The sequence below is a fragment of the Mauremys mutica genome, chromosome 7 (assembly GCF_020497125.1).
Source record: "Mauremys mutica isolate MM-2020 ecotype Southern chromosome 7, ASM2049712v1, whole genome shotgun sequence".
In the NCBI taxonomy this organism is placed as follows: domain Eukaryota; kingdom Metazoa; phylum Chordata; order Testudines; family Geoemydidae; genus Mauremys; species Mauremys mutica.
This window is the reverse complement of record NC_059078.1, coordinates 114,458,941-114,603,119: the sequence shown is the minus strand read 5'-3', so window position 1 is coordinate 114,603,119 and position 144,179 is coordinate 114,458,941. Positions and strand designations below refer to the sequence as shown.

The 144,179-nt window shown below is 40.6% G+C and overlaps 1 long non-coding RNA gene across 1 annotated transcript; it reads right to left on the bottom strand.

Annotated features, from left to right (window-relative positions):
- Positions 1-31,009: 31,009 nt before the first annotated feature.
- On the bottom strand, positions 31,010-108,044 carry LOC123373750. Its single transcript, XR_006580846.1, has 5 exons — positions 107,938-108,044; positions 92,198-92,311; positions 54,113-54,312; positions 33,710-33,761; positions 31,010-31,110 (listed from the first exon to the last, which is right to left on the bottom strand). It is a non-coding gene; the product is annotated as an uncharacterized LOC123373750 (long non-coding RNA).
- Between the last annotated feature and the right edge of the window lie 36,135 nt (positions 108,045-144,179).

Genomic DNA, 144,179 nt, shown 5'->3' with positions numbered 1-144,179 from the left:
ACAAGCTGTAATTTTCTCTTTTTGTTAAAAAAAAATCAACAGAACATTGAATATACCAACCAATTTAGAACTTCATCTGTAGCGCCCAGAGGCCTCTACATTAACCCGGTAGGTAGCCTTTATTGGAAAGTGAGGATATCTTATCTATATTTATAGGTTTTAAGGCCAGAAGGGACCATTATGATCATGTGGACTGACCTCCTGCATAATACAACCATAGATTTCATCCTATAATTCTTGTATCAGCTCAGCAACTTGAGGTTGAACTAGAGCATATCTTTTAGAAAGTCACACAATCCTGATTATATAAGTTAATGATGGGCAAATTGGTTAAATGAACCACCTCTGAAATGGTACCTCTATCTTCCCCCAGCCTGAACTCAACCTGAATCTTTAAGGTTTTAATAAGTTTGTATAAGCACAGTCTTTATTTGATTCACTCCCTGTAACTCCACTACCCCATACCCGTTCTCCTTCTGCAGTTTCCAGTGTATCTCCTGGCCTCCCCCTTCCTTCTTTTCTTTCTTTTCCTGGGGCAGCCTTTATACGGCCAACGAACAGGAAGGGAGGAGAACATTTTAGCTAATAATGCAAGTCTTCAGTTAGCTAGGAAAGCTGCAGTTTCTGGAGAATACAGTTTGCGTCTATGGCTTTTATGCTCCTATTCATAAGCACTTTTAGAGAGAACTTAATATAATTAATATGAAAACTCATGCAGTGTTTCTATGCAGCACAAAAGCTGAATTGTCATTCAGCAATACATGCTACCTCTGCAAGCAAAATTTGACTAATTCCCATAGAACACAATATATGCATCCAGAAAAGGAATACAGAATGATAGTGAGATGGGAGCTTTAAGGCCGGGTTTTTAAAGGGATTTAGGCGCCTCTTTAAAAAACAGAGAGAAACCTAGGCACTTCTGAAAATTCAATCAGGCACTTATATGCATCTTTGGGTGCCTAAATGCCTTTAAAAATCTGGCCTGATGTGTATTGGAATAGGGTAGTATCCCCTTAAATAACTTGTGAGTCCTCTAGTGGTGCTCATTCTATGTTTTAAAGCCACCAGAGCTGAATTTGAGCAGCAGAGTTGATACGTTTTACTGTGTAATTTCATTGACTTCAGTAAAGTCAGTCCTGATTTAAACTAGTGCAAGGTTAGATTCAGGCTCCCATCTTTCCTCAAAGAACAATAAACTTTTTATACTGTATAAGGTTATACCTAAAACCACTTACACTCTCTGCTTTGCCAATTGTACTGACTACTCAGCAATGGATTTAGCTCTGAGAGATTAAATGAAAGAAGTCATTTTATGTGGGAGGACAATGAATAACCTTAGATCCTCTGATGATATTGACCTCATAGCATTGACCAAACAGGATTTACCAAAAGGTAGACCAGGAAAACAGAATCTTCAGCCAGAAGATCAGCAAGGAGAAGACAAAAACGATGTCAACTGGAAGACATCAGGAGGAGGTAAAGATCAAACCCAGAGACAAAGAAGTAGAACTTGTGGAAAAATTTGCCTCCTTTGGAGGATAGGATTAACATTCAAAATGATCTGGATAAACTGGATAAAAGGTCTGAAGCAAATAGGATGAAATTCAATAAGGACAAATGCAAAGTACTCTAGTTAGGAAGGAACAATCAGTTGCACATGCACAAAATGATCTGAAAAAGGGGGTAAACAGTGAGGTGGCAAAGTTTGCAGACAATATTAAATTATTCAAGAAAGTTAAGTCTAAAGGTGACTGTGAAGAGTTACAAAGAGATCTCACAAAAGTAGGTGACACTGGGCAATAAAATGTCAGATTAAATTCAGTGTTGATAAATGCAAACTAATGCACATCAGAAAACATAATCCCAACTATAGCTACAAAATGATGGGGTCTAAATTAGCTGTTACCACTGAAGAAAGCAATCTTGAAGTCTTGGACAATTCTTTGAAAACATCTGCTCAATGTGCAGTGGCAGCCAAAGAAAGCTAACAGAATGTTAGGCACCATTAGGAAAGGCATAGATACTATGACAGAAAATATCATAATGCCACTATATAAATCCATGGCACACCCACACCTTGATACTGCCTGCAGGTCTGGTCTCCCCATCTCAGAAAAGATATCTTGAAACTGCAAAAGGTACAGAGAAAGACAATTACAATTATTAGAGGAGAGATTAAAAAGACTGGTACTGAAAAGAAACAACTAAGGGGAGATATGAAAGAGGTCTATAAAATCATGACTGGTGTGGAGAGTGTGAATTGGGAAGATTTATTTAACCCTTTTGCGTAACACAAGAACCAGGGGCACCCGATTAAATGAATAGGCAGCAAGTTTGAAACGAACATAAAGAAGTACTTCTTTACCCAGGCACAGTCAACCTGTGGAACTTGTTGCCAGGGGAAGCTGAAGGTCAAAAGTATAAGTGAGTTCAAAAAAGAATTAGATAAGTTAATGAAGAATCTTTGCTAATAGCAACCCCATGTTCTGGGTGTCCCTAAACTTCTGACCGGCACTGGACAACAGGATGGATCACTTGATAATTGTTCTGTTCTGTTCATTTTCACTGAAGCATCTGGCACCAGCAATTGTCAGAAGACAAGATACTGGGCTAGGTAGACCATTAGTTTGTCCCAGTATGGCTATTCTTATGTTTATAAGAGGAACTAACTCCCTTGAAGACCTTACAACCCAGAGGCACAAACCCTGAAGTTTCAGTACAGATGATGGACAAGAAGTGACATGCGGATGTTAGGTGTTTATTCACGGCATTATCTCAGTTACCATAGCATCTAAGCAGGGCAATACAGTGTGAGAGCAAGAGTAAGAGAGAAAAAAGGGTGAGCAATTGGCTAACCTTAACAGGGAAGCTCTTTGGGATATAATAGGAGCTATCAGAAGAGAATCTTCATTGACTTGTTTGGATGGGGTGAATAAGAAAATGAAGTCAGCGGTTGTTGGTGTAAGTGGTATTGTGGAGAAGTTTAAACTTCATGTGGAGGGAAAGGGGTACATCTGTGCCTCAAAGGAAGCAGGTAATGCATCTCTTTCATTTTGAGAGGCTAATCTGGTGAGGGAACTCTACCTTTGTGTGTGTGCATGCATAGATGGAACACCAAATAGTTTCAAGTGGACTGCCTAATACTTGGAGGACTGGCGTTAAAGTCAAAATGGGGGGTTTGTCAACTGTCCTTCTCCTTTCCCCAATGTGAGTCAGAAGCTGGCCCTATGGTAACTCTGAACCACCTTTGTGCTCTATGAATTCCGAGTCCATGCGAGCTCCTGCCCAGCCCCTGGCATAAGTCAGAGCATCCTCAGGGCTCTTCTAACTTGCATATTGCTTCTTATGGCTCCCTATGGGTTGTGGAAAACACAGAAGAGGCACAGTGCAGTGCAATCAGCTCACTACTCTGGGAGTGGGCTCAGTGTAGACGCCTTATGAAAATTCTACAGTTGGAGGCCCCATTTCTGCTTTCTTCAAGGACCCTTTATACTGCTAGCACCAAGTAAGGGGGCCATATTTTAACTGAGAATCAGACACATGAGAGTAACATAGCAACATGACTTCATTCAATATGTGACATGAAATGCATGTGGGTTTTGCCATTATTAGCACTGCAGAATCAGGGTCCAATATAGTGTTAAGTACTGTAAATGAAAATACATTTAATCAAGGTTGCATCTATAATGTATGCACATGTACTATGGATTTCATCATGATTATACAGAAAAATATTCCACTCCCATGAAAACAATTGTCTTTTTTTAACTGGAACTGGTAACACCAAATGCTCTGTTTATTTTAATTATTATTTCCTATCTTGTAAAAAAGTCTATTGTAAAGGCAAACAGCTGTAGCTCAGGATAGACAAGCATCCTCCCTCTTGTTTGTTGCCAGACAAAATGGTTGTAACACAGACATTTATGCTTTTGGAATATGAAGCAGTTGTAAATCAGTGGCCATAGGTAACACATACTCCACTCATTAATAGATCTCCCTAGTCTCTCATAAAATAACTTTGAAAGTATCTCCTGGGACAGGGTGGGGAAAGTTTGTATTATGATCATTAACAGCCTACTACCTTGTGAATCTCTAGAATAACTGTTTTACCCCCAGAGCTATTGGATTACGTATGTAAAAACAGCAGATGATACACTGAATATACAGTTTACAATGAAAATCCATGGGCTTGAATCATCCCCACTGGGGTCACTGCACACAATCCAGGGCCGAATCAAGCCCTGTATTTACATTTTTATATTTTATTCTTTAGCAGCAGCCAGTTACACCCAAAAAGGGACACGGTCAGAATAGGGGAAAAAATTGCTCATGGCATACAAGAGGAAATGAGAGAGAAAAGATTAAAATGTAAAATCTCAGAGGGAACATTTTTGGATATTTAGGATATTTATGAATGCCTGTTTCAGATAAAACAATACTTTAGACTATTCATTCATAATATAGTTCAACATCTTCAAGAATAGGAACCAAATTCACTGCTGGTGTAAGTATACATAACTCCAAAGAAGTCAGCAAAGTTGTGCCTGCTTACATCACGGGTGAATTTGGTCCTGGAAGTGTATCATGATATGCTTAAATATTTTATTCATATGTAATTTTTAAATACCTGATTGCGAAAGACAATGCAATTGGCTGAAAAAGTGTTATGTGATATAAAATAGTTTTGTGTTATTGCCCAATATTCAGTTAACAATTTACAAAGCGCTCCATTTGTAATTGGCTTTGATGAGATCACATGATACTTGTGGGTAAACCATAAATCTCCATGGTCTGTAAAGCTCAAGAGCACTAAAACCATACCAGTCATTGCTATAAAACACAAGCACCAATATTCTTTTGACATATTTTAAGATGTGTTCCTAACATGTTCCCATCTTTATAATTTTTGCTAAAGGAGCACAGTAACTGCCAAACACAGAATGGAAAAATACTGGGTACACGAAGTATGGCGTTTTCCTTTAGCAGGCTCATCTGCTGCTGTATGTCCACACACATTGGGCATGAAAATACTCCTTGAGGGGAAGGACTTGAATGGTCTGTTATTCAAGGCAAGCAGGAATGTATCTGCAAAAATAAGTCAATGGTAAGGACCCAATCCTGCAAAGTGCTGAGTGACCTCAATTCCTATTAAAATTAATGGGAACCAGGGGTGCTCAGCATCTGACCCTAAAGCAAAATATTTGTTTACACCCTGTCGTGGTGCGCGACTCACCGCTGCGGTGCCTCTTGCTGGTGTCCTGGGAATTAACTCTTTTTCCAGCTCCAGAGCACCCTCTGCAGGCTGGTGTCATACTGCCCTGGCCCCCCATGTCCCTCCCAGGACCCAGTGCCCCTTGTCTCTGGGGTGCTGCCCCCTGGCAATACCCCCACAGTGATTAATTTTTTGCATTATAATATTGTCCAAAGACTGCGATCAGATTGGGGCCCCATGATGCTAGGGACTGTGCAAACAAAGAGTAAGCGGCACTCCCTGTTCTGAAGACAGGATGCAACAAGTGGGTATAACACACAATCACAGGGGCTGGGGGAGGGAAGAGAAGCAGTGCAGTGACAGCAACATATGGTTACATGACTTAGCTGTGCACACAATTCAACGGTTTAGACACATTTGCATTTTTAAACTGATAGGTTATAAACAAATACAACAGCTACAGTCACTGGGATTTGTAGTCATGGCTATCAAATGCACAAGCTTCATCTGACAATGATATTATTTGCACTACTGTAGCAGCTAAGAGCCCCAGTCATGGCCCAGGCACCCATTGTGCTAGGTGCTGTACAAACATATAAGCCTTCATTTTAGATAACATCTAAAATCATTTTTCTCTAGGATCTTTAAAGTTGTTTCCCTATTCTGAATGTATCTGCTAAAAGAAGTCAATGGTAAGACCCTAATCTTGCAAAGTGCTGAGTGACCTCAATTCCTATTAAAATTAATGGGAACCAGGGGTGCTCAGCATCTGACCCTAAAGCAAAATATTTGTTTATACCCCAAAATGTTGGGCTGCCGTTAGACACACCTGAATGTTTCATTGTGAAACTCATCAGTGATGTCTAACAAATCTGTCCATTGAATGTTTTATCTCAGGAAGATAGAGAGCTATCATGCCTAGAGGTTGAGAGAGTTTAAAGGGTTTTGGTAACATCTGACAATCCGTCAGTAAGGCAGAGGTTGGTGCTTTAAGGAAAAGAACAAGGTATTTTATGCTAATGTCTCTACTTCTTTTTTTTCTGTCCGAGGCTTGGGTTTATGTTTGGAGCAAAGTAAATGCAGCCTAGAAGAGATAAAATCTTAATCTCTGTGAAATTTAGTGTGGAATATAAACATTAATCCAACCTCTGTGACCTTACTAAAAATGAGAGCTTCATCTGTTCCCACTGAAGTCAGTGGAAAAACTCCCATTGACTTCAGTTGTTCAGGATCAGGGCTGTAACAAAGAGTAAAACCATGTGCTTGGACTATTGGACATTGTGCATATTGCTCTTCTCACTGGGGGTTTGATTCAATGCCCCCTGGAGTCAAGGGGCAGATCCTCAGGTGGTTTAAATTGTCCTGGCTTTAATGGAGTTATGACAATTTACACCAGTTGAGGATCTGCCCCAATGAACTCCTTCAGTAGACATTGGAGCAGACCCTTGTAGACAGATCCTTGTGTTAATGACAAAATCATGGAGGCATTTGCTACCCAAAATTTTAATTGTGGCAGGCACAGCTGTACATTTATTTTCTCATTGCAGTGTCTTATCCTGCTGTTGTCAAGATATGTCATTCAAATGTGATGTGACAGAAACAACATGGCCTGATGGAAGCCACTCCTGCTGCAGGTAAAGTGATCTGGAAGAAATTTGAAAACAAGAAACATCTTTATATCTGCCACCCACTATAATTTGATGTAGCAACTAGCAAATACTCAGACTGAATACAGGAGAGTAGAAACAGTGCAGGTATTAATATATCTGCTCTTCCCACAGATTGGCAAACAGCCTAAATCCACTGCTACCTGAAATTATGCCAACCTGTTCGGCACATCTGAATTTAAAACTAATCTCTTATTTGCAATCAAAGCATCTACAAAGCTGATGCTTGTAATGGGTTTTATTACACTGCATTAAATATTGTTGTTGAAATTTGCATTTGCAATGGCCAATTAGTATATTTATTTATTAGAATTTAGTCATGCTATTTCTAGTAAATGAAATGCAGCACATAAGAACATAAATAGGACTATTAGCTACATTCCCCTCTTTCCTCTTTTATAGCCTTCATTATTTTTGCACAAATGCCAGGATTTTTTTTTTGTGAAAAATTAAGTTTGCATGAAGACTTGCCCGCTCTCCAAAGCTGTGATGACATTCAATTTGATTGCGAGTTACACCACATTAAAAAAGACGTTTTTCTGAGAGCAGTGGTTAAAACCCAGACGCCTACACTTATTTACATTTGCAATGCTTTTGCCATGTATATAGTGATACAGTGAACTACTTAGCTTGTGGAATGAAAATAACTCGCGTCTGTGTTAAATGTCAGAAGAAATTGTAGCACTGATTAATAAGTAAAGAATACATAATTAGAAAAAAAAAGTTGGTCCTTGCAAAACTGCTGTGCGTCTAAATTGTCATTCATCCTTGCACATAATGAACAGATTGAAATAAATACAAGATAGGTCACATAATGAAATTTGCTTTCCCCTTTTTACTGGAGTATTCAGGTTTCAGAACAATATCACTTCTTACTATTTTACGTTAAATGAAGGATAGAATATTTCCATCATTACCTGGTTTATTAAGATCTGGTATGTGACCAAATATGTTCTGTTTTGGCTCAAAATTATTATTAATATGAATTAAATGCCATCTTAAATGCCTAGAAAAAAGATTTTTTTAACTTAACCTTTGGATTTATTTTACTTTTTCCTCTTATTCTCAGTCAGTTTGGATTAATTTAGGAGATCACAAATAAGAGAAAGTAGAGTGAGAAATGAGATGCACTAGAGACAGGAAGTTCAGATCCAGATTGGAAAATCCCCAAAGTGTAGATCCATGTTTTCTTTCAATCCTTTCTCTAATTATAATACTTCACTTATATGGTGCTTTACATTTTGAGGATCTCAAAGTGCTTAAAAAATTTAACCCTGTAATATTCTGGTGAGCTAAGGACTATTTTACCTATTTTTGTTAGATCGATAAATTGAGGTCCTGATAGGTTAATCACTTGGAGTATGGAGCAAGCCTACATAACAGGGCTTTTTTCTCCATGTGGAAACATTGTGGGCCTGAAGGGTGGAACCCTTAGCTCCCGTGGGCCAGACTCTCTTGTACAGCAGGACTGAGAACAGAGCACAGGGCATTATGGGGGAATGGCAGAAACAGTCCAAGGCTCCAACCATTCTGGGTTTTGGCTCAGTTGATCCATCTTGTAAGTGTACCCACTGACCATAGAGGTGTGGAGATATTCTCTGTGGTGAGCAGGGGATGAAGAGGCCCTTCTGGAAGGGGTATCACCTGGTGCTGACTATCCTATGATCTTACCCAGTGCCTGGGCTGAAGTCACACAACTACAGTGGATCGATGGCAGAAACCTGAATCTAGAAATCTCTGCTCTAACTACTATACAATATTTCCTCCCTTTCTGCCTATATATCTTGGCCAGCATTTAAAATATCTCATATCCTTATTGAAAAGTGACTCTCCAAAGAGTTCCCCTTATTTCAGTCTGTCTGTCAAGGAACATTTGCATTCATTTAACACACTGGTGTGTCTGAATGGACATGATTGTTGGTCCAAAGGTGGGATAGATTGAATCTTGCCAAAAACAGTCTCTCCCTTTAGCTCATGTTAGCATGAGCCTGTAAGAGGGATTTACAAAGTGGCAGCCATACCCCACAATAATTCTGTAAAATTCCAAAGGACTGAATTAACAAATGATTTTCCAGCTCGCTGTAGGTACTGCAAAATGAGCTGTCAGTTTTACTGTCGACAAATGCCAGCTGTAAACTAAATAAAACATAAACTATTCAAACTATTGCATAACTCCCTACAAGCAATTATGTGCATTCTTTGCGGAATCTACTTTGGTGCAAATATGGGGGTGGAAAATGTTATTTTGTCAATGCCATATAATTAATTAATTAATATGATTCATAAACACTTGTATACAGAGACATAAGTATTCATGGGATTTAAAGCAAGAATAAAGACATGGTTCTTTGTCTTGCAGAGTTTGCACTACTTGAAAATACTACAGTTATTACACACACAGGTCTGTTGATGGCATATTTGTAAATCTTAAGAAATCAAGTATCTGAACATACTTTGGGCAGTGTAGAAAGTTTGCAGGATTGGGTACAAGATTGCTAAGAAAAGACGTTTTAGCACATGAAGGAACATTGGATGTATCATAACAGAGCAGACCATTGGTCTTTCAAAGCTGGCATCTTGTTTCCAGTAGGGGCCAACATCTGATGCTTGAGTATCAGAGGAAAGTGAAAAACCCTTAATGCATTTAACCCAATTCTACATTACCCCCCATGGCTATCTGCAGTACCCTAAAGCACAATAATTGTTTACCTTTCTCTTAGCTTGCCAAAACTACAAATGTTTTTAATAGTCATAAAATTATCTATCCTTACAAATAAAAAAATTTGACTTGATGACATTTTTCAGTAGCAAATTCTGTAGGCTGACTCTATGCGATATAAATTAGAATCAACAAAAGGAAATGCTAATTTAGACCTTAGTTTTAAATGTCTCTCTGTTCTTATATTATAAACCTAGGTGAAAAAGGAAGGCCCAATCTGACTTCATCATAACCATCTTAATTTTAAATACCACGATAAATTCCCACGATCTCTTCTTCTCGCCTAGCTAAATAATCCCAATTCTTGAAATCTCTCAGCATGTTAGTCCCACTGTACCTTTAACTATCTATGTTGTCTTTATGTGAGCCAGTCACAATTATATTTTTCTTACGGCAAACATAACTGGGCCCAGAAGTCCAAATGAAGACAGCATTTCTCAGCAGAATGTCATCGTGGACCTGATCTTGAGAGATGCTGAACACCTGCAATTTCCTCTAGCGACAGTACAGGATGTGGCCTTGTATTTTTGTATTACTTTCTATCTCTTTTTTAATTCACCCAAGCATTCTACTTACTTTTTAAACTGCTCTTCTACAGAGACTTCTCTGCTGCACAGGTATCTTTATTGATCCATTTATGATGACTTCTAACTTTTTCTCCTCCTAGGCTCAAGTAAATTCAGATCCCATGGCCAGATCCAGTGTATATTGAAGTCAATTGTCAGGCTTTTGCTGACGTAACAAGGGCTTTGGTTCAGGCCCCATGAGCTTAGATGGGAAGGTTAAGCTACTTTTGCTCATGTGACTTACACCACCCACATTTCTAAGCTGACCTGTGAGTGTGCGCCGCTGGGAAGTGTAGTCCTTCATGTATGTTTAAATCTATTTGGAGTTTCTTCATAGCCCTTCAGAGTTTTACATGAACTGAAATGTCATCTACAAAGATCAACAACTTGCTGTCTGCTTGCGCCTTGAAATCACCAATATGTACGCTGGCCCTAATACCAGTCCTAAGGCACCCGCTCTGAACCTTTCTCCACTCCGAGGAGTAGCCATTCACTACAACAGTCTTATTTCTAGCCATTTTTAAAAAAATATTACAAAAAATTGCCCCATATCCCATGATTTATTTATTTCCTTTTATACTAGAAATGGGCTCAAATCAAAAGCCCAGATCCAAACACACCTGAAATTTGGAGTCATTTACGTCTGATTTGGATCTAATTTTTTAAGATGGGCCCTACCTCTGCTTAATATTCTTTTTGAGATATTATTAAAGAAGGATAAGGGGCCCATTGTGTTATGTACTGCGCAAACATAGTGAAAGACAGGATTTTTATTGCCCGTGATTTGTAACCAGGTAGATTTCACCCCATGACTATCTCTATCCTGTCCTGGTCTGTGCATGTTCTCTTCACTGTACAACTTTCCCTCACTCTCTACAATCTAAACTCTCTTTTCTTGTATAACATATACTCAGGGATCACCATATCCTATCAGTTTTTACTGGCCCACCCCTTTTCTGAGCTATCACTTCTGATGATCTCCTCTTGACAAGCTCAGGCACCATAAGTAACACAAAACTTACAAGATTGCAACTTCCCCTGGCAGCCATAGATAAGCTCAGGATTGTATGTGCTGAATGTTTTGGAATCTGTCCAGTAAAACACCAGTACTAGGCAAAAATAATATATTGACCAGTCAGCTGTACAAAGAGAATTCTACAGAAATTTTAACCAAATTTCAGAGTCTTTGCAAAGTGTTTATGGAAGTCATTGATATATGAAAGCAGCCCTGGGTTTAAGCATTTGTTAGATATATTTCATTAATAAATGAATATACATTGTACACATATACAGAGATATAGCCTATAATATATCTGGCCTGATTCATCCCTGTGTTAATCTAGATTTACACCAGAGAGTTGCACCAGCATAAAACCAGAGCAATGCAGTGGTGAATTAAACCCACTACACACACACTAATATGCAGATCTAATGACTGTAAACAGAAAGTGTAGGGCATTATGAGATTTCAATGTGTTCATAGTATAACCAGTATTTTAGGTAACTATTGTACATATTTTAGTCCACCGCGTAAACAAGTGCAACATCATATTTGTTGGTGGGTAGAATTACAATCTATAAAGAAATAAGGAGAGCAAAAAGAGTAAAATCTCCTAAATATCTGAGGTCTCCTCCCCCCCAAATTATAAAATAATTTTGCTTCAGATGTAAAAGGCAGATTACCTCATGACAGTTGGCTTGTAAATGTATTAAATGGACAGAGGCATAGTGAGTGTCCTTCAAGATGAATTTCTTGTCATCTTTTCTTGTGAAAAGAGGTTTATCCCATCCCTTCAAAATCTGTAGGGTATCCTATTTTTTAGTCTCAAAAATATATTTGGCTTTCTTTGAAGATGAATAAAACTGAGATGCTATTATATTCAGTTCCTACTTTGCAGCATCCAGAATTTCCTTTGCTATTAATACGCCAGAGAAACAGATTTCTTTGATTTTTTTAGTTTAGAAGATCAAAAGCTGTCAGAAATTGTTTCAAAAGAAAAATAAATCTTTGAGAAGTTGGATTTGAAATAATGAGTCTGCAGCATGTTGCATATACAGTACTTAGAACTGTTTAATGGTAGATGTTGTTATAATGGTTGTGTTTGTCTCTTTACTATCATCATTCACTTAGATGATATATCAATTTTATTCTCCCCCTCCCCCTTTTCTGCAGGTATGTTATTATACAACAGGATACGAATGATGTTTTTTGCAACTTCTAGCAAATATCTCCCCAGGTAAAGGAAAATAGGCCCAGTTTGGAGGGATAAGGAGAGGAGTAATACAGCTCTAGATTAATAGGGAAAAAAATTCTTCTGAAATGCAGTTTGAAAACTACACAGATTTTTCAAACCATTGACATGCAAGCTTAGTTTTGCCCTAATATCAAAGCATATTTTATATTTCATCATTGATATTTTGGAGATAAAGGAAGCATCGAGCTGCAAGAGAGAAGAAATGGCTCCTTTTTATTTTCTGTTTTTCTTATGAAAGGTCCCTGGCCCAAGCAATGCATTTCATGGATGGTAATCTTCGCACAAGTCTCACATGTGTTAAGACTGCAACACATATTGCATTCTGTGTGCATACAATATCCTTGACATTCCATAGATCCATATGTGCTGTAGAACTTGGATGTGTGATAATTGTAGAGTCTGGATTAACCTCCTCAAGAAACATGGTCAGAAAATAGCTGTGCTGTAATGACTGAAAAACAGGTAATACAAAAAAGAAGGGGGAGAATAAAACAAGAGGATTAAATATTGATGAACGTTAGACCTTCTTGGAAACAGCCTTGAATTTGTCTAGGTTAGCCTGCAGCTAAACATCGAAACGTTATTGGGGCTTTCAATTTTTTCAGTGTTAAAGCTTTAAATCAATTTTAAATGTACAACCCAGTTCTAGCTGTGCCACATTTACAACTGAATATTGGGGACAACATACATTTATTCATGATCAAGGACATTTATAATTGTTATGCTGGCAAATAAATAAGTCAAAGACTTTTTTTGGCAGGGAGGGGGCAGGAGAGAATATACTTTTAATTCCTAATTAAAATATTTAGTGCCTTATAAAGCAGTTGCTATTTAAACTGCCAATAATGTTTAACATGAATTTACTCACCACTGCCTATCCTCATACTGTATAATTTATAACACTAAGCCCTTTCAATACTCCAAAATGCCAGATAAACTTTTCTCATTTGCTCTTAATTTGGTCACGCAGGATAATACCAACATCTGAAGGCTCTTTAAACTGCTTTTTAAAATGCATTCCTGAAAGCACCACCAATGCCACCTCTGCTCCTTGTCATCTTCCATAATTATTTCCAATCCAAAGCGGTCCTTAATGCGCTTATTAATCTGGCATTCTCCTCAGTGTGAAGCACATTCAGCTCTATTAATTTTTAAAAACCCTTTTTTATGGGGGACTGCAGATGCTTGGCTATTACTGAAAAGCTATTAGAAGTTAACACCTTTCTCTCCCCAGAGACTGGCATCATCCTATGCCTCTAAATGCCACCCTATTTTACATTATCAGCTGCTAAGACTAAGTATTAGAGATTTTTTTTTTAACTTCTGAACTGTTAATGCTATTATTAGCTAATGGCAGAGTTCTGCATAGCGTATAGATACATACACTCTCTGTGTATGTCTACAGCATATAGGTTTTTATTTATCAGTCTCTGAACAATAATGACTCTCACTCCTTCCACTCACTAGAAGGGAATGCTCAGGTGAGCCGTGCTGACCTTACTCCCAAGAGTGAAGATTATTTATGGGTTTTCTCAATGTGTATACTACATTATGCCAATTTTTATAAGAGGAAAAAAGTGAAGAGACTGAAGTTGTTGCCTAATCAACCCACAAACTGATGTATTTTCGGAGGATTATTTCTTATAGAAATGAACCATGGCTTTGTCTCCACTGAGGTGTGAACCTTCTCTGAAGGATTGGGTGTTAAAGGCATGTTAAAAATATTATAGAACACTATTTCTAAGATGGAAGCAAATATTGGGAATGGTCTTTCTTTCTGTCTTTCTCAAAAAAGCTTCAGATCTGGGCTATTCATTTCTCAGCCTAACGGCTGTTGTGCAAGTAAGACAATCCCAAATTCAATCCCAAGCATTGGCTGTTGTGTCTCTGGTTACGGGGAGTTCCTTAAATCCAAGCCTTATGGTATTATAGCTAGATGTACCTATGAGCAAGACCCTGTGTATTCTATGATTGTGGCAGTGGAATTTGCTATGAAATCCACTCTTTGCCTCAGAATTGTGCTCCAGAATCTCAGCTTTCATTTTAAAAAATCCTGTGGCACCTTATAGACTTGCATCTGAAGAAGTGGGTATTCACCCACGAAAGCTCATGCTGCAAAACGTCTGTTAGTCTATAAGGTGCCACAGGATTCTTTGTTGCTTTTACAGATCCAGACTAACACGGCTACCCCTCTGATATTTTAAAAAATGTTTTGTTTCAAGTCCTCATGATGGCGAAGAAAACGTCAAAACTGTGAACTGTCTATTAAACCGACAAGACAAGAGACAGTCCCTCCCCAGAAGACCTTGCGTAAATGGGGAGCGGGTTGGCTCAAGGTATTGGTAATGCCTTTGCATCTAGATCACTGTTTTGAATGCTGTCCAGGACAGTGACAGAAAGTCATTACTCTCTGGCAGCTATTTTGTGGCCTATGGGAAATGAGCACTGATAGTTTCAGTCTAATTCCTAGTGGACAGGTTTTCACATTATTAAAAGCAAACCAAAATCCCCAAATTGCCACTGTTGATACTAAATGGGCCCTCTGACGATTATCCTTGGAGATGGCAGGTGTTGAACTAGCATGGAAACTGTCTGTTAGACATGTCCAGATCTGGGCACTCTTGCTGCCAGTGTTGCATCAGTTCCATAGATCAGTGTTTCCCAAACTTACAACACTTGTGTACCCCTTTTGAGACATTTGTCTTACCGGCGTACCCCTTCTCTGATTAAGATAATTTGGTGGAGGGAGGCCCCGCTCAGGCCACTGCTGGCCCATTGCCACCTGGGGTCCCGGCCGCCGGCCTGGCTCAGCCCACTGCCGACCTGGGTGAACGGGACCCCCGGCCGGCAGTTGTCTGAGCGGGACCAGTGGACGGAACCCCGGGCTGGCAGGAGCTGGCGGACGGAACCCCAGATTGGCAGTGGGCTGAGCCGCTCAGCTCACCGCGGGTGAGGGGTCCTGGCCTCCGGCCTGGCTCAGCCCACTGCCGGCCCCTTGTCACGTGGGGTCCCAGCTGCCAGCCCAGCTCAGTCCGCTGCTGGCCCCTTGCCACCTGGGGTGAACAGGCCGCGTACCCCTTGAAACCCTTTCACGTACCACCAGGGGTATGTATACCACACTTTGGGAAACACTGCTGTAGATAAATCAGAGCTTGACCTTAACGGGACAGCCCAGGATTTTATTCTTGACAGAGGTCAATCCTTGGGTGGCCTGGGGGCAGTGTATGTAGCTCTAAGCCACCTTGGCTATGGGGCATGCCAGGGAGCAGAGGCGGAGAAAAGTTTATAGAGCACTACCTGATCCTCAGCTAGTGCAGCAGTTGCACAGGAGTGAAGCAGCTGGTGTACACAGCCTAGGATCAGGGTAATGGAAAAGTGGTATAGAAACACCTTTCTTCTACTATCTTCAGCTGCACCAAATTTAAACTCAATGCAGCAGAAGACTGAGTTCCTCAGTCTCCAGGGCTGTCAAATCTGGTACTTTTCATGAGCACCAAATTCCTTTTGAAACATACCTATATGTTCTGGGGCACCCGGTATAAATCTGAACATCTGTTCTTATAAAGATTGGTTGAAAACCATGATGTATCTGGGTTTACACTTTGGCATGGCACTGGGCCCAAACGGCTGAGTATAAGCTCACCTGTTACTTAGTTAATTACAAGATATTGATGCAGAATCCAAGGGGCTGATTTGTCTACTCACAGGTTCATAAAGCGTGTCACTGTGTTCAAACAACTATGCTGGAATGAAAAATGGACACAATGACACTAGAGAAAATTACGATTACATTATACCTTTGAAACATTGTTACTGTGACACAAAATGACAAACCTGGGACACTCCGACCTGAGCTAATGTCATTTAGTAGAAAAAGCCATAAGGAATGCTGGCTGCATTAACTGTGCATTTCCTGGCAATTTTTAATTTGTATGACAAAGTTAAGCATGAGCCTGATTTTCTTGAGCACTTTAGCCCAGTTCTGGGTGCTCCAGAAATGTAGTATTAAGACTAACCTTTTCCTCCCTCTTAAACTTAGGAAAAAAACTTTCTTAGAAGGTTACAAAATAAGAGTTTAGATTCATTTAACCCTCTAAGATAAGTAGGAGCCCCACCTCATATTAAGAAATAATATCTATTGCACAATGTCATTAATCATCCAGAGAGTAGAATGACTCTGCTGAAGAGTAGGTAATGATGCAATTAGTCACTTTTCAATAATTCATATTAATTTATTCAATAGACATAAACTGCTCCCTCAAAGTCATTTCAGTCCATCCTGTAATTGCTTGTTTAGTAAACATGTTTTCTGTAGAAATACTTCCTATTTATTTACCAATGTATGCAGCCCCCCCATCACAAGGTATTTGGGTTTCTGTATAAAAGTTAGCCCCATAAGTATAATAGATCTAGTCCCACTCTCCCATAAAAATACCTCAGCCAACCTGCCAAAGTAAAGAAAATGGAAAACTAAAAAAATTCATAGAAATAAGAAAGATCCAGAATGGAAAGCCCTTTCATGGACTCCTGAAGACAGTTACAGAGGGATTCTAGCAGACGTATGAAGGAGAAAGGGTGAGAGATAGACCTCAGCTGAGAAGTGTCTGCCCCCAGCCTGGTCCAGGTAGGACCTTGGGGTGGAAAGCAGAAACAACTCAACAGATATCAACTGCTTTGGAAACACATAGAAGTACCTGAGATGTAGTTTTTTAAAGGCATTATAAATCATCAGCAAGGTGTTGAAATGAATCCTCTGGTTTACCAGCAACCAGTGTGGATTAAAGAAGAAAGCTTCCTATTTGTGTATTTAATGTTTCCATCCTGGACATAGTATTTTGCACTTGTCTTTATTGAATTTCATCCTGTTGATTTCATAAGAACTGACTCCTTTAGGAGCCATTAGATACGTCCTCCCAGTTTCACAATAAATCTTTGACAATTGCTCTTTGAGCACAGTTTTTCAACCAGTTGTGCATCCATCTTATAGTAATTTCTTCTAGATCACGTTTCCTTAGCTTGCTGATGAGAATGTCATGTAGGACTGTGTCAAAAACCTGATTAAAATCAATATATATCACATCTACTGCTTCCCCCATCCATTAGGCCAGTAACCCTGTCAAAGAAGCAAATTAGATTGGTCTGGTATGATTCAAACTTGACACATCTATGTTGGCTAATTGTACTTATCTATCCTAGAAACAGTGAGGTCCTGAATGACTGTGGCGAGGTCCTGGCTGGAGAGGAAAGGGCTGACTGTCCTGAGAACAAGAGATAGAAATGGCCATTCTTCAGAATGGTTACACAACAACTCTTCCATGTTCTGAGAGGAACCCACAAGGTGCAGATCAATGCCATGAGTGACATCCTCACTCCCCTAGGCAAAGAGGGTGAATGAGCCACCTGAATTCCCCAAAATTCTTCCCTCGACCTCCAAGAAGTACTTCATTTATTCTCATCCAGGATGAGATAAACTCAAATTATAAAACTTTTTAGAAAAAAATGACTCTGCCCCCACAATAGATGGTGACTGTAAAACTCCAAAAAGCAAGGAGGCCTGTTACTAATTTTTATATATTATTTGTTAAGCACCTGGAGCCTGCTCAACCCTGTGCAAGATACAAGCCCGCATCCATCCCCTGGTCCACTTAAGCCTTTTAGCCACCTTCATGCTCTTTTTAACAGGCCAGCCAGAGGCATGAACTACAGCAGCCTCAAGTCTGCTTTAACTGATGTTCAGGTGCCCATGTCTCCAAGGCACTGTCAGAGCAGCAGGGAATTACTGAAACACAAGGGTATTTCAGCCATTCTATTCTCCCAGTCATCCCCATTGAGCTATGGGGAGATTGGGAGGGTTGTGGCCTAGTAGATTCTTCTGCTTTCTAATGAAAGCTCCAGAACAGTAATGAAGTTCAGGTTGAAAAAATCATTAACCCCAACAAATTTGGGGTAGCTTTGTACTGATTAAAATGTTTGCCCAATCCTATTAAACACTGAACAAACATAGTAATTCAAATGTTGGGTATTTCTGCTGCTAGTGAAGGCACTTTCCCTCTCCAAAGGTATAATTCTTTTGCATGAGATTCAGACAGTAGATATTGACAGAAGAATAGATAATAGATAATTGATGTCAAAGGCTGAATAAGAAAGTTGTCGATCAGCCAGAGCATATGTTATCTCTCTATGTAAAATAATATAAAGTAATGGTGATTTATTGCTTGAAAAGTTGCTAGACTGAAAAATTCTTTGGAAAGGCTAGTGAATACAGATTGATTTTCCCAAAGACCTCTACTGAGCCCCATTTCTCCCCCCAAAGAACATTGCTTGGTCTAATTATATGTATTTTATAAAATTGCATTTTCAAAAAGTTATGTTAAAACACCAAATAACTCATTTTAAAACTCTTGGAAAGAGGAGTCTTTTTAGCTGTCTAATTTGATGCAGTGTATAGATAAGAGAAGGTGATTTGGTTTTACAGTGTTCTACAGTCATGCAGTATGTCAAACACTACATACCAGCCTTATTTATTAAACCCTAAGTAAGTATTTACACAAATCGTTTTATCATGATAGGCTATAGGTTACCCTCCTTCAGGGAAAAATGGTTTTGAAGGAAGTATGAGTTATTTAAAGACTTTTCATTTAAATTTGAAGATTTAGGCATTTATTTTATTTAGGCATATTTCATATTTAAAATCTATTGGGTGTGTGTGTGTGTGTAATAAACCATCTTATTCTGTTAAATAATCTCTTCTGAAATTCACCATTCACATAACACCAGAGATGTAGGTTGTACTTCATACTGGCACATCTATATGGGAAAAATATCAATTTATTTCTGAACTAAGGCACTGGATATTTTTCAAAGTCTTAATAATGTCATCCTCCAAGCTTTGTCTTTCAGACAGTTCTTCATATCAACCTCATATATATCATATATCCTGACCTACATAGAGCTGGTAGCTTCATTCTATCCTAATGTTTTATGTTCCCTAAGAAGTTTCATCCTTTTTTCTTTACATTTTAGTAAATGCTTATGTACCAAATACTCTCTCTACATATTTTCTTTTAATCACAGACTGCATCCACAACTTTTAATAATGTTTAGTTTATGGTACCTTAGCATTTCAGACATGCACTCTAAGAGACTTTGAAGAGGGTGCAGGACCAGAAATTACTTAAACCCTTGTTCTAAAATAGCAATCACTAGTGTGCTTCTATTAGAATTACACCAGACATGAGCTTGGCCTCATGTTTGTTTTCAATCAAAAGTAGCTGAGTTATTTTTTTAAAAACAAACACACCCTAAACCACAGGATCAAAGGAGTCCAAAGCAGCACAAACAACTCATGTTTCAACCCCTCCCTCCCACAGTTACAGAGCTGTCTGTAAACCAGCTTTTTAAGCACATCAGTTTCTAAGCAGCTGACTCTACTAACACCAATTTTCAGCTGTTACTAATGATGTCATCACTTAACACTATACAGCCCATGTTACACAGTCAGTTACTACTCTTCCTCATTCTGGAACAAATTCATCTCTGATAGGACTCTACTGAAGTTAATACACTTACAGCAGGGAGGATTAGGGCCCATTATGTCTTCTCTCATCATATCCATGAACATAGCTATTATCTTCAATGAGATTCCACTCGTATAACTGAGAGAATTTGGACCATCCTTACTATTACCAGTTCTATTAGAGGAAAAGAAATAAAAAACAAAATGTGGGATTCACATAGTGATTTCTGCTTATTCATTGTTTTCCTTACATCTACTTCTGATCCAGCTACCGCCTTTCACCCTTTTAGGCAAAGCTATGATCGCTAGCAATCCTGGTGAAATCAAAAAGAAAGAAGAAAGAAAATAATAAATATATAATTGTAACCCTTTGTTATTTGATCTGCCTTCAAATAAAGGCAGACATTTATTTTGTCTGTATACCTGATATTGTCCATTATAACTGATGTAATTATTTCACAAGCCATTGCTCATTTCATATTAGATCCTACTTCCCAAGTTTGATATTGTTATGTAATGCCTGTATGCCCCCACCCCACTCATAATAGGCTTGGTCTGATTCCCACTGAAATCAATGAGGGTTTTTCAATTGACTTCAGTGGGAGTAGGTTCAGGCCAATAAGGGCTTTTAATAAGTACATTACCCTGACAAATGAAAGAAAATAGATTTAATGAGTGTGCTAGTTCTCAGGTTAGACAATGTACCCTGGAGAGGGCTGGCTGAAGAATTCCCATAAAAATTGGTTTTTGACAAAAAATTGGATTTTCAACTTCCTTATGTTTTTCATGAAAAAATGTTTGTTTTCCATGGAAAATTACAACCTTTTCTGAAAAACCGAGCAGGCACAAATCCAGAAAATTCAATTCAGAAGTGCCACCGTAGTACCTTATGGGAGTTCTAGTTCAGCTGCCTCATACCACCATAATGAGCTAAGCTCCTAACTACTCTCATGATGCACCATGCTCAGAGACTCCTATTGTACACCACAGCAACTCATAAAGAGGGGAGGCCATGGTGAACCATGGGAGATGGAATCCCATATGCCTCTAGACTTTTTCTGGACTCTTCTGCTCCTAACCAACCACTTATCTGCCAGTTCCTGTCACCCTTCCTTCTCTGTTTTCCCTCACTCATCCCCCCAATTCTCATCTCTCTCCTTCCAGTTCAGCTGCCTTCTTCTCCTTTATGCTTCCTTTACCCCAGCATAGACAGCACAGATGAGAACATCTCCTTGTTCTCAGTTCTGGTGCCCAGTGCCACTGTAGTCCTCAGCACCTAGGAGGGGCAGTTTTAGGGAAAATCCTGTTGAGCTCCTGCAGCCCTGTGATGGAGCATGGATAGTTTCTCTGGAGGGATCATGCATGTACTGTCCAACTGGCATGTAGGAGCTATGAGGGGATAGTGCATGCTCAATGCAGATGGAACCTTTGGAGAATTTAGCTGCCAGACTCTAACAAGTCCCTACTCAGCATATGCAAACAGATTTTTCAGATGCTTATCACATGACCAAATTTGAGCAGATTTTCACAGCAAAAAGCCCCAAATTTGAGCAGATTTTCACAGCAAAAAGCCCCAACCCTGAAACCAGATCAACCTGTGTCCAAATTTCAAGTTCTTGCTCCAAACCATGGAGGTGCTAGATCTTATCAATAAAATAGTTGGAAGAATTATTTTTAAGATGAGCAAATAACCTTCTTCCTATTAGCTCATTCTCATTCTGAACCATTTTAACTGAAACTTTTAAAATGATTCAGCTTGAGGCAGACACCAGACATGGGAAATTTCACCCAGATGATTAAAATTCAGCACACTTATCACTAATTAAAACCAAAGTCTTATAATGGGAAGTGTCAGGCAACCTTAACTATAGGTGTTGCTGGCTTATTATAGATGATGCTTTCCTTTTGAATAGGGCCATGCTGGGGGCAAGCGGGGAAATGCCATGGAGTGGTGCAGCAAGTGGGAACCGTGTGCCAGAGGGGGCATGCTGTGGCAGAGGACTATGGGCAGGAGAAGTGTGTTGGTTGGGCTCCCCATGCTATGTGCTGCAGAGATGTCAGGCAGTGCTGCAACCCACAGGCCAGCCCAGGGAGGCTGCTGTCATTTACACAGACCCTAAGGGTTGTCTAAATTACCCTGGTATCCGCACTAGCCTCTGAAGCAGCCCAGGACTGGGAGGGTGCAAAGGCAACTTACAGCCCCTTCACCTGGGCTCTGGGTTGTATGACACACCCTCTATGAGATTCAGCACAGAATCTCACCCGCCATGGTTTTTAAATCATGTGCTTTTAGGGTCTGACCCCAAGACTATTTAAGTCAATGGAAAGACATCCACTGACTTCAGCAGGTTTTGGATCCGGCCCTTATTGCTCTTAGAAGGTGCCCAATTGACAGTCATGGACAGTGGAGTCTAAGACTGAGACGAAGAACTGTATGGACAATGGTGATGCAAGATTTTTCACACTGCCACCCCGGTGTATTTCAGCTCTCATCTGGAATACTAGCTCTTAGGGATGAGAGCATTTGTGCTCATTCTGCACAGAGAAAATGGTGAGAATTAGTGTCATTTATGGTGGTGGTTTTGTGATGTAGACACCTGTCCCATAAGAGTGTGATTCAGGCCACAATCTCATAAAGCCACTGGGTAGCAGTCATTTTTTATTCAGATGAAATTTAATTAATTAATTAAATAAATAGGAGGTTGGAAGGGCATGGATGCTGCATTTAGGTGATACTGAAGTATTTAGATGTTTGGAGTCATTTTGTCATGGAGGATGTAAGTTCAGGCTATCTAAGGGTACGTCTACGCTACCTGCTGGACCGGCGGGTAGCGATCGCTCTATCGGGGATCGATTTATCACATGTAGTGTAGACGCGATAAATCGATCCCCGATCGCTCTCCCGTCGACTGCTGAACTCCAGCTCGGTGAGAGGCGGAAGCAAAGTCGACGGTGCGGCGGCTATCGATCTTGCACTGTGAGGACACGAAGTAAGTGATTCTAAGTTGATCTAAGATATGTTGACTTCAGCTACGCTATTCTCATAGCTGAAGCTGTGTATCTTAGATCTTCCTCCCCCCCCTCGTGTAGACCAGGCCTAAGATTTGTAATGAGGTATTTAATAATGGGAGTTAAAGTTGGAAATGGGACCAATCCACAACATTTGGATCAGGATTTTGAATGCTCCACAATTCAAGGGTGGTTGGAAATGGGATTTTGGTCCAGCTCATTATAAAGACTTTCCAGATTTGGTTCTGGATCAAAGTTCAGATTCCTAAGATTTCCCCAAAGTCTGGGGGCACTGAAGTTGAGGAGTGAAATCTTGGCTCAGTAAAGTCCATGAGATTTTTGTCATTGCCTTCAGTCAGGCCAAGATTTCACCATTCCAGCTTTTGGAATCAGGCTCCTCTTTAGACAGAATAATTTGCAGTGTTTAGCAGCAAAACTGGCAGCCTATCATTATAATGAAACAAAATTTAAAGTTACTATAGATGACTGTTTAAAGACTGGCAAAGAAGAAGAAAAAAGAAAGCTTTGATGATTGTCAAACTTTCCTCATAGTGCAGGATTGAAAACTAGACCATAACCACCTACCTTTCCGCTCCATTAAAATAAAGGGAGTACAGTTACTCTAATGGCTTTTAATATGAATTTGACCATTTGTATGTTTTCAAATTATATTTAGAGAATGTCATAATTTTGTCAGATATTAATTGTGTTGCTGTTGTTGGTAGGGATTTCTAACCATTTTCTTGGCATCCGGTAGTTTAATATCAAATATCAGTTTGCGTTTAGGGTTTCCCTAAGCTATTACCAACATTTACATTTAACCTAAAACATTCAGCCATAACCTCTTAAAAGATGTACCTTATTTAGGAGGTATGCATGTATTATAATTTTACCAGGCTGAAACGAAAGATGTTGAGCTACACCAGTGTGGATTTCATAATTGCATCTCTTTTTAAATCAGACCAGTGATTTTCATTAGTTTAGGAAAAAAGATATTTTAGCACTTGAATACTTTCCAGAAACTGTTTAATGGATTACCAAGAGCAGCTCAATAATGGCAAAACATTGGCCAGATTCAATATAAACTTCGAATGAACCTGATCTTATATAACTAGGAGTCAAAATCTGAGAGAAACAGTGCCACAGACATGTTAGTGGCTGTACTGATGTCCAAATTCCACGTGATGATATGCATATGTTCCATAGCAAGCAAAAGCTAATCACAGTCATGAGAGTTTCCCTTTAAGCATGAATCGAGTTTAAGCTCAATTAAATGTAATTATTGACTTGCTTGTTCTTAGATGTGTGAAAATAATTATTTTAAATAAAAAAGATGTAACACCCAGATTCTTGGACATAGACAGAAATGGACATACATAGACATACATTAGCTTAGTCATCACAGCCCAGATCCTCAAAGGTCTTAGGTGCCTGACTCCCACTGAAATCAATGGGACTTCTTCTAAATATCTTTGCAGATCTGGGTTCATGTCTTCTGTCTGGGGATATGAGGGGAACACCCACACTTTATAATGGGTACCATTATATTAATAACCCTGTAAATGGAAGTCAGTTTGTCTAGAAAACAGATCCAGGCAGGGGCTGTCCAAATTTTCCCATATTGCCCCACCCCATGGGTGAAATTCTGTTCCACTGATTTCAATGTGGGCCAGGATTACTCCCAATGTGTCTTATCTTAACCTGGACACACAACCTCTGAAGGGGTAGCAAAGTAGATCAGTCTCCACGAGCTATTCAGTCCTCAGGCTCAGGCTTGCCAACTTGTGTCAGGTATTATGATGGTTTTAATCGACTGAGACAAACAAAATAATTTCACTCAGGCTACCCAACAGTTGTCAGATAGCATTTATTTCTTGTCACTACTAACATGGGATAGATTACAGCTGGTGAACTAGAATTTAAAAGCTGTATATCATATTGACTTATGCCATTTTATACAGTCATCTAGTCTGGATGCCCAGTCATCCAGCCCTGTGATAGACATGCATTTCCTATCCATTGTGTTATCGTGGGCCAACGGATTTTGATACATCACCACTGAAATAGCAGCCTGGGAAGAGATCAAATGAAATCATGGTATTTTGGGACAGCAGTGCTTTTTGTGCTTGTGTCACCACTACATTTGAGTAAAAAAGGGCACTGAAAGCAGAAAGTCACATACCAGAAAAACCATAAACTATAAAAGTAAATTTCCACTGTTATCCTTCATCAGATGCAACGAACACCCTTGAACTGCAGATAAATAATTTACTTCTGTTCGATAGCTTCACTCTTTTATACAAGTTCAGCTTTGAAAAAAGTTTCACTGTGCTTACGCCAGCAGTCTAGTCAATTTTCTCTAGCTCGTCAGCCAGGCTGAACTTCCCAAGGTTTGTGAGACACCCCAAATGAGCCTTAAGAATTTGCTGGATTCTGGCATACCATTCTGACACATCTAACTTGTCAGTGAGTGAATTTTAAATGTGCGTTTCAGGTTTGGCCTGGCATGTTAGATCTCACTAAGATATTTCTAATAAACTGTATTTTAACTTTATGGGACCAACCATCTGGTACAGCAGCTACATAGGATATGAAAAAGAACAATGTTAAAAGACTTTTCAGACTATGACTACCATTTATTTTTTCTATATTGCATATAAAAAATGACCTAAAAGAACCTCAAATTTGGCCAAACATTGTTTCCTGGTCACAGACCACATATGCCAAATCAGAAGTGGAAAGTATTTTACTGGGAATTGTAGAGATGGGAGTACAAACATGGATTTATAATGAAAACACTTTCAATCACAGTTATGGCGTAACTGCCACTCTCTCATTATAAACAATAAATTGTTTGCTAAGTTTATTTTTCATTCTTATTTTCCTATTGCATGTAAGCAGAGAAAAATCACATCTATCTCCTGCAGTGCAATTTCCCTTATTATACCCTTCTTTTTAACTATCTTAGAGTTTTCTTTAGTGAGCACCCCATATTATATAAGCATTGGGTGTTCAGACTATTAAGCACATTGTCTCAGCACTGTTCCTATGTGTTATTATCAGCTCTATCTCCTGTACATGACGTACAAGGAGATCACAATGAGGACCTATGCAAAGTCGGTTCCTGGATTAGCATCCTAGGAGGTGCATTTCAGCTGAATACATCCCCAAATTAACCACTTGGAACTTCCAGGCCTGTTACTTCCTCCATGTTATGGCTCCAATGCACGTTACTGTAAACCAAACCCCAGACATGTTTTTTCCAGTTTTACTGAAGTTTTCCAGCATCATTTTATAACTAGCACATGGATGATGCTGACACAGGTCGTGTTATGTTAACTATTGAATTCATGTTACCTATTTTTTTACTGTGAACTAGGGGGCTGTGTACTCTGTTGGACACAAATATATTATGGTACCTGTGGGCTGAGGTGGTTAGCTTGTATTTTACTATCTGCATATCTCTAGGTTAAAAAACACCTCTACATCCCAAACTATATTTTTTAAATCTCCATACTTTTAACATTATAATACAATATTCTCTATACAACCCTCCCCAAAACACCGTCCATTCCTCTCTCACTTTCAAGCGCTTTTTAACACACTCTTAATTCAAAGCTGTATCAATATGATGTCGTTCGTGGATGTGTTGTTCCACATCTCACTCTAGCTCTTATTTCGCCAACTTTTATTTTTCTCTAATGCCCATTATTCATTTTATTTCTGAAATTTCTCTCCTCCGGGTGGAGAGCTTGTAAAGATCACATCATGACATCGGAAGAACCTGAGATGGCCACAGACTCATTTAGCTCATATAACTCACTTACCTATTTGGGATTCTCAGAAATATTGAGCTGAATTCTGCTCTCATGTACCTCAATACAAATCCAGAGTATCTTCATTGACCTCAGTGGAGTTACTGTAGTGTAATTGAGAGCAGAATTTGGCCTGTTAACTCATTAAAGTAGTAATCTAAGGAATGATTTTTCTATATAATTCTATGTAGGTAATGCCTCCATTACCACAGTCAAGTGTCTCACAATCTTTTGGAAGACATCTATCCTCCCAACACTATTATCCCCGCTTTACAGAGTCCCATAGGCTTAATAAAAAAAAACCTGCGGTACCAAGTCTCAGAGCTTGGGTCAGCTGACTGGGCTTGCAGGGCTCAGGACGCTTAAACATCTACACTGTAATTTTACAGCTCCACTTCCTGAGCCCCGAGAATCTGTGTCAGCTGACCTGGGGCAGCAGAGGCTGTGGAGTGGGTCTTTTGTTGCAGTGTAGACACAGTAGAGACTGTGGGCCTGTGTTCATTGCCATTAACTCAGCTGTGACCCCTAACCCAACTTCTGTCCGCATGCACACACAGTCTTGAGTGCAGTGCTGTTTTTCACTTGAGGTGGCCGGCCTGTCCAGGGGTATGGGTTAGAGTTAGCACAACTCCTCATTGCTAACAAAATCTGTGCTGCTAATCTGATCACTGTGCGCAGCTTAAAGGTTACTTCCCGGTGTGTCTGCTTTCAGTCGAGTGAGGCTGACTCTGCAGTGAAGACAAAGACTAAGGGACTTGCCCAGGGTCACACAAGAAGTCTGTGGCAGAGCAGCGAATTGAACTCAGAACTCCTGAGTTTCAGGCTAGTGCACTAGCCATTGATCACCCTGCCTTTCATGGTATCACCCTTCTTCCTGTGGTAAAAGTACAGTGGTTGCATCAACCTCGCCCATGGAATAGGTCAATAGATCTGCTCACAAACCCAGTTAACATTGGGGGATCTGTGAGAGGCCAGAGCCATTTCCTTTGAGGGACTGTTCCCATGCTTTCACTTGAGGCCCTGGTGCATTCTGCCTCCTTGTCTATAGGACTGCAGCTCCACTGGAACCAGGCTAGGAGAAACCCCTGAGGGATAGGTCTCAACAGAAAAGACAATACAGGCTATGGGAATTGCTGTATGGCAGAAGGCGGGGACCAAAATGTATCCTCATATGCAGCATGTTCCCCCTCCTGTGACAAGCTCACAGAGTCATCAGCCTGGACTCTGAACCTATAGAGGCCTTGTGTGAGGCACAGAGGATGAGAGGAACATTGCTGTGAAGGCTGCTACCAGCCCTTCCACATGGGGAGGTTCCATTCACAGAGGGTCCTCTCTGGACCCAGGGCTGGGTCTATTCCTAGACTTACCACAGCCTTCCTAGGTGACCTTGTTTAAGTCACTTCATCTCGCTGTGCGTTATTTAGACCAGCTTCCAGCAGATTCACTTCAAGGACTATAAGATAGAAAAATGAAGCTATACGAGGGAATGGCAGAATTTAGGCAAATGACTGCGAATATGTGATATATGTGCATATTTATTACTCGGGGCATCCTTATGTGAGACATATTAATCAGCAAGTTACTCAAATAAACATGGATAAATGAAACACAAGGGGCCAAATTCAGCCCTTGTTTAAGTGGACACCCCCTTTCTTGGCTTTGATGCAATTGTGCAACATTACACCAGTGCTGAATTTGGTCAACAGTGCTCAGGGTCGAGATCCACTTCCCAGGGTTACATTAGATGGAGTCACAACCTAAGAATACTGTAAAGGTTCAGTTTAGTAGCCACAAATATAGAACACCAGCCAGAAGAGCAGTGCTGTGTTTTGTAGGCATAAGCCTGCACTTTGCCAACATTTTCTGTATAAATGATTCCAGGTTTGCACTTTTATTTTGTTTATGGACGTAGTTTGCTTATTGTAAATCGCACATGGTTTTACCTTTAACACTGGGCCGCATCTTGTACTCATTTCACTGAGTTGACTTGGGTAGGAAGTAGAGGACCAACTCGATGGTTAGCAATTCACGTAAAATAAAAGAGTGTAATTTCCCCCCTCCTGTGGGTCTGATCCTGTGAGGTGCTGAGCTCCTTTAATCCCCTGGAAAGCCAATGGGAGCTAAGGGCACTCAGCACATCACAGAAGGTGGTCAGCAACTCCCAGAGTCAGGCACCACGTTACTGAGCATGTGTCATAAATGATTGTAAGAAACTGACATGCCTCTTACAGCCATCCTTAAAAGCTGGCTACTCAGGATCATAACTATTTATGTTTTGTCACATTTTCACATGCAAACTGTGCTGCAGTGTTTTTCACTGGACTTTTAAGGATCAGATTGATGAAGGAGAGTTCAGAGTGAGACATACAGTATAAATGACAAAGGTTTAGTAATGAGTTCAAAATTTACAAAACACAGAAGCAAATATGGCTTTAATACATGATATGACCCTTTATAAGGCTTGAAATTACTCTTCAAAAATCATTCTGGCTTGACTTCAGAGCAGAGTGGATTGTGGGATACCACAGATTGACTTTGAGTAGTGGGTTGGTATTGCAGGAATTTTTTAATTTCCTGTAACTCACAACAATTTTCTTCCAGTTAGACCTTAGAAACTATCCTGCTACAGTGTATTTACTGAACAATTTAGTAGAGAGGATAAGCCAGATAAGAAGCATACACGCTTGCACTAGCATGTGCACACACACACACACACTCACACAGATCAAGAAACGGCAACATGTTAATATCCAAATATAAAATTATTAAAACAGAGAGATTATATTTCTATATATGAATATTTGTGGGAGTGCATAAACTATTCAATATATAAATAATTGTAAAGGAGACTAAGAAACCACTGCTTGAAATACAGTTTTCTATTTTTTTTAAATCAAAATGAAAAATGGCTTAAATTACTGTAAGGAACTGAAAATAATTTGGCAAAACTGATGTTTATTAATTGTCTCTAACATTTAATTAGCTCTTCAAACACATTTTCAAAAATCCCCGAAGGTGTCTAATTTGCATGACATGTTTTTATTTTTTTTAAATTCCTTAAATTGACAACACCATTTATTTGTTTATTAACAGTGAAACAACACTGCAGGTTTTTCTGTAGTTCAAGGGGAAAAAATATTCAATGCAACAAAAGTTCCATGTGCTCATTTCATTTCAATTGTCTCCTGGGTGTTTCAGGGCACTTATTATCCATACTTGACTATAAAAAGTAACCATGCAAACCATCCAAAATCAACGTAAAGGAGAATTACATGAACGATAGCAATGTATTGGGGACACTGGAATTATAAGGGCGGATCTTGAACTGGTATAAACTGTCATAAGTACATTGTTGTCAATGGAGCTATGACAGCTTATATCATCTGAGGATCAGCCCCATAAGGCAAATGACCATTGATTGTTAATAGAAACAAATCTATTAAACCAGTGACTGCTGCACATCTATCAGAAATCTAACAGCTCACAAACCATTTACATCTATGAACAAGTACACTTTGAGCCTGAGCCCACTGAAATTAATGGGAGTCTTTGCGTTGACTTTTATTGGGTTTGGATTAGGTCCTGTATGAAGATGTCTTTAAAGGGTGGAGGGGAGCATTAAAGATGCTTCTATATAAGCTCCATTATTATACTGCATGAGTCACCTTAGTATCAGGAAAATCTCAAGGTTTTGTTTTTTTAAAACTTTCTAAGCATTGGTAATAACAAGAAATGGTCACGCAAAAAGAGAATCAAACAAGTTGAAAAAGATAGAAATTCAGTAAGAGAAGCCCCCCCAGTGAAATAATGGAATATTACTTTAACATTTGGATATAGAATAGGAGGGGATCTTAACCTGTACCATTTTGGAAAGCAGGGCATAGGATGGGATTTATTAATAGATAAAGAACAAATATTGCTTATTAAATGTCAAGGTACTTTAATTTTTTCTTACTTTGTAATAGAAAACTCTCTTTTGAAATAACACTTTTTAGAAATTGAAGATTATACTGGCAAAGCAGTCTAGAATCCTTCAAAATAGCCCGTAGTAAGATTCATGGAAATATCTGAAGCTAAGCCAGTGACAAAAAAATGAAACTTAATATGTAGGCAAACTTTTTAATATATGAACCAGACACAGAAATGTCTATGCTTTTTGAAATGAACAAGAATTTGATGAAACATTAACGGGTTTCCTTTTAGATTATTTTACTGAGCAGCAACAAGTAACTCAATAAAAGAACATCCTGGAAACACATAAATGTTTCCCAATGTCAGTTCAGTCCTTCAAGAAGTTTATTTTCCTGTAGCACTTCATAGCCCTGGCACCTCTGGACTTGTTGCATCAGTTCTGAAAGTATAAAAAAAAAAGGCTTAAGCCCCAGTATCTAATTGCTGGAGCCCCGACACCTCTTTCATTACAAATTAAGCACTGACTGCCCTCCATGTTCTCCTGGTGGGGTGGGATGGAGTTTGCCCTCTTCACAACAGAAGATGTGGTTTGGCTTCTTTAAAGTTCTGCAGATTTCCTAAAACACGCTCCAGTCTTGAGGATTCACTGGAGGAATATTCTGTGACTCTGTGGTCTCCTGTCCCAGCTCCTTAACAATGTGGTTCCAATGGTGCTGCACAGCTATAGAATCCTCAGGACATAGCTACCGCTTTGATGGCTCCCCAGAATGTGGCTGCCTGCCTTCTTCTGCTTGCTTAGGCCAACAGGTTCAACATGCTGTGCTCAAGTCCCTGCAGTCCACTTTCAATGCCAGTTAAACACTCTGGTCCTAATCTTCAAAGCAATTAATGGCTCAAGCCCCAGCTATATCAGAGACCAAATTTTGATCTATGGACCACCATAACAGCTGAGCTCCTCTGGGACAATGCAGATTGCAAAGCCCAGAGTGAAGCCTATGAGAGCTGGGAACAAAGCATGTGTACCCTGTAGGACACAAGTATATTATGGTACCTGTGGGCTGAGGTGGTTAGCATGTATCAAGGGGATCCAGCTTCCAGAAGAGATGAGGCAAATCCAGAGTCCGAACATCTTTAGGAAATGCTTCAAAACCCTTCCTCTTTGAGAGTCTTTTCACCATAAGTAACACTGACACCCCCTTATATTCTCAAACCACTCCCAACGTCCAAAAAAAAAATCTACCAAAAATGGAGAAGTCCCAGAGACTCCATGAAGTGTGCTAGGGTTTTTATATGGAAGATGTTCAGATACTACAATCTGGGTGGCAATATAAAACCCTAAAATGTATTAAAACCTTTATACCACATCTGTGTGATAGATATTACAGACACACAAAATATTGTTTTTTAAAAATTGCACCTGGCAATGTCTCGTGTGCTATTAGAGTGGCATTACATGACTTTCATGGAAGCAGTTTTAGTGTAGCTGAAAGAAGTTATAGGTGCAGACAAGTGGCTCTTGTCTCACCCAAACTGAGAGCAATGGAGATGACAGTCAAATAGCAAAAGACCACAAGATCAAGTTTCAAAATGAAGGTTGGTCTTGTGGTTAAGGCCCTTCATAAGCAACCATTCAAAAAATCTGGGTTCAATTCCCAGCTCCACCACAAATTTCTTGTGCCAGCTTGGTCAAGTCACTTAATCTGTCTGTTCCTCAGCTCCCCATCTGGGGATAATCAGTGCTGCTCAGAATGGGGATAGTATTTCTTTTCTTCACTTTTTGTATGTCTCGTCTATGCATACCATAAACTTTTCAGGCCTGGAAGTGCCTTTTGCTATGCACAGAATCTAGCAAACTGGGGCCCTGACTTTGATTGGGGTGAGGGCTGGTTGAAAACTTTTTCTATGAAAATTGGGGTTTTCTACTATAATGAATTTTTTATGACAAGTGCCCACTGGGAAAGTGCTGGGAAATTGATTATTTAAAAAAAATTCCCCCACAATGAAATATTTCAGCCAAAAACAGAAAAAAATTCAATTTGGATATGTCTCTCTAGTGTCTCATGGGAGTGGTAGTTCAATTGCCTCATGTTCTCATTCGCCTCTATGAGCCAGGATCCCCAGCCAGATTTAATTTCCCATTTTGTAGTGCAGCCATGCAACTCCCATGATGCACCACCTCTCCTTACCAAGAGAGAAGACCATGCAGCATCAGGGGAAATGTGGTCCGAACAGGGAGCCTGACCTATAGAAGAGAATGGGAGGCTGAGGCACCTGAAATACAACTCCCACAAGGTACCGGGTAACCTTCAGAATTGAAATATTTTGCTTTCCAGACCAAATATTTCATTTTTAATTATTTTGTTTTGAGGAAAAGTTGATATTTTTCCATGGAATCTCCCTCTATTTTCTGGCTAGCTCTATTTGGGGCCTCTACTCACTACTAGAATAAAAATAATACATTTTTCTGGTACTTTTAATATTGTATTCTAAAGCACCTGAGAGATTGCTCACTCTTTAACATTTATTTTAAATAAGTAATCAATGTCATCAATAATAAAAAAGTATCACTGTCTTCCTGAAATGATAATGGTGATATCCTATTAGCCAATCAAATCACTGAATATGATGGTCAATTTTAGGCCAATATGTTGACACCCCAACACATACTTGCACTAATGGAAATTCACCAGCTGTGATTTTTGAGCCATAAGAGGATGAGCTTGGCAGAATATTTGATTAAGAAAGGTTCCTGTGGATTATTTCATCAATGTCCCCTGCCTACTCACACGTTGAGTGGCGGGAAGGATGTAGATACCTGACTAAGAAGATACTACTGACTGTATATTATGCCATACATCTAGTTCTAGTGAGTCCAGATGATCAAAATATGTAGCCCTAATGAGAAAAAAAATCCAGTTTCATATCACATTTAAATTGTACTGTGTGAGTTTGAAACTTTAACCAAACTCTTTCTGTCAGTGGCAGGTTCACAGGCAATGAACAATGGGAACAGAGGCAGTTTCACATTTCTGACATACCAGAGATGCCAATTTATGAATTCTTCTATAAATCTTGGGAGATATAAACCATCTGTTAAGAATAAGAAACAACAATTATGCATTTGGTTACACACAAGAAGAGTGATTACATTTTGTTTAGACAATTCCCATGACTTCTAATCCCAAGAATTGCTAATAGTATATATTGTCTATGAGCTTTAAGTAATGATTCCAATGCTTACTTTCTAAAAAGTTACAGAAAAACTTAGATAAAGAAATGACCACCTTAGGTTTGTCTTCAATAGTATGTGTCTTTTCAAAGGACAACTTCCCTCCTATTTAAATAATCTAGTAGCTGAACAGATTATTATCAGTTGGTTGAAATGTATCATATTCTAAATCAAAAGTCATTATTACATCAGTATCAATTAAGTCATAATGATATGTTTTGCTTTATTAAAACGGGGCAAACAAGACTAACTTTAAGATATGCTTTAGGCACTTTACTACCATGGGAAGGTCAATACAAGGTAAATGCACAAAATACATCCCAGGATCAGGGTCCAAGAAAATTAGGAGTTGTCATTCATATTGGACTGCACAAAGACTTACCGATACTTACCCAGTTTTCTAACACTGTGCCTGATTTTCAGTGATGTGACCTGCATTTGATTATTCAAGACTGCCTCTCCTATGATATCTGAATGGCAAGTAAAGATAGAAATACCCAAGCCCAACCTACAGTCAAGGTTTAGCACTGAGGCAGCGGTACCATTGCTGGCTGTTGCTGTTACATGCATCCTTGTTTTTCTAGTGTAGATGCTTCCACAGTCTGAAGATGGCGTTTTTCTGGATTTTCTCCTGCACGTCACAGTTGCCAGTGCCCCCTGCAATTGCACAGCATTTTTTTTAACAAGTCCTGCCACCAATCCCAGGGGAAAGGGATATTTTGTCAGAGAAGCCCTCTGCTGTTTAGAAGATACATTCAGCTGACTGTTCTGGTGTATGGTCACACGTAACTCAGGAAGTTTAGACTCTGTTAAACAAAACTAAGATTTTTATGATGGCTGTGGAGTTGTCACCAAGTGCCCCCATTAATAAGTAGCATCAGATTGCTTCTGGTTTGATGGCTTTTCAGCTCTTTTGAAACAAGAGACAATTAGAGCTGAATATTTTTGACAATTTATCTCATGACATAGCCACGTTTCAATAAAAAAAACCCTGATTCATGGGATAGCAAAGATAGGCTGCGAGGGCAAGTATTTCCACAAGGATATGTGAGTCTTTCTATGAAACAGCATCAGAACTGGGGACTTGCTGTGATGAATGACCTGAAAATCCAAGGCCATTAATGTGAATCTGAGATCAGCTTTCCACGGCTTTGTTGCAAAGGGCTAAAAAAAGGACAAAGTGCTGTAGGCCAAGTCGAAGTGCAGATGTTAAATTAAAACAAAAATCAAAAGTTGAAGCGTGACCAATTTAATGCCTGTCCTAACTTGTACATGAGATATCCTCTTGCAAGACGTTCAGAGAGAGTTTGTGACCTGATTTCCTTTGGCACACTAGTAGCATGTGTTATTTTCTTGTGCCATCACATAGTTACTGGAAGCTTTTGTTTCCAAATGATAAGTTGTGCAGATGCAAGTTGTTTCCCAATAATGCAGGCAGTAACATGTGTTGCCACTGGAGTTTGAAATGTCCATTAATTTAACAGTAAATCCCTTATCCCTGTAAAATGAAAACACCATAGCCTACATGGACAGAGTAGAGCATGTAACTCTGCTTTTCAGATGTTAGAGCCTCCAGTGGACAATTGTTCACCAATTTCAATTTACACAGCTGGCTGTCTCATCCTAAAAAGATGCCTTAGGACTGAGAAGCATGGAAAGTAAATTACCATCTCATTCCAAACAACATCATTTCCCTCTCCCCCAGGCTAAAGTTGAGGTATGTTAATACAACAATGTTAGGAAGTCAGCATTGCTTCTGTTGGCACAACATTTGACCTGGGTAAAGATGCCAAATTCTCTGACTCTGTAAAAGTGAAGTTTCTAGAGAGAGAGGGGCAAGCTTTATTTTTGTCTTCCGATCCAAAGAGTCTCAGTAAAAGACTGAAGTACAAAAATAGGTTTCCATGTTCATTAGATCAAAAATGAAAACAAAGCTGGAAGAAGCTCTCTGCAAAGTTAAAGCAAAAATGATACTGCTTTTTGCAAATGAAGAGTGTACTCTTCTTGAGTATTGGCTATTTTCTTACTGTTCGTGTAATGTACTAGTGACAAATATGACATACAAGACAGTCCAAACTATTTAAAAGACAATCAACAATTGCAAGGGAGTAATCTGACTCAGCATGTTCATTATCGCCAAGGATACTTGAGCATGCTGAGTTTATAAATTTGATAATGCTCAGTTTATGACTTTGATTACTGAGTTAAATTACAGCTCACAATCATTATCCTACTTAACACACGATCTACTACTGTGTTGAAAATAACAAAACCCAGAGTCTAATACTAATCAAATAAACTCCAACCACAAGTCAGATTTAGAAGAGAGGCAAGGAAGCTGGGGGTGGTGGGGGAAGAGGGAACCATTCTTTTTTATTCAAATAAATGAAATAGTTTCATTTATTTCTGTTAGATTGTTTTAACATTTGTAAATTGTTTTCTAGAGCTGTGGGGGTGGAAAGAAGTCTGGAAGTGATATAGTTTCAAGGGACAGTGTAAACTAATATGATTTTGAGGTCTTAAATCTTTAAAACCATTTGGAATTATGCTCATATAAATGATCAAAATTGTTTCCCCCCCTAAGGGGCATGACTATTCACAAGGCAAATAAAAAGTGCTTAAGGGGGAGATTTTCAGAGGCACAAAGAATGGTTAGGTGCCCAGATCCTACTGCAAGTCTTGTGCCATTGACGAATTCCCTTTATATTTATATTTTGTAGCACAACATTAAATAAAATATCTTAAATGTATAGGCCTGAATTCTCACGTACATCCTAGTCCCAATTTAAAGCTGTTTTACACAGTCAAACCAGTGTAAAGGGGGCTTAGTATAAATGAGAATCACGTCCATAAGCTCTTCAAGATATAGCTCTATGTCTAATCTTTGGTGATGTGTTATTTGCTTCGAAGTCACCCTCGCTACTGCTATGGTCTGAGCATTCGGTCTCTTGCTCAGCTTCTATATTTCAGTCATCCACCCCTGCCCTCTCCTAGTCTTCGCAGGACCCTGTCTTTGCCTGTGTATCTTTCAGGCTTTGATGGGCACGTCTTGCCACACGTTTTTAGTTATAGAAGGCCTGGCACTCAGATGAAATGGTATGGTCATACACAGAGATAGGGTGGAATTTAGAGAAGCCACCCAGAAGCTGCACACCCTTCTGCAGAGCCTGGGTCCATGGTGGCTTCCTTGTAAGTTGTCACACAGGGGGTGCTGAGGGCAGCCTGGAGCAGAAGCAGGGGGGTAGATTGGGTTCTGCCACTCCATGAATCCTCTGGTCTCTCTCTTTGGACCACTGAGGCTACTTCAAATAGGGTGACCAGACAGCAAGTGTGAAAAATCGGGACAGGGGGTGGGTGGTAATAGGAGCCTATGTAAGAAAAAGACCCAAAAATCGGGACTGCCCCTATAAAATTGGGACATCCGGTCACCCTAACTTCAAATAGTGGGGCCCAGTGGATAAAGCACCAGATAAGGAGTCCAGAGACTTGAGTCCTATTCCTGGATCTACCTCTGCACTGCTGCATGACCTTGGGCAAGTCACCTTCCCTCTCTATGTCTCAGTTTTCCCAGCTGTAAAATGGGGCCAATGATACCTACCCTTCTTGGTAAGTGCTTTGAGATTTACTGATGAAATGTGATATGTAACATCTAAATATTAATTATTTAAACCATACCAATACGCACTTTGCTATCAGTGGTAGTGCCATGCAATGGAAATTAAATCCATATCCACTCTATCAAGACACCACTGAACTAGCTTCAGACAAGATACAAGGGCAATTCTTTTTTCTTCTTCATGTATGTATTTCTAGAACACCCATCCCTTTGGTATTTGGTTGCCATCACACGGATTCCTTCCTGTAACAGTCTGTGCCAGTATGGAAAGATGGGCACAAATATGTGAGTGACAGGGGTATGGCCTGTGAGCCTGGAAACTGCACAGATCCATTGGATTGTAAACTCTTTGGGGCAGGGATCATCTTTTTGTTCTGTCTGTACAGTGCCTAACACTGTGGGGTCCTGGACCATCACTGGGGGCTCCTAGGAGCCTCCAGTATTCCTACTAATTAATAATAATGGTGCAAACCCAGCACAGAGAGCATTGTGGGGCAGAACTGTTGCTACAGCTCATATGCGATAGGAATGGCTGTGCATATGCTCCATATACTGTTTCCAGCTGGAGGGGCTGTTCTGCTCCCTCAGTCCTCTGTATCCCTATGCAAGGCCCAGTGACTCCTGAGCTTTGAAAAGGGGCTGTGAATTTCACCTTGAGAAATCCAATTCCTTTAAGATGCGCAGGCTGTTTCCCCTCTCGCTCAGCGACTACGCTGCTCTTGCTGGTTGCCAGACTCCCATGAAAGCGTGAAAAGTGCAGTTATTCATGCACAATAAGGCATGATCCTTATCATGATTTGTTTTTGCAAATGTTGGTAAAACAAGACAATATCTAAAGATCCACAAAAGGTGTTCCTTTCTCATGCAAAGCGTAACAATCCTAGCAAGTCTAAACCTTTAATATGTGTCGGAATCATAATATTCCTGACATTTTAATGCATACACACACGCCTTCAATGAGATACGTTAGTTTGTTACAAACAAAACAAAAACACTATCTACAAAAGCATATAGCTGCTGTGGTTTACCTTCATTCTTCTTGCAAGTGAGAGATTTATCATAAGCCACTAATAGCTATTGAAAGGTTGACTTTACACTGCTACTTCTCTTTAAAATCTCTGCCTAGATTGTGAGCTCTCCAGGGCACAGAATTCACCTTTATTTGTCTGTAAAGACCTATATACATTTATGTTGCTATAAAAATAATAGATTGTAACAAATATAAAAATAACTTACGCCGTGGTTTAAACCAGTGTGTTGGTGACCATTGCCTGTAGAGGTCTTGATTTTAAGACAATGCGTGAGTCTTATCACTCTTGAAAAATGTATCTGTGTCCATAATGTATCTCTTGGACTTTTGGTTTTTTGCTAGGAGCAGAGTTTATAGTTCATCTGAGAACAAGATGGAGGGCTGATGGGGACCTGTGATCCAGCTGCGGAACAAACTTCCAGAAGAGATTAGACTAGTCCAGAGTCTGACCACCTGTAGCTCACTTCCTCTTGGATAACGCTTTTCCGTCATAACCTGACTGAGGGTTATAACAACCTCTCCTTCCCCTCCCTCCCAAAAAAACACCTATAACTAATGCAGGGATTCTTATAACCAAGGAGAGGAGAAGATTGGAAGACAATGAAATCCACTAGGGACCTTGCCCATCTGTTAACCAGGGGGTCCTCCGATACTATAGTGGACAAAGCTCTAAAACAGATATATATTTAGATCAAATTCTGCTCTGAGTTACCCCTGTGCAACCCCACTGGTCCCTGCATGGGGTGCACAGGCGTAACACAGCCAGCCATGGCTCAGAACAGCCCTTGATCATAACACGCTACCCATTTTTTTCCTTGGAAGCAATAATTTGCAAAAAGGAGGATGCAGAAAATTCCTTTAATTTTCATGAGGAAAAAATTAAACATTTGGTATTTTCAGAAAACCTGCAAAAAATGTGGGAGATTTCCATTGGCTTTGGTGGAGGTGAGATTTTTGTTTTCTTGTAAGTAATTGGCTATGGCATAGTGAAGCCTGCAATATCACTGCTGTCCACTATCGGCTATCCCCTATCAGAGAAAAGGGTGGGAAGATACCTGTGCCATGTTGTCCAGTAGTGATCAGCAGAACATGCTTGACAAACTCTGTGAGCTATGTTTTCTAACACTGGAGACGTCAGTTGCCCAAAGATAGCGTCAATAGTTTGGTATCCAGCCTATGGGTGCACTCGTCGATAGGGTCCTGCCATGTTGCTGCCCATCATATCTACAAATACTAATCCAGCACCTCAGAACCTACCGGAATGATCTTGCGCTCTCAGTTCATTTATATTCATACATTACTCGAATGACTGCTTTGTCGAAGCAACAGATACACGGACCACATCAAATCCACTGATGAGAGGGGAAGGGTGGTTAGGATACAAGAGATTCAGCGTCAATTCAGTGTACCACCACAGACTTCCTATGGGACCTAGGGTGTGGCACATAGCCTCTCTGGGTACATCTACACAGCTAGCAGCAGCCCCTGGCAATGAGTCTCAGAGCCTGGGTCCCCAGATTCAGGCTTGCAGGGCTAAGGTGCTAAAAACAGCTGTGTAGACATTGTGGCTCAGGCGGGAACTCGAGCTCTGAAGCCTCCCTGCCTCCCTAGGCTTCAGAGCCCAAGTCCGAATGTCTGCACAGTGATTTTTAGTGCCGTAGCATGGGCCCCGCAAGCCAGAGTCTGTGGACCCAGTCTCTGAGACTCACTGCAGCAGGCTGTGTAGACATACCCTTTGTGCCTCAGACCCCTATCTGTCAAATGGGAATAACAGCACTCCTCTGCCTCACAACAGTGTTGGGAGGGTCAATACATTCAAGCTCCTGAGGCACTAAGATACTACACTGAAAATCCACACTCTTCATGTGTCTACATGCTGAGTCTGTCAATGTCTGCAAAAGTGGCCACCACCCATACAGTTTTAATGACTGCTGGAAAGGTGGATATCAGGTGATCTAAGCTTCATCTGCTGTAAATTAAAACTCAGGTTTCTTTAGATCAATTGAGTTTATCATTCATGCAGAAAACGAGATATGATATCAAAAGCATGAAAAGCTCAAAAGGTTTTAGGCAACCTTTATGGTCCTGTCAAATGTGAACACTAATTTAGTGCTTTTCCTACACCTGATATAGCTAGTAACTTTTTAGAAATTATAGTTACTGGGATCTTGTCTCCGATTGCTTTCCCTGAATACAATAACAACTAATTATTTAAATGGGACTTTAAAACCTTCTCTTATTCAGATGCTGATTGGACTCTAATGTGTCACACAATGATTATGAAATGCCATTCATCCCATGTGTACATTGATATTACATAATTATTAGCATAGTTTAGAAACCATTTTTCTAAGCCTCAGAGAATGTGGTCCTGCTAGTCGTTTCAACCCTCCACTCCCTTATTCCTCAGTCCTCTGGCACCTGAGAACAAACCAACTATACATGAATACATGTAGTACCCATACAAATCTGCTTACTGGGAAGTTTGATAAATCTCATTCTTTTATTTTCCTGGCTGAGTTTGAGAAATACTTACGTGTGTCAAACTTCATTGCCATATAGAACCTTATATAGAAATATTTCTCTTTAATTTCTCTGCATTCTTACTTTAAGGTCCCAAACACTTAAGCATGTGCTCAAGTTTACGCCCATGAGTACTCCCATTGATGTCTAAGTGCACTGCTGGACGGGACCTTCCTAGTAATGGGACTAAATCTCAGGACTAGACCAAAACCACCACTTTTAAAGGCACAGCACACTATACACCAACGGGTATCAAGATAGTATCATGATAAGTATACTATAAACAATGGTCCAGATTATGCAGCTGATACCTAGGAGAGACTCCCACTAAAGTCAATGGGAGAGGCTCATAAGCAGGAACAGTGGAATAAGGACTGCTGTGTAAAACACAGCTGCATCAAGATATGGTCAACTTTATTTTACTTAATCACATGCAGAACATGACAAATCCACACCAGTTTTATTATATGCACCCATATGTATTAATTACAGAAAGAATAATTAATGAGGCCTTTTTTATGGTACCCATAACTGCAGAGCCTGAGCACATATCAAATATAAGTTAACTGATCCTTACAAGACTCCTGCGAAGTAAGGAAGTATTATTACCCCTGTGTCAGAGTGGTAGCCGTGCTAGTCTGTATCAGCAAAAGCAAAGAGGAGTCCTTGTGGCATCTTAGAGACTAACAAATTAGCCCACGAAAGTTTATGCCTAAACACATTTGTTAGTCTCTAAGGTGCCACAAGGATGGCTCATTTTTTTTTGCTATTACCCCTGTGTGACAGATAGCAAAATGAGGCATGCACAGATGTGAGTGACTTGCCCACAGGTTCAATGGAAAGTGTGTGGGAATAGAGCCTAGAACTTCTGAATCCCAAGCCAGTGCTTTGATCAAAAGCCTTTCAAACATTTGTTTTCTGATAGGTCACAAATAAAATGGGTTGAAACTCCAGTCACAGAATATACATTCTCTCTCACTCTTACACACACACACGATGCCAGTACTCCTGAAAAGAGACCTTAGCATTAAGAGGATTACATATTTTCTACCCAAAATAATTGATTCTCTTTGTTTTACCTGGACAATGAGTTTCAATAAAAAGTTACATTATACTCAAAGTCAAACCTTGTATAACCATCTAATGTATTTATATCACATAAAACAGCTACATCAAGAAGTGTTTCCCTATATGGAAGGTCTGTTGTTCATTATTCTCCTTATTATTTCTCCTGTGTATTGTGTAACTGATATTATGCATGCATAGCCATTATCAGGTAATTTCACAGTATGCCTAGAGTCTGGCCAGGTAAGAGGCAAAGGTTTAAAGCAGTTAATGACACTTAATCATTTAATAGGGCCAGTCACAACTCCCTACAAATTTAGATTAGTATAAATTAAGTCCCTAGAAAATGGTCAGCCTAGCCTTCTACTGCGAGTTTCAGAATATTATCCAGGCCAATTTTGCCTTTCCTTTCAATGAAGAGGGTAATAGAGGCTACTCACATTACCTTCCCAGGTGAAGCGATGTGGTATGCAATTGTGCCATTGTTGCCACAGGGGGAGAAACATAGCAGTCGAAAACACTAATCCCTGCCTCATGGCATACTATACTAAACGGAGACATTCAAGAATATATCATGTGTCTTTGTAGTGGACTCGCGCTTGTGTCTCCCACTCTGGGTGGGAAGGAAGCCACAGCACCTCACTACGTCACCGAGCTCACGGCCTAGTATTAGAGGGAATCAGCAAATCAGCGGTTAGTGTCCCAAGCCTTCTAGCAGACAGAACAAATAACCAATCTCTAAGTTCTAGCCCTTAGGCAGAGCAGAGCTGACAATGGCTCTAACCCCTAGGCAGGGTAGGACTGGTAGCCAGCAGTCTACAGCATGAATCCTTAGGCGGTGGAGTGCTGGCAAACAGTCTATCATCCTGGCTCTGTGGGCGACAGACAAATACAGGCTTTGTGGCCTATGGTGGGGAGGCTGCCACCCCAGTGGTGGGGTGGCGGGGGATGCAGACCCACCTGACTCCACCGTGTCCCAGCCCAGGGCATAACAGTGGCAGGGTGTCCCGCCACTGGGTCAGCGGGGATCCTCCCGCAACATGTTGACTGGCTGTTAAGCCGCAACAACACCAAACTAAAGTCTGGTTTCCCTGGGCTACTTCTTACCAGAGTTCTGGATCAGGCTCTGTGGTCTCAGGCGCCTCTATTTCTCAGGGTACTCAGCCTCCAGCAGTCCTACCAGCTCCTCCCCAGGTCCAGAGTGCCATCTGGCTCGGCACTTGGGTTGGCGGGCAGCAGCGAGCAGGACACGTCTGTCTCCTTCCCTGGCTCTGCCCCAACTCAGCTAGGGGCTCTGCCTTTTGTACTTCCTGCCCTGTCCCTCAACTTCTCGTGGGAGGGCCAAGCCCGGCCTGATTCTGCCCACCTGGGCAGAGAGAGTGATTCCTCCCCCTCTGACTCGGATGGAGGCCACACCACCTCACTACAGTCATCTCCATATTTCTGAAAATCCCTTGATCACTGAGATATAGCTGGGCAGTGAAGTACTTACAACTCTTCAAGCTCCAGTTTAGAAATCAAACACATATACACACTCACCCCCCCACACTGTTTTACGAACATTATTAAGCAGTCCATGTGCAAACTTATGTCAGCCCTCTTGTGCACTTGCATTATGATACAACTTTTTCCCCTTAGCCTCATTCTCAGAAGCAGCTGAATTGTTTTGGCTGAAATTAAAGAAAAACAAATAAACAAACACAAAATTAAAACCAAAATCAGCATGAGGTAGATGTGTATCATGGAAAATTTCAGCACAAACAGTTAATGTTTGGCAAAGTTATAAGCAACTCAAAACACGGTCTTATAATAGGATTTGTCAGGCAACCTTAATAATAAGTGGTGCTAGGAATGGTTGATAATACTTAGTCCTGCCATGAGTGCAGGGGACTGGACTAGATGACCCCTCAAGGTCCTTTCCAGTCCTACGATTCTGTGATTCTATACTCTGTGTGTGTGTGTGTGTGAGAGAGAGAGAGTGAGTGTGAGAGAGAAAGCGGGCATGAGAAATACTGGAAAACAGATATATGTATAAAATTAATTCCCCATAATAATGATATAATAAGACGTTAAATCTATTAATATAAATTTCAGATCCCACAAATTGGTTTCCATTTTTCTCATTGACACTGATATTTTGAGTAAGAACAATTTTGGAAAATGGCTTTTACTGTAAATTTTAATGATAGATTTTTAAATAAAAGCATGTAATTTTGAAGGAAATAAACTATGGTGTAATCTATCCTTTTGATCAAATGGGGAATATGCTATGGGCATTAAACTGATATAGCTTTGATTTCTTAAGCAACACAATTATGAGATGTTAGCGTTAATTAAAAGAAAGTGATGTATAACGGCTCTAATTTTTAATGTATGCAGGATTTATGTTTTGCCCCATTAAGGGACACCATCACCTTAATCATACTTCTATTTGAATTTTTAAACCTACTATTGTTACATGCGAAGCCTTGGTTATTATAATTGAAAGAGATTACAGAAAAAATGTATCTCCATTTTGTCAGTTTTACGTACTTTGTGCATTTGGCAGCACTTTATGTCTAATCAGTTAAACCCTGTTCCTGCAAACAAATACACAGAATTTTATATCCAATGATATTCCTACTGAAGTCAATAGGAAGACAGCCATGCCTACAACTACTCATGTACATGTAAAGTTATTCGTGCCCAATCCTTGCAGTGAGGATCTGAGTAGGTACGGGCCCCAAGTTAGTAAACCATGCAGGGCTGGGCCCAAGATAGTAAAATTCAGCTGTTGGTGTAGGTCTGTCACTTAGCAATGGGGCAGAGAACACCCCAGCATTTCAATAGATTGCAAAACCACAAAAATTGTTGAGGGCAGATGTAACACCTGAAACTAGTTTTAATACACTTTTGGAAACAAACTAGATTCAATAGACTCATGGGTTCATAGATTTTAAGGCCAGAAGGGACCATCAGACCATCAAATCTGTTCAGCACAGGCCATCAAAATAAATTTCAAGTTGAAGTTGCCCCTTTACAAAGGTGGCGCATCTTAGGGATCTATGCAGGAGCAAGTGCTGATTTTCAAATGAGCTGAATGCTCCACAAAAATGACAGCACACTGCAGAAGAGATCATGTTATATGTGTAAGATATTGAAATGTATTTTAAATTAAACTCTAGACAGAACATGATCCAGGTCAGCTCCAACTTATGCGAAATGTCCAGTATACTAGTTGTTTAAAAGAAATACTTTCCTAATGATAAGAATAATAGGAAGTAGGATTGATGGTTAATCTAAATTTGAATATTCTTATTTATGTTAATTTGGCCTGACCGATAAGCATTATTTTTATATGTGATAGCCTTTGTGATTTTAGTAGATTAGGTGTCTTAAAATATGATTGACAGATAGATGGCGAGAGAAAGGTAGAAAAGAGAAATAAGCGAAAACTCTTCAATCAATCAATCAATCTCTGTGGCTCAATCGCTTTTTTTTTGGTAGGCAGCCAGCTTCCTTCCATTTTCACATGTGACTCGCGTGAACATTAATAGGCATTGCACAATTAAGTGCATCTGGTGTCTTTATCTTCTATTTAGATTGTAAGCTTTTGGGGGAAGGGATCGTCTTTTTGTCCTGTGTTTGTATAAGACCTAGCACAATGGGTTCCAGGACTGTAACTGGGGCGCCTAGGTGCTGCGATAATATAAATAATAATAGATAAAGAGAGTAGATACTGTGGGAGAAATCCTGGCCCAGTTGAAGTCAATGGGCATTTTCTGTCTGTCTGTCTATCTATCATCATACTTATATGGCCCCCATGACCATAGTCTCTGAGTGCCTCACAGTCTTTAATGCAGGGATCTCAAACTCAAATCACCACGAGGGCCACATGAGGACTAGTACATTGGCCTGAGGGCCGCATCACTGAAACCTTTTCATACATCGATACAAAAGTATAGTCAAAAATGAAAAAAATGAAGAGTAATATAGTATTCTATTAAAAGTCAATGTATTAACTTTTTAAAAACCGTAATGCAAAGAGGGGTTTTAATAAAATATAAACACCTGTAACTATTCCTTATGTGGTCAGTAACACTGATGATGATCTACACTAACAGTCTATCAACATAGATGTAATGGCAGGAACTTTTTAAAGTAACTATTCATACAAAATATGTTGCCACTTTTAACAAACATTCTTCCCAACTACTCACAGCAAAGAATCATACATGTTGAACTTCATACCTCAGACTGCTCGTCTAGTCCATGAGGCCCCGCCCCTTCCCCGCCTCTTCCCACTCCTTCCCTGCCCCCATTCCAACCCCTTCCCCAAATCCCCGCCCTGGACCCGCCTCTTCTCCGCCTCCTCCCCATAACGTGCCACATCCACGCTCCTCCCCCCCCCCCTGGAAAGTCCTAAGCAGGAAGCGGTGGGAGGTAGATGGAGGAGCGGGGACGTGGCACGCTGGACAGCGGAGAGGAGTGGGGGCTAGGGGGAGGAGAGCCTGGCTGCCGGTGGAGTTGGCACCTATGGTGGTCCGCAGGAAATAACTCCGCGGGCCGCGCTGCGTGTTTGAGACCTCTGCTAATATGTTTAGCCATTGACATCAACGGAACAAGGATTTCAGCCTGTAAGTAGATCTGTTTAAAGCTTATAATATTACGAATCAAACAAGTCAGAACATAAAATCATCCCATTTTTAAAATAAATCTATATGCCAGAATAATTTTTAAATACCTATTTACTTGATACTAAGGTTGAAGCAAAGGAAGTTGTTTCATCTCTTTATTCAAACAGATACATGGCGGGCAACATTTTCCGTGGCAGACTCCAATACTGCGACTCCAAATGGAACTGCCTATGTATGGTAATTTGTGCATGCAAATGTGGGGTGTGCCTATGCAAAATCTCTGAACTCTTATTTCTTTATTAATGGAGAATAGTTTTGATCCATGCAATCAAACCCACCATTTTAAAAACACAGTAATCCAACTCAGCCGCTAAACATCAGTCCTCTAACAGTTGATCTAAAGGAGAATCTTATTTGCTGTCAATAGCAGTAAGGCTTTTTTCTTCTTTGTAAACCGGCCACTGGAGGGTAATATGTTCACACGTATGTCTATTCAGTTGTGGATGGTTGTACAAATGTGTCATTTGGGTAAGTAAGCTACAGTACTTTCGCTCCCAGTCAGAAAAATCTCACTTTTGAATGTCTGTTGTTCACAGACATAAATCCAGAAAGTGGGTACATGCATACATAAAGACATAATGTTTGCCAGCTCCCCCAGGTTTTTGGCGTAAGAAGAAGAACCACCCAATTCATTTGGTTCCAAAGGAGAGCTCTGTATCACTTGAGAACCTAATGAAAACACCCAAATTAATTTCTTATTCATTTTAATTCTATTGCATCTTTGTGCTTCTTCCTGTCAGCCAGGACTGATGTAGAACTTAGAAGTACTACAAAATCAAGAGAAAAATCTATTCTTGTGCCATTTCCAATGCAGGAAATAGCAAATTCCCATGAGAAAACTTCTTGTGCCGACTCAAGCCCCAAACGGTTTAGATAAAATAATCAGTTGCGGATGAGTGCATATGACAAATTTCAGATCAGGATTTCACTCACTCACCCTCCAAAGTTCAGGGGAGTTGAAATCAGAGTTTTGGTTCAGTCAGTTATTGCGATAACAGCTTGAAGTTACATTCAAAACTCTTCAAAAATTTTCGGTGTTTAGATCCACAGTTTTGGCCCAGGACCTTCTGTCATTCAGAAAATCTTGAGAGTTGGCCGTGTACTATCTCAGTCCAGATCTCAGTGGACAAGTATCTTGCTTGCAAAAACCACCACTACAACCGGCACTGATAGGCACCCTTGCTGGCAGGTTCATTAGAGGTATGAGTATGGAGCATTAAGAACTTGCTTATCCTCCGATGCAGTTCAGCTAGGTTAGAATGGGGCCACATTGGCAAGGGCAGTGTGGAAAAGCTGCATTGCTACTGTATTTGTTCTATGGACACCATCCTCCTTTACCATCAACCCAGCACTTTTCACCAGCATTAGACCCTACTTAAGCAGCTGCTTAACTTTAACAGGTGCTTTGCTAACAGTAATGGACTGCTGAATCAGGGCCTAAAGTCACTCGAGACCAGGCAAGGGAGGGACAATGAGAGAAACACATCTGCACTATGAGCTAGGGTTGTGTTTTCCCCATTTGCAAACACAAACACTCCTGAAAATGGTGGGTACACATGGCTATATTGCTATTTATACTTTTGCTAGGTCTCATCGAGCTACTACGAGCACAGGTACACACGCTGGAGAATCATACCCCTAGCTCGTAGTGTAGACAAAAGCAATGAATGATTTTGTAATTTCTTGAAGGTAATTGTTAGCCATAGAAATGCTACATATAGAATAAACGGCCATAAGTTAATTACTTATGTATTTTCAGCAAGCTAAAGCCTCCTAAAAATTAAGCAAGTGTCAGCTGTTCAGAGAGATCCTTAGACACAAATTTTCTATAGGCTAGGTTAGCTATAAATTAACTGGACTACGAAATAAATACATAAAATGCTTTGTTCACTTGTATCTCCAACAGGGATATGAACGTTCATTATGAATAGAGGCTGAAGGCTTCACTGCTCAGTAGTTTATAAATACTAATGAGTGACATATTGAGAAAAATTGTACCTACAAAAGCAAAGTCTTCTGCCATGCAAATCAGGCCCCAATTCCCCACAGATAAGGATCTTTTTGATGGAACACATGCAAAATCTACAGCTCTTAATTCTTTCATTAGTATTCTAGGCAGACGATTGCCAAATAACAGGGAAAACTGTCTGAATTGCTGTGTCTGAAACCTAATATTGATTTGTTTAATAGTGTCAGGAAGTCAAAATTCACAAATCTCCTGTCGATTGTTTATGAGGCAGTTAGCACAGAATTGGATGCCCCTGCTTAATTAATAACTCATTACTGAAATTTGATTATATGCTTGAATGGTTTAAATGGGCTCTAATTCAGTATCTGCAAAGCAGTGTTGCAACAAAGTAAAATGGATCTAAAAGCTTGTTTTTTAACACTATTGCTGTCGGTATTTCATGATCTCCATTGGTGAGGAATATGTTGACATAGTTTCTAGGGCAGACCTCGTAGAACATTAATACATTGACATAAAAATGTGTTGTTCTAATGATACTATGAACTGAATTCTCAGTATATTCGAAGTACAGTATAACAGAAATGTCCTTGATTTAAACAGAAAGCCTGAACATTATTCCTTAGTGTGTGATTAATATATTAGACAATAAACAATGCATGAATAGTAAATATTATTCAAATAGGTACAATTTTCAAAAGCTCATAAGTTACTTAGAAGCGTGAATTAATGGGATTTAGGATGGTAAGTCACTTAGGTGCTTTTGACATTTCTACCCAATATCTCTTATTTTGTCCCAGTTACATTCTGATTAATGGCACCCTGGAGGCAGAGGGAAGTGAACGAGGAATGATTCTGAGTCTATGAACCTTTAACTTTTTGGGGGACATACTCAAGCCAAAGCATTTCCTTTATCATTTTTTCCTCGTGTCTTTGCATAATTCTGTGTCCCATTCAGAAAAAGACAAATTTTAAGAAATGGATTTATGAATGTTGTTGTGATTAAAAGCATTAGAGTTAGCTCACTAAAATTAATACAGTCATCTTGTTTGTTTTTTGTTAGTGTTTGGACAATTGTCAGACATATGGAATCCCAAAAGTTTCACAAATGATATCATAGAACTTGGCAGAAAGTGGTTTTCCTGTTCTGCAAATATTTTAGAGAGTTTGAAAATTTTTCCCATCTCAATTAGGACAAAAAGCCAAAAAACGCAACAATTTTTGCGAACTGAAAAAGTGATTTTTTTCCCCCCAGTTTGGATCAATTGAAACATTCATTTGGATGATTTCAAAATATTTTATTTCCGTTTCAACCTTTTTTCCTTTTTTTTAAACCATTTTTTGAGTCTATTTAGCTTACATTTCTGAACAAAGAGTCATTTGGAATCTGGAAACCAGATTTCTTCATTACAAAACTGTCAAAACAAAACATTTCAACAATTATGACTTTTTTCCCCAAAAATGTTTGAGTTAGGAGTAGAGATTCATCAAAAAACAACCCTTTTTGTGACCAGTTTCAGTTTTGACAAACTGGCTTTTTTTTTTAAATTAGCTCTATCACCAATGACTGTTTGTCTGAAAATTCATACAAAAAAGTGTGTTATTCCTTATTTGCTATTTGTTATTCACTGGTTTAAAATGCTTCAGAACACATCTAAGTTCTTTGCTGTGTAGAGATGGATTTAAGCATGTGCTTAAGTTCATTGCTGAATTGAGGCCTCAGTCATTTAGCCAGGAAGCAAAAACCATATCATATAATTTAATCAACATTCTCCCAAAGTATTTCTCATCCCTCTCTGGTGGCTGGGTCTGTGGGAGTTAGTCTTTTAGCTCAAGTGCTAGGGGCCTCTGCTTTTGGCCCCTAGCACTTGAAGGATCCAGGCTGAAGAGCCCAAGTTCATTCCTCACAGATAATGCACAATGGGGGTTATTACTCTTACAGTCCCGGAGCCTTAAAATTACTCTCTATCTTGAGGGGATTTCCTGACTTGCAAGGCGAATTCCATTGAATAACACCGAGTTTCTTCTATTAAAGAAAGCACTCACTCCTCACAGGACGGGTAGATACTGTCAAGCTTCAGGATAACTAACCGCTCCTCATGAATACTGATTAGCAAATCATTGGAAGCAAACAGTTCATGAGCAGCCTGTTGTCTGAAAATTATTTGTCCAAACTATTCTACACTCTTGCAAACGTCTTCACCCCAAAACAGTGTAAATTCATAATTAATATTATGCAAAACAGATAAATTTAACTAGCCCCAATAGGAGGCCTCATTGAATCACTTGGAGAAAAGCAATTCTTGTGATAGTTCCAGGCAAAGTTTCTTTTAATGGTGAAGTTCATATAATTTGAACAGACTTCAGATAAGCATAGAGGGCTAAACCCTCAGGTAGGCTAAAATGGCCTACTGCTATTGAAGCCAACAGACCAAATCCTCACCTGGTGTATAAATGGACATAACTCCCCTGAAGACAATGCAGCTGAGGATCTGAAACAATGGGTTCACACTAACACCAGCTGAGGATCTGGCCCCAAGCTTTAGGTGCTTATAGGAACAAAAGCCTCTCACAAACTTTCACATTTTACAGTTGAACCTAGTGTTTCCTGTCCCAATAAGCCTATCTACTTTGAACAAACTTGAATGAGCTTAAAAAAAAACAGTCACTTTTATTTAATTAATATAGAATGGATTGAGGAAAATATTTTAAGAATACTATTAAACAAATTAATTAATTGGCTTATGTTTGGACAACACTCTGGAGGCAAAAGAAGAAAAAGTCTGAGATTTGTATATACTTGTCTGCTTACCAGTTTGTTTACAGATACCACAATTGTGCATGAAAATGACTAGTGAAGTATCACTATAGTCATTTATGTTGAGAGTGACCTGATCTGCTTGTCCAGTTGCTGAGATCACACATGTAAATTGCACAAGCATTTTTGTGCATAGACCCTAGGCAGCCTTCTCGAAAAAAGCAGTCTGCAGTATGTAATACACTATATAAAGTGCTAAATATTAATTAATTAATTGTTATGAGAGCCTTTCTTGCATGCCTCTTGCACACGTGACAAAGACCATAATGCAACTGATTTAGCAAAAACATACCCCAGAGGCAGGTAAAAATCACCATTTTGAACTTTTTCCTGTGGTTCATTCTTCCTTGGGAGTGGGGAATACTGAATGGCAAGCCTCCTAGAGAACCACACAAAACAGTATATTATCCTCCTAACTGTTCTTCTTTTAGCAGGAAACCCACGCTATTTTAAGTTATCTGAATCCTCTTACAACACGTTCATATCTCGTAATAAACAGAGGCCTGGAAAACAGAACCAATAGATTTGTTTAAGGAATAATTATCTATTTCAGGACCAAATCAACAAAAAGCTTACATGTTTCATGTTTCAAAAATGGCGCATACCTGTTTTCCTTTTACAAGTAGGTTTTAGATACGTCATGTTTATTTACTTTCCTCCCCCTGGGTGTTTGTATTGGCTAGGTATCAGGTAGGTATCAGTATCATTTTTAGACTGCAGGTAATTTAAGGAAGGGATTGTTTTGTTATTTTTTATTGTATAATTCTAAACATACTGTCAATACTAAAATTTGAAATACTAGTCATTAATAACTATTAACAACTGGTAATACATTTAGGATTTCACCTGGTTAAGAAAAAAGGAAAATGGCTTCAAATCTTCATGCATATAGATGTTGACAATGCTGTAGTTCACAATATTGTTAACTTTTCCCAATAATGGGAAAATTTAACAATTAATTTATGTCAAATAATTAAGCCTAGAGTAACTAAGAAAAATTGTGACCCATCATTAAAGCTAATGTTTTAACAGCATTTTTAACATCAGTGCTTTAACAGCATTTAAAAAAAAAAGCTGGCTTCTTTCTGTTGCGGGTCGATTTGTCAAAGTGCTATTAAGAATTTTCAGTTATAAAAAAAAATGGAGTGAACCTTTATTTTTTCCCTCTAATTTATTACGCTTGATTACGCAGCTGGAATGGGAAGGTAGCTGCTGTTTGTAGTTAAATAACTCCTCACAATTTCTTAAAGAAATGATCTTCAAAGCTTTAATGGGTCAGTGGCTCAAGTACAAAGGAAAGATTGATTTTCATACTCCCACTCTTTGTTCCCAAAGTTTAAAACAGACACGTTCTGGTAAATTAGTTTGTCTATGTTATTAATGGAAGAACTTATTAAACTCCCATAAATACATGGTGGTATCTCACTTAAAACACAGAATGCATTTGCTTTGAAAAAAAAAAATACATGTCTAAAAGTAAACAGGGGTGTAATATTTTCATTTGATTTCAGAAATGTGCCTCAAAAGACAGAAGGCTGGAGAATTGGGGGTTTGCGAAATATATTAGGTATGCATAATGATGAATAGTACAAAGAGTGTAAGGCTCGAGTTGCTCAAAAATATGTTATTTGCATTTAATGAAAAGCATTCACGTATTGGCATGTGGCAAGGCTATGGGAGGAAGGAATATTTTAAAGAAGCGATATAGTCTTGGTGAAACACCCTTTCTATATAAGGTCCACGTGCAAGTTTCTCAGCTGAATTCTGGGAGGTGGTTTTGCTAAAGCAGAAATAATCTTTGGGTCAGGGCACTCTGAAATATTGGCACAGAGGAAAGCTGTTGCGAGAAATATTCTCCAGCTTGGCATAGCAGCCATGGCTGTGGCTGAAAAAGCAAAGGAGCGGATCCTCAGCTGGTGTAAATTGCCATAGTTCCATTTACACAGTTGAGGACCCCGAGTCCATATCGTCTTTCACACAAGGGTAACAATTCTGATAAGATTCTAATGGACTGGAGGCCATAGATCTCCCACTAGGTCTTTTCCTTTGCATTTGCCTAGCTACAGAGGGCAGGTCATCACTGCAAAGTAAATATGCTGAGATCTGCAGATAAATCCCACAGACCTTGGGCAGTCCACAGAGAGGGACAGCCTCTTTTCATTACTTCTTGGTCCCCCTGCCCTGATGATATGACTTCCCTAGGAAATTTTAATTTGACTTTAGAAATTTTAATTTGACTTTATCATCATCAGCGGAAGGAGTTACTTCATCGGCTACATAGTAATATACCAGAACCACAGTTCACTATTAAGGCCCTGCTCTACAGTAATATCACTCCCTGAGTCAGAGCCCAATGCCATTATTACCTCCGCAAGTCATTTGACACTGAATATGGTGCTGTTATTTATGTATGTATCTAATCATCTCAACTAGGGCCTTATCCTGCAGGGCACTGAGTGCTCTCAACTACTCTGAGGACATTGAGGGCAGCTGGTAACTCATGTTGAGTAGTACTTACTCCTTTAGTAGCCCTATTGATGTCACTGTTCTGCCTCAACCCAAGTCTCAGGGTTGTGAAAATGATGATGTTAGGAGGTGGTGAAAGTTCCTTGTGGCCTGTGCTGGTGATCTGCCGGTGGAGGGGATTGCTGTTTGTACTGCGAGGAGGGTGCTTTTCAGCCTCCTCACTCTCTCACAGGAGCTGGGCAGGATTCCTACCTAATGTTCAAGAGAATGCAAGAAAGGTGGTCAGCTATTGTGCTAGGTGGTACAACATGCTCTTAGGAGGACATGGTCTATAAGCCACTAACACGGGTAAGCCTACAGCTGGTATCACACATATTACAGTTGCTAGGCCAAGGGCACTTGCTGCACCTCTTCAAAGCAAAAGCTCTGTGTGCACTAATGCGTAATGTGTAGAGGTGGCTGGAATTTTTCTGACAGAACATTGTTCTGTCAGGAAGTGTCATTTTTAAAAATCAAAACATTTTGCAGAAACGTGTGGATTTCAACACAATTTCAAAGAAAAAAAGAATTGGAAGGAAGCATTCTTTTGGGAATGAAAGGTTTTGATTTTCCATTTCAAAATGACTTTTCTTTTCTCTGACATTCGATAATATACAATAAAAAAATTGAAGTCACAATGAAACATTTTGATTTAATCAGAACAAAATGTTTCAATCAACCCAATTTCCCCCCCCCCCCCAGAATTTTGTTTTGTAGGAAGTCCATAATGTTTTTGGAATAGAAAAATAGCTTGAAATCACAGAATTCCCCTTGAAAAGGAAAATCGACTTCTCGCACAGCTCTAGTAATGGCTACCTGGCCTCATCATCCTGCCCAGTATAATCAAAATGGCTCTTCTGTATGCTACATGCTGGCAGCATGCCTCCCCCCACCCACATCTCAGCCTGACTCCTACATGTCGGGGCAGGATTTCACCCAGAAATGAAGATACTGCATAGCTATGAGAATAAAGAAATAAATCATGACATACACTCTACCTCAACCAAAGTATAAACAGAGAAGATGCATGCGTATAGCTTTAGGCCTGGTCTACACTGGGGGGGGGGTCGAACTAAGGTACGCAAGTTCAGCTACGCAAATAGCATAGCTGAACTCGAACTACCTTAGCTCGAACTACTTACCCGTCCAGACGCCGTGGGATCGAAGTCCGCGGCTCCCCCGTCGACTCCGCCACTGCTGTTCGCGGTGGTGGAGTTCCGGAGTCGACGGGAGCGCGTTCGGAGTTCGATATATCGCGTCTAGATGAGACGCGATATATCGAACTCCGAGAAGTCGATCGCTACCCGCCGACCCGGGCGAGTAGTATGGACGTACAGTTGCAGAGGGCACTAAAGTCTGTATCTTTCTGCTTTTCTGTTGTGCTTTATACAGTATATCTTCTATATCATTCCCTATAGGGAAACATATTTACTGCATCTAGGCTTATAATGTCTCATTGCCCTCTGATGTGTTGAGTAGAAAATTTGCCATTACAGGACAATCGTTGTTAGCAGAAATGGTCCCAGAGTAAAGCCGCAGGATATTGGAACTCTCCTGAACTTGGGAAAATCCAGAGTCCTGCCTGGATCTGAGCTTTCCCAACTGGTCCCATTTTTAAGTTTTGTATGTCTACTAGTTATACAGTTTAGTATCTGTATCAGGCTGGCTGAGGGGATTGTGACAGCAGAGGTGACTAGGTCACATGGAAATACTGGTCTGGCATCTGGCAAGTGTGTATACAATTATATACATAACCCTTCTGCCAGGTGGTTAACAGCAGCAAAAAGGACATGGTTCAATATAGCTAGGGGTTCCTCTGACAAATAACTAAACCAGTTCGAGTCCCCACCCAGAAACCTGGGAAAACTAAACACACTCTCCCTGTGTGCCCTTAATAGGCAGAATTTCCCCACTCACAAGTACTCAGACTATGTACAAACAAGGAAATCTTTATTACAGGAAAAGGAACAGCAAAGAATCCTGTGGCACCTTATAGACTAACAGACGTTTTGCAGCATGAGCTTTTGTGGGTGAATACCCACTTCTTCGGATGCAAGTAGTGGAAATTTCCAGGGGCAGGTTTATATATGCAAGCAAGAAGCAAGAAGCAAGCTAGAGATAACAAGGTTAGTTCAATCAGGGAGGATGAAGCCCTGTTCTAGCAGTTGAGTGAAAACCAAGGGAGGAGAAACTGGTTCTGTAGTTGGCAAGCCATTCACAGTCTTTGTTTAATCCAGGAAAAGGAACAGTCATAAACTTGGGAAAACACAGAAACAGAGCATAAATGCAAATAAAGAGGAACCCTAACCCCATCCGGTAACTTTGGCAGTGGTCCATCTAACTCGTTTCCCACCCACCAGTAAGAATGTCCCACAGGTAATAGTTCTTGACTGCGCCACCTCACCATACACCAAACACCACTCGCAGTTTAGATCAAAGCAGATCAGTAGTCCAAGTGTCTCTTTGCAGGTCTGTCTCCAGGCCCAAGGGAACTGCTTGACTGGTCCTGCAAAGAAGTGCCACCAACTTAGTGATTCAGCTTTATGAAGGTGCTGGGTATGCAGGCCTCACTGGCATCTGCTCGGCTCTGCTGTTTTCCTCTGCATTGTTTTGGCAGCAAAGTCCTCAATCTCTCTCTCATTGCAGAGTCCTCTGCACCATCTCTTACAGCTAAGTCCCCGTGGTAAGGAAGCCAAGAGCCCTGGAGCAATGTCCTGGCAACTTAGAAATGAGCTGTTTGCCACTCGGAACCTCTCTAATCGTCACTAGAGGAATTGTGGGTAGTTAGCCTATACAAATGAACCTATCTATGTCAGCACTTTCCCCTTTTCACCAACAGAGGGAGAAAAAAATTCTTTCCTCTCTGGAGCTTCTGGCCATAAGGTTTATATATGAAAAAAAGGAATGTGCATAGTAAATATGTACCTATGGATGTTTGGCAAAATAGTCTAACATGTACCATAAATTTTCAGTAGGACATTCACTGCAATACATAAGAAGAAATCTCTTTACAAGCATTATTGAAATACATCTTCCTCTGGGATGGAACATATCTTGTAGCACACTGGAACGCTGCACAATAGTCTGGGCCAGGAAGATAAGAAGACAACCATGCTGAATTTAAATTATAAGCATAGGTGCTGGAACTAGAGGTGCTGGGAGTGCTACAGCACCCCCTGACTTGAAGTGGTTTCCATAATATACAGGGTTTACAGTTTGGTTCAATGGTTCACAGCGCCCCCACTATATAAATTGTTCCAGGACCCCTGATTATAAGCAAGAGGAGGTTATAAGTAAGCAAAACGTCATTATGCCGCCTATGTTAATATTTTTATTCTTTTAGAAAGTGTTATGGATCGTTAATATATACAAGTGGTCAGGTAGTCTTTGGTTTTATGTCTAATCCAAACGACAACACCTCCAACGATACACTGGCTCCTAGCATCTTGCCAGAGAAAGGCTCCATAGAGAGGCGAGAACGCCAGCGACTGAATAACCAATACTGCTTCCTAGAACATACAAGGTTTTCTATGGTGGCTTTACATTTAAATATCAACCCTATCTTTATGATCTAATTAGCACTATCAGTCAATTGATCCAATTAATCTAATCTAGCTATTTGTTTATTGACATGACTGCATCTTTGTAGTGTCTGAGTGCTCACTCCCAAGAATTTCAGAATAGAAATAGCAATAACCATACATTTCTTTTGCTTCCTTTCAACCTTGTAGGAGAAACTGCTTGATTAGTATTTTGAAAAGAGAGAGTGCAAGAGGCCTTACTGAGGCAAAGCCAAGGCTGAGCTCTGACAAGATCAGAGTGTGCGATGGTACGACTACAGGATACATACTGTTTAGGATTCTGTAAAGATTGGGAAGGGAAATATTTCTTTAGTCTTTGAAGCATGAATGGATGCTGAGCTTTCAGTGGTCTGTAAACTATAACAAATTCTCTCTGCAAGAACCGATTATTGATTTAGTGTTAAAACAAAAGAAAAGAGATAACAAAAATCCACCCTTCTCTTACACTGTACATGGATTTTGGATCTCTTTTGTTGGCAGAAAATTCTACTAATCTCTAAAGGATATACTTTCTGTGCCTCCTCAGACAACCTAAGTGAAGAGAATTCCAAAGATTTCTGGAAAAGCTTTTTAGTGGAGAGAGTAGAGATTAGGTTCCCCCCGCCCCCCGGTATTCCTATAATTTACAGGACTCATATAACCATATAACTTTGTGATTACATGGAAAATACCATATAAATACTTAGTAATTACAAATTCATGCAGATTACTTGGTAAATACAATCGAAGTTATGGAGTAGTTCAAAGATTAATTATCCTGTAACTTACAGTATTTAAATCATTTTTTTTCTAATGTACAAATATATTTATAGAGACTTCAAGGCTAGTGCAGAAGGGGTTGTGATGGTTATGATCTGAGAGGAAAAAATGAAATTTGACAGGCATGGATTATTTAAAGCATGCAGATGTGAGCCGTATAACCATTACACTTTGATGCAAATCATCGAGGAAAGTACAGGAGGAATGGCCTGTACACAAAGGTAGTGGGCAAACTAAGGATTTCCTGCTATGACTTGAAATTTAAACAAATAATCATTTAAGTGGCTGCACAGCATTACATTCTTTGTTGCATGCATTAATGTCAACATCTGGTACCAACATTTTGACAATTCTATTAAAATGCTTCACCATTCCCTATCTAACACCTGTTAACTCTAATTTTCTTTCCTGAGACGCACACCAGTAGACAATGTAGATTCCAAATCATTTATCACTTTTAAAGTGCTTCCATATGTTTTTTGGGGGGGGGGGGCAAGGAGGAGAGGAGGGGTCTATCTTAGCCTTAGGCAAACGTTTTCTGAATGCATTAAAATTCAGTACTTAAAAAAAATAGAGTGTAGACACCAATGTTTCATAGCATTCATGTCTGGTAATTATTAGCCTAAATTATGGCTCACACATGACTTGACAAAGTGGACCATGCATTTAAAAAAGCTGTTCAATAGATATGCACTACTCAATATGTTCCAAGTTATTGAGATGTCAGTCAGTAATCATAAAGCAAACAGCCCTCACTGAAAGGGAACTGCTAAGAGGGCTACGAGCCTCTAGGGACTATCTAAAAATGTCAGAAATGTTACAGTCTAAATGAATGACATCAACAAGAGAGCATGTGTTTAAAAATGCGCACAATTAGTTAATATATTACAATGCTAAATCTCAACCAAAATAGGCTACAGTAGTGGTATGACGAACAGAGCATAGCAAAAGCAAGAGAGTTCATGGGTATTCTGGAAAACATGTTTCCCTCTAACTGGAAAGCCATTGCATACATTTAGAAAATATGACGGTAAAATGAAAAAATACATGCTTTGGTGTGTTTATAGCTCTGGGTATTATGGAAATGGCAAGAAATGTGTGATATCCTTTATCTTCATGTCCATAACAGGCTTGCTTATCATTATGTATATTAAATCAATCCTCATGTTGCTCATATCATGCAGAGCAAGGTGTACTGTGAATTAATGCATTATTTGTAATCTCTCACCTTTTACAATGCCGACCATACAAGTCAATCAGCCCTTGCACAGAGATGAGTGTTGTGTATAATATTTTATAATTATTTGCAGTGCAGTATCCTTCTGCTGGAGATAAGGCCCAAACCTGGTCCACTGAAGTAAATGGGAGTTTTGCCAATGACTTTAGTAAAATTGGGCCCACAGGCAGATTTACACCAAGGATTTTAAGAGAAATGGTGTGATGTATTTAAGGGGAAACTTGGATGTGTGAGACTTGATTGTCTGCATTCTGGGTTATCCAGAATTTGTTCTGAAATTCGTATAGCAACTGAAATTCATTTATCAGAAATGCCAGTCACTGGAAAGTTTTGGATGTTCCTTGAAATATTCGGGAAATAGGCCTTCATCTGTGTTTGGTTTTTAAAGGCACAATAGAAATGTATGCCAACAAACAGAAGACATTTCAAATAAAAGAAGTGGCAGGAACTGCAAATGTGTAAGTCTGTGGACAGTTAAAAATGTCCATCAACACACACATGCACACCTACACTTTCTCACATCTGCTGTTTACTAAATAACATTTCAGCACAGTTTTCATCTTATAAGAAGAGTGTTTGAAACTTGGAATAAGTGCACTTAATTAAAGGAAGGCTGTGAAAATGTGCACTAATCTGATATGACTAATAGCAAAGTGCATGAAATTGCTAATTAGAATTTCATTAAAGGTGCTGCTTTATCAGACTGCGAATATCACAACCTTTAAAATTCTTTCAGGAAGGCTTAATTCCTTTTCAAACAGAAATATTCTTTAAAGACATTTGATTTTTTCTGAAGGAATTTATAGCTTAGGCTGAAACATAAAATGTTGCCAATATTCCACAGGAGTAATATTTGAATAAAAAATATGTATCAGGTATTTTCTTTCATCAGTCAGATGAATAATTTTATGAACACATTATTGTTCAAATAATGCAATCAGCTAAGAAAAATAAAGTTTAATCTTTAGATTATTTCAGACATGGTTTGTTTTTATGCTTAAACTGTAATACCTGATATGTTTTTGCTGTAAAAGGGAGAGAGGCGGGAAAAGCTTGGTCCAAAAGTAATTTATGAATGTTATTTATAAAAAATATGGATGTGAATGGCATTTTGTACAAGTTCTGAATGTCCAGAAAGAGCAAAGAAATGTTACCTTCAAAAACTCTCCTTAGAAAGCCATCAGAAACCCTCCATTATGATGAAACTCTGTCTTTTAACAATAGTAAAGAAAAAAAAATCTTAATTATTATTCTAAAGTGAAAAAGATTAATGTTAGAAAAAACTGAGCTACATGTAAACAAATTGTTTTATATTTAGAATGAATATTAAATGCATTTTGGGGTTAATTTCTCCCCTTGGTTAATCATCTTATTTACTCTTTTTCATGTGACAATTGTTCTTCCACACTTCCTCACTTACATCTGTTTTCTAGATAGATACCTATTTCTCTACTACTAAGATGTATTTTTAATTTAGGTCATTTATTCTGGGTTTTGCAATTTTATATCCATCTTCATTTTCCCCATTCATCACCTGTATGTGCACTCCTTCCACTGCAATTTATGATAAAGTTATAGTATTGGACAATGTACATAATTACTAACACAGGCCCTGGAATCCTGCTGTCCTTCAGAAACAAAACTCCTATTGCTTGAATAAGGACTACAGGATCTGGCCCCAGATTTCTTAAAGAAAATCCATTTTATATTGAGAGCCTCAGCCCAAGACTGCTGAAATCAGTGGACAGGCTCCCATGCAATGCAATAGGCTTTGGGTCAGGGCTTTAGTGAATTCACACCTCTCATAATTCTTACTAAGGCAAAATTCCCGTTCACTTTAGGGTCAAATCCTGCTCTATTTCTGCAATGTTGTGCATTTACTTTGGTCCTGAAGTGATTGACAGTTTTGCTTGCATGAGCAATGACTGCAGGATTGGGTCCTAAATGGCTTTGTTCCCTTTGAATATCCACACTTGATTCAACATTTAAAGTTTTCCAGCATAGGTAAATAACATTGGACATTACTTAAACTAAAGATCATTGAAGCAGACATTTTAGACATATTACAAAATATCCAACAAGGCTCTTCATCTGTGGATCACAATTATTGTTATTAAAACTGGCAAAAAATCTACTTTTGCTAGAATTTAATATGCAGAGCACATTTTTAGAAACTCAAATTAAAAACTAATCAATGCAAATTTACATGACAAAAAGATTCTTGAAAATGGATAAAGTGTGAACAGAAGAATCTTTATTTAGGAGATAGTATATTATTACTTTGTGCATTTTTAAAACCACACGTCAATTAGAGTTTGGTATGATTTCAATTCTTGTTATAGGTATTTTTATGCCAGTAGGTATTTTATCAGTTGGACAAAGTAGCACATAAAAGTCAATTCAGCTTTCCTTCATAAATATGCCAACTTTCTTTATGTACATTTGCTTTCTACAATAAATACATTGATAAAAAAATCAGTCTAGACATAAATGAATGAAAATTATGCTTGTTAAATCTAATGTCTGGAGTCAAAAGTGAGGTGTCAATCTTACCTATCTAACTTCTAAGCAAGGCAAACAAAGCTGCAAATTATAATGTTTAAGTTTAAATATAGAATTATTGTTCAAATATAGAAAACAATGGTATGGTTGTTCTTTTCATAGCTACATGATTAAGACTATTTAGAGCTCATTTTATGCAAAATAAATGACACATAATTGTGATTTAATTCATTTTAAGTAAATGTCTAGAAACACAATAATAGTCCATACCTTGTTACTTATCAATAATTGAATTTAAAACAGTATGTAGTAGTTAAAAATAAATAATTGTTCAGAAACACACACACACACACACACACACACACGCACATTAAGAGTATCATATACTATTGTTTCCATAATTATGATAAGGCCACTGGCTATAACAGTATCATTAATGTACTTCTGCACTCCATTACTCTATTTTATTCTCCCTCTTATAATACCACTACCCTGGGATGCAACGTGCTTAGATCTCCATTGCTAAGACTGGTGAGCATGCTTCAGACATTTATGTGGCATTCCTATTAGGAGTTGTGTTTAGTAAACTGCTTGCTGAATAAAGATACAATGCTGACATTTACAATTTTGTTATTCAGAAATTATGAGATAGATTTACATTTCCATGCAAAGAAAAATAACATTAGAGGCTCTCTCTGCTCCTTCTCTAGTAATGTATGTACATTTTCTTTTCTGCAGCTGGGTGGGTCTGTTGGCTGGCTGCTATCCAGCCAGAAGGAACTCTGAAATACATTACTCCAGCCAGCCACGGGAGTGAAGTCTTGGGCTGTCCCAACACATGCCCACAACTTTCAACTATGGGCAGGGAGTGTCCCCACACCTTTTCTTTTTGACTGTATAAAGTAATTGCAGGACTGTCTCCGTGTGTCTGTCTGTCTGTGTGTTTTACAGGGAATTTAGATACTTTGTAAGAAAGAGGCAGCTTCCATCAGTGTGCGGAGCTCTGGAACAGATTAGTGTCATACCTGAAGCTGGAGGCTCCCTAGGAATAGAATTCTCAAGTGAAATCCTACCAAAAAGAAACTTGGGGTGTCAGACATAATCCTCTGCTCTGTAAATACTCATGACACTTTACAAGGGACAAAAGGGGAACTCTTTGTAAACGTAGACTAGCTTGTCCTTGCATTGGCCAAGGAGTGTTGCCAGATTTTTCAGGCTGAGATATAAAGTAATGCAACTGCTGGCCTTGCCATTCACTCATACATGACAACAGTAGCACATGCTGAGAGCCAAAGTGCTTAAAAAATTACTATAGAGTTTATTTTGAAAGTTTGTTTGAATGGATTGAAAGTTCATGAAGGATGCTGATAAGCCCTGAAGGTGACTGGATTTACACCAGTGTAATGGAAGGCAGAAAGGTCTCTATTTCTTCCCACAAAATGTGGGTAGCAGCAACTCAGGCTTCCTCACGCTACTGTACCACTGTGTATCAACCCTGTTTTGGGAGCCCTGTTCATTGCCATGTCTATTTGGTACCTGGCCTCTATGGTGAAATTGCCAACAAATATAACTAATAGTATCTAATAGTGGGGTGGGTTTTAAAATCTGAGAACCTGCTCCTAGGTACTGGTCTAAGACTATCAATTCATTGCATGTAGGCCACCTGAGCAGACAGACATCAAACAGTGAAAGATTTTGGATGTGGGCTGATTTTGAACCATCGGCTAAGGCATGAAAGGCTCTGAATATTATGATCAGTCCTCAAGCAATCCAGTCCCTCTACAATAGCTTTTTCCCTACAGACTGAATATGCACATTTTGAAGCAGGGTTCCAGCTGGGCACTCTTTACAGAAATGGTGTGACTGCATGTAGCCCTTTGTCCAATGTCTGCTGTGTGTCCCCCAGCTGGTCCACAGGGGATGAGAGTCTACTACAGCTGCCAACTGATGGAGTTACTCCTTTAGCTCCAGTAGTAGATGCTCACACTTCTAATGCTGGAGGCTGCAGATATAATACCTGGTAATGACCTGTGATGGTGTTTTTTGGATGGAGAAGATCCATAAACCAGAATGGAAATTTGGGCAGCTGAAAACACCCAATTTGGGATCCTAGAATATGCCAAAGTATGGTTATATTTAGATGTATTTAGATTCTAGTGTGCACATTGTCATTAAGATATCAGAGATATTCCTGACCACAACCGAATTCAAGCAAAATGTATTAGGGTGGGCCTCATCTCTTATAAAAAGTGTGAGTGAAGCTTTTAATACTTAATTGCTTTTTCTAATGGCAGTGACACACTTTTTAAATGGCTGGTAGGCTTCATTCACATGGTCCACTGAACGGCCAGACTGAAAAGGTTGCTTGCCCTTCCCTGCTGGTGTGTATGAATTAAATCTACTAATTATGTTAAAGGATGTGTCAGTATTCCAACACCTATCATTGGTGACAGTAGCCTGTAGCATGGAATAGGTACAGCAGTGTGAAGCAAGAGGCAAGTAGGGCTTGTAAGACCTTATGGGTCATGCTAGAACACAGTCTTTATTTCCTGTAAATATCTTGGATTTTTTCCTATACTTTTCTTCTATTTTCTTTCTCCCCTTTCTTCTGTGACTTGTCTTTCTTTTCCTCCTTTGTCTGTTTCGGCTTCTTTCTTTCTTTCTTTCTTTCTTTCTTTCTTTCTTTGTCTTATTTCCACACTCACTAGCTCTGGTTGTCTGCCTCCCCCATTCCTGTCTTTTTCAGAAGGGATAGAACTCACTTGTTCCATAGCACATGGCACTACAGTTACATTTCTATTTTTAGTGCACTAGCTCGATCAGACCTAGCATGGGTATGTCTACCAGAGATGGAAATTATACCTCCAGCTCCAATCTAGATATCTCTCTCTTTGTACCATCCCTTCTGTTGTCCTCTTTTACTTTCCAGCTTCCCGGTTCCCTGTTGTATTTGGGATCTGCTCATGCTCCCATCACATGAACAAGTCAAGATCACGAAAATCCATACATATATTAATTTTCCTCAAGTTAAACGGAAGAGCCACTTTCCCATTTAAATGCTGATGTGCTTCTCCTCAGAATAGGTTTTTTTTGAGAGTGTGGAAAAAAATATAGCATGAGCACTGTTTTTGAAGAAGAAAAATACTTCTTTTCTTTTGCTGCCTCAAGTCTGAAAACACAGCTCTATAGACAAGCTGCCAGAATCTGGAATATTTTACCCTAACCTTTATATGTAATCCTGAAAGCCTACCTAATCAATTGAAGATCATAAAATATTAGACTTAATACAGCAAAATGCTGCTTTATAATTCACATAACAAGCTCCTAAATAATTCAAATAGCAAACATATCCTGCTACTCAGTGATGGGAGGTTGTTTAGATCAGCAGGAGAATGTCAACACATGCCACATTTCATAGATCTACTGCATTTCAAGAACCCTATTAAGTTAATTGCTGGTTTCTGACGGCAGAGAGCATGCTGGGAGCACAGCAAGCTTTATTAGCCTTTCGGGCATTTGCAGACATCAGCCATTTTGCCCCTACTTGCATATACCAGGAACAGCATGGAAAATGTAAATCACATTATGAGACAATAAATGCTCTTGGCACACCTTAGTGTTAGATTCATTTGCAAATCAAAAAAGGTTCTAATGTCAATTGTTTGTCTCTTAAAGTTTACAACAATACCCTATATACATTGCAAAATTCTAATAAGGAGCAATTAAGTAATTACACCATTTTGCACTGCATATGTAATGCACATAAAACATGTAATCAAAATGTGGTCCCTCATAGCTATTTAATGAAGCCACGCTGAAGGCTATAAATAGAAAAGTAGTTTCAGAGTAAATTCGCAATACAATATACTTTTCATTAGTTACCTGTGCTGTTATTAGTATGAACATGCACAGGAATTCTTTGTTCTTACATATATTTTAAACAAATGTTTGGTCAAAATACCCACCACACCCTGTTGCTTAACATATTAAATTTTAACTATTTCTCTGTCCACTTTAATTTTAAATAACTTAGTGATTTCAAAGAGTTCCCAGAGAGGGGGAAAGAAAAAAAAAGTCTCTCTAGAATCATGGCCATCTGAGATGGAGAAGTCCTTTCAAGTTATTTAGGGCCTGATCCAAAGCCAATTGAAGTCAATGGGAATGATTCAAAGGACATCAATGGACTTTGGATCAAACATGTAGTCCATTAATTTGTCTACACATTATGGGCCAGCTGGTAAGTCAGTGTAGTTCCATTAGCTTCAGTGGACCTCATCCATTATATATATATATATATACTATATATATATATGATTGCATAAATTGAAATTACACAGGTATAAAGATCAGAGAACAAGTCCACTATCATTATAACTGTATCCTGTAACTATAGTATTAAATCAAGTTGTCAAAACAGAGTTTATGCAAAAATAACATAGTTGCATCCAAAGTGTTATAAAAATGGTGTAAAACTGAGTTACTTCTCAGAAATTAGCCTATGGAGAAAGGAAACATACAGCTCATTCCTGGCATGGCGACACGTCTCTCTTTTGCCTGCTATGGACTCATCACAGATTCACAGTTTTATATCTGTGACCAGACAGCAAATGTGAAAAATTGGGATAGGGGCTGGGGGGAAAAAGATCCAAAAATTGGGACTGTCCCTATAAAATTGGGACATCTGGTCACCCTAGATGGATGCCTCTGTCCTGCTTTTCTTAGTGCGATAAAATATATTAGTCTTGAAATACCTATGGTCTGCATTAACCCATGGGGCCAGAACTCTAAAGTGGCACTTGAAGCAAGGAATATGAATATAACACTTAACGTGGCATCACCAGGCATTAAATAAATGTGCAGGCCCAAGCTTTCCAATCAAATCTCTCTCACGTCTCTCAATGCATCTTTTTAATATATACTTTATAAATTGGAACCCTTTCACGTATAGATTATGATTAAAAGGCGATAAAGCTTCATTTGGAAATGTCTTTTTAAAGACAAAATTGGTGAAGTGTTTTCATGTCCTTGAGGGGGTACTTGAGATCATAGCAGCAGATGTAAAATTCAAACTGAAGTGCCTCTCCCAGGCCACTGTACCTGCATGAAATGGGTAAAACGGTAGCATGCAGTAGTAGAGCCTCTGTGGGTTTCAGGCAATAGATACTGGATTGCAATCAGTAATAAGGTGGCCAGGCAGAGCCCTGAATTCCCTTCTGTAGTTTCTTTATTCATTGCACATAGGACACATGAATCTAAGGAACTGCATCCATAGTTGATGTTTCATAAAGGATTGTACTGTACATATTTTGCTAGAGGAAAAATGTTTGCTATTCATCTAATAAGCTTGTCCCTTTTCCTGGTTGCCAACAATAATGGTATATAGCACTGAACAACAAAATGACAGATCTCTGGGTATCATGCCAATAAGTGGTCTCTGATAACATAAAGAACAGACTGGAAAATCAGTAGTTAGAGAGATGCAGAGATTATGAATCATTTGGGCTGTTTTATAGTTCACTAGAAAGTATATCCCTGAAACTTTTGCTGTAAGCAACCAAGAACTGTGGAATCTAAAATATTAGGCACCCAGCAGAGTTTTTATACAGTAGTTCCCCCTACTCTCAAAAACATCTGTTCATTTTTAAAAGTAAATCTGTACACAGTTTACATTTTAGGGAGGGCTAGATACCACTCTTCAATTTCCTTTAAAAAAATTCACTGTATTTGCAATCTGTGCTTTCTTTGCCCCTGCTCTTTTTCTACTGTTTTTTCCTATGTGCCTAGGAATGAAACTGACTTCTTTCCCCAATCAAATAGTGTTTAAAGCAAAATGATTCCACAATGTTTGATATCACAGCCCCATTCTCCTTTAGCCACAGCCGTAACATCCTGAGGAATGCAAAAGAGAAAATACCTTTTGGAGACACGGAGGAGATTTTTATTGCACTCAGTAACTGCAGAACTTCCAGGGCGTATCACCTTATGGATTACCCATTCATTACACTTTGTCTCATTTCATAGCACAAATGAGATTTACCTCAATTTAAGGCCGAGGTAAAGTTTTGAAGCTTCATTTGATTTTTCTGCTTCAAAGGAGAAAGGTCTCCAAAACACACACATGCACCGAGTTCTCACCACACAGAATTGATTTGTATGGTGGCAGCTCTTCCATTCAGTGACTTGACTGGAGATCCTTTTTCTGGTAATGCCTATCCAGCGAATCAAGGGCTGGCAGAAGGAGCAGAGAGACAGCAACTGGTAGATTTCTTTCTTTTCCCTGAGCCATTGGTGTTGGTGTCCAGATTGCCTGCAGCGCTAAGGATTTGTTTTCCAACAAACCTTCAAAAGCAGGCAGTCTGCTTGTACGATAGCCACAGTAGGATTGCGCTTCTTGTCTTATTCTCTGAGCCTCAACAAACAAAAACTGACACACAAAAAAACACTGAACAAGCACATCCTCCCTTCATAATCATAAGACACTTTCCTCGTGGCTTCACAGCAGCCAAAAATAGTGGAGGGAAAGGAGGAAATCTTTAGAACCTACTCACACAATGTGTCTCCTTAAAAACCTATTTTAAACAGTGCTAATATTGAATTGTTTCTGTCTGTCAAAGCGCCTAGGCACCCATCACTGTAGTATCTGAGAGCGTCCCATGTATCTAAATTAGGAATTAAAAATAAGGAACACCCTGTTTCCTTCCTCTTAGCCAGTGGGGAAAAATGCTTGATTAGATTCGTTTATCAGCTTTTTTGTTTGACTACTTGTTTACAGTGATCATATTGGTTGACAGTTTGATTGGTCTGGGGGAATGTAGCTGTGATGGGAGGTCATAGCATAAGAGCCAGTGGATTTGAACAATAAGACAGGGACCTTGCCCTGGATTCTATAACCTGTAATGAATTAATGCAGAGTACTGGGGAGATGTGCTTATGGTGACCAGAGTTGCTAAACAAACAGATTATTGCATTTCGTACCATTTGCATTTGGAGTTTCTCAGGGTGTGTGCTTCATCCCTGGATATAGTAAGCTTCAATAATGAAGCCTGAGGTCATAAATATATGAATCACCCTGGCCGGGTCTTTGTCTGACAGGACTGCAAATCCCTCTGGCCAGCTGCAGATGGAAGTGGTTGATTTTTGCTACCATGGCTATTTGGTGATCCATAGCACAGAAGAGCTCCAGAGCGTTCCACAGCTGACTGACTGACTTAACACTGCGAGGGCAGATGCCCTTGACATTAGGGAATGTGACAGAGGCAAGTTCTTCACAGTGCTTCCCTCTTCCTACAAGCTTCACCTCAGTCCTGCCTGGGTTCAGTTTTAGGCAGATGCTCTTCATCCAGGTGTTGATATCAGCTAGGCACTGAGAAAGTTGGGGGATAATGTTGTTTACATGTGATGTAAAGATGATGTACAGCTAGGTGTAGCTCACATTGTCTCACCAACTCTTCCAGTGGCCTCATTGCCTATGTAGGGGGGAGCACTGGGGCTCAGAGGGACTGGAGGATAAGGACTTTAGAGGTGGAGGAAAGTTGCTCATACTGACCATAATTTGGGTTCAGTCTGAGAGCAAAGACTTGAGCCATTTCTGGGCATTTGCATTCATCCCTGAAGCTTCTTGCAGACACGAGAGGAGTATTTGTTGACCAGTGCTATCCAATGCCAGAAGGATGAAGAGGAAGGGGTCACACACCAGAGCAAGAAGTGAATTTTCAGTGCCATGTCCTGGCCTGAAACCTGAATGAGAAGGATTCATGATACTGACAGCTAAGAGGGCAGAACTGGAGATTTCTGACTTAGAAAGGGATGGTTGGATAAAGTCTTTAGCCTGAGGCAATTTTTTTTTGGTACTGGTTGGACTAGTGCATATTTTAGAGTGGATGGTAGATTACACTCATTAAAGGAGATGCTGACAGACTCTGTTAGTAGGGTACCTAGGAGTTCTATTCTCTCTTTTACCATCTAAGAGAAGCAGGAGTCAGTCACAGAAAGTGGCCCTGATTGCCCTCACTACTTCCATGACTCTTCCTATGCAAATGAGTGGAATTCTTGGGAGAAGGACATTGTGTTTCTGGTTTTGTTTTTTCTTTGTTGTTCTTAGAGGCCTATGAGGCCATCACAGTTATAGAGAATTTTCTCTGTGAACTAAGATGATTGTCCTAAAAAACAAAACCACTGAGTCAAATAAATCTTAAGTTTTGGGACACCAAAATCCAGACCTAGACCTGAATCTTGGAAATATCCTTTATGGTATCAAGTATCAGAGGGGTAGCCGTGTTAGTCTGGATCTGTAAAAGCAGCAAAGAATCCTGTGGCACCTTATAGACTAACAGACATTTTGGAGCATGAGCTTTCGTGGGTGAATACCCACTTCGTCGGATGGTGTGAACCAAAAAAATAGTGTTGGTTGAAAAATTTCAGATGAAACATTTTCCCCTTGGAAAAAGGGTGTTAATCAAAACTGAAATTCTTCATAGGAAAAGACAGATTTTGTCAGAATTTTCCATTGGGAAAATCCAAATAAAATATTTGATTTCGAGTTGAGAGTTACGTGAGGCACCATGGTGGCTCAGCCATAGGAAGAGATCATGGTGCATCATGGGAAATGTAGTTTGGTCAGGGAGCAGGGCCTGTAGATGAGAATGGGGACACAAGGAAACCAGAAGCACAATTCCTACCAGTCACCACAATGACTAAGGAAGACATAGAGATTAATGTTAACTAGACCCAAAATGAAATGTTTTCATTCAGGAATGTCACAATGCTTCATTTAGACATCTCCAAATAATTTTTTTCTTAGCTTTTTGTTCTGCTAAAACTGCTGATATTTCGAGGTTTTGTTCAACTCAGGATGAAAATAAACACTGAAATATTGCAGTTCCCCGCTGGACAGAAAATCTGTTTGTCTATCAGCTCTCTTGAAGACTCCCAGACCATGGGATTCTTAAAATCTGGATTTGGTTTCTTATTTTGTATCTTAATTAATGTTTAACTGTTAATTCATTCAAACATTTAAAATAAAATAGGGTTTAGTAATCACATAAATTGGAGCTGGAAGGCTTGAGATCTCAGGCATGAGGTAAAATAGATATTGATCATAATTTGAAACTTTTATCCAAACTGCCTTGAATTTTGGTGGGTTGGATAGAGAGTGATCTGTATTAAAACAAGTTTTGCAAAACCAAACCCAGACTCAGGTTTGTGAAAGCAATGTAAAAACCACTCCAGTTTGCTGAAAACTTTTATCTGTTACCCCCACAACTCTGAACTTTGGTGGCTCAGATAAAATAGAAACTGAATCCAAGCAACCTAGTTTTACAAAAGCTCCTCAGCCCTTCTCTAAAAATAAGATTAAAGAAATCCTCTAGGTTGTTGGAGATGATTTTATCTTGTTACACTGCAAACCCCATTCCCTTATTTTAAATCTTCTTCTGTTTTACTAAAGATAACTAATGTGGGTGCAGAGAACCATCATGCTCTATTACATTCTTAAACCTAAAACAAGCTACCAATATCGGGGGGTTTGGTGGTGGTGTTGGGGGGAGATATCTCTGTATTCCTGTTCTCTAGAGCAAAAGTTTTTCTATTACATTGATAGGTGTATTCAGATCATTATGAGAAAGGGTGTACTTTCCATACATACTAATGTGAATCTCTGCACTGAGGAAGCTGGACTCAAAAGACTTGATTCTGATTTCACTTACACTGGTTTTACACTGGGTGTAACTCCACTGACTTCAGTGGAATTACATATGATTTCACACTAATGTAACTTAGATCAGAATCAGGCCCAAGGAATTTTGGATAGAAAATGGACTGGCAGCAAGATTGTTTAAGATAATTTATTTTTAGTAAGAAACATCAGGTCAAAGTCCACCCTGGTGTAAGAGGACACAACTCTATTGAGTTTGCTGGAGTTATACCAACTTATTCCAGGGCTAAATATGAATTGTTATATTCAATAGCTAGGACCTTTAGGTTGCTTATAACAACTATTTTTAAAAAAGCGTTATTATTAATGCTGCTGAAGATGATAATTTGTAGAGAACTAATAGTTTGTTAAGTACTTTACAGACAGGTCTGAAGACACGGGGCCAAGTTCTAATCACATTTACACTAGTGAGATGTTAGTAGAGTTTCTCTAGGTAGATTTGTAAGTGAGATGAGAATCTGGTCCAAGGTCCCTGCCCAAGACAGAAAATGATGAGTAATACAAGAATACAAAGAAAATTAATTTAATTTATGGTGGTGGTCAGGGCTGGCCTTACCATGAGGTGAACTGAGGCGGCTGCCTCAGGTGCCAGACTGTGGGGGGTGCCACTAGGACCCAGAGTGTAGAAAATTGTGTCTGCTGCTGGTGCATATGTATTCTCTCTGCTCTAGATGCACAGAGATGGTGGAGTGCTGGCTGGAGGAAGGAGGAAACAAGAGACATAACAGGCAGGCAGGAGAAAAGGTGAGAGGGAATAACAGAAAGCACCAGGAGCTGCAGGGAGAGAGAGGAGGAGGAACCTCTTATGTACCTCTCTATCATCCCCAGGAGCCTGGACTGATTAACACCAGCTTCTCAGGGAGCTTCCTGTTTCCTGTTGCTTCCATGAACCCACTTGAGGAGAACAGGCAGTCAACTGAAGTAGTAGGAGCCAGTTAGGCCTTTAAGATGCTATCTTCTCTCACTCAGGCCCTGCTACCACCTTATTACCTGTCCCCTTCAATTGAGTGTTGAGAGCCACTATAGCTGGCACAGAACAGCAGTCATGAGTGAAAGAAGAAAACGCCCCTCTGGGGCAGCATTCAGAAAAAGAAAAAAAGCAAAGGAAGCTTTTCTATCTAGGCAGTAAGGGGCTCTCCTGAGATACATAGACACAAATGTTCACAGTGAGCCTTCCGGCCCCAGTGAGGATGTGAGTAGTGAGGAGATGCCTGATCTTTCAATTAGTCAAAGTGCAGGTGACCTGGCAGCTACTGCAGCATCCATATCTCATTCTCAAATGGATGTAACCATGCACATTCCTGAAGAAAAGAGTGGATCAGAGAAGAGTGTGGTGGAGGCACAAGAAACAGCTGCTGCTGGGTTTAGTTTCTTAAGTCTAGATGATCCAGGACTGTGGACCCACTTGAGCAGTTGCCTGAGGGACTTCCGTGTACTGCATGGGCCACAGCAAGTGAAAAACTTCATGTTCCCCAAAGACAATGAAAATAGAAGTTTCCATCCAACACATTACTGGCGTGAAATCCCCAATGGTGACAAAGTGGAGAGGCCATGGCTTATGTACTCAAAACCCCAGAATTCTTCATACTGTTTTTGTTGCACACTCTTCCAGTCTAAGGTTCCAGCCACATTGGGTTCTACAAGAACAAACGACTGGAAAAATCTGGCTAGAAATCTGGCATGCCATGAGAATGCAGCAAATCAATATAGAGCATTCCATAGGTGGAAAGAGCTTGAGATGAGACTAAGGTTAAAGGCCATCATAGATGATCAGCATCAAGAGAAGATTGCATCAGAGTCTCTTTATTGGCAAAATGTTCTGAAAAGGCTCATTGCTATTGTGAGAATGCTTGCTACCCAAAACCTAGCACTGCATGGCACTTCAGATCAGCTGTATGTGGCAAACAATGGAAACTTCCTTAAAATTGTGGAGCTGATGGCCGAGTTTGATGCTGTACTCCAGGAGCATCTAAGAAGAGTCATCACCCAAGAAATGTACACACATCATTACCTTGGAAAAACAATTCAAAATGAGATCATACAGTTACTGGCAACAAAAGTCAAACAGAAGATTGTGGCAGCTCTGAAGTGAGCAAGATATTACTCTGTTATTCTGGACTGCACACGTGACATCAGCCATACAGAACAAATGACTTTAATGGTGCGTTTTGTAACAACAACAGAACCTAATGAAAATGTCCCTGCAAAGATGACTGTCAGAGAGCATTTTCTAGAATTTATTGACATTGATGATACTACAGGAGCTGGTATGACAAATGTGCTTCTTAAAAAGCTGAAAGATACAGGAATTGCGATAGCTGACATGAGAGGTCAAGGCTATGATAATGGTTCTAACATGAGAGGAAAGAATGGAAGAATGTAGACACAGATCTGAGAGTTAAACCCTCAAGTTTTTTTTGTCCCATGCAGTTCTCATTCATTGAACTTGGTGGTCAGTGATGCAGCATCAGCTTCTAGTGAGGCTGCTGAATTTTTTGATGTAATTCAAAGCATCTATGTATTTTTCTCTCCATCAACTCATCGATGGCAAATTTTGAAGCAACATCTGGGAATGTCCTCTGTGACACTGAAACCACTGAGTGCCACACGATGGGAAAGTCGAGTGGAGGCAATAAAGCCTATCAAACACCAAATTGGGAAGATAGATGATGCCATAGTTGCCATTATGGAGGATAATGCTATGACAGGAACTGTTTGTGGGAGAACAGTGGCAGAGGGAAATGGAATCACCAGAAACATACATAACTTCAAATTTCTGTGTGGCTTAGTGTTGTGGCATGACATACTGTTTGAAATAAATGTTGTAAGCAAGAGACTCCAAGGTGTTGACCACGATGATCTGGAGCAATGGAACAATTGGACAAAGCAAAGTCATACCTACAGTCTTACTGGTCAGATGAGGGATTCCAAAATGTTCTGAAAAGTGCACAGAAGCTGGCAGAGGAACTTCACACTGAAGCTATTTTCCCACCCATTCAAGAATACAAGAGTCACCGAAGAAGACGACATTTTGATTACGAGGCACAGGATAATCCCATAAGAGACCGCAAACAACAATTCAAAGTTGACTTCTTTAACCAGGTGCTAGATTGTGCAATACAGTCAGTTGAACGTTTCATGCAGATCAAGGAACACAGCAGTATATTTGGGATGTTGTATGATATTCCAAAACTCCTCACTATACCTGAAGAAGACCTACACCAGCAATGCAGGGCACTAGAGACAGTGTTGACACATGATGACATGCGCAATATTGATGTGAGTGATTTAGGTGATGAACTGAAAGCCCTTTCAAGATACATTTCAGCAGGATCAACTCCAAAAGCTGTTCTGGAATATATGTGCATAAATAAGATGACCACCCTCTTTCCAAATGATTTTGTTGCTCTGTGCATACTTCTAACACTTCCTGTAACAGTTGCCAGTGGAGAACACAGCTTCTCCAAGCTGAAGTTAATAAAAACACATCTATGCTCCACAATGACACAGGAGAGGCTGGTCGGCCTTGCAACCATCTCAATAGAGCATGAGCTGGCCCAGACTGTGGACCTTCAGGAAGCAGTTAAAATCTTTGCAACCAAGAAGGAATGGAAAGCACCACTTTGATTATTCAAACCGATAAAAATGCCAGTATTTACTATGTAGACAAGAAAAGTTACATTTGCTGTTCAGGCGTTTGAAAGTTAAGAGTTACTTAAAATTTTGGAATAAGGCATTTTAAGTTGTTAGTTTTCCTTTATTAGAGTAGGTAGCAGAGCAGTACTGTGAGTGGAGAAGAACAGGAAGAAGGCAGAATTGAGACCTTTCAAAGTTTTGGCCCAAGTGAGGGGACATGGGGGCGTCATTTGAGCTCCCCCCCTCAGGTGCCAAAAGGTTGTGGGCAGGCTCTGGTGGTGGTTTCCTTTGCTTTTATTCTTGCTATATCAGAGACAGAGTGGGACAAATTCAGCCGCAGTGTAACTCCATCATTGATGTCAGTTGAGTTACCCCAGGCATCAATGCGGTCCATTCTGTCACACGTGGCATTCAGATACCAAATTTACCAGCCTGGGATCTACAACAGGGCACTTGATTTTGATGTTGCCTATAAATCTGTGTTAGGTGCATACTTGTATGGGATTAATTTAGCCAACGCATCCTCTGGAACAGCAATTTTAATTTGAATCACTTTGGATTGTGAAGAATTGTTCGAGAATAAGACCCTGCATATGATCCTTGCAAAGCATGTGCAAAGCCCCTCTGTGGTAAAATAGAATTGTTTTGACAGGCCATATATGTTTCCTGTGTAAATCCGCCACATCCTGGTCTATAGCTTACTTGCATATCAAGTTTTCATGTGAATCAGATTCCCAGGGCATCTCTGCAGAATAATAAAGTCATACATGACCATGTAAATGATATCCCTGAAAAAGCCCCTTAGTCCGCCTTTCAAAGTTATTTTCCAGGACCAGATTTACACATTCCATTTTCAAAAGCCACTTGGATAATCACCAAAACAAGAGATCGCCACTGCACACAGCTCTAATTAGTAGAAACTGACTTATTTTTTCTTCCTACAACAATAGCTTTATGTGTCTTAGAGAAAAGGGGACATCTAAATGGGACCAGTGTTATTTATTCCAACTGAGAGGGCACATCCCCCCCACCGCACACACTTCCATACAAATAATTTAAAGCCAGTATTTTGGTAGTTTAAAATCATAACTTGTACATTTGTTTTTTCACGACTACCCCACAGAATGTAGAAGATACAAAAGCAGTCGAACACATTAGCAATAGATAATAGAGTCTAAATAAACATAATAAGCTTTCTTATATGTCTCCAGACCAAACCTTATCTAAAAATACCCTAATGAAGCTGAACCATCCAATTATTTGTTTCTTGCAGGAACCCCTTATTAATGATAGTGCAGTGAGGGAAAAAACATTAATTATTGGACACAGTGGGATCTTTTACATTCTGTCTAGTCTGGACAGCACCAATTAATACAACAATTATTATCAACTACCATGGCAGGTTCACTGAGCACAGCTCCTATCTGCTGATTGGGTAGGGAATGTGGGACAGCTTGCTCACTGTGTGCAGATTACTCACACTTAGGGTGGGTTTTTTTTTTTTTTTTTTTTGCATTGCTATGTTAGGGCTCAATCCTGCCAGTACTTAGATCAGTGAACTACTTTATTCACAATGCAACTACTCATATAATGGGTACAGCTTGTCATATGCCTAAGCAGTTCCAGGATGGGGCCATACAGCTGCAGGACAGCATTATAAGAGAGCTGCCATTTTCTATTTCATGTCCACCCCTTGTCATTTAATGGGACTGCTTTCTGGATAATATGAGCGTGACAGTGGAGGTTTCCAAAGCTGTGCTTCCTGTAGCGACCTCAGAACAATAGTTTACAAACAGAAAAGCAAACTCAGAAATGATTTATTATTAGCACCATCACTACATGCCCAAATAAATTTGTTAGTCTCTAAGGTGCCACAGGGGCCTCCTCGTTGTTTTGGCTGATACAGACTAACACAGCTACTACTCTGAAAAGTGGTAGTAGCCTTCTTGGTAAAATTCAACCCGGGGCAGAAACTAAGCCTGGAAAACTCCTGCTCAAAAGGTTAAAGTCGGTTAAAGTTATAAGCAATTGAATAGAGGGGTTTACAGTGGAAAGTGTTAGAGAACTCTTACAACAGGCTCTACTAATGCATTGCCTCTAACAACAATTCACCTTTTATCCACTGAAGATAAAAGGACACAATGAAGGAAAATCAAGTTCTACAGCCATCTTGGGGAGATCTCATCTAAGCTCACACACCATTACTCTCCCGTGGTTATTGTGATATTACCAGAACTACTTTGATGTCTATGTAGCCTTATATCTCAGTTATCTACATTTCACACTCTTGTGTATTTATTTCAGATGGGCCTAATCTGAAAAATTCAGATCTAAATCCAGATCCAGATTTTGAATTCTACAAGGTCTATGGCTGCTTGGAGTTGAAGTTTTGGTTCAGGATCATCATTAGCTATGGTAATTACAAGGCTTTTACACACACACTTCCACATCCTATATCTGTTTCTGTGCACATTGTCTTTTCACACACATCAACACAGAAAAACAGCATGGGAATATGTAATTAAAGATTGCATACATTGTGATGCATACGTAAAAGAAGACAGAGTTCAGATTGTGAGGAAACCTTAATTTTAGCATTTCTTGACTTTTGAGTGATTCACTTTGCAGCCTTAACATCCTTTTAATGTAGTTTTTTTGTGTGTAATACACTCACACTTACACACACATATAGTTATAAAAATATGCATGAACAATATATATGCCAGACCTTTGAGACCACGGGCCTGTATCTCTATTGCCCTGTATTATCTGTGGTCATTCACACCAGTGCAAAATGAATGTAAAGTGCTACCAGAACAGAATGGTAGTATATTAAACCTACTTTGTGCTGAGATAAATGATTGCACAGGGTGCATGATTATGAAGAACCAGGTCCTATATGTTTAAATGAAATTAGTGGTATGTAACCTATAAATAATATGATTCTAATATGATTATATATCATTATATTTTGTATAATTTTGACATAATGATTAGGGTGCCAATATCTACACATTATCCTATCAAAAGCAAATTAAAATTTTTTTAGTAAAGATGATGTTAAAAAAAAGTGAACGGTACAGAGTTTAAGCATAGAAGTTTCTGGTTATCAGGGAATAACATACAGATTATCGAGGGTGCAAAGTTTGGTTTAAGATTGGGTGGCATAAGGAATACATAATCTGCAATATCTCCGATTGGGGGTAAACGGTTGATGAGTGAATGTACAGACATTGAGCTATGAAGGCATGACGTTCATAAAGTGGCTATGTTTGAGTGTGGAGTATAATGAGTGGATATGATGATGAGGATGGATTGACCCTCATTTGGTGAGATTTAATGTTCAGAGAGTTTATAGTTCCAGTTCATATGATCCAACAGAGAAAGTCTCTTGGTCCCTTTCTCATAGTTGAAGAACGATGTCACTTTGGCTCACATCTCCTGGTACTGTCGGTGGCCGATGATGTGCTCGATGTAGATGTCCCTGGACCATCGGATGGTGTCTGAGACCATGAAGCAGCACATGAGCCGTGCATAGCATCGACCGATCCCACAGGTCAGCAGCACACGCTCGTTGCAGGGGTCCCAGGTGCCCAGGGCTCTGACAATCACAGCGTCCATCTGTACCTCGTAGCCCTTCGCTCTCAGGGTGTCGGCCAGGGGGGCGTACTTTTCCAGCTTACGAGCTCGGGCTTCGCGAAATGCTGGGGTCCTATTCTCAAAGGAGACTGTGACGTTGATGAGATGATCTTTTTCTGGGCCTCATCGGTGATGACAACATCAGGTCATAGCTAGCTGTCGGTACTGGGATGGCGCAGTTCACGGAGATCTCCCCCAGGCGTGGTGCGATGGCTTTCATCTGGCGGTTCTGGATGGTGTGACACAGTTGCCAGGCTCTGGAGTGGGTTTTGCAGCTGCACAGGACATGGGGCAGGGTCTCGTTGGAGTAGCCGCACTTCCTGCAACACTACACATAGTACTAATGTACTGATAAAATGTAATCAAAGATACAGTCACAGTAATTTTATGTAAAATTTCTACCTGATAACTTTGTTAGCAAGCAGGCTGATAGTTCAGGATCACACTCCTATTTAAAGATTGGATCCATTTGTCATCTATCTTAGTGTACTGTATAGTCCAGACTTAGAAACCTTCTCCGTCTCTTCCCCTTCTCATCCACATGATCACCTAATCTAATCAGTAAACTGCTAACAACATGATAACCTTGAAGTAGACTTCAAGATAGTAACAATGTGATATTATCTATGATACTCTTTTCCTGTCCGTTTTGTGTGTGTGATTTATCTCTGTGTGTCTCTCTCTCTTTCTCCCTCCTCTGTAACAACATTGCTTCCTAAAAGTCAAGAGGTGTTAAAATATTCTCCACTACAGGATAATCCATTTTCCAAATAAAATTTAATTCCTTAAAGCTTCACATCCGGGAGAGACATCCAGAAACTACATCTCAGCACCAGGGAGTTGGCATTTCCAGCTCTGAAATATCATTCCTAGAAAATAAAAACACTATGTCTAAAGAGGCATTTCCTTTGGAAATGTCGTGAGAAAAGGCTTTGCCCAGACAAATGTTTTTGTTTGATTATAAGCATTCTAAAATTGACAGTCATTATTAAAAATGCTGATTAATGTTACATACTAGCAAAGCTAGTTGGTGACATTATAGGATAGTATAGTATAGGTATTCTGTTTTTCTCCATACATCATAAACCAAAGCTTGCACAGAAGGAAGATGAAGCTTTCAAGTTAACATTGTTAAATTGTAAATACGATATAATACTTTTGTCTGCAGTAAATTATGCAAAGCGAGGCATTTTCAGGTGATTCCTGAGTCCAGTTTCAACACATTTCATCATCTTAAAGATAATGGAGAAAAGTTTTGATTGCAGCAGATCTAATCAGTTTATTAGAGAATCTTTACTAGAATATGCTCCAGTGTAGCTTCTCTCCATCACAGTATTAAGACTTATGGAAGCTTTCTTCATTTGCATGGACACTTTTCAAATTATGGAGAAGCTAGTAACTAATGGCCTGATCCTCCAACCATCTCTGATTCCTGCTGACTTGACCAGCTACTTGAGGGTGATCAGCAACTTGCAGAACCCCCTTAGCACCATGGACCATGCTCTACGAACCAGACGTAAGACACCAAATTCTTTGCTGGTATAAATGGGCACATGTTCATTGACTTAAGAGGATTTTGCCTCATGGTTCTAAAGAATGTTTACTCTAAAAAAGAAGTCATGATGGTATAAGCAACTCTTCCACATGTTCATGCAGCCTCCAAAGAACTGTATAATAGTTCCATAGAGTTATAGACTCTTAGAATTTAAGGCCAGAAGGGCTCACCAAATCATCTAGTCTTGACCTCCTGTATATCTCAGGATGCCAGCACCACCCAGCACCCCCACACTACACCCAACTAATGAATTAGACCAAAGTATTACAGTCCACAGGAGATTCGATTATTATGTGCCAAAGGCAGAGAATAGGAGGGACCAAATTTCACCAGTGCCCGAGGCCTCCATAATGGCAGGGAAATGGTTAAATGAGATATATGCAGATAATCCTGGCAAGTGACCTGCACCAACATGAAACTCCCAAGGTCACTGCCAGTCTGTCCTAGTGTAGCGGGGTGATCGCCCCGCTCCGGCCCTGGAAGGGTGAAAGCAGCCCTGGAGAGGGCTGCAGCAGGGTAAGAGGGATTAAGAACAGCTGGGGAAGCTGAGTGAGTTGCTGACCACAGCTGTGGCTGATTTAATGAGGGCCCGGTTAGCCCTTATAAGAGGGCTGTGGCCAGAAGCCAAGAGTCTCTCTCTAGCTGCAGAGAGAGATGGGCCTGACTGCTTGGGAGCTGAGCAGGGTACCTGAGTGGAGCAGGGCTGGGGAAAGGCCAGAGGAGCTGGGGAGCTCCAGCCTGGAAACTCCCCAGGCTGCAGGCCTTCATAAAGGCCGGAAAGGTACCGGGGTTGCAGAGGGGCAGCCCAGGGTAGGCAAAGGCAGCAGGTCCAAACCCTCCTTGCCAGTGATGAGTGGCCATTATACTGCAGTCTGCCCCAGGGAGCGGGGGCTAGATGGTGACTGGCAGTAGGCAAAGACTGAGGCGAGGTGTGGGTAGAGGGTTGAGGTTTCCCCGGGGAGGGGAGATCCAGAGAGACTGCGAGGTACTTCAGGGGAAGAACCCCGAGAGAAGGGGCATCGGGGTGCGGGAGGGACACCGGGGCTAGCGGCAAGCGAGACACTGGCCTGCAGAGGGTGCTCCTGAGTGGACAGAGCTAATTCCCAGGACAACCAGCAGGAGGTGCCGTGGCAGTGAATTGTCACACCATTACACCAAGGAAAAAATATCTTCCTGACCCTGAGCTTGTGAGCAAGAACCAGCCAGCCAAGCACCCGAGAGAGAGAATGCTCAATGCCATCTCAGAGCCCAGGCCCTCCTCATCCAATGCCCCATCTCCAGCACCGTCTTTCTCTGATGCTTCAGAGAAAGGAGATTAAAACACCAAACAAACCACAAAATATGGAGGGGGGAGGAATCCCTTCCTGATCCCTGCAGGTGGCTGCCTGAAACCCTGAAGCATGAGCTTTTAGGAACATAAGACATAAACTGGAAGTAAGCCTGAGGGCTGTTGGACCCTGCCCCCACCTCACAAGCAACCCCATCATATGATTGTGCTCAGATATTTGTCCAACTTTTTCTTAAAATTAATTAAATTGTTTGCCCACACAACTCCTATTGGGAAGCTGTTCCAGAACCTCAGCCCTCTGATGGTTATAAACCTTCTTCTAGATTTCCAGCCTGAATTTATTCATGGCCAGTATATACCCATTTGTTCTTGCCAACTTTGTCATTCATCTTAAATAGCTCTTTTGCCTCTGTGCTTGTTTACCTCCAGATATATTTATAGAGAACAATCACATCCCCTCTCTGCCTTTATTTTTTGTGAGACTAAACAAGCCAAGCTCTTTGAATCTCCTCTCATAAGATAGGCTCTCCTTTCCCCTGATCGTCCTAGTTGCTCTTCTCTGAGCTTGTTCCAGTCTGAATTAATCTTTCTTGAACATGGGTAATCAGAATTGTACACAAGATTCCAGATGAGGTCTTACCAGTGTCTTGTACGAGGGCATTACTACATCTGTCTCTCTGCTGTAAATGTCTTGCCTGCTACATCCTAGGATCACATTTGCTTTTTTCGCAGTCACATCCCACTGGTGGCTCATCGCCATCCTGTGATCAACCCACACACCCAGGTCTCTTTCCTCGTCTGTTGCTTCCAGCTGATGATCCCCCAACTTGTAGCAGAAATCCTTATTATTAGACCCAAAGTGCACTTTGTACTGTTGAATTTCATCCCATTTCTGTCACTCCAGTGTTCAAGGTCATCCAGATCTTCCTGTATAATATTCCAATTCTCCTCAATACCTGACGATGCCGCTCTACTTTGTTCCACCAGCAAATTTCATTAGCACACTTCTATTTTTTGTGCCAAGGCCATTAATTAAAATCTTGAATAAGATTGGTTCCAAGGCCAATCCTTGAGCAACTCCACTAGTAACCTCCCTCTGGTCCAATAATTCACCTTTCAGCACAATTTATTGACTTATCCCCTTTAGCCAGTTTCTTATTCACCTTACAGTTTTTGTACAGAACCCCTCTTCCCTAATTTAACTAATAATTTCTCATGTGATGCCCTGTCAAATGCTTTATTGAAGTCCAAGTGTAATATATCTACTGTATTTCCCTTATCTGAAAAATCTGTTATTTTCTCAGAGGAGGAAATCAGGTTAGTCTGGGATATACCTTTCGCAAACCCATGCTGCATTACATCTCGTTTACCATTTATCTTCATGAATTTAATTATTCTTTCCTTCACAATTTGTTCTAAAGCCCAGCATTCTACAAAGGTCAGACAAACAAGTCTGTAATAGCATGGATCACGTTTTTTTCCTTTCTTAAATATAGGCATAATGTTAGCTATTCTCCAATCCTATGGTACTATGATTTATAGATAGATAGATTTATTAAAAATCCTTGCTACCAGATGAAAAATTTCATGTGCCAGTTGTTTCAGTATTCTAGGATGGAAATGATCCAGTCCTCCTGATTTGAGCACATTAAACTCTTTCAGTTTTTCTTCCACCTCAGATGTGGTAATTTCCACTTCTAGACACTCATTTCCATTAGCTGTCCTGCCTTCATGCCCATGTTCCATATTATCATCCTTGCTAAAAACTGAGGCAAAATATGCATTTAGTTTTGGGGCCATACCTAGATTATCTTTAATCTCTTTCCCATCCATGTTGCATAGCAGCCCAACCTCATTCTTCCTAATTTTCTTTTTACATATATAACTAAAAGTCCTCTTATTATTTATTTTAGTTTCCTTGGCAAGAACTAATTCGTTTTGACTTTTAGTAATTCTCACATTATTCCTACATTTTCCAACCTCCACAAAGTACGTTTCTTTGCTGATCAACGCATTCCCTTTTTCCATTCCCTATAGCCTCTCTGCTTACTCCTAATAACCTTTTCTGAGGTGGCTATTCATCCAACTGGGTCTGGAGCCTTTTCCTGCAAGCCATGTGTTTAATAATATTATTATCATGGGATGATATAGCCCTATTACCATGTCTTACTGAATGCTCTCACAGTGCCTTTCACCCCTTATGCAAATGCAATGAAAATCATGTGTGTTCACATAAATTCCCATGGGTCACTGGTAGAAAAGAAAGAGACAGAAAGGGTTTGGTAGTTGGATCAGATAAGTATCCATATGTTTTAAGGCCCCTGCTGTGATCTAAAAGCAGTCACACTCTCTCCTCCAGTGATTCCCTCTTCAGACCTCTGGCTCCCATTCATTAGTTATTTCCAACTCTTTATAGAAAAGTCCTATAGATTTTAACAGCGATTTAAACAATAATGTGCTACAGATAATGAATAGCATCCTGTAGAAATTACTCTAAACTTGAGTTGAGGGAAAAAATTCAAAACTTTTTTCAACAGAAACTGGCTTTTCGACTCAATGGAAATTGTCACAAAACAAAATTCCATTTTCATCAAAAAATTTCAAGGGGAGTCTAAAATATTTATTTTTTTCTTCTAGCCAGCACCACCCAGGTAACATTACCTAGTTCATGGCTGACTGACAAGCTGAATTAGTAACTTTCATGTAGAAGAAAGTCATGTTCAAATCAACTCATAAAGAAAATTCTGAGGCAAGGCTCGGGCTTATGGAAATGGTCTCACCCACTTCTCAACAAACAGCTCTTAAGACACCAAGTACAAAAGAGGTCTTATGTCCTCCAAAGAGAAATATTTTCCTTAAAACTGAAAGGTATGAAACAAGGCTATCAAATATACTGTTAATTTACTGGTTGACAAAATATGACTGAAAATTTCTTGAATTTTAATTGTCTTATTTTAGTAACAAGCTACAATATAAACAAAAGTGCTGATTAATTCATTTTCTTTTAAGAAGTCTCATGCCAGACCTAAAAGCCTGTTGTTCTGTCTAGTTAAACACTCATGCATTAAAATGCTAATAATTAAACTGTTACGACTGACTAATGAACTCTGCCAACTATAAATGATGGTCTTGTTAGATTCACTGCACAGCAAGGCTTCCTTTGTACTGAAAAAGTTAAAGGTTAAAGAGCTCTTGAAAACAGCGAGCAGCATCTAGAAGTAATTACATTTTTTTCCTGGAAACTAGTAGTTGCTACAATAATGTTTCAATTCGCACTCAGAAAAAAAATTTACTATGAGCTCTATTCATCAGAGGCAATCTGTAGCTTTCTGCACCATGGCAGGTTGCTGCTCTGGCTTCTGCATCCAGCTTACTCAGACTAAGATCTAACAGGCTGCAGAACTCTTTTATTGGTCCATCCCATGGAAAATGAAAAGGCAGATACTTCAGGCTTGATTCAAAGCCCTTGTTGAATATCACTCACTTCAAATCATTGACTACAATGGGAATACTTGTGTGTAACTCTAGGTTTATTTGCAGTATATTATTTAACCACTAGATGTCTCTATGCATAGAGTTTCCAACAGTCTTGCCCCTGGTAAACAAAGGAGACAAAACTGGAACTCAAGCTCTGTGGAAGCCTATTTATATCAGTAGTTGTAGCCATGTTTCTTAATAAACATTACCTATTTAAGAAGATCTGAGATTCCGTATATCATTACAGCATGAGCAAATGCTACATAATGTAATCAAGGGTTGCAGAAGCAGGCCTTTCCTGTGAGCCTCATGACCTGCTTATCAGATGTTCCATGCCCTTATACGGAATCAATAATCACTTTTCATTTACTTGCATTATATCAGCTCACACCTGGATTAATACTTAATGAAGATGTTGAGAGGATGGCTCAAAGTTTCTGTGTATCCTAGTAGAAATATAGCTAGTATCCAACGTAGCTAATCCAAAAAACAGTGAAGGTATACAAAAATGGAAGTGTTCAAAAAAAGAAAAGGGTATCTGTTTCCCTATGTGTGTATGGCTTTTATGTTATGCCCATCAGTATAGTGACTAAATACAAATATTCATTTGCATGAGACATCACTAAACAGAGCCAATTCAAACCAAGATTTCACCATTTGAAAAGTTATATTAATTAAGACCCAGTTAAGGCTATATTTGGCGAAGGTTATTCTAACTATTGCCCTCCCCTCCTTGGGAGGAGGGATAGCTACAGGGGTGAAAGTAACTGAAAGGACTTACCGCTACACCGGAGTCCCGAGTGGGGGTGTGACCTCAACCGGAAGAGGCATTTAAAGGCCCTGGGGCTCTGGCTGTGGCTGGGAGCCCCAAGGCCTTTAAATCACCCCGTAGCTACTAGCTGCAGAGGCGGCTGGGAGCCCCAGGGCTCAGGGGCAAAATAAAGGGCCCAGGGCTCCGGCCACTGTGGAGCTCTGGGCCCTTTAAATCCCCACCCAATCCCAGCTGCCGGAGCTCCGGTGGTGATTTAAAGGGCCTGGGGCTCCCTGCAGCGGCAGAAGCCCCAGGCCTTTTAAATCCCCTCCCAAGCCCGGCTGCTGGGCTTGGGTGGGGATTTAAAGGGCCAGAGGCTCTGGCTGCTGTGGGGAGCCCTGGGCCCTTAAAGCGCCACCCGAGGCCTGCTGCCAGAGCTCTGGCAGTGGTGCTTTAAAGGGCCTGGGGCTTCCCACAGTGGCTGGAGCTCCGGGCCCTTTAAATCCCCACCGAGCCCGGCTGCTGGAGCTCTGGTGGTGATTTAAAGGGCCAGAGGCTCCTTGCAGCAGCTGGAGCCCTGGGCCCTTTAAATCACCACCCGGGAAGCCGGTCCAGTCCAGCACAGTGTACCAGCTCTTCCCAGTATGCCAGACCGGACTGGCTTACTTTCACCTCTGGATAGCTCAGCAGTTTGAGCATTTGCCTAATAAACCCAGAGTTGAGAATTCTATCCTTGAGGGGGGCATTTAGGGAACTGTGGTAAAAATCTGTCTGGGGATTGGTCCTGCTTTGAGCAGGGGGTTGGACTAGATGATCTCCTGAGGTCCCTTCAAACCTTGATATTCTATGATTCATACTTTACTGTGGGCTAAATAATGCTGGCTAAGCATAGCCCAAACTAACAAGGAGTTGGGCAGAAGAGAAACTTCCCTAGAGAGAATGTCTCCCTGACCTGCAGGGAAAGCATGTTTGCTACGAGAGCCCTTTATGGTGCTTATTTTCTCCTGCCTCCTGGTTATCCAGCACCAGCTGACAGGAGCTTGGAGTATGGCTTTGCCTCCTTTCCCACAGTCTTCCGGGCAGCTTTTCCCTTATGCACCACTGGGGAACAGTAGAATGGATAGTTTTTTCCTGAGTGCAAGAACTGTAGTTCTGCCTAGTCTTTATAGCTATTCCAAAAGAATGGGAAGATTCCATGCACCCTCCCTCATCACTGTGCAGCCACATAAGGGTCATACAGAATCTGGTCCTGTGTGATTTGCTTGTTCAACAAAAACATGTGTGTGAGAAAAAGAGCAGATGGGAAAGAAGATTAAGAAGATTAATGTTCCTATTTTTTGCCTGCAACTTTCTACCCAATCAACTCACCTGTTGAAACGATGTGCAGCTCAACTGTAAAGATTTGTTCAAGAACACAAAGGACCAGGTTCTTACACCATTACTCACATGGAATAGTAGCTTTCTCCATGAGTGGTCCCACAGACTTCAATGAGCCCAAAGGGAATAAGGATTCAACGTTTGCTCTAGTCTTGGCAATACCTGCCGGGGGTGGGTCTCAACACATTTTTTGGTGGCTTCAGAGTGCGGCCACCAACTCATACTGGTGACCACGCTGGCAATTTTTCCTAAAATACTTAATTAAATGTAGTAAAAAATAAATATGCACATACACATGTCCAAATCATTGTAAGTTATTGAATCTTTTAAAAGACTCAATAATAAAAATAATGTACAGTTGTGTCTATTCTTTACTGGACCTAAACAGAACAGAAACACAAATAAGATGCTCTGCAGCGTCTTGTCTTATTTGTTGTAGTTTCTTTTTCTTTTTTGGTTGCTTTTTTTTTTTTAAAAAAAGGACTTGCTAGCTAGTAAGTCTGCTGCTGTGAAAAGTGATATTAACAAACATACAAATATCACTTTTCACAGCAGCAGACTTACTCAGTCCTGGCAAGCCCAGGGACAAATTAAGCCGTGGATGGGAGGTTAGTAGTGGGGAAGTAGGGGACGGGGGGAACGCATGACGGGCCGGCGGATGCAGCGGGAGCCAGAGGTGATGTGGGGGGGGGGGAACCCTGCAACTGGGGGTTGGAGCTTTGTAACCAGAGCCTGCTGCCCACCACCCCAGAGCCGGAGCCCAACCCTACTGTCCCCAGGAAGCTGGAGAACTTACTAGCTGCCCCCTCCTCCAGCATTTGTGTCTCCAGCGGGGGGGCAGGGTCCAACCCCTGCTGGTGGCCCTGGGGGAGGGACCACTGCTTTGCCTCCCCTCCCCCCACACCCACACATCACTGCCCAGGAGGCTCTGGCTGCAAGAAAAGACACTGGTTGGCTGCATGTGAGAAACACTGCCCTAGACTACGGTGTGTTCAGGTACAAATAGTGAATTTGGAGTCATTACCACACCATCAGACACATGCATAACACATCAATAGGGCAAGGTTTTAAAGATTTGGGGAAAAGCAAGGATGAGTCATCATAAACTCTGGCTGGCTGGCTGGCATCATCTTACTTCAGAGACAAAAACTTGGAGTGCAGCCTCAGGAATAGACTGGCTTCTCTGCCATGGCATTATTGCCAAGCCTGTCACTTTTGGATAACCCTCTTAAAATTCACTCATTTTATTATAGAAGTCATGAATAGCCTGCTTACAAACATACCTATCTTACATGCTGGCCTCAGGTGCCAAAAAACATGATTCTAAAAGGATAACACAAAAACTATTGTCATGTTGGCAAGACGGCCCTTGCTTCTATTGTTATTTGCTGCCTTCTGAAAATTCAGAGTTACATGATATAAGAATTCAACTAAGGGCTTCCCGCTGGCTCTTTTTTCATTATTCTTATTGATGATATCAAGGAAACTCTGTGTATCAATAGCTGGGGAATCACAATTAACTATATAAATATTGGGCAGATTGATCCCTGGAGAAACACCAGAATATTCAACTAAGGATGAATTTGGGCCATTGTTTAGAGGACATTGTATCACATGGTTAACACTTTTACTGCAAATGTCTGCAAAAGAGTTTTGGAAACAACTCCTGAAATCCAGAAATTGCCTCTTGTGTCCAGTGCACCAGAAAGTCCCTTGAGTGGCAGACAAATCATGCCAGGTAAGGTGCTTTCTGTTCTACACACCCTCACCTGGGATTATTTCTGTGGAGTCATGAACAAACCAAAAACAGTGGCCAGGCTTCAGGAAAGGTGCAATGCTGTCAGTCAGATTTCATGAGAAGTGCAATGAATCACATTGTGCTACATAATCTATCAGGAGGCACACTGCAGCATGCAGAAGAATTTCCCTCAGGTGACAGCAATGGCAGTGAAATGAAATCTTATTCCTAATGCAAAGTCACTTTAAAAACAAAAACAAAAACATATAATTGTATATACACATCTCGATTTAAATCATCAAAGCAAGACAACATACCAGTATCAATGTTTACTTACGGCCTTGTAGAAATAATGAAGACAACAATGAAAATAAGGAATAACCTATTTTGAATGATAAATGCAGTTACATGAAATTAAAAATATTTGTCAGATCAAACTGGGCATCCATGAAATCTTTCCCTGCTTTGTGTATGTTGTTCAACATTGCAGTAACGCAAAGAGCTTCCAGACATCCCTGGGAGAAGAATTTATGAGGAGGTATAGCACCTACTTCAGTTATGCATAGCTGCTGTTATTGCAGGTTCAGAGAAGCACACTTCAGCTTGTTAGGAATAACTTTCCACAGGCCAGCAACCTTCCCCAACCCAATAGACTCAAGTTGATGGCAAAAGCCCAAAAGGCAAAGAAATACATTGATCCTCAGATTTAAAAAAATGAATACAAACGTTAGTAATAAAATGTGCATACTAGAGATGAGCCTGAACTGGGACACCAGTCAACCACTAGGAGTTTTGGTGATGTTCTCAGTCAAATCTGAACCTCATGAATTTGGCTCCATCTCCATGCAATATCGAAAGTCAGTAAGCACATGGACAACAGTTTTCTAATCACAGGATGTTCACAAAGACATCCTTGTTGGATGGGGTTTTGTTTACCTGAACATCTCAGTGCACTTGTAGTAGGGAATAGGGAAACCAGTTCAGATAAATGGAAAGTGATTCAAATTGAACATATGTTGACACTTAAAAAATCTGGATAATTTTCCCCTCATCAATTTTCATTTTTGCAGGCTTCTGAACTTCCTGATCTGAGACCAGAAGCACAATTGGCAGAATACCATAAAAATGGCTTTCTCGTTGTATTTCTAGTGGACAGGATGCAGGAAAAGCAGAGAATCTCCCAGGGCAGCATCTTCTCATGAGATTTCCAGAACAATTTTATAAAGTCAAGTGACTTGAATAATTTGGATAAGATTCAGACAAACTTTTAATCTTCCAGGTGCTCACCTAAGCAAAACCTTTTGAGTTTTGCCTATCACCAGTTGATGCTGCCCCAACCTATGCTGCTGGCAAACAGAGACTGCTAACAGCATATTGAGTGCTATAGTGCAGATGCCAGGACACAAGAGATCCTGCAAATTTAGAAAACACTGAACAACACGGATATGTGTTTCACCTCATTTCAAATTCACTAGGACGCTGGTTTTCAAAATTGACTTGAACAATAGTGGGTTTGTTTCTCTGTGAAAAAAGGACCAGACAGAAAAAAAAAACAATGAAAAGGTAGGACAAGTGGTTTTCAAACTTTTTAAGCTGGTATACTTTCCAAATAACGTAGTCTACCGCTTCCCCCGCATCTGAGATAGGGTCATAATATACCTCAGAGAAGGAGTAGAAATGGGCAGAGAAAGAAAAAAAATGCAGAAGACAAGATTTTGTTGAACAGGACGTATGTCCCATTGAACCAACTAGGATGACTCACAGAGAGAGGTACTACTCAACATAAGTGTGGCTGAAGCAGGTCTAGAGAGTCTTGGAAATATGGTGCAGATAGAAAACTTCTAAGAGGAGATAGCTATAGGATACAATATAATTCACCCACTTGAGCTAGGCTAGCTTTAAGGGAGATCCCTTCTATTTCTAATACATGGAATAGCAGTGGCACCAGCTAGAATGACAATTTTTAAAAAAATTGAATCAATTTTGGAAGGAAAAAAAAAAGAAATTCAATGGAAAAAAAGATTTGTGAATTCAAACTTGCTTTTCAAACTCTCAGAGCACCTCCAAACTAGTAAATAAAGTTCACAAGGGCTAGAGATACACACATTTTATTCCTCTCTTTGTGGCAAGTTTAATACTTTCTTTTCTTATGCTTTAAGGACTTCAAATGGGGTTTGTGCATTTGACTCCTCTTATCTTTTTTTATGGAGTTCACTCTACTTTTTAAATCCCTAAGCATCTCTATCCTCCCCTTGCCATTCTTTAACAGACCCATGACAGCACAAACAATGCCTCTTGGCTTTGAACACATCATGGTAAATTTCCCCGACAGAGGAAAGATGTATGAGCAGTTATCTAGTATAGTTTTACACCAATCCATCTATTGTATGCTAGGTTCAGAAATTTCAGTGGGGAATTCAGTTTCAGGCAAAGTGTCTTTAGCAGACCTTTTAGAAGCAGAAAAAGCCCATGTTGAGGGCCCAATCCCATAAGGTGGTAAGTGCTTTACAGAATCAGGCCTTCCAAGTGCAATCTTCCCTCTACATTTTCAAAGAGCTGCACAGGGATTTATCTCTCAAGAAAGTCAAAGGTCCAAGGGAACTGGGGGAAAAGAGGGGGAAGGCAAACATTTGCCTAAAGTCCTACACAATTCTTTGAACATGTATCTCTCTGCACAGCGGGGCATCAGGTTACTGTGCAGAACTGGAGAAGGAAGAGTTTGAAAAAGAAGGCGAAATTGATGCCTTGTACTTTCTTGAACAACAAGACTGCAGGCTTCACTCTCCCTGACAATGTCTGATAGTACAGAAGATTTTTTTTGAAAGAGACTCAGTGGGACTACTTACCACGTAAAGCTGTACATGTGCATAAGCATTTGCAGAATCCAGGCCTTAGACTGCAAGCTCTTCAGCGCAGTATCGTGTATTTCTTCTCTATAGTGCCCATTACACTTTTAGGTGCTGTAAAAAAATTAATAATAATGTCCATAATGGGAAAGTCACTCCCATGCTCTGAATAATTCTGTTAAATTGTGCTATCAAATGTAAATCAGTTAGTATCATATATTCCTAAGGGTGTGTGTTTCACACACACACACACACACACACACACACACACACACACACACACACACACACACACACACACACACACACAATTTCATCTGTCCTCTATAAAGGATGACCCAGAACAAGAGGGAAAAGAAGATACAGCAAAGGAATGATTGATTGTTTTGAAACTGTGCTTGAGGCTGCTTGAATTCTGATTTTCTAGGAAGAGAAACTTGTTACATATTAAAGATTAAATTGTAAACAATAGAATTTGTCTGCCGTTTATATTTTGAAAGATCATTAAAAAAGGTATCATGCAACAGTGAAGCGAGGTCCCCAAACTCCATTAAGATTATACATTTATAGTCATTTTAACCATTCAATTTGTTAGTTAAGGAAATAAACTTCCTGTGTCAAATAAAACCTCATGTAAAATATTATTGATTTCATATTCTCTAGCATTTAAATAATGTTTAGAAAAAAGATTACATGCTCTTTGGTGTCAATATGCTTATTAAGAGAAGCAACACTGATCACCAATGAAAGAGTTCTGTTAGGTGAGTTTAAAACAAAATGCAAGTACTTAACATAGATACATTTTATGGGGTGGGGTGGGTCTTCAGAGAGTTCCAATCTTGACTCATTCATTTGGTAGCATTGTTCATTAACTATGAAGTTGACCTAAGATGAACCCAAAGGATTACAGAATATTTGTCAAACTGTTTAATGAAAGCTTAAAAAATAATAGTATTTGCAAAACATGTGGGGATTCCCTTCCTTTCTCTCCCCCTCCCCCATCCCCCATAATCCACAAATATGTAAGGTCTGGATGGAACAAGTGCTGAGACAACGCAGCTCCATCTGATCCTATGTGACAGATCCAATGTGGTCTGACAAGGTAACTTGGCCACCAGTGTAATTAATGTAAGGGTGTCTTTGAGGACACACTGTCAATTGTGTGATTTCATGCTGATTTGTTTTCTTGATGGGAGCTGCTGTTTTTTATTGGGTGGTTGAGTAGCTGAGATAATCAAATTCATGTCACCTGCAAGCAGGAGTGGGACTGAAGTGCATGACTAAAGGGGGAGGAAAACCAGTGTAGTGTTTCACCCTCCACCTATGTCTTTACAGTGTTACTTCTAATTTGATCTAGAGTGGTGTCTGAGGAGGACTCTGCAACTTTAAGGACGACAAAACAAAGCTGACACAAGGTGTCCTAAGAACAGAGCATTTCGGACATTTTGGGGCCTGATAAACACTAACACAGTGACCCCTTCCTTACAGAGGGCTGCATTTTGTCATCCTTCCTTACAAAAAGTAGCAACTTAATTGCAAGGAGTCCTATTGATGTCAATAGGGAAGTTCAAATATCCAGAGTACTGCCCTACTCATCATGAGATGAGGCCATGTCTACACTATGGGTGCAACAATGCCACAGATATGGTGCTTCAACTATGCTGCTGTAGTGTAGATGCTTCCTACAGCAGTGGAAGGGTTTTTTTTTCCCCATCACGGCAGGTAATCCACCTCCCGCAGCCGCAGTAGGTAGATCAACAAAAGCATTCTTCCATCAACCCAGTGGCATCTATACTGGGGACTGGTTAACATAGTTATGGTGCTCAGGGGTTTGGAATTTAACTATGTAACTCTAAATGCAGGCCAGGTCTGAGTGAAAGAATGTGGCCCAGAGAAATTACAAACAGTAAGGGCCAAAACCTACAAAATTCATATCCAGATGCAGTTTTGAACCTTCTAAAAGTCTGAGGGTTTTAGATCAGGATTTTGGTTTAATCCATTAAAAGAGATAAAGGGTTAGCTGGCAAGTTGCAGTTCTGGAGCTGAACTTTACCAGCATCTGGGATGTGTTTGGCTGTGGGGTTTTGGTTCAGACCAATCTCCAGCTACAAAGCATTCTTCAATAGCCTTCTCTAGTAGTCAAAGAACTGAAATTTGTTTTAAAATAGCTCTTACTTCCCCCCTTTCTTTTAATTACTTTACAATGATCTGTTATTACAGTATGCCAAGAACAAGGTAACCCAATTTGTAGCTATTTCTTTGAGAAAAGGCCACCCCCATTTTAAAAATTGGAGAGCTATTAAAGTTCTGACATTCAAAAGATTGAATTGCCTGAACAAACCCTATGATTCTCAGTCTTAGAACCTTAGCCTACTGTCACCGAAGTCTGGGAGAGCTTGGCCATTGCTTTCAATGGCATCAGGCCCATATTTGAGGCTTCATTTTACAAGGTGCTAAACACCAATCCCATAAATAGGGAGTGCTCCCATCTCTCAGTGGGAGTTAAGACCAACAGCTTAGCTCAGAGTTTCAATCTTAGCTGTAAAAAGGTTCTCTTGTAGGTTTAATTTTTATATATGTTGGGCAAATATTGGCTTGACTGACAACAAGCTCATTGATTTTAACAGGATAGCATGGGGTGTGAATCGGACAAGAATTTGACCTATAAAATTCCTTGACTATAATTCTTTAGTAGCCAAGAACTCTTTGCAAGTTAAAGAGGTACCTCCTTTTTAAACCCCTTTATAACTTTCCAGAAAAATGACTGCTTTAGGCTGATGTATTTTGTTGTTTTTGGAAAGTTTGATAAAAATCCATATGGTTAGTTTTGAGCATGCTTAAAGCATTGTTTCAGAGGCTTCACGTGTGCTTGGGTAACTGAAAACAGTTTAAACTTTGCATGCAGTCTCCAGTGAGAAATGTGAGCTTGGAAAAGTTGGAAAAACAACTGATTCAGAAATAAAGGAGTTATACACAAGTGAAAATAGTATGCTCTGGTTGACCAGACGTATGAATGGGCAAGCATGGATATGTCTGGACATCCATGCACTGAAATAAATGCATTATTTAAATGTGTGATGTCATGTGCAAACATCTCAATAAATGCTAGGCATGTTAATTTCCCTATCTCAAAAAATAAATATAGGCAATACATGACATCAACATAGGTCATCATAGAATATCAGGGTTGGAAGGGTCCTCAGGAGATCATCTAGTCCAAAACAGGACCAATCCCCAGATGGATTTTTGCCCCAGATTCCTAAATGGCCCCCTCAAAGATTGAACTCGCAACCTTGTATGTCTTAAGCATATCTTAAAAAACAAGTCAACGAATTAAATGATTCCACTGCCAATAAAAAGCCAGTCAAAAGACAAAAAACATAATATACGAGTTTATTGAAATAAAATTTAAATATCCAATTTTTAAAATATAGGTTAAGTCTTCAAGTCCACAAGAGAAACATAACTTGTTTTCTTCTTCTTCTTCTTTTTTTTTTTTTCTGAAAATCAGAATGACTTGAGGGCCAGATCATCAGCTGGATAAAGTGGTGTTACTCCATTGATGTCAAGGGAGCGATGCAGATTTGCACTTGCTGTGGATCTAACCCATAAATATTTTTAGTTGATCTGAAATATTATATGTGTGTATATGTGAGAGATACCTTTTATGAATTACATGGCAGGAGCAGGTCTAAAGACATTTGTTCTCAGCTTCTATAATTCTGATTTCATGTGTTTCTTTCAATGGCTGATCATCTGTGTGGTTCTATTATTGCAAACTGAAATAAACTGAAGTACATAACACAGCCTCTCTCTACACACACACTCTCTCTCTCTCAAGGAAGAACAACTACCACTGCATACAGTGATAGGAAATAGTATACTTGTGTAAGTATTGAGTTACAGTCACTGTTGGAAGCATAACATTGAACGTCATTACCATTGTGCATGTAAAATCTTAACCATAACATTGGGTTCAGTGTAATATTTTGCATTTAATTATATTAGTGCTGCTTTAAAGTTAATCATGCATGTTATTATTCATCAGAGAGTTTATTCTGGACAACTTATGTAGTAGGATGCCACAGATAACTAAATTCCAGAAATGTCAAATAATAGGTACAAATTTTGTATTTTATTAAAACCCGTTACATTTCATTGATACAAGTGGACTGGTGCAGCTCTCCTATCGTGTACAGCATTCTGCTTGTACAGAACTAATTAAAACACACAGAACCTGGGTGAGGTGGTGCATTATCTAATAAATTTGACCTTTCCTAACAAAAGCCTAGATTGCAAATCTCAGGGCACATTCACACTTCTAGTGCCCATAGGTTGTACAGCCATCTCCACAGCACCTGTCCAGAGAATCTTGTATGGGGCTGGGATTTACACAGGGCTAGGCAAGCTTGTGGCGAGTGGGGGCATGCTGAGGTGGGGGGAGGCATGTTGTACCTTCACCAGCCCCGTGGCATTTCCTGAGAACAGATTCACAAAACCTGGAGCCTGTATTACCTTTTTCTTGAGGCCCTTCCCAGCCATGGCCAGGATAGGCCCAGGTACCATAGTCCCATCTTCTGGTTGCAGAGCTGGCATGTATTTGTCCTGGGATCCATTAGTCCAGGAGCAGCCTAAAGCATAAATAGCTGCAGACCAAGACAGAGGTATATTTTCTGGTAAATTGGCAGAGCATACGTGAGAGTAATTTCCACAGCACCTGCCCAGATGGTACCTATCCTTCACTTTTATGAACATAACTCTCATTTACAGTTTTCTAAAAGAGGACAATACGATAGTATCTGAGCACCTCACAATCTTTAAAGTACTTATTTTCACACAGCCCTGTGAGGTAGGGCAGTGTTATGCCAAAATTTGCTCTGGGACTTTCACTGCATTGCAGCAGGATCCACACAGAGTGTTACTGAGTGGCAAGCTGGTGCACTGTAGATTCCTCCCCCCCGGGCTTATATGTCCCTCACCCCATTACCATAGTATCGGCGTGCCTCACAGTCTCCATTATAGCTATTCTCACAACACCCCTGTGAGGGAGGGCAGAGCTGTTATCCCCATTTTACAGATTGGGCTCACTGCAGCATCAAAAAGGGCAGGACTTTATCTGGAAAGAAAGGAGGTAGTGGCTCCTTTAAACTCCTCCACACTGCCTTGGGTCTTGAGAAAAGAGCAAGAAGGGAAAAGAAGGGGGCACTTATTTGAACCAAAGAACAGCAAGAAAGAGGCTGGCTCAGGTGACAGCACAGATTTGCATATGCACTGGGGGTGTGGGAGGGTATTTGTACTCCACTCCCACCAGCTATAACTCTCTCTCTCTCTCTCCATGAAAACTACATCCTGGCATCTTGTCTTTCTTCCTGAGGCATTGAGATAAAGGGAACTGAGGCACTGAGAGGCTAAGGCCAATTTTTTCAAGGTATTCAGGTGCCTAACTCCCACTTCAATAATCTGGCCCCAACTGACTTCCTCAGGGTCACGCAGAAGGTCTATGGCAAAGCAGGGACTTGAATCCAGGTTTCCTAAGTCATAGGTTTGTCCCTGAACCAGCCTTCCTTTCACATACCTCAGTAGCTGTTTGTTCATTGATGATATGAAAGAATATGAAGAGCTAAAGCTATCAGGCCTGTTCTTATTTTAACACATTCATAAACGTGAAGTCTGCAAGGGCTGAGGACCATGCGACTCAGTGTAAAATGGTTTAACAAGTCTAGAAAGGGTTAAGACATGATTATGACACAGGAAGACACAACAGTACTTTCCTTCTGTGCTACATATGTCGGTGGGTATTAAGGACACACATCTTTCCTCATCTAAAATCATGAATTTTTATGAAGTAAGCCCAGCTTTCCCATAATTCAGTAGGGTGCACTTTGCAGACCCTAAAGTGCTGTCACTACAGAAGGTTTCATTGCTTGCACCTGCTAAAACATTTGAGGTATTTGAGAGGCAGTGAAACACATTTGCTTTTCATTTTATCTGACTTTGAAAATCTTTGAAGTGTTTAATAGTAGTCCAGAAAAGATTTCTGCCTCTTAATCATTTACTTGTAGGGCACATTCTCCACTGGTAGCCTGTCAAGCAGAAAACGAGTTTAGCCCAATTTTATTAAGTGCCACATGCTGAGTCAGTGTTCATTAAAGGTGTTTTAAGGTTTGAATTATGTAATTTATGAGAAAAAGAAATAAAAAATTCCATTGTTTTATTAATATACAGCACAGGATATACTGCTAATAACATACATTTGAAACAAAAGTTTTATAAAAAATGCTATTGATGGGGGTCACAGATAGGCTTTTAAAAATCTCTATTTCCCTGTTCAATAAAATTCAAACATTTTAATTCAATCAACATAGATTTGGAAAAGGAACTATTCTTGACCTCTTCTCTATGCCACTTTGCCTTAACACACATTGCACACAAGGGAGAGAATGAAAAAAAATCAGAGTGATTTTTTTTTCTTTTTTTAATTGGTGCGACAATATGTGATATTAAAATCATGTCAGTGTTGAAGCCTGTAGTTGTGCATTAATCCATCCCTTTGCAAAAAAACAAACCAAAAACAAATAAAAAACCAAAAGCCCAAATCATGACCCTTGGAAACACTGCATTTTTTCATAATTATTTTAATTTGTTCCCCACAGATTCATAGCTAGCAGAATTTTTTTAAATTGGACTTTGGCTTAACGGAGTCATTTTCATAGCCCACCAAACTATTTTACGGTCTCTGTTGGTATGATATCGTAAACAGATTTTTTTTAAGCATATGGGAAAAACAGAACTTTAGAAATACAAGAAATGTACATTTGCCCCCCAAATACGTTTGTTTCAAGTTACTTGCACTCAATACTGCACAGCTAATTTAGGCCCCAATCCTGAAAATGTCTCCAGAGAGCTACCTCTACATCTCCACAATCCTGCTGAAGTCAGTTGGGCTCCATGCAGACACTAGGGTCTGCTTGCGGGGAGAGAGGATGGAGGCCTTGATCCTCATCTCAAGCAAAACTCCCCTGGACTTCCAGTAGTTTTGTTTAAAAAGAGATTGTGTGAGGCCTGCAGGATCAGGCCCAGTAGAGTTTAATGCACATTTTTATTTTCAGGGAAGAGTCATAGTAATGCAAACTTTTACCAAACTGGAATTCATTACCCCCTTCGTGACAGGCTGCCATTGAACCTCCTGTGCAGCAATGGCTGCGGGATTTTGTGGTGGTTGTTTGGGTTGTGGGTGGTTGTTGGGTTGTGGTGGTTGTTTTTCTGAGGTGCTGACATTCCCTGGGAATCCTGGCACTTCTAAGTGGATTCACCATGTACGTGATCCAGCACTGCTAGAGAACTCATTTTGTGCAGCCTGGAAAGAACTGATAACTTCATTGAGCGATCCCATGGATTTAAAAAAAATTAACTGTTCTAGAACTGATGTAAATCATTAATCCGCTACCTACCATGTGACCAATGCTGTTGATATTTTGGTAATAGCAGTAATTGGTTATCTGGATGCTCAAAGCATCAGCATCTGACCTTTAAGGTTTGAGAGTCATCAGCTGGTTAGAGCTGGGTAACAAGGAGGGGATAATCAAGGTTGGTACCCAGCACATAGGACAACAAATTGCTGGTCATTAGAGTTGACAATAAGAGCCTGATTCTTGGCTAGTGTAAATCAGAGTAGCTGCATTAACCTGCTTTGCACAAGCTGAGGCTCTGGCCCTACATGTGCACATGTGATGCAGTACACTAAAAAAACAGAGAATGATTCTTATTATTTAAATGACGTGAACATGAAATTGATGACAGTTTACAGTAGGTGAGGAATGACATAGAATAACATGGATGTTTCAGAACAGCCGTGGGAAGATATCTTGGATATGGGTAACAGTGAGAGGTCCATAATTAGCTCCCTATTATGCCTTTGCAAAACAATTTCCACACTGTAAATTTAGATAGGAAAAAAACTAAGATCTTGGTGGAATTTCATTAAGAATTGGCTAATTTGGTCATGGGGTGACATTTCCACAAATTCTGTCTGAAAACTTAAATTTTCTTAAACCAAGAACTGCTGAAACTTCATCCTAGAGAAAATATTTTTAAAATATGTTTGCTCTGGATGAAATGTTGTTATGTTCACAGTAGAATACTGTTCCATGGAGGTTGTTTGTTTGTAAAAATTGGCATTTGTTTGCATGAAGAACAGGAAAAAACTAGAAAAACTGTAAAATACGTGATCTCTTATCATCCCATCTGTTTCTGAGATGGGCTTCTCAATATGGAGCAGAGCTTAGAAATGACTGGCAGAGCATGACCCTTTGAACTCAATGGGAGTTTGCTTATATAAAGATCCAAGACTGGGGACTACAACATTGTGCCAACATTTGCTCCAAGTTTTATCTATGGGTTCCACAGATGAGTCCTCTGCTCCATAAATCCATAAAATCAAGGCAGGATCCCATTGGGAGGGGCAAACTGTGAGAATAATGAATTGTGACCATCGCTAAAAGGCTGCAGGATATTATATAGGGTACTCCCTATTCTTCCATTCTTGGGGCAGGTGGAAGAACCAAGTGAAAAACTCTGAAGAGCCTATGAAGATGTTTATGACTCTCACCTTTAGCGTAACAGTCTGCACACACAGGGCTAATTCTTGCCTATTCTAGAATGGCTACGAGGGGTGGGAGGGAAGATGATGGAAGCAGTTGAGGAGGATTTTCCCTTAGTGCTCTGGAGAGTGCTAGGAGAAATACCGAGCCCCTTGATGGCGAGCACACCACGCCCCAGGCGGCATCTGCTGAGTTGGGGGCATGGCAGCCTCTCCCCCCAGATGGCTACACTGTTAAGTGTGCAACACATGTTAGGCAGGGAGTAGGAGCATGCAGCTACTTTTAAAGGGATTAGCAAAGTACACCACAGTCCCTGGCCATAGCCCCATCCTACTCCAAGGGAATCTTCCCCCGGGTGCCAGGATTTAAGGAGCCGAGGACTCAGCAGCCAGTTACTTCTTCTCATCCCCAAAAGGATAAAGCAGGATTTGATCCTTTGAAGCTGTAGCGAGGGGGTGTTTTTAATATGAGCAGAGGAACAAGCTGGCTGAGTTTTATTGCAGAACTATGCTAGCAATACATCAAGATTACTGAAGCTTACTGTAAGGAAGTCAGTTTATAATTACTTTGCCATTGTCCTGTTGCTAATGTGCCACATTGGATTCTCCTGGGCTGTTTTTGAAAAGTCTCTTTGAGGAAGGGGGAGATAGCACCCATGCTTATGAAAAAGGCAAATTATACCCCGGGGCAACATCACTATACAACAGGAAAAGGCCAGCGTCCTCTCAGGAGATGTGGCCCCAAATGAAATGCAAGTAATTTCCTGACTAACCTGTGATTTCTATCTGGTTGTGGCTTCTGGCATATAACTGAGTCTCAAGCTCTGCTATTTCTGTTTAGCAGGTCTCACATGTGCTTTCACTTTCATTTCCAACCTTTAATATAGAACAGCCTATGGCGGAGCCACAAAGGCAGTGGAAGGCCATAGATGTTGGATCTGCACCAGGCTGACATCTTCAGGAGTAAGGCTGGCCTGTTTTTTAAGGGAAGCCATCCCTTTGTAAGGAAACCCATCCCCTTTCCTCAGCACACACCAGTATAGGCATGCATAGGAACCATGTAACTGGCAGGAAGGGTGGGGGGAAGTTTGTGCTCATTGTCTTCCTATTTTTCCATGCTCCATAACTCTCTCTCCTTAGTCTTGCAGTCTCCCCACCCCTCTCCACAAAACCCAGTGGAGTTACGAGAGCCCTCAGGCTGGAATAACCTTTGTGTGTATTCCCATCAGGTGGGCAGATTGTCTGATTAGAAAATAGCTGGTGCTGAGTGGAGCTGCATCACTCACCTCTAAATGTGGGGGGTAGAGGGCTGCTTACTGAGTCCTGTGTCTCCTGCCCCACCTGCAGATTTAGCAGGCGAGAATCAGTCTGATGGTTGCCTCTGTTTCCCCTTTACCTCCCTCTGAGAGGCTTGAAGATGGGAGAAGCCATGTCCCTGGACCCTGCTGTCACACTGTCTGGAGTGGTTCACGACTGTGAGTGCCTACCTCAGAGCAGCCTGTCAGAAAACAGGTGGATATCCCAAACTGGTGGTGTGTTCTATGATTAGATTTCACCAAGCCAATGACAAATGTAAACTCCTGGATCACTATCCCAGTCTTACCATGACATCACAGACAGTCCCCTTAGCCTCTTCAGTCTATCCCCCTTGCCACCCAGACAAAGTGGACTTTGTGATAAAAGGTCACTTAAACCAAAAATCACACCACATCAGGTTGCTCCTATTCCCCAGAGACCAGTCACTTAGCCCAGATCAATTGGTACCCTAAATCTTACAGCAAAGACAATGCTGGCAGCCAATAGTAAACTAACTAAAAGTTTATTAGCTAAGAAAAGGAAATAAGAGTTTTTGAGAGGTTAAAGCAGGCAAAATACATGCACAGGTGAGTCACAGTTTTAAGTCCAAATGGTGGCAGTGATATAATATCTGACAGTTTCCCAAAAGTCTTTTCAGGGTACCCAGATTGTCTCCGGGGATCTTCGCTTTGCATCTAGTACACTTCCTGTAAGAATCCAAAGAGTCTGGAAATGGAGGATCTTTTCTTGAATCCATACTTATAGCTTCTTCTCACAGAAAACAAGCTGACAGTGTCACTTCCCATGTGGGCTTTTCCTTTGCTGACGGAGAATGAGGATTGCATGTTGAGTATTTGACCTCCGAACGTCACACACAATGACCACTTGCTTTGAAGTTAGCACTTTTCTGTTAAAGTTCTTCATTTGCGTTCCACAAGGCTTCTTTCTTGTTTGATGGATTATTTCGTTACAGGGGTACACACAATGTAAATGTTTGATTATACATTATAACGGGATACAGGGTGGGTGGTATGTGTGACTTGGAAGGAGATAGCTTTGAATAGCACTGTGAATTAGGCTTAAATAGCCATTATGCAGCTGACGCTGAAGATAAAATACCCCATTGGAATAAGGAACAGTGGTCTACAGAGCTTCGTTGGGCCAGCAGCTGCAGAAACTCTATATTAAAAATAACTCCTTAGTTATTTGTCCACAGCTTACTATAGTGATGCTGCAATGTTTGGGTCAAGTTACTGTAGATACTATAGCATTTATTTACAAGAGGTACCTTCTGTTTATAGATCTTTTGTCAGTGACCTGAAGAACAGCTCTGTGCAGCTCAACAGCTTGTCTCTTCCACCAACAGGAGTCGGTTCAATAAAAGATCCTACCCCGCCCACCTTGTCTCTGCCTATATTACAAACACCTCTGAAAACACCTCTTTATTGCTTTTGAATTAAAACAGACCAAATGGCTGATGATATTTTAAGTATTTATTCTGTCAACTGGTTTTGGTATGGCACCTGCTGAAAAACCTATGTTACTAAATGTACGGACATCTTAGGGCTTTCCCCAGAATACAAGCTGATATTGAAAGAAAGGTTACCGTAGATGTGAAAACAAAGTGGTAGCTCTTCTGATATTATTTGATAACAATGGCGCTGAAAGACACAAGTTCAATTGGTTTTGCCTATTGAATTAAGACTTTAAGGGAATATATTTTCAAAACTGGTTTGAAATATCAAAGTAGTTGAGTAAATTCTTTACAGAGCCCAACTCAGAAACACACATAATATCAACCTTCCACCTTGTAAGACCTGGACTACACATGGTTTTTGTATCAGCATAACTATTTAAGTGTGATTTTTTTTTTACCAGAATAGTCATACCGAAACAGCCGCTCATGTGAATGCAGTTATATCAGCTTATAGATGCCTTGCACTGATTTAGCTTATTCCCCCTCTCAGATGGGAATAAATTATACTGATATAAGCACATTTATAGTGTTATAACTGCAGCCACACAGGAGGGATTGTATCACTTTAACAATACTGGTATACTTAAAGCAGCGCAAAATTTGTATGTAGACATGCCCTAGATATTTGTGCTAAATGTAATGGGAAATCAGCATAGCGATCTATTGTCACATACGTATAGGTATCAAGGTTGGCAGCAAATCACATACATGCAGGATCAAGAATATAATTCATGTTAAAAAATCCCAAACCCAGTTGGCTTCAGTAGCTCAACCAGTAGGGAGAATTTATACATCTATGAGTAGATATTCCATCCAGTGGAGGGCGGTGTTAAACACTGCGTGCAAAACTAAGCATCATCTGTCCACAATGGGGTTTTTTAACATACCAACTTTTGTATTTGTCAGGTGGGTTCCCATTCCCTGAGTTTGAGTTTTGGGAAGAGACCGGCTTATATCAAAAAGCACAGGCTCATATCTGGATTTAGAACAATCATTGGTCAGAGGTGCTTGGATTGGAGGCGGATGGCTTCAGGCCATCCATATTTTAGGTTCAAAACTCAAAGTGGAACACAGCTAAAATTGCCAATTTCCTCCCCAGTTTCTGATTCAAACCATGTGAGAAACTACAAAGTTTAGCAAAGTTTCCACCCCAACCCACAAATGGACATAGGCTCACTTGAAACTCTTTCCAAACCTGCTCAATAGGTTCACAAACATTTTAAAAAACCTGGGCAGGGCTTGAAAAATTTCACACAGCTGACTGACACATAAACCTGTTAATCCAAACATTCCCCCATTGATTTCTGTGGTGGACGTTCCTTAGATTTTCCTGCAATTGCTGAATTTCTGGTGCCAGGAGTTTTAGCAGGTTGTGGGACAATATGTTGTACACTTTGTACAGAAGGAAAGACCAGCTGGTATAAAGGAAAATATATTTTCTTAGTCCTTAGAATTAAACCTTAGCTTAAGTGAACTCCTTGTACCATGGTAATGCTGGCAAGAAGGATACAAGATGTTTCAGCTTTCCTGAATATTGCTTCTGAGGTAATGCCATAGCATTGTATTTACAAGATGCCCTGAACTGTCAGTTTCCTTGAAACACAATGTATTTAATACAAAGCCATTAAGCCTTGTAAAACTGTCAAAAATGTAAATGACACTTGTAATAAAATCTTGTCGTGTGACCAGCTCTAGCTAATCAGGGCTGATGACATCACTACAGTTGATCACTGCTGGTGCTATGTACATTTGGACAGCTTTACGACCTGCATGGATTTGTGTTATTAAAATTGTACAGTTTTGTAAGGAATTTGGGATTTAATAAAGCAGCAGAGAAACTACAAAAGGGACAATATTGCCCACTCAAAGTGAGTAAGGCAAAAAAAAAAAAGGCAAAACTGGGAGAGGTTCCCCTTCTCCAAATCATACAGGGTACGAGTTGTTCATATAAAGCACTTTTATGTATTTATAGCTCGGCAAATATCTTGCATCTGTGAGACCATAAAACAAATTACAATGTATCCAATTGCTTCAAGGTGGCGAATTGTACTTAAACTTAATGATTTGTAGAGATTCTAAGAGAAAGAGTATTACCTGTTTAACTCTACTTGTTTGCAAATTGCTTATTAAAAAAGACATTAATGTGAGTTTTAAAAATAAGATTTAAAGGTTTAAATTGAGATTGCCACCACTGCAGCCATCTCCTACCCAGCAGGGCAATACACTGTTTTATGTATTTTGCAAATACACAGAACTGCTCCCAAGAGTATACATACGTCAAGGGAAGAGAGATAAGGATACATACTCTCCCAATAATCTATAAATTCAAGCTAATGGGGGCAGATATCAGAAAAATGTGTTGGATTGAAGGCAAATAAATCACACCTGGTTTCCTGGCATAAGCTGGCACTGTGTGCCTTATATTTCAGTCAAATTATTCCATTTGTTTCTAAAGATATTTTAATCCCTCATGACCTCAAACTTCCCGTGAACCAGGGCCTGAACAAAAGGCCGCCCACTGTCTTTGCAGTAAATCTGTTGTCTCCCTTCTAGGCCCTCAACCTGGGATCATAGATCACCCCTGCACTGCATCTTGCTTCAATTTACTCAATTAACTTGAGTAAAGCACTTGTAAGTTTGCAGATGTTGCTTTATTATCAAGGCCTAAAATGAACAAGAGAGTTCAGGAGCCTGAGGTTATGGGAAGGTTGTGCTGATGGGGGAAGGGCAATAAAAAGTGCATGCTCCACAATTGTTTCCTCAAGCAGGGTGACGAGGTTGGGTATATTGTTCCCCTACAAGTTTATTTAAACCTTAAGATGCATCTTGCCTTGTGGATTGGGGGAATGTTTGATGTTATCTGATGGAAGGAGAGGATATGAGGAATAGGTATTCACCTTGAGAAGAGATAATGCTGTGATTAACAGATGTTTAATTGAGCCATTCATCAAACGAAGAACCTGCCTAAAAGTCAGGAAGGCTAAGTAAATTATTTCCAACCCTGCAGGTGTTGGACTGGCAGCTCTATTACTCTTCTGGAAATGGGCTTTAGAAGATTTTTATATGAGAAGATAATTTATTTCAATGAGGGATTCTATTGTGCTTTTATTTATTTAATATTCTTCAAGGCTTTGGGACCAGCCCTTCTTATTTTGAACACAAAAGTAAATTGTGGGGATGCAGAGGGAAAGCAAGTTAATGTACGGTATTACATTGGTGCACTGTTTTCAGTTACCGTACATTATGTTCACTTAGTAATTTCCATAATAATCTCTGGGAATTGGCTGGAATGTAGGTGGAGTTACCCAGAAATCCTACAAAATAGACTGAATTTGTCAAGACACTTGAAGTATTGCTTCTCAAGGATACAACTTCATCGGAAGACATAAATGTGTCTCCTCTGATGGTACGATTAAGGTTGTGTAAGCATTTCCATTATAAATAGAGATTACCTCAAACCACATTTGGATCTTAGTTTCAAGCACCCTCAAAGTTTTTTGAGGGTGAATCTGATGTATTGATACATGTTCACATTTGGTTATAAATTGATTTTCAGTTTTGATCTGTGTAGACTCACCCTTTCCACTCCTCGACTTTGACCTTCAGTGCATCACTTCAGTTTTCAGAGTCAAATACACCCAACAGTCTCAGAGAAAAACTCAGTCAAAGCCACCAAATCGCAGCTAGTTTTGAATTGAAACCACACGAAACCACAAGTTCTGAGTGGGTTTGATACAAAACCATCAATCCACCCAGTTTTGTTCAGAACACAGTACAGCCTCACTCAAAAGATCTGCAAACCTTTGAGAGCCTTTTGAGAAACCTTGGGCCAGATCTTCTGCTGGTGTAAATTACCATTGCTCCATTTGCTTCCACAGCACTACACCAGTTTGCATCAGTGGAGGATCTGGCCCATGAGTTGACTTTTTATGTGTAATTAAACCTAATATCAAGTGAGTTTCACATTGGTTCAGACTTCATAACTAGAGTTTCATTCATCTCTAGTTATAAACCTCTGTTTTCATGGAATTTGAACTCTATGTTAATTGGGTCAATGTGAGAAATTCTCTTACCAGGTTACTAATTTCAGGTGTTTTTGTGGGTTCTCCATGAGGCAATGCAGGGCTAATGCAGGCCTTCTGTCCCTAGTAGGATTTCTTTCATGGGGCATATCCAGACAAATTTGGGATTCTATTACCAATTTTCAAGAAATTCCCAAGCACGGTGTAACTGCAGGGCAGATTGGGTCTGAAGCATTCATTCACAGCAGCAAAATATTTGCTATAAAATAAGATAACAATAAATAATAACAACAAATAAAATAAATAAATAAATAAATAATAATAATAATAAAATACCAAGCTTTACCTGAACTCTGCAAGATGGCACCATGATCTAGTGGCATTCTCTTGTAAATTTAGCATCAGTATAGTGTGTGCCTCGGGTGTCACACAGGAAAACCAGTGGTAGGTCTGGACGTTGAAATAGGAGGAAATGCATTGGAGAGAATGATTAATTATTGCATATCTTCCTTTGTTATTTGTGAGAGACAAGGTGGGTGAGGTAATATCTTTTATTGGATCTACTTCTGTTGGTGAGAGAGACAAGGTTTCAGACTTTCATGGAGCTCTTATTCAGGTCTGGGAAATGTACTCAGAGGGTAGGTCTAAACTGTAATTAAAAACCCCATGCCAGTTTGACTCAGCTCACAGGGTTCGGGCTAAAGGGCTGTTTAATTGCAGTGTAGAAATTCAGGCTTCGGCTGAAGCCCCGGCTCTCGGACCCTGTGAGTGGTGACGGTCCCAGATCTCAGGCTTCAGCCAAAGCCTGAACATTCACACCACAATTAAACAGCCTCTTGCTCTTAGCCCCACAACTCTGAGTCAGCTGGCATGGGCCAGCCATGGATGTCTATTGGCAGTGTAGACACACACAGAGTGTCACAGCCAAATACAAAGTGGAACAAATTGGTTAGCATAAAACATGTCCTTCCAGGGACCATTCATAGAATCATAGAAGATATGGGTTGGAAGAGACCTCAGGAGGTCATCTAGTCCAACCCCCTGCTCAAAGCAGGACCAACCCCAACTAAATCATCCCAGCCAAGGCTTTGTCAAGCCGGGCCTTAAAAAACTCTAAGGACGAAGATTCCACCACTTCCCTAGATAACCCATTCTAGTGCTTTGCCACCCTCCTAGTGAAATAGTTTTTCCTAATATCCAACCTAGACTTCCCCCACTGCAACTTGCTTCTTTTAGACCATTGCTTTTTGTTCTGTCATCTGCCATCACTGAGAACAGCCTAGCTCCATCCTCTTTGAAACTCCCCTTCAGATAGCTGAAGGCTGCTATAAAATCCGCCCTCACTCTTCTCTTCTGCAAACTAAATAGGCCCAGTTCCCTCAGCCTCTCCTCATAAATCATGTGCCCCAGCCCCCTAATCATTTTTGTTGCCCTCTGCTGGACTCTCTCCAATTTGTCCACATCCCTTCTGTAGTGGGGGGACCAAAACTGGACACAATACTCCAGATGTGGCCTCACCAGTGCCAAATAGAGGGGAAGAATCACTTCCCTCAATCTGCTGGCAATGCTCCTACTAATGCAGTCCAATATGCCATTAGCCTTCTTGGCAACAAGGGCACACTGTTGACTCATATCCAGCTTCTCGTCCACTGTAATCCCCAGGTCCTTTTCTGCAGAACTGCTGCTTAGCCAGTCAGTCCCCAGCCTGTAGCAGTGCATGGGATTCTTCAGTCTTAAGTGCAAGACTTTGCACTTGTTCTTGTCCTCATCAGATTTCTTTTAGCCCAATCCTCCAATTTGTCTAGGTCACTCTGGATTCTATCCCTACCCTCAAGAAAATCTACCTCTCCCCGCAGCTTGGTGTCATCCGTGAACTTGCTGAGGGTGCAATCCATCCCATTAATGAAGATGTTGAACAAAACTGACCCCTGGACAGACCCCTGGGGCACTCCGCTTGATACTGGCTGCCGACTAGTCATCAAGCCATTGTTCACTACCTGTTGAGCCAGATGATCTAACCAGCTTTCTATCCACCTTATAGTCCATTCATCCAATCCATACTTTTTTAACTTGCTGGCAAGAATACTGTGGGAGTCTGTATCAAAAGCTTTGCTAAAGTCAAGATATATCACATCCACCACTTTTCCCTCATCCACAGAGCCAGTTATCTCTTCATAGAAGGCAATCAGGTTGGTCAGGCATGACTTCCCCTGGCTGAATCCATGTGAAGCATGGCCCCAATCTTACAGTCTTTACTTAATCAAAACTCTCACTGACCTGCAGCAAAGCCTCCTTCTGCAGAGATCTGGATTCTATTATGAATTCAAGCCAAGTCCTTAGCCCTAAATTTTCCAGAGTCGTGTGAGGTTTTAAACCCACAGGCCCCATTAAATCCAATGGGACTCACATGGTGTCCATGCAACTGTGAACCTTTAGGGGTTAATATTATTTTAGTGAAATATTTTGTATGTGAAAAATCTCCTTCCAAGTCCCCTTTCTGCTTTTAACTTTCATAAGGGTCTTTAATTATTCTTTGAATATGCCATTACAATTTTTTTATTTATAACATGTTTTTTTTAAATAGTGGTCTGTTTTGTTTCTAAATATAATGGAAGTTAATAAAATATATGCCAGAAGCTAAAAATATGATGAGCTGTAAGGCATTCTCCAGATTTTTTTTTTAAACAAAGAGAGAGAGAGAGAAGAAATAGCTGGTCTATTATTCCATAGTCTGTACACATTCTCTTTGGAATAGATATTGTTTCTGGTCTATTTCCCCTCAATGTCTGACATGCAGCTAATTAATTCTCCCCCTTTCTAATTCTGCAGCTCACTAATTTGTGTGTTTGTTTAAAGAATACCTTCTGTGTCAGAAACTGGATATGTTTAAAAAATGGAATACTGGCTGTTGGACTTGGTAGGAGAAGGTTCCTAATGCCCTTCCTTTTTTCTATCATCCAGGGAATCTAGTCTGAATCTAGTTTGCTGAATTAAGACTGTTGCTAAGGGACTGTCAGCAACAAACCACAATTTGTGCTTTTACCACTATAGAACTTAAGTAAGAAGCAGAAGGTGAAAGTTTCTCCTTACTGCACTTGCAATTCTCAGGTAATGCTTACAATTTTTTTTCTGTTCTCCCCCTCTCCCTCAAATCAAGCCAAATATATTTCTGCATAAATGGGCTGCTACTTGTGTGTGTATGTGGCGTGTGTGTGTGTGTGTGTATGTGGGGGGTGGGGAGTTTGGCAGGGAGGGGTCACATGATTCATTATTTCCATGTGTTTGAGTGACCATTCCATTTCTATGAAAACATTAGCAAATCCCTAAATTTCATGAGTTTTAGTATGAATAGTTATTAATCCAGAAGTTCATACTGGAAGTTCTTTGTTCCATAACTGGGATTTGTCATATACCCGGTACTATTCTCCTGTCTAAAAAGTTTCATTCATCCAGTCATGGAGCAGAAATAATACCATGTGACTTAGATCGTGCCCTTTTGGGCCTTGAAACATGGTCATAGATTAGATCCCTAAGCATTCATCTTTCATTGTTTCACTCCATTACCCACCATCATACTTTTAGTTCACCCTGCGCCTGGACTGAACTTCCTCTTCTAGTACTCTAAGAATCCACACTCTAACCACTATTGATGTAACGTCCATATATTTTCTGTCAATATTCTATTGGCAAATGCCTTATTAAATTGATGCTACTTTAAAGAGCATCATGAAACCAGGAAGTTTTATTGTTTCAGGAAAGGTCTCAGCAAGCTGAACTGGCTCTTCAAGACAGCTTCTTCTTCTTCTTCTTCTTTTTTTTAAGAGTTATCAGGTACTTAAAGAGAATTTCCAGAAAATTCTCTGTGAATCATGATCCTGCCGTGTTCTCGGGGGGGGGGGGGGGGGGGGGGGGGGGGGAGAAGGGGGGATGTCAATAGCAAAACTATCTTTGAATTCACTGGATTGTGCTCTGAATGCTGAAGCTATGCTCTGATGCAGTGGTGGAAAGCAGTTAGCATCACTTCCTTGATCTGGGATGTCAATGGGACGAGGCCCCTTGGCCACGTGTAGGACTTGCAGTGATGGACACTTTTGGGATTTGTCTGCCATAACAGATGACAGTGATGATATTCCACATCAGCCACAATGAGGACTACTTTTATTTTTTAACAAAAGAATTTGAATAATATGCACGCAAATTGAACGAGAGACACAATTTTGAAGGCTAAAAACCTACAACCTTTAAGCAGTGATTTAAAAGCTAATTATTATGGATATAGCCATTCAACATTCATTTCTTAACATTGTTCCCTCAAGAAATAATGATTTAGTCAACCAATTATTTTATCTCTTTTAGGGATACTTTCTTAATTGCAAAACAATCTAAAAATATAATCAGCATGCTAAATACATGTGCTATCTTGTTTAGAATGCCATGTTGGGGGAAGAATGCAATTAAACTGCCAAAATGTAATTGTTTGACATATTTAATTTAAAGTGGTTGATTCACATTTGCTTTTCATGTTTAGGAGTTAAAAAAAAAAACAAAGGAAGTTACTACCACAACTACTAGTTTAAATAAAGAAGCTATAAAGCTTGGAGCATTGACAAAAACTGCTTCTATCATGAGATACTGCTATCAAAGCATGTCAGTATCAGAACATTTTGATTTTTACATCTTGATACCCGCAGTTCTGAATGAACAATTATAGCACTTAGGGCTAGATTGTAACTTCAGGGACAGCTCTGGGCAAGGGCAAGTGAAAACTGCATAAGACCCACCCAAGTGGCCCATGGAGGCACCAGGCTTTAGATTCAACCCACTGAGTCACAATTCCTCCCCTGCTTCCTCCTTGTTCCTCGGAGGGGCAGTAATATACTGCTGGACTATACCACAATTAAGTTCTACTCACCTCACTCTGGCCAGCAAATACAGGGGGACTTGAACTGAGGCTTTCCCCATCCTCTATCCATCCTCCGGCCAATCACTGCCCATTTGCTCCAGGGAGGGAGGTCAACAGACCAGTATTCCCACTTATTCTCACATACCTGGACCCAAGATCTTGACTCACTCTCATTTGGGAGAGCCTGTACTTCAAGTCCAAATCTGACTTCATTTCAGACTGAGTACTACAAATGACAGACCACTATGTTTCTAGATTTTTTTTTAAATAGATGCAAATATATCAGAAGGTACCTCTAGACCAGTGGTTCTCAGCCTTTTTGAGCACAGGACCCATTTGTAAATGTTTATGGCCTGTTGTGACCCAGTAAATAGTCTGGGGGTGGAGGCCATGGGGTGGTTTCAGTTGGATCTTGCCCCCTGCGGGGGGTACTCACCCCACACTGGAGGCTCCTGCAGCTCCTGTGCTGTGCTGCTGGATGGGCTTGGCTCTCTGCTCCAAGCGTTGCAACCTGTGGGATTGCGGGGCCACTCAAGTTTGGCCCCACCCCCTGGATTGGACCAAATTTGTGCGAGTGGAGTTGTGACCTGTCTCGTGGGGTTGCAGTGCCACTCGCTCAAATTTGGTCCACCCGGAGTCCCGTCATCATGATGGCTGGGCCAAACCTGGGTGGTGCTGGGACCCCGGAGGTTGCAGTGCCCGGAGCATGGAGGCAAACCCAGCCAGCCCTGGGGACTGGAGCCACAGGAACTGCCACATGACTCTATGAAACATTCTGGTGACCCAATTTTGGGTCGTGACCCACGGGTTGAGAAACGCTGCCCTAGACCACTTAGGTATGCTTCCAACAAAAGCAGCCTATAGCGAACAACTGTTTTTATTTATGTGTATGTATGCAAGAGTGACAACTGCCCTCTGGGCCAACACACTGGGATTGTACTGGAGATCTCCAAAGCTAAAGGCACGAGATGCAGCACAGAGGAGGACATCTCTCACTCTCAAACACACACACCCCTGCTCCCACCCACTCACCAGTGTGTTACACAAACATTGCCAATATGATGCAAAATGTGAAAACGCATGCTTCAACTTTAGACCAGCTCAGCTCGTAGGCTTTTTCCTCTTCTCTTAAATTTCATGTTCATTTATTTCCTCTGCCGTAAACTGCTTCTTAGAAGCAGTATGAGACAAAGTTAAGGAAAAATGTTGGGTGAAATTCATCTGAGTGTAATGGTCCCATGTAACGTTCTCAGGAGCTCTCAAGTCTCACTTAACCCCTGTCTGAAGAGACAAACCCTGGTGCAATTGACGTCAAAAGGACTAGGATTTACTTTTAGAGTTTAAGTGGTGTGACGGTCCTTTTGCAGACCTTCTGCACTGGGTTGGATTTCAATGTCACAAATTGTTCCTGCAAATACATGAGGATAACTTCAATTGAAAGCAATAGGAACTGGGCATATGTACCTGTGGGTAATATTTGGGTCATTATTTTGCATTCATGAACATCTTATATCTAAGGGGTCATCATAAGAGATTGAAAATGGGCTAAATCCCCACCTCATCCCTAGTAGAGCAAACACAACCTAAGTTGATGTCCCTTCCTGGCATGTAGCAGTATTTGGAACTCCAAAATAAATAACACAAAAGACAAAAGAGAGACTCTCAATCTTTTTATACCCTGGCAGTAGCTAGCAGAACTCACCCAGCAGAAATTAAGCTGAATCTCAGTGCAGCATTTAGAATCTGAAGCTACAGTGACTCAATAGAAGAGCCCCAATTTCCAACAAAGAGGCATAGGGTCTGCTTTTCAGAGGTGCTATATGCCAGCAGTTCTCACTGACTTCAGATAGAGTGATGAGTGCTCAGTACTTCTGTAAATCAGGTCCTAGAGTCTGCCACTTTGTTCCAAAGCTCCATTGTCTTTACACCTACAAGATGCCTTTCACATGAGGCACATTATACAGCATCAGCATGCACTACTTCAGTGCAGTCAACATACTCAATAGACGTACATGCAGGGGAGACCCCACCCACGCTGTGGCACTATGACCCAGGTAATGAACTGCCTTCCCCCCAAGCACTGTGTCTCCTTTGGAGAAAACTGCAGAGAGGAGGCAGCCAGAGACTCCACCTGGTAGGAGCAGAAGCAGCCAGAGCAGGGACCTTTTAGACATTCAGTAAATTTTCTGCAGCATTGACTGGATTTTCTCTGCCCTGTGCTGATTTGCTGTTTGCTCCAACCCTCTCCCACCCCTTCCCTTGCAATCTCTTCACTTCAGTTTCAGTCCACCCCTGCACCCCATACTCTCTTCTCACCTGCCCCACTCACCCTCACTCCCTTCCCTTCCCTCCCTTTTTTCATTTACTTATCCCCTCTTAAGTAACCCCCCCAAAAGAAAAAAATATTATGAAACTACCATGACATTTGCTGCCATCACATTGTTCCCGTTGCTTGTGTGTTCGACCCCTTCCCACACTACACATTTGTCTGATCTATTTAGATTGTAAGTTCTTTTGGCAGAGACCATCCACTACTCTGTGTCTGTACAGTGCCTAACACAGTGAGGCCCCATTCTTGACGGGTCCTTAGGCGCTGCCATAATAAATCTGATTTATAAATAAAAATGTTAAGGTTCAAGAGTGGTGGGTTCTATTTCAGGATCTAGAGGGGTGTGTTCTCTAGTGGTGACAGACCCTTCCACCCTGAACATGTCCCCTCCTCCCTAGACTGTTCCCCTCTTCTCATATCCCCCTCAGCTCCTGATCTTCCCCCGTTTTCCATCCCACCCCCATAAGTTGACTCCATCCCCACTCTGCTTCTTAGTCCTCTTCTTCAAATTAGGCCACTGCCTCCTTTTTCTCTGTGCCGGCAGGGGGAGCCACAGGAGAGACTCCCTGCTCTGACTTCCAGTGCCTGGCAGCGCAATGGGTGACTACAGCCAGAAGGAGCAATTGCAAGCAGAGGCCTGTTCAGCCCTTTAGCTCTGGTGTTCTGTGGGGATGGTGCATGCTCAGTCTGATTCAGCACCGAGTAGCTGTGAGGGGATGGATGGAATCTTTCGGGAACTTCATTGCCAAACTAGCAAGTCTCTACCAAGCATGAGCAAAAAGGGCTTTTCAGGGACCTGTGTCCAAGCCTGAAGCAGCCACCGAGTATGGGAAATTTCAGCGCCAACAGTTAAAGCGTGGCTAAGTTATAAGTAACCGAAAACAGGATGTTGTCAGAAGTGTTAGGCCACACTGCCAGCACTCCTCTAAGTAAAGCAATGAACACATGCACCGATTGTGTGAAATCATTACTTTGCATAGGGCTTAGTGTAGGGGAAGGTTAAAACTAGATCAGAACCAGACCTAACATAATGGTTTAGTATTTGGCCTCAGGGACATGACAGAGTCCTTTATATATATATATATATATATTTTTTGGCGGCCCAGACTGCACTCTTCCAAAATAAAATAGCATGAGGGGGGCATAATGTCCAGGAAACTCAACAAACGTCACCGGATGGAGTTCCGGATGAATGCTTCCCTCAGGGGTTTCGTTGGCAGTGAAGAGGGAAAAGGGTCTGGGCTTCATGTCAGTGGAACCTAGCGAGCTGCAGAGAATAAACAGCCAACAGGGATCTCTTCCTACCTGATTTGCTCTTCAAGGAAATTTCAAAATTAAAAAAACAAACCCCATGGTTTTCACACAAAAAATTTCAAGCAAAAAATCCACCAAATCCCATGACCCCCCCTCGACCCCCTCCATGATATTGTTCCATTTTCAAACCACAAGGGTAAGTTCTCGCTTGAATTGGCAGCTGTTTGAATTCTCGCCATTTGAATTTTCTAATCTACAATTCCAAAACATTAGCAGGGCTGTGCTGTGCTCTGGACAGTCACGTTCACTGTCCCATGACCCAGCAATGACCCCATGCACACAGCTCAACCTCCATGCAGCTTATTAAGGCTTCTGGTAGGACTCATCTACACGAGGGTGCAGGGTATGAGCAGCTGCAGCACCAGAACATGGGTGCGATGTTACAGGCCTAATCCTGCAAATATTTATGTCCTAATTCAACTCCCATTGACTTCACTGAGCTGGATCAGAGCCTTAAGCATGAGTAAGTCCATTCACCTAAGCAACCCGCCCCCCCACACAAACACAAACACACACCTCAATTTCTATGGCAATACTCATCTTAGTAAATTTACTGATGTGCTGAAAGTATTTGCAGGATCAGGTCTTGATTCTGCTTTTGAGCTTCATGCCAGATTTTGGTCCCATAATAAACTGATTGATTTAGAATTTATAAACTAAACAAAATAAAGTGTCTTTTTAGTAAAACACTCTCTTTGGGGGTTTCTACATACGGAAAGGTATTTCGGGTCTATGCAGTGCAAGAACAGGAGCTGGAGTGAGTTAAGTGCAGTGTATTTTCTGGCTAAGTATGTTTTGCCCAACAGCTCTTGGTAATAAATAGAGATTCATTTATATGCCTGGTGTTTGGGTTTTATAGCTTAAATACATGCAGTTGGTGAGACTGTTGGAAAGTGATGTGGCCTCTGCACCCATTCTAAAAGAACCTGATCTTTTGAGGTGCTGAGTCAGTGGGAGTGGAAGGTGCTTACCACCTTTCAGGAGATGCTGAGCACCTCCCCAGGACTAAGTCCAGAGATAGCATCCCAAAGGACAGATACAAGGATATTAAAAAAAAGACTTTGATCAAAGAAATATTGCTTCTTTCCTCCTTTCACTGAGCAGATGTGCAACGTGTCTTGGGAAAGAAATAGAAAAATTCCAGAGTGATTTATTTCATGAACCTAGTTTTAACCTAGCTTATTGCATGCCTGATACGGTGATGTTGGTTATTAGTTTCTAGTTGAAAATGACCAGATAGAGACTTGTTCACTTCATCAATATAATACATTTATTGGTTGTCAGGGGAGTCACATCACACAGATATGTAAATCTGTCACTTTGTCTTAAAAGTGTATTTCTCTATTACAATATTGCTTGATGTATGTTTTAAGGCGGTGGGGCCTTTTAAATATTTAAAAGAAAAAACAAGACGGGGGAAAGATATGTCTAGTCAATCACAGGATTTAAGACATTAAAAGCAGATGCATCATTTATAAAAGGAGGATTTTATCAAATGCCATTGAAAATGAAAGAATCATATCTACCATATGTAGATAGTGGATTAAAGGAAGCTTCATCCCCAGCAAAAATTAACAAACATTTTCACTTGCATTTAAAAGGGGAGCCAGTTACCAGCTGGCCACGAGTTTTGAGATTTGCTGTGTCAAATCTGAAAGCGAATAGGCTCTTTGGTTACAAAAGATAAAAAATAAAAATAAAACAAAGGGTATTACCGCAAACCCAGTAAAGTAACTCTAGCTTTTAAAAAATGTCTGGAGTGCACTGGAAAAAAAATAAGCTTTAATAAATTCCATTATTTTCCATAAAATATCATTTTCTTGTTTATCAAAAAATGGCAAGAAAGTAGTTGATCTGCAGTCTGACCACATGATGTCAATTGCAGGATTGGGGCCTAAATTCTCTGCTGAATATGCAGCATGTTACAGCCTGAATCCAAGGCCTACTGGAGTCAAACAGAAGGCATCTAAGGACAGCAATGGGAGCTGGATCTGGCCCTTGGTAAGCTAGTCAATGATTTTTACTATCACTACAGCTAGAAAATAATGTTCCACGAGAACAATATGGTTTCATAGAATGATAGAAGATTAGGGTTGGATGAGACCTCAGGAGGTCATCTAGTCCAACCCCCTGCTCAAAGCAGGACCAACACCAACTAAATCATCCCATCCGTGCCGTTACTGAATTTCTGACAACCTAAATACAAATCCAAAGGAAGTGCCAAGATAAACATGCAAAATGAAACCATCAATGAAGAGAAATTCCCACTGGCTTTCAACAGAACTCACACTTTGGGCCCAATCCTGCTGCAAGACGGCCACATGGGAAACTGCCATTGAAATCAATGAAGTTCTACGCATGGAAGGCCTGCAGGAGTGGGTGCCATGTCAGCCTGATGAAGGCACATCATAATTTACCAGCTTGATGTCTTTGCTGGAAAAGATGTTGTCTGTACAGGGGAGAACATGTTAATTAGCTCATATGTAATCGATTTAAAGCAACAAGAACAGGGAGGCATGATAGGGAAATTATAAAACACGTCAGAAAGGAATGGACATAGGGACATTGAGAGCTACATAATGAAGAGCTAGATTTTTGACCTCACATGTTCTGGAGTGTTCTGCTCTATGATTTTGGTTCAGCCCATTTAAAAGATTGGAGACAGATGAAAAACGTGGGTCTGAATTTCAAACTCTTCCCCCATAAAAAAAAATAGGGCTTTCAGATCCAGATCTCTGGTTCTGGGTCGTCTTCGCTGAATACCCTCACTAGCAATGTAATCCACGCAAGCGTTCAGTGCATCAGGTTACATTATAAAGTCTACATGATAATAATCGACCCTATTGTAAAATATAGTTCATTATAATGAAAATAGAATGGTAGGACTAACTGATTTCAACCCAAACTCAGTTAAACTGACATCCAACTTGCACAGACAACTACTTGAGCTCGATATCACTTCACTGTAAAGGGTGTGTGTCTTCAGGGAGAAGGATACCAAGATAATTGCCATCGTAACATGCAATCGTAAAAATGATTTGCTAACTTTGTCATGCTAGGTGAAATGTGCAATGAATTAAAAGATAAATAACGGCTAATGTTTAAGATTTAAATAATCCTAAGAAAACCTTTAGTATGTAAGATTGTGTATAATACTTCACGGGCTAGTTCTTATAGGGGGTATGGCAGGAGTGTCAGATGGCTACATTACTCAGAAGTGTTAAAGTCATGAGTGAGTTATGCAGATTATCTAAATTGAGCATTAATAAAACCTTTATGGCACATGATGCAATTATGTATATTGTGGGTGCCACATATGTTGCAGAAAACCTATTTTATATATTTTTTAGATTTGAAAATAATTAATAGGACTGTTTTTATATCCTTCCAAATGTAAAGCCAGGGGGCTCAGTTACCATGAGTCGGAAGGTTCAGGGCTCAGAGGGAGCCCTTAAAAGTTTCTACAAATGGTCTAAAATAGCTATTCTAGACCATAAAACATCACATGAATCAAGTCTAGTGTGTACCCCATCGGACACCTGGGAATCTCCCCTCACCTGTAAGACATAAAGGATGTACAATAGAGCACTTAAAAGTCAGAATATGATCAATTTAAGGCTGCTGTTGCACCATTAATTTCCCCCCTTTGTATGTATGCATTATGATACCATCTTTAATGACCTACTATTTTTTCCCAATGTGCTGCAGACATGAATCAGGATTGTGGAGTGAACCACCCTTAATTCAGGTTTTTCCTAACTTTTAAATGCTTGACTTTGCAATTAATTTTTAATGTAGGTTTGTCTGAATGCAATTTTCTCTTAGTTTAAAAAATATAATTGAAAAAACAAAAATGTCCAAATGGGGAACCATGTAGATGCCCCACGTGGGCCACTGGCAGGGGTTGGGATCATTAGAACCACCTCATAGTTTTCTAACACTTGAGCGAATGGATTAATTGGCAGAAGCAGAAGGCTATTATCTTCTATGAAGACCTGTCACTAGAGGGAGACAGAGACACACACTTTGTCTGTGGGTTTCACAGCTAGACAGAATTGAATTTGAGACTCAGGAATAATGGGTTCAATCCCAGTCCGAGGGGAGTGTATTCTATCAGTTACAGATGCTTCAGCCCCCCCTCCCAGCCTCTCTCACTTTTGCCTTCTGCACATGTCTCCCCACTCCCCAGGTCTTGCCCTGCGTCCCGCCCCTGCTATCCTCCCTGGCTTCTGCCTGATTCCTGCCCCGTCCTGCCTCCCCCTCCCTCCTCTTCCCACCCCCACTGCTATCCTCTCTCATACTTTTTCTTTCTTCTTGTCCCCATCTTACCCCCAATCCCTCCGTTTCCTTTATTGGAAGGGAATTAAATGCAAGTGTTTCATAGTCACACTTGTACTTTAGTATGCCGGTGTCTACATTGTTAAATGGCCACAGTAAAAATGCACCAGATTTGCAATGCGGCTGAGCTAACTCTGCCGCAGGTACTTTCATTTTCTGAATAACTTGGTTTTGCCTGTTTAATTTCTTATTCTTAATGTGGAATCATAAGTGTTTGCATTTAATACTCACACACACCTGCATGTACAAAAGAGTAGTAGTCAAAAGGAAATACTATAACATGCTTTTACTACTCGTAGCTCTTTATTAATGCCACATGTGCTGTTGTAAGGTTAAGTTATTAAGTGATATACAATAATTGTCTCTGCTCTAAAGTGGACATTTCATTTAACTATACTCATGTGGATCTGTTTCAGTATCATTTATCATGACCACATTTTAAGAAATATCTCAATAGGCCACTTCCCTCTTTCCTTTCTTTAATGTAACGATAACGATACCTAAAAAGTCCCGGTCAGGAATTAAATACAATTACCTTTGGAATTGCGAGAGTAAATATGAGGTTGTCTGAGATTCAGAAGTTAATATATATATTTTACCACGCTATCATCTTCTGAACAGCTGAGTTAATTTTACTGTATTTGTGCACTTGTTGGAAATGCTTACATGAAGGCTTACAATGACCTGTTTAGTTTGCAGGAGAAAATTATGTCATTTGCAAGCAAGGTTTCAGCTGTGATATTTTATAATTGTTTAGATGAAAACCTGATAATCCTCTACTCCTTCACATAAACTGCAATCCATCTTTAAAACTGTGATAATTCATAAAACCTGCAGCTTAATAAACTAACAAACCCCAGGCCTATGTTATTTTAAGGGAAGTCAATCTTTGATCAGTCAAGCTGAAATGGGTCTGATAAGTGGAGGCCTTACTGGCAGGGAGCAGCACTCCAGTTTGTTATTGCTATTTGCTCATCATCCTCAAGTGCAAAATAAGCAGAAGTCTTTCCGAGCTTCTTATCTCTTTTCACTTTCTTCTCTAGATCTCTGTCGCTTTAATCCAGCATGTCTGCTGCTGGTTAACAAGGAAATCCTATGTCAATTATCGCCAACAACTTCCTGCTGTGAAGCTGTGGGGAATCAAAGCTTTTGAGAGCCTTTTCACACCAGAGAGTGGTGCAGGGCCTAATTAAATGGCCCTCATATCCTGCAGCCTACTGGTGGCCAAATGATAGATAGCTAATGAATGATAACCTAATTTTTCCAAGAACAGTTTTGATTCTTATGGTCAGCTGGGGCCTTGATTCCACCGAATTTAGTGGATCATTGTTTGTGGTTATGGGTGAGGGAGAATATCAAAAGGTAAAACTTGGGAAGATATGCATCTCCTCGGTTAATTGTACACAGAGCTTAGATTATATAAATATATGTTGCACGTCAGGAAGAATATTTGTTATAAATTGCTTTTCTGAAAACCTCTTTTCTCAATATGAATTGCTTTGGTGACTCTTATATATATGTGTGTGCTGCAAAATTATCCTATAAATCCCTCATAAATGCTATCTCTATGACTAATATTTTTACAGAATCATAGAATAAGGTATCCGCCATCACTCATGCACAGCTGTCTCAATCTGCTTCCCCCCACTCTAAAATCACTATAACAAACAGCTGAGCTCCTGCCTGAAAAAAACCATCATTCCTGCTTCTGCCTGAGAGAAACTAGCCTTGTATTGAAGCTGTGTACAAAAGATATACAAATCTAAACGTCTTCTCTGTTTTTCAGTTTATTTAGGGTCTCCAGCTAAACTACTTTCGCTCCTGCTATGGTGCTGTTTTGAAATTGATCACAGATGTCACTGTGTAAGGGCCTGATTCTGGGTTATGTGGAACACCCTCAAGGTCAACGGAAGGTGAGGGCACTCAGCTCTTTACAGGATCAGGCCCTAAGAAAGGTTGTGTAGCATGACACCAGTTGACTAAGAACAAAACAATCTAAAGAATATATAAAATACAAGAGTGGACAATAAGATACTTGCATTTACCCTGACTGGTCGTTTTGAGGGTCCTATAGTAAACGCATATGCACAAGGCGACAGAGTTAAAGGTGCCATGGGAGCCCTAACTCTGAATTTCTTGACTTTTATGGTTTTCCATTACAACTTTAGTGTTCCATTGCCATAGTTTTTGTAGTTAATTTCCTTGGGGAAGTTTTTTGTTGTTGTTTTTTTTTTAAAAAAGAAATTATAAAAAGGAAAAAAGAACAAAGGCCTCCCTCTAAGCCCCCAGCTACTTTAAAAGGACTCAGTAGGACTTCCTCCCTGAGAGGAGCAAAATCCAAAATGCCAGCCAGAAGTACACAGACCTGCTTTCAAATCTTTAAAAGCTTAGGGTCCGATCCTGCCTCGTCCATACATTAAACTCCCACTGATTTTGTGTGGAAGCCAATGGCAGGATCAGTCACAGCTTTAAAGAGGTTCATTTAAGTCAGTATGCATATGCATTCGAAAACAAAGCTTGCAAGCATTTAAAATGTCACCTTGCTGTGATACTATGATGGTATCATGGAAATATTAAATAGCCTTTCTTCACTTCACTACATTTATTATATACATCCACACTGTGCTAGGTACTTTCCAGACACCCCAAAATGGGCAGTCTCTGTTCCGAGAGGCTCACAACCCAAGGGCAGACAGACAAGTGGATGGAAATTATGGGAGAGGGTTGCAACAACGGACTATTCATATAAAAGACAATTGGATCCACTCTAGATAGTGTGGCAGAATGCAACTGATGATCTCAAAAATGAAATGCTCAGTGAGATTTTGAGCTGCACAGGTACAAACCATCATTTCTGCATGAATCTATCTCATCACTGTAATTTTAAAGGAGCCCAGTGCTCAAGCCTGAGCCATTCGAGCTGGTGAGTGAAACACAGCCAGCTGTTTGCTAGAGACATTCTGCGGATGCAGGACATAATGATGAAGGGCAGTTGAGAGGCAGAGCAGTACAAAGTTTAGCATGTTCGGATTGCACTCTACTGTTCCTCTGAATAGGAGCAACTGCAGCTTACACATAGAGTCCTGAACACGCCCCTACAGAGTACCAACACATCACACATTAATAAGTGATTTCAGTATTGCCAACCCAAAGCGCTCAAAAATGGTAAGTCAGGCCATCCAAAATTATGAGCTTGGCTGATAAATCATGAGATGTTTAAAAATAATAAATTCTGGATTCTATTTATTTGCCCATCTGGAGACTTTAAAGATCAAATTTTCAAGATTTTCTCTGCAGCCAGAAGGGCTAGAAAGTTGCTTTTTATGTTTCAATAAAAGTCAAGAGTCTCATAGATCACATGGCTCCAGGAGCTGAGGATTTAAGAATAAACACCCGGAAGAGACTTGTGATAAAAATATGAGGGTAGGACAACACTGGTTGGTCCTTTGAGTAGTAGGTGGTAAAATTGCACTGAGGGCATGGCAGAGAATGTCTTTTCCTGACTTTGCCCCAGGCCACCAAAACAGCACAGGGCAGCGTTGGGCCCACTGTAATTTCCCCAGATTAGAGATTACTCATTTGGGCCCTGATCCTGTGCCCCTGAAGTCAATGGGAGTTTTGCGTTTGACTGCAATGGGAGCAGAAACAGGCCCTGATTCAGCACAGCACTTTGGCAGATGCATAACGTTAAACATGTGAATAGTGCCACTGACTCCAAGAGAAGCTACTCATCCATGTACACACAAGTGAAAAGGCTTAAGATCTTTGCCGCAATGTGGCCTGTGGCACCTGACTTTTGTAAAGGAACCACTGAGTGCAACAAAAATAAGTCTACTTGCAGGACTACAGGCTGGGAACTCATTGTTTACTTAACTGCATCACAAGAGTGTGTGTGGGAGGGTGGGGGCGGGGGGACTCCCACTGACTAAACAGGACATAAGCAGGTGTGGGGTGGAACATGGCCCCATCCCATAATAGTCTGGGTAACCCAGTTAATCCTATCTCCCTGTCATTACTACACTGATGCAATGAAATCCTGCGGGCTCTCCATTCTTATTGAAGTTGGTAGACTTGAACGGCCCCCGCATCTGCCAGGATCAAGCGCTGATTTGCCAACTTCAGTTCTATAAAACAAAGCCTTTTCCAAACTGTAGTCTGACTACCAATAAACAAACTAACAAATACATAAATAGTTTGAAAATGGCTGAGTTATTTAACTTATTTTAGTGGTTTTGCATTTTTAAAAGTGGCCAAACCACATTTTTTTCCAAACTGGGGTGAAAAAATAATCTATTATTTAGGCTATTTATGCACAGTTTCAGCCAGGAAAGAAGTGATTTCATTAAATTACTGAAATAGCACTTTAACCTTAGCTATTAGTAGAGGTAGTGGACATTGCTTTCTATCATTTATTTGACAATGATGTTAAAAGGAAGTAGATTTCAAATGACCGTTCTTTACCTCCTCTCATACAACACCTTCCTCATGTTTAAGTGCCAAATATATTTAGAATTTAAAATCATATTTTGCTCGAGGTTACACCAGTATAAATCTGGATTTACACTAATTTAGCAGAAAGCAGAATTTGGTCGATAGGTCCTGAAGTTTTAAATATATTTATACCAAAACCACATAAACTATAGTTCCATCTCTCATATAGAGGCTTGCACTGTCTCTGTATTGGATCAAATGTCCTCAAACACTTCATCATCATTCAATGCAAAATATTTTAGGATGGTTTTTGATTATTTTGTGCTGAGTCTAACCCTTTCCCCTTATTAAAAAATGATAATCAGGCCTGATCCTTAATCCTCACTGAATCAGGATCTGGTCCAAATTTAGTAGTAGGATCACTGATGCATTTTTTTAAATTCTAGTCTGCTCCTCAGATGAAAGCTGGGAATATTTGCTTCTATGCACACCATCCACTAAACAACGAATATGATTTCAGTTAAGATTTCCTATATGTCTGTACTAAAGAAAGAGTGAAAATAAAAAACAAAACGAATAAGGATTCAAAAACAAAAGCATATGTACCGAGGAGCAACACACCAGGCAAAACATGGACTGTTAAACAGATGAATCCACTGAAATGTAAAATATTCCACAAAGTTTTGGCATCATGCAATGCTACACTTTCTACATTTCATCTGTTAATCATCTGAAGGGACTTTCTCAGTTAGCCAGAACACAAACTATTCCCTCACTGCATTACCAGTTGCGTGCATATGATTCTTTGTAGTGACAAATACAATGAAGAAATGAGGAGTGGCAATATATTACAACTGAATAAATGACAGGCATGAAAAAATTACAGATTCTTAGGCAAAGAGCAACACTACACAAACTGGCAAACGGACTGGCAGAGAACCTTAAAGACTCTTTTAAAAAAAAAGGATTTTCATGATTCAGATTAATATTAAATGCCTCAAAATCACCATTGGAGTCAAGCAAGTGTAAACGAGTACACAACAGACCAGACACTTCAGTGCATCATCAGGGACAACTCCCTTTGAAGGCAATGGGATTTTTGCTTGAGTAAAAACTGCAGAACTGAACACACCTTCTTCCCCGCCCCCAAATCTTAATATTCCATGTTATCAAATTCAGTTGGTTTCAGAATAAACTAATAATCCAGATATCTGGTTAGTCCAAAAAACAAAACAGATTTAATAAGAAAATAACAAAAACCAGAGAACATTAATGTACCAAATAATACAACCATAAAGAGGACATAAAAATCACTAAAATAATATTAAAAATACTTTAGTGCATGCCAATGTCTTATTAATGTACTTGCCTGAATAGCATCACTTATGATGAGTCAGTAAGTATTGTGACAGCAAGTCACCAGAAATTGATGAGCGCACAATCCAGGATATCAGCTGACAACCTAGAACAATGGAGAATTCTAAAGCTGTTTACATGGGTCTTTGAATGACTTACAGAGTGAGTGAGGACCAGGTCATCAGCTGCTGTCATTCAGCATAGGTCCTTTGACTTCACGGAGCCAGGTCATTTTACACCAGCTGAGAGGATCCGGCCCTCTGAAAATTTAAGGGCAGCTGAATTGTATGGCTTCATATTTATCTCTCCACCCAGATTGTTTAAAGATAGTACTTGCTCCTCACCAATGGTGTGCATGAAACAGGTAATCTGTGCATCATTAATAAACTCACCAAAACAGAGTTAATGCAAAAATAACATAGTTGCATCCAAAAATATCATAAAAATTGATGTAAAATTCAGTTGCTGTTCAGATAGCTCTTGCAGAAAAAAATATGGCAATTAATACAAAGTCCATCCTAGCATGGACGAAATATCTTTCTTTGGCAAATACACGTTCATCACAGGTTAACAGTTTAATTTTATGTGAGTCCACAGAGGATATTTCCTGCCTTATCTCTTCATTAGCCATTACAGCAGCAACAGAGGAGACAATGCAGTTATACACATATTACAAACACATGCCACTGTCCTGGCCTATATTAGTTGGCCTCGATACTATAAATTGGAGTTGTGTGAAAAATCAAAAAGAAATTTGAAAGCTTAGAAAATGGTGGTTTCCCACATTTTACTTAGATTTTTCAGATTTGATTCAATTTACACACACACAAATATCCACTTAAATCACGTGTTGGATGAAAATGTAATTACTAATTGGAATGTATCAAGGTGAATGATGCTGCGGGTTAAAAAAAATCATCTTAAGTGTTCCTTTCAAATATCTGTTCTCTTGTTCAGTTGGGGCAATGGTGTTCAGGTGTTCAGCACCTCTCAGGACAAGGCCATATTTTATCAAATCCACGGCAGCAATAGTACATGTAATGAGACTAGGGCATAGGAACCAGAGGACTGGATCACGTCCCCGAGAGTTTCCAGTGTAAAGGAGATGTGTGGCTTCGGTCATTAAAAAAACTTCAGAAAAATTCATATAGGATTTATAGGAATATAGTGGAGAGAGACATATGGCCAAGTCCTTACTTCATGTAACGGGACTCAACTTACTGAAGTTACTGGGAGCACTCATGTGAGATTTAAGCAAGATTTGGCCCGTTCGTTGCAGGCAGGCCATAGAAAGGAAGGTGTGGTGTTTTGGAATGTTTGGTAGTATGACTCATCACACACTATGTTAGATTTAGAATGTGATTTAGAATGTGGGTCGCAAGGCACTTGCTGAGAGGAATCTGGATTGGTTTGTCCAGCAAATCTGGATAAAGAACTGCTTTCCATTGAAGTATAACTCACTTTATATGAGAGAACTCAGAAAAGTACATTGCAGCCCACTTCCAGTTTTTTCCTTTTTTTTTTTTTAAAAGCAGCAACAGAAAATATAATGAGGACGTCACAGGGAAATGTTAGGATCCTGAAAATATGCAGAGCATTTCAATTCTCAGCATAGACTATCTTACATCCTTTGGGGGGGAGGGTTTTCTCTTGGTCTTTTTTTCCTTATGGGCTAATGCAAAATGTTCAGCACAGTGAGCCTTACACTGCACTGTGTGTGTGAGAGACACTAAACGCAACAGACACAATGCTTAGTTTACTGTGAACAGTAAATCTGTCTTCCTAGGAATCACGGTTCCAAATGTCAATAGCTGTTCTAGCCATGTATGACAGGTAGAGTAATGTCTGGGGGGCGGGAGGGTGCCTCTGAGTCCCTAGATGTAAGTGAGGATTACTAATAATTTTTATGCATTTTGCTACAAACTGAGACCAACTGTAAACTGACACTGACATGTACCAGCAAAAAAGGGGACAAAATCTAGTGTTTTTCTATGCCAATTGTGCACAAAGAGCTGGATCTAAGCATTATTATAGTGGAGCCTTTCATGTTGCTATACCCATGGCTATGTTTGCATTTCGATAATAAAACCTATTTTCAGGGGGTTTATAACTCGCCTGTAAAAAATTTACTCTGTGCTTCATAGCACAACAAGGTATCAGACAGCGCTGCAGTCCAGAGCTTTAAAATTCCATCTGTATTGCAGGGAGATAGGGGTGCTGTATTTATGTTTTTGTTATTTTTTACAGGAACTTGGTGTTATTCAGTGGAATTCATCCTGCAGGGTAGGAAACATGCAAAATGAAACCATCAATGAAGAGAAATTCCCACTGGCTTTCAACAGAACTCACACTTTGGGCCCAATCCTGCTGCAAGACGGGGAATCTTATGGCTCTAAGGGTGTCCATTGCGCCAAATTCTACCTTTACATCTGTGTGCAAGGACTCCTCTAATATCAACTGGACTGCTATGGCCTGATGAATTAAGCACAGGGCCGGGAGTCAGGCCAGGGCCGGCTCCAGCGTTTTTGCCCCCCCAAGTGGCAAAAAAAAAAGCCGCAATCAGCAGCACTTCAGTGGCAGCTCTACTGTGCCACCATTCTTCGGCAGCAATTCGGTGGCAGGTCCTTCCTTCCAAGAGGGACTGGGGGACCCGCTGTCGAATTGCCACCAAAGGGCCGGATGTGCCGCCCCTTTCCGTTGGCCTCCCCAAGCACCTGCTTGCTGCGCTGGTGCCTGGAGCCGGCCCTGAGTCAGGCAGCCTGAGATCCAACACCTATCTAACTAGCTAATCAAAAGAGTAGTAACAGTGAAAGGACCTGTCTCTTTTCATTCCTTCCCAGACTGTAAGAGAAACAGCTTGAGTAGTATATAGGTTTGTTTATAATTGTACATGAGATTGACTGTGTGTGTTGGGCAGAGAGAACAAATTATGGAGGCAAAGCTAAGTCATAGAAATAATTTTTGCATTCAGATCTGACAGTGGAGAGGTCAATGGCCATTCTCATGGGGGTGAGTTTCAAACTCTAGTCGAGCTGCTATTAAAGTTCTGTCTTGGACAGTAATGAGCCTCCCACTATAGGTCAACAGTGTCATTGTTCCAGCAAAATGTTGCTGTTGTGGGAGGTCATGGTTGCAGAGGGAGAGGTGATTTCTCAGGTAGCTGGAGGTAGTCTCATGCTAGGCTTTGAATATCAGGACAGATTCACTGAATTTGACTCTGCATTTACTGGAGGTGCCAATGCAGAGAGTAAAACATCAGATGGTGTGCTCCCAGGGAACTTCATGTCTTAGCAGATGAGCTGCAGTCTTCTGTGCAAGTTGGACCCTTTTCAAGACATATGGCTCCATTCTGAGTTGACAGTACATAAAACTGGAAGCCAAGAACTCGTAAGATCTAATTATTTTTATTAGTAGTAAACATTTATATTCAGGTAGTGCCCAAAGTTCCCAAATGGTTGCTGAACAAACACACAAAAGGGATAACCCCATCTCAGCCCTGCCACTGAATCACTAAGACCTTGGAGAAGTTGCAACCTTTCTATATATAGGTTTCCCTCTCAGTAAAATTGGGATAATGCTCTTGTACAGGCAGAGGCGTGCACAAGGGGGGCAAATAGGGACACAGGGCCCTCCCAATCAGTGGGGGTACAAAACTCCTCTGGTGCTGGGGCGGGGAGATTGAGGTCCTCCGGCCCCAGGCTCGGGCAGGAGATGACAGCTCCTCCATTCCTGGGGCCGTGGAGGCAGCGGGGAGAGCCAGCTCCTCCAGCCTCAGGGGTCACAAAAAGTCCCCCTCCAAAACTGGCCACCTTTTTATTCCTGTGCATGCCCCTACTTACAGGAGTGTTATGAGAATAGATCAGCTGAAGCTCAACCAACTGAAGTTGCCAAGTGCTAAATGGAATCCTGGTTCATGACTAGGGTCCCTAGGCTCTACAAAAAAATAAACAAACAAACAATAACAACAATATAGACTTCTCCTAACCATTGCTTTAAAAAAATACAAAAGAGCAAACAAATCTTTACAAGCCACAAAGTTAGTATATCTGTACTAACCAATCAATTATGATTCTTATAAGCCTGAACCATGGGGCCAGGGGATGGAAGCAATCAGCCAAAACAGCACTGCCTGGGGCTGTTAGGTGTTTGAAAGGTATAGAATCATGAGAGGTCTGGGGAAGGAGAGTTGGGAGAGAGACTCCTTGCTACACCTGTTCAGCAGGTACCACCACCAATCCATCCAGATCATCCATCTTTGCATATAGGGAGGGGCACGATTTTAATCTCAGATACTATGGTGATGAGCATGGTCTGTGAACCTATATTATCTAGACTAGAATCTCCCTCTACCCATCCCGTCTTTGGTCTCCATTGTGTTACCAAATGCTGGGAGCCAGATTTCCTGCACTGAGGGAAAGGGATGCCTCCCCCACACGGAGAGGCATAATTTAAGCTTAAATGCTTGGAATATGGTCAGACATTGTTCAAACTGATGGTAATTGTCTTTAAAAGCATCTTCCTTAGTTTATCTTTATGTTTAAGTTACAGTCTCATTTAGTGTTTGTATATTTTGCAAATATAATTTAGAAATCTCCAGTATAAGATAATGTTCCCCAACAAGATGCGATATGGAATTCATGTCAGGCATAATAGGCTATCAAAGCAAATGCTGCATTTGGATCTGTTGTGCTATACGTACAAAATGTACAAAGTAATTATAAATCCAACAATATCAGAATTGTCATTTATGAGACAAATGCTGCTAAAAAATACTATTTGATATTCAGATAGTGCCAGGAACAGCTTAAAACCCATTGGGCCAAATTCATCCCTAGAGTAACTTCATTTAAAACATCAGGCATAAATTTGGCCTTTATGTTTAAATATTGTGTATTGTAACTAATAATAAAAGCAATAAAAATTCAGCGATTATATTTTTAAAATAGCTTTAAAAAACCCAAACATCTGAATTTGGTTCCCACACAAGTTTCAGTTTACTCTTTAGCTTTATTGTTATTTTAGCAAGTACCTGACATTTAGAGTTTAGGTCAAGATGATGTTCGACATAAAGACATCTTAGGGAGAAATAAATTGTAGCCCTTGTTTCTCAGAGATCTAGCTAAATATGTGGGGCAAAGTGCCTGCAATGAACTTGACGCACATCTTGTTTACCTTCAGATGCTTCGTTACCTTTCTAGCATCCTTCTTTTCCAAATCTGTATACATCACTTTTGTTTTTACAGAGGGTAAAGAATCCTCCAATTATTAATGCTCTCCCACCAGGAACACTGAAAGTGTTCTTTGGCCTCTAGAAAACGTGTTTACACGTATTTTATTTCACATGACGTTTAACGTGATTTTGATGAGACAAGGGCTGTCAGGTTTACTATGAGCGGCTAACTTGTTTTTAAACATGACTTGTCCCTGTCTACACTAGGTGCTCAGGCATGTGTCACATCATGTGCATTAAAACATGTTAGTTAACAGGTTTTCTGACATGATGCTTTTTTCCAGGTAGCTAGCATAGGTGCTGACTTTTGTTTTGCTGAGGGCTGCTCCTCTCTGCCTTATCCCCCGTGTGACTGGTGGGCAGGGGGAAGAGGCCGAGCAGGGGCGGGGCTTTGTGGTGGAGTAGTGGGCGGGGTCTTGGGGCGGAAGAGGTGGAGCAGGGCCTCAGGGTGGAGTGCAGGTGGAGTGGGGGGTCCGGGCGCCGGGGCCCATAAAAGATTAATCCGGCCCTGCAGGTGCTGAGCACCCGCTATTTCTTTTCAGTGGGTGCTTGAGCCCTAGAGCACCCATGGAGTCAGCGCCGATGCACCTCTCTGGGCCAAATTCTGCCTGCCTGGTCAAAAAAGAAAATATGCCTGAGTCTCTCATACTAGTTTTATGCTTGTATAATTCCACTGACTTCAGTGGGCTAGATACCCAAAGGGACTTGGGCACCACAAAACCCCTGCTCAGCTGCTGCAGAAACCTGTAGGTGCCCAAACTCACTTGGTGCCTACGTTTTTGCAGTAAAAGTTCACTAGGCCCAGGTACCTGGCTCTGAATTTATGCACTGCTGCCTTACTCGAGGCACCCAAACACCACTCTCTCCTGCCCAGGCCCCAGGGAGATTCACAAACTGCCAACTAACTCACCTGTGGGAGGACTTGATTGTGGGGATGTCATGCATCCCAGCTGAGTACCCTAACTACTGGGCTAAAAGTTACAAGGGAGGTTGTCATCTTCCTCAGGCTTCTTGCAAGAAACACCTTAGGCACCTGACTCCTGGAGAGGGGTCACACCTGAGAATCCCTAGCAGAGATAAATGCCTCCCTCCAGCCTTGACTTAGGAGCTGAACTCCCTCAAGGCGGGGAGAGGTTTAGGATACATCCCTCTCTTCGGCATCTTCCACTGGTTAACTCAGGCAGCTCTCTGCCTATGTGAATGCCATTCTTAGGTACCTATCTCCCTCCATTAATTGTATAAGAAGCCTAAGTTAGGCACTCAGGCTTTGCGAAGCTTTGTGTAGTCCAGTGATTTTCTGGGCACCTTTGTGAATCTAGCCCAATGAATGTATTTTTAGTTTACACTGATGTAAGCAAATAGAAGATTCAGGTCCAATAGCTCCAAATAATGGGTAGGACTTTTTCCCCCCTCCAAACAAATTGCATGAATTAGATTGGATGCTGCCTTCCATCTTTGTGTAAATTGATGTGTCTCTCTACCTGGAAGTGTGGTTCTGTAGTATGCATACCTCTGCCAGACTGTCTAACAACATCCATAAAATGGCTACCTTCGTGCATAAGTGGTTCTGGCATGACTTATGCTTTTTCGCCCAATGTGAAAATGCACTTCCTAGGAATAAGAAATGAAAAGCTGTGGGTGTACGTAATGTGAGTTAACACTTACCAGCTGGAAAACAGGGAGATGCAGCAAATACCAGACAGTTACATTTTAAGGCTGTAGCTGCTTGGCTCTGCCAAATTTAAAGGGCCAGCCCCAGAAATGAATGATGGGTAAAAAAAAAATTGTAAGAAAACTACCCTAGAGAAGGAAGAATTAATAGGAACCAGGCAGTCACAAAGGAAGGTGCTTCTGGGGAAGGGGCTCCTTATGCATGTAATATATGGCTATATCATAGTATACAAGCACAGGCAAGCTTCAGTTTTATATATACACTTAGAGGAGGGCTTCTGTTTTTCAAGGTTTATTAATTTCATTTTGGGGGTTTACTTTTAGCAATTTTTGAGTTTTATGTAGATGTCCAAAAATTGGGAGGGGGAGGGGCAGGTTTCAGGGCTCTCTCTTTGTATATACTGTAATGAGTAATCTCTTTGTGCAGTTCCCTAGTGTGATTTCACATAGTACTGTTTCAAACAGCACTACATTAAAGTGCACTAGGGAACTTTCAGTGCACACCAGCCAAACCTGCAGGGACCAATTAATGTGCAACACAGTAGTGTGATTTAGAACTCACACCCTCTACTCTGCATTACTGCTCCATGTAGACAAGCACCTAGACACAAGTAACCACTCCCAGTGTTATGCTGGTGTTTATGGATGAACACTGATTTATTTTATTTATTTTTTACTGGGAGTGTTTTAAAACTGAAAATCTGAAGCCATAACTTAGCGGCGCATCCCTGATAGTTGCTTAAAGACTATGTGCAAAGGGTGAAACAAAGCCAAAGATTCCAAAATATGTTTTAGGGAAAACAGGCCTGATTCTTTTCTCACTTACATCAGGTTTACACTGGTAAGTCCATTGGTTTCACTGGAGTTACTCCCAATTTACCTCTGTGTGAGATGAGTCTGAAACCCTCTATGCCAAGTTTTACCTGTGTACTTTACGCTGCTTGATTTAACTGCATTGCAACACAGGTCTTGTCTACATTGGTGGTGGCATGTAGGGTACATGTAGCGAGACACCACAATGGAAAGCAGGCTGTGTTCACACTATGGTGTTTAGCTGCTGTTACAGGTGGCCATGAAAGGCTCTAGCAGGGGGGAGGCATCAGGGAAAGGCTCCAGCAGTGGGCACTACACTGCTAAAAATATGTGGAGAGCCATGTAGGGTACATGTCTTTGGTTGCCTGAGCAGTGCCTCAGTGTCTACACTGCTGTTTATACCTGTGCGGGGATGGGCGTGCAGTGTATGCACTCTACACACCACCCATACATACACCCACTCATAGACGCCGTCTTCCCCTCTTTCATGTGGATGCTCGACCCCACCCGCTCCCTGCCCCTGCTCCACCCCTTCAATGAGGTCCCACCCCTGCCCCGCCTCTTCCCACCCCTTCCCCGCCCCCATTCCAACCCTTCCCCAAAGTCCCCACCCCGACTCTGCCCCCCTCCCTGCCAATATTCCAATGCCTTCCCCAAATTCCCACCCCAGCCCTGCCTCTTCCCCTGAGTGCCACATTCCTGCTCCTCCCCCTTCCTCCCGGAACATGCTAATGCTGCCAAACAGGTGTTTGGCAGTGGCCAGGCGGGAAACACTGGGAGGTAGGCGGAGGAGCAGGGCCGTGGCGTGCTCAGGAGAGGAGGACGAGGTGGGGTGAGGGGGGGGGTGAGGGGAGCTTGGCTACCGGTGGATGCAGAGCACCCACTAATTTTTCCCTGTGGGTGCTCCAGCCCATGGAGTCGTCGCCTATGCACCCACCAATACAGCCAGAGTGGGAGAGGGAAACTCCCACTCACTAAATAGGAAGTAAGGCAGGGGTGGAACGTGGCTTAATCCCATAATGCTCTGGGTAACCCAGTTAACCCTATCATGACCACTTTACTAGAACTGTTTTCATGTACCCAAACACAATGGTAACAGAATTCATCATCAACCAACACACACTAAGAAGAGACTATTCTGGTGCAAATAGTTGCTCCTCATTGTTTATAGCATGCCGATTGATCAAGTTTCTCTCATTATCAATTGATCCTAAAGCTTTGTTGTGAGGAGAGGGGTGCCCTTCATTGTGATAGTCAATACAAGAAAATAAGATACATCCTAATTTCAAAGTCAAAACACAAAACTAGTAAGCATTAACATTTCGATAAAGGAAATGTTTCAGGTTAATCCAATGTTGTACTCACCAGGAAGTGAAACTCACAGTATCTAGGATATTCAGTCCCCCACTTCCATTCTCAGCAGAACTACAATGCACGAGTGGTCAATATCAGCTGAACATTCAACCCGCTGCCAACTGTTTAGCCACAAGGGGGCAAGTCCATTACCTAGGTCATAGAAGCAAAACATTGAAGATGAAAGAGAATCATAGAATCATCTAAGCCCATTTTCCTGCCAATGCAAAAGACCTACCATTGTACATATTCTAGAGCTTGGTCCAGTACAGTTTTAAAATTCCCAAGCAATTAATATCCCGAGACTAGTCCTCAGTCCAACAGAACTCAAACCTAAACTAGACATGTCTACTTAGTTTGATGAGAGCACAAACTCCACAAGAATCATCATCACAATTTGGTGATGCATGGCACATAGTTGTGGTAGGGCCTTGTTTGGGGGATTGTGAAACATCTAGGGAAATACCTCCTAATGACATAGTCCAACAATAACAATGTGGTGAATTCAGATGTACCTATTTGTTAGTTTTTCATATGTGCTCTGAAACCATCAGAACCTAAATACAAGCAAACACCAGCCTTTCCCACTAACTTTTCCATCATAAGAGTGCACTGACAGCTCCAAGAGATGTGAGAGGAAAGGAGACATGTTTATAAATAGCTCTCCTAATTCTGTGGTTCTCCAAATACTTTGGTAATAAATGATAAGGTCAAAACTTTGCTATTAAAGTTCTGAATAGTTCAGTATAAACATCCAATAGGGTGTCATTATGAATTGTGATTTGGAGCCAGACTCAATCAAGAGACATGTATTGTGATTTGTAGTACAAGATTACATTTCTCTTTGCATTTATTACATGGATGTTTTCATAGCCATCAAAAGTAAAGATTTGATGGGCCTTGAGAAGGGCTGAAGGGAACGAAGAGTGAGTGCGTTAAATTGCTACATCCTGATGTCCACTCCCCACTTTGTTGTTTTGGGATGACCAGCAGATTGAAATGGCTGGTGCATTATGGGTATGATGTTTGCACATACTGATACAAATAATACTTAATACTAATGTAGAGAGTATACTATTTTTAAGTCAGGGGAGAGGACAAAGTAGAATAAAAGAATAGTGAAAACACTGCTCTCCTAGATTTGGGGGAATACTGAAAATAAATGCCCCATGGGATATTCAATTTCACTTCACATGTATTCATCCTCTTTTGTATTTATATTTTTGATTGTGGAAACAGTAAGTTTCAAGCGAATGTTTCAGAAATATTTACAGACAGCAAACTTTGAATTTGCAAACCCAAGAATTGAAAACTAAAACTTGACGCTGTGAAAGATGCTCATCATGCAATCACAGAACAAAGATGATACTATGTGTTCACTTGAAAGTGCAATGCAGGTTGAATATTTTTCAACCAAACTGCTACACACAGTTCACACACCAAGTATAAGTAGCAGTTGTAGAGTCTTCTGTTGTTAGTGGGCTCACCAACCGCCACCCTTTCTGCAATCTTCTCTTTTCAGGGAAAACGAAAGGGATGGAGACGCAACTTCAATGTCGTCTGCAGTCTTCAAGTTTCCTTAGCTCCTTTCCAGGTTGGCTGTAGGCCTGAGAGCCATACACACACACACACAGAAACATTCCACTGATGTGTTTGCTTCAGTGCTTCCTCCTAGTGAAAGACAAAGTCCAATGCCCACGCTGAGTGTTTTAGGTCTGTAAGTTTCCACTGGTACCAGTGACTACAAGCCTTGTTTGACTTGCCTATGGGCAGGTTGCAAGGGAGGCAGTATTACTTTTGAGTAGTTCAGTCATTTCCTGAGAAATCCCAGGGAGGGGTTTTGTGCAACTGCTAATCCACACTGAAGGATGTCTCTTATAGGCTTCCACAAGAGTTGGAACAAGGGTATTCTGTATCCCTTTCCTCTTCAACGCATGTGTGAAACCAACTGGTGCTGCCATCTCTCTGATGCACAGTTCTATAGCTTGTAAGATTGCCCTCCATGAATGCGGTTTTACAAACACATTGTTAGTGTTCTATTGCCATACGCGTGAAGGACAATACCTGTACCAACACTACAAGAGCAACCGTTCATTTATTTAAAGAAGTAGCTCCTGATTGATTCTCCACTGCCTTGCATCTTTGGGCCTGAATTTCATCAACAGTAAGGCCCCCTTTACATTGCTCTGGTTGTGTGAAGGGGCCTGGTTGTAAATGAGAATCAGGCCCGCAAGGTGCAAGGTAATGGAGAATCAGGAGCTGCAACTTTAAATAACCACACTGCTGATTTTGAATATTGTTAATGTATATATACGTATATACACACACACACACACACACACACAAAGTATGTATCAAAAACCCCAGCTAGATGTATTTAATTAGTTAAGGTAACCAACAGACTGTGTGTTATTTAACTTATTCACCCGTCTTGTGCACTTCATTAACCATACTCAATGCAAGCTGAGTTGAGTAGTGGGGGATCAAATCTGTCCTAATGGTGTGGGTTTTTTTAACTTAACGATTTAAATGTCGAATCCTTTTCCAATGTGGCTGGGTTTTTTGGAAGAATTCTTGATATGGCTGAACCATTCCTTTTCTAAATCAGCCTATTAGGGCATCTTGGTTTTGATTGTTTGGTGAGCTGGGAAAGGAGAGCATTTAGAAAAATGACAAGAATTAATTTATAGTAAAATCAAAAAAGAGCTATAAATGAAACAAATGTCAATGGAGAAGAACAGCCAGAAATATGGCAATTTGTAGTATGATAGCCAGCTTGCCAGGCAGAGCCTGTTCAGATCCATAAATGCTTTATTAATATTAGTAATGATGAAGCAAAAACATTTTTGTTACACAGTCCGTACTGTTAATTGTGTATTTGGGATAGGAATGGATAGCACCCTAAAACACAAATCACCTTGATGTGAGAGTTCATGAAAACATGCTTAACACTAGACATTGTATTGTGTGCTAAAGCCAAAATAATTGGAACATTTGAGCTAAACTCACAGTCGAGATGGATGATAAAGATAATCAAAGCTCCATACTGCACTCAGATCTGTGTAGATGGACCACTGACTTCAGTGGAATTCAAAGGAATGCCTGTGTGGATCTGACTGCAGGAGCTAGGTTTAAGAGTGTAGGCCCATATTTTCCAAAGCGACTAGTAATTTGGGGTGTCTCAGTTTTCAGAGGATGGGTGCTCAACACTTTATCAAGATTAGGCTGCTATAATGTGTCTCAAACTGGGCAGCCACAAACTGAGGCACTCAAAATCGCCAGTCTGTTTGGACAATTTAGTTCATAATTCTTATCTGAGATCTGCACCATAGATCTCCATGCCAAGATTCTTCTAGATCTACCTACCCAACTCTCTCCTTGAGGTCAATAGAAGCTCCCTGCATTAGGGGTGAACAGAATATTGCTGTCAAGATCTGTTGTGCAGATCTGAGAGAAGAGTTTTGTCCTTAAGTGTTGAAAATGTAATGATCTATTTGATAGTGAGAGGGGGAAAAAAACAGAAACAGTATGAAGATTTTCTAAAAAGAAAACCACATACAATCCAAGCTGCCTTTGAAGTCAATAGCTTTGAAATAAAAAGCAGCCACTTTACCAACCATGCTAAACATGATTTTGTTAACATTCAAGGTATTGTATTTAAACATTATTTGGCCAAATTTTGCCCTTCGTTATGCGGAGATAAAGGAAGAAAGAGGCACTTGCTAGACACTCACATGTAACTAAGGGCAGAATTTGGACCTATGTCTCTCAATACATTATCAATTATCCTGAATGAAACTAATATGTGATGACATATCATGAGATCTTGTGATATCTCAAAAGGAAGATAAAGATAGCTCAGAAGGAAGGTATGTTGAGCTATCATCACAAAACAGTTTCTTCTAGCCCTTCCAGAACAAGTGTATCTGCATCTTGGCAGCAATTTTCAATAGAAAAACTCTATTACTGCACTGGCAAGGATATGGGTTAGATTACCTAGCACATTTCCTGGCCTGTCTGTAATGTCCATTGGCCAGATTCTGATCCCATTTAAACCAGTTTTATACTGGTATAATTCCATACTCTTCCATGGCATTAATCCTGATTTACACTCAGGGCCAGCTCCAGGCACCAGCAGAGGAAGCACGTGCCTGGGGTGGCACATGCTAAAGGGCGGCATTCCGTCCATTCTTGGGGCGGCTTCAGCAGTTTGGGCGGTAGGCCGAGCGGCCTTTTTTTTTTTTTTTTTTTTGCTTGGGGTGGCAAAAATGGTAGAGCTGGCCCTGTTTACACTCGTTTAACTAAGATAAGAATCTTGCCCCACTTTATTTAAATGAGCAGAATATCAGGACACATTAAGTAAGTCTGACCACACCAACAAAGTGTTTTTCTTGGAAGTGTTGGTAAGTCCTTTAGCATTCCAGATATTAAAACAAATTGCAGCAAGGGAGATTTAGGTTAGATATTAAGAAAATCTTTCTAACTATATGGGTAGTAAAGCTCTGGAATAGGTTTCCAAGGGAGGTTGTGGAGTCTCCATCACTGGAGGTTTTTAAGAACAGGTTGGAGAAAAACCTGGCAGGGATGGTGTAGGTTTACTTGGTCCTGCCTCAGCGCTTGGGGCTTGATTTCAGAACCTCTCAAGGTCCCTTCTGCCCTACATTTCTCTGGGTACGTCTACACTACGGGACTATTCCGAATTTGCATAAACCGGTTTTGTAAAACAGATTTTATAAAATCGATTGCGCGCGGCCACACTAAGCACATTAATTCGGTGGTGTGCGTCCATGGTCCGTGGCTAGCGTCGGCTTCTGGAGCGTTGCACTGTGGGTAGCTATTCCCTAGCTATCCCATAGTTCCCGCAGCCTCCCCCGCCCCTTGGAACTTCCAGGTTGAGATCCCAGTGCCTGATGGGGCAAAAATCATTGTCGCGGGTGGTTCTGGGTAAATGTTGTTAGTCACTCCTTCCTCTGGGAAAGCAACGGCAGACAAGCATTTCGCGCCTTTTTCCCCTGGATTGCCCTGGCAGATGCCATAGCATGGCAATCATGGAGCTTGTTTTGCCTTTTGTGACTCTCACCGTATGTGTACTAGATGCCGCTCACAGAGGCGATTCAGTAGCGCTACACAGAAGCATGCTTTTGCTTTTGCATGACAGCAGAGATGGTTACTAGCCATACTGCACCATCCAACCCTTCCATAAATTGGAACTAAGATGATCATGGCTACCAGTCCTTTTGTACCATTTGCTGCTGTCATAAGTGCCCCTGGCTGCTCTTAGCCAGGGGCGCAAAAGCCAAAATTGGGAATGACTCCCTGAGTCAATCCCTCCTTTTTGGTATCTAAAAATAGAATCAGTCCTGCCTAGAATATAGGCAAGTGTACTAGATAACCACTGTATCATAGAACCAGAGAGCACAGCTGCTCTGTGTCAGATCCTGCAGAAACTATGATCTGTATGCTATTCACAGGGGGTGCTCCTGTAACAACCCCACCTGTTGATTCCGTTCTTCCCCCAGCCTTTCTGGGCTACCGTAGCATTGTCCCCCCACTTGTGTGATGAAGTAATAAAGAATGCAGGAATAAGACATGGTGACTTGTTAGTGAGAAATGAGTGGAAGGCAGCCTCCAGCTGCTATGATAGTCCAGACAGGACATTAAGCAGTGTGTAGGAGAGAAGCCCAGCATCCCTCTGCTAGTCCGGGGCAACTGAATCTTTTCTTTACACATGAAGGGTGGGGGCTGATGGAGCTCAGCCCCCTGTTGCTATGATGACGATGGTTACCAGCCATATTGCACCATCCACCAGAAAAAATTAGGGCCAGGCGCCCTTGATCGACCTGACGGATGCTAGTCAGCATGGTTACTGCCCCATGTGCCAATAGGCTGATGACGAGGACGGTTACCAGTCCTTTTGTACCATCAGCCACCCATGGCAGGGGGGGAGTGAAGATGTTGGTGTTGACGGCTGCAGCATCGTGTCTATCTGCAGCATTCAGTAAAGATAGGGTGACATGTAAAAGAGTCAGAGGATTGTTTTCCCTTTCGCTTCTGGGGGTGGGTGGGGGGGGGGAGTAGATTGCCAAGCTGTGCCCTGACCCACCGCGGACACTGTGTTTGACCCTAGAAGCATTTGGAGCTCAGCCAAGAATGCAAATACTTTTCGGAGGCTGCAGGAACTGTGGGATAGCTTCAGTCCTCCAGTCCATGAGCGTCCATTTGATTCTTTGGCTTTCCATTACGCTTGTCACGCTGCAGTGCGCTGAGTCCCTGCTATGGCGTCTGTCTGGAGATTTTTAAAAAAGGATTCTGAATTTCATCTTCTGTAACGGAGCGCTGATAGAACGGATTTGCCTGCCCTTACAGCGATCACATCCGCATGGTCCGTGCTGGAGCTCTTTTTTTATTTTGATTTCGGACTGCATCGCCACCCGTGCTGATCGGAGCTCCATGCTGGGCAAACAGGAAATATTCAAAAGTTCGCGGGGCTTTTCCTGTCTACCTGACCACTGCATCCGAGTTCAGATTGCGGTCCAGAGCGGTCACTGGTGCACTGTGGGATAGCTCCCGGAGGCCAATACCGTCGATCAGCGTCCACACTAACCCTAATCCGATATGTTAATACCGATACTAGCGTTACTCCTCTCGTTAGGGAGGAGTACAGAAACCGGTTTAAAGAGCCATTAAAATCGATATATGGTGCCTCCTAGTGTGGACGGTTGTGGCGTTAAATCGGTTTTACGCTCCTAAAACCGGTTTAAACGCCTAGTTTAGACCAGGCTTCTGATTCTATGTTTATGCCATCAAATTCCAACGCTAATAACATAACAACACCTACTGTTGATGCTTGGCATTGTAGCATATTGGGCAACAGAGCCAGAAGCACACTACATATTTAATTTGGTAAGAAAGGGAAAATCTATTTCCATCTCCAAAAGACAGGTTTATTGGTGCAGAAAGTGAATAAATATCATCTGTTCTTATATATAGCAAAGGGATCTTGAAGAGGGATCCAACTAGAAATCCAAGATATATTGGTTTAGTTAGACCACAATGATGAGCTGCATTATTGCTCAATCTCCAATTCTATGTTATTTACAAATTCCCTAATGAGGTCAAACTAGGCCCCTGTGATCTGTAAGAACGTCTACTACCACATTTCTAAATATGTTAGCACATTGTAAATAAAGTATCACATCATTATTACAGAGGTGGATAGTCACAGATTTTCAGGCCAGAAGGGACAACCATGATCATCTAGTTTGTCCTCTTGCATAAGGAAGCAAGAGGAAGACCAAGGATAGGGTAGGACCACTGCTCAGTGAGAGAGAAATAGTAATAGGAAACGTGGAAATGGCAGAGATGCTTAATTACTTCTTTGTTTTGGTCTTCACAGAGAAGTCTGAAGGAAAGCCTAACATAGTGAATGCTAATGGGAAGTGGGTAGGTATAGAAATAAAAAAAGAACAAGTTAAAAATCACTTAGAAAAGTTAGATGCCTGCAAGTCACCAGGGCCGGATGAAATGCATCCTAGAATACTCAAGGAGCTAATAGGGGAGGTATCTGAGCCTCTAGCTATTATCTTTGGAAAATCATGGGAGACGGGAGAGATTCCAGAAGACTGGAAAAGGGAAAATGTAGTGCCCATCTATAAAAAGGGAAATAAAAACAACCCAGGAAACTACAGACCAGTTAGTTTAACTTCTGTGCCAGGGAAGATAATGGAGCAAGTAATTAAGGAAATCATCTGCAAACACTTGGAAGGTGGTAAGGTGATAGGGAATAGCCAGCATGGATTTGTAAAGAACAATTTGTGTCAAACCAATCTGATAGCTTTCTTTGATAGGATAACGAGTCTTGTGGATAAGGGAGAAGCGGTGGATGTGGTATACCTAGACTTTAGTAAGGCATTTAATAGGGTCTCGCATGATATTCTTATCGATAAAATAGGCAAATACAATTTAGATGGGGCTACTATAAGGTGGGTGCATAACTGGCTGAATAACCATACTCAGAGAGTAGTTATTAATGGTTCCCAATCCTGCTGGAAAGATATAACAAGTGGGATTCTGCAGGGGTCTGTTTTGAGACCGGCTCTGTTCAATATCTTCATCAACGACTTAGATATTGGCATAGAAAGTACGCTTATTAAGTTTGCAGATGATGCCAAACTGGGAGGGATTGCAACTGTTTTGGAGGACAGGGTCATAATTCAAAATGATCTGGACAAATTGGATAAATGGTCTGAGGTAAACAGGATGAAGTTTAACAAAGACAAATGCAAAGTGCTCCACTTAGGAAGGAACAATTAGTTTCACACATACAGAATGGGAAGAGATTGTCTAGGAAGGAGTATGGCAGAAAGGGATCTAGGGGTTATAGTGGACCACAAGCTAAATATGAGTCAACAGTGTGATGCTGTTGCAAAAAAAGCAAATGTGATTCTGGGATGCATTAACAGGTGTGTTGTGAGCAAGACACAAGAAGTCATTCTTCCGCTCTACTCTGCGCTGGTTAGGCCTCAACTGGAGTATTGTGTCCAGTTCTGGGCACCGCATTTCAAGAAAGATGTGGAGAAATTGGAGAGGGTCCAGAGAAGAGCAACAAGAATGATTAAAGGTCTTGAGAACATGACCTATGAAGGAAGGCTGAAAGAATTGGGTTTGTTTAGTTTGGAAAAGAGAAGACTGAGAGGGGACATGATAGCAGTTTTAAGGTGTCTAAAAGGGTGTCATCAGGAGGAGGGAGAAAACTTGTTCACCTTAGCCTCTAAGGATAGAACAAGAAGCAATGGGCTTAAACTGCAGCAAGGAAGGTTTAGGTTGGACATTAGGAAAAAATTCCTAACT